At 45.0% G+C, this 144,179-nt stretch overlaps 1 protein-coding gene across 2 annotated transcripts; it reads right to left on the reverse strand.

The window, feature by feature from the left end:
* Nucleotides 1-46,942: 46,942 nt before the first annotated feature.
* Nucleotides 46,943-111,757, reverse strand: LOC141258978 (kyphoscoliosis peptidase-like). Of its 2 annotated transcripts, XM_073674313.1 has the most exons (11): nucleotides 111,606-111,757; nucleotides 105,920-105,973; nucleotides 105,548-105,598; nucleotides 89,610-89,663; nucleotides 89,239-89,298; nucleotides 77,008-77,090; nucleotides 73,855-73,963; nucleotides 67,108-67,225; nucleotides 61,404-61,589; nucleotides 49,048-49,238; nucleotides 46,943-48,308 (listed from the first exon to the last, which is right to left on the reverse strand). In XM_073674313.1, the coding sequence occupies exons 1-11, from the start codon at nucleotides 111,703-111,705 to the stop codon at nucleotides 47,062-47,064; spliced, it is 2,253 nt and encodes a 750-aa protein (XP_073530414.1). In that variant the 5' UTR covers nucleotides 111,706-111,757; the 3' UTR covers nucleotides 46,943-47,061. The 2 variants fall into 2 exon arrangements, with proteins under 2 accessions (XP_073530414.1, XP_073530415.1); XM_073674314.1 differs by lacking the exon at nucleotides 89,610-89,663.
* Nucleotides 111,758-144,179: the final 32,422 nt, after the last annotated feature.

Raw genomic sequence — 144,179 nt, forward strand, 5'->3', positions numbered from 1 at the left:
TCAAAGACAAACACACAACAAAAAGCATAGAGGTCAGAAGACCTAGCAAAACTAACAGAGAACGGCAACAGAGCACCAAGCTAGCTCAAGAGTAGTAAATACAATGAAGTCCAGCAAGGCCAGGATGGCGGAGCCGGATTAAATAGGCAAAAATGGTCATGTGACCAGCAAACTAAAAAAAACCTAGCAGGAGAGTTCTAACAGTACCCCCTCTTCTAAGAGGATCCTCCGGATCCCCTAGGCCCAGGCTTACCAGGAAACCTCCTGTGAAACGCTCTGACAAGTCTGGAAGCAGAAACATCATCCGCCCTCACCCATGAGTTATCCTCAGGTCCGAAACCCTTCCAAGCGACGAGATACTGCAAACTCCCTCTATACCGTCTAGAATTTAGGATGCGGGAAATTTCATATTCCCCGTCCTCCACCACCGGAGGAACAGTGGCAGAGGCGTCACCATCCGACACATCAGCTTTTTTCAACAGAGAAACATGAAACACAGGGTTAATCTTCCAGGACGTAGGAACCTCCAACCTAACAGCAGATTGGTTAACTATCTGAAGCACCTTAAAGGGCCCTACGAACTTGGGACCCAATTTTTTAGAAGGAATCCTCAATCGCAGATTCTTAGAGGACAACCAAACCATGTCACCAACAGCAAACAAAACCTCTTGCCGTTTCCTATCAAAGTACCTCTTAGATTTTTTGTTAGCCTCCTGAAGATTACCACGCACATCCGTCCAAACTCTCTCCAAATCACCGGAAAAACTCTCCTCCTCAGGCACAGCCGAAACCAATTTGGAGAATGACCCAAAAGACGGATGTCTCCCAGAACAACAAAAAAAAGGCGAACACCCAGCAGAAGAGGATGTATGGTTGTTAAGAGCAAATTCAGCAAGTGGCAGAAACTCAGACCACCCCTCTTGATTGTCTGCCACAAAACAACGCAAGAACTGCTCAACATCCTGGTTCTTCCTTTCTGTCTGGCCATTAGACTCAGGATGATATCCGGATGAAAACGACAAATGAACTCCCAACCTGTCACAAAAGGCACGCCAAAAACGAGCCACGAACTGAGGTCTCCTATCAGAAACAATGTCAGTAGGAACACCATGTAGTCTGACAATTTCCTTGACAAAGGCCTTAGCGAGTGTCTTAGCGCAAGGCAGTTTGATGAAGGGAACCAAGTGACACATCTTGCTAAAACGGTCCACGACCACCCAGATGACCGTGAAACCTTCAGAGGGGGGAAGGTCAGTAATAAAGTCCATAGCCAGATGTGTCCAAGGTGCACTAGGAACCTCCAGAGGGCAAAGCAACCCCGCAGCAGGAGCATGCGAAGACTTGGTTCTAGCACACACAGTACATTGGCGCACCCACTTAATGACTTCCTTCTGCCATCCAGGCCACCAAAAACTGCGACCCACAAGTCTCTTGGTCTCAGAAATTCCTGGATGACCTGCCAACCGAGACTCATGACACTCAACAAACAAATCTCTCCTAAAGGTCCTAGGCACAAACAACCTCCCATGGGGAGTGTTAGATGGGGCATTCTCCTGAGCTTTAAGAATCTCATCCTCCAAAACGGAGTCCAAAGCAGCAATCACAACACCTTCTTGTAAAATGCTCTCCTCTTCCTCCTCAACACCGACCATGGGAGAAAGGCTGCGAGACAAAGCATCCGCTTTAACATTCTTGGTACCCGGGATGTAAGTAACGGAAAAATTAAACCGCGAGAAAAAAAGTGCCCACCTAGCCTGACGGGCATTCAAGCGCTTGGCAGCATCAAGATAGATCAGATTTTTATGATCAGTGAAAACCTGAATGGGAAATTCAGCACCTTCCAAGAGGTGACGCCAGTGTTCAAATGCGAGTTTAATTGCCAGCAATTCCCGATTACCAATATCGTAATTAAGTTCAGTCTCAGAAAATTTTTTTGAAAAAAAGGCACAGGGATGTACTCCATCCTTGTTTTCCTGAGACAACACCGCACCGACCCTCACCGAAGAAGCATCAACCTCAACCAAAAACGGCTTAGTCACATCAGGCTGCATAAGGATGGGGGCAGAGCTGAACCTCTCCTTTAGAAACACAAAAGCTTCAATGGCCTCAGAAGTCCACTGAACCGCATTAGCACCTTTCCTGGTGAGATCGGTCAGCGGTTTGACAATAATAGAAATTTTTTTTATGAATTTTCTGTAATAATTGGCGAAACCCAAAAACCTCTGTATCGATTTCAAACCAATAGGCCTAGGCCATTCCTGCACAGCTTGAACTTTAACCGGGTCCATCTCAAAACCTTCACTGGAGATAATGTAGCCCAAAAAACTAATTCTCTGTACAGCGAACTCACATTTCTCCAGCTTAGCAAAAAGCGAATTGTCCATTAATAACTGTAATACCTCACGCACGCTCCGCCAATGAGACTCCAGATCTGGCGAATAAATCAGAATGTCATCCAAATACACAACCACATTTTTGCCGATTAAAGGTCTAAGGATGTCATTAATAAGATTCTGAAAAAATGCTGGAGCATTGGTAAGACCAAAAGGCATAACCAGATTCTCAAAATGACCCACAGGAGTGTTAAAAGCAGTCTTCCATTCATCACCCTCCTTCATGCGCAACAAATTGTATGCCCCCCGGAGATCAATTTTAGAGAACCACTTGGCCCCCACTAACTGGTTAAATAAATCAGGAATCAATGGCAGTGGGTAAGGATTGCGTACAGTAATTTTATTAATCTCACGAAAGTCCAGACAAGGACGTAAACCGCCATCTTTTTTTTTTACAAAAAAAAATCCAACAGCCACAGGAGACTTGGAAGGCCTAATGTGACCGGCGGCCAAGCTTGTCTGTATGTATTCCTCCAAAGCCTTTCTCTCAGGAATAGTAAGATTAAATAAACGACTTTTAGGAAGAGTCGCTCCAGGGACAAATTCAATGGTACAATCATAGTCTCTATGGGGAGGCAAAATTTGTGACTCCTCCTCAGAAAAAACTCTCCAAAAATCCTGAATAGGTACAGGTAATTCCCCTTTTTCCACTGCAGCAATACGTCCGTTACAACACTTGTCATAACACTTAGGGCTCCAGGACTTAATTTCACTGGTAGACCAGTCCAGTACAGAATTGTGCAATTTTAACCAGGGTAACCCCAATATTACTGGAGAAGGCAAATTATCCAATACCAGGAATACCAGAAAATACCCAACAACCGTTGGAAAAAAGGGTATATAAACTAACTAACAAACCAAGGAGCAGAAAAAATACCCATTAAGAAATAACTTTTAATTTAACATTTAAAAATGTGTACCAAATAGTACAGTTAGGACAAACTACATATATTGAGATGAGATACTAGATAATAAGGGGATGGTGGGGATAGTCATATAACAATCAAAAATTGGCCCTGAATAACCCTGGTAGAGGAGCTCTCCCTACCTAACAACGGAGTGATATCACCCTAAGGGTTAAGATGGTGCCCCCGCTCCACGATGGCTGTCCCTCACCTAACCCTAAATATCCCTACTCAAACACATACACACAAATGACCAGTAATTTCCAAATTGGCGAACTAAATATGTATCGAGCACACAATAATTATGTCAATAGGGATACTAAATAAATACATAGAAAATAGATAGGATCTCCTAAAAAAATATAAAGGCAGTCCTTAAAAAACAATAACCAATTGCAACATATACTGGTCAAACATTATATGACTTCAAAAATGTATAGCAATGGACTTATTCTTATTCAAATCTTTCTGAGGTTCCAGCTGGTATTTAGGCAAATGTCCCCTTCAGACCCCAAAACAATATATATATATAGCTGTGTGAACCAGGTCCAAGAAGTATTCGCAGCAAAACACTTTCACTTCAAAAATACATCAGGTGCCCTTAATAGCAGTCCCTTTAGGCAGGTATAAAATCACCAGCAGGTAAACATGTCCCTTAAATATAGTCCCAAAATCATAAAAGGATCAAAAAAAAGAAGAAATGTCCTAAATAGTCTCAGTAATTTCAAAAATTATATATAACAATGGACTTATCTTGTTCAGATCCTTCTGAGGTTCCGGCTGGTGTTCCGGCAAAAAAAAAATTCCCTTCAGACGCAACAGATGTATAGCTGTATGAACCCGGTCCAGAAGATAGTCCCAGCAAAAACGTATAAACAGGTTACTTCAGTAGCACACCAGAAGTCCTTAGTAATGGTCCCACCTCCAGAGAGAGTCCCTGCAAGCGTTGAGCCAAATCTTGAACCGAGACCATGATGGAAAACTGGAGGTCTTTCCTTAGAGAAAATTTTATTTTTTTTTTCTTTTAGGGCTGGACTTACTGTTATGATCTGCTACAGGGACTAAGGAAAGACAGGAGATCTGTCCCTACAATAGAACTAAACTAGATCCCTACGATGTAACGGGGAACCTGATCCTGCGATCAGACCCGCTAAAGTCCTCGGCTAGTCTGTACGAAGACCTATAGATGTGAGGGAGGGATCCCTACAAGAACTAGGGACTGGGATAAGTTGGACACCTCCTAGCAGAAATAGTAGCAGTCAAAGACAAACACACAACAAAAAGCATAGAGGTCAGAAGACCTAGCAAAACTAACAGAGAACGGCAACAGAGCACCAAGCTAGCTCAAGAGTAGTAAATACAATGAAGTCCAGCAAGGCCAGGAGGACGAAGCCGGATTAAATAGGCAAAAATGGTCATGTGACCAGCAAACTAAAAAAAACCTAACAGGAGAGTTCTAACACCATGCAGGATGTCATACCCTCCCCTCCCTTATAATGCCCCATGCAGGATGTCACACCCCCCTCTCTTATAATGCCCCATGCAGGATGTCACCTCTTCCCTCTCCTATAATGCCCCATGCAGGATGTCACCTCTCCCCTCTCTTATAATGCCCCATGCAGGATGTCACCTCTCCCCTCTCTTATAATGCCCCATGCAGGATGTCACCTCTCTCCTCTCTTATAATGCCTCATGCCTCTATACATTAAAAAAAAATCAAATGCTCACCTTTTGTCCTCACGTGCTGCTGCTACTCTGAATTCCAGCGTCGCCGGCGTCTTCCTGCTCTGCGACGGCTCAGGAGACAGCGCGGTGTACAGACGTCACCGCGCCCTCTGACCTGACACGTCACAGTCGGAAGACGCGGAAGACACCGGAGATGCTGCGGAGGCACGGGGAAGGATAAGTATTGTGCCGGCAGCCGGGGCCCTGACCAAGCGGGGGGAGCAGGCGCTGACACTGTTCTCCTCCGCTCACGCGTCCCATAGCACTGCGGGGTGCCCAACGACGAGTGGGCCCCCCCGCCTGCTCAGGGCCCCAGTACTTACCCAGGTGTGCCGGGTGCTGACGCCGGACCTGACTATGGGTGTCATCATACTGGGAGGGCACTGTGGGGTGCATTAAACTAAGTGAGGGGTTGCGGGGGCCATTATACTAAATGAAAGGCTGTGTGGGACATCACACTGAATAAGGGACTGTGGGGTCATGATACTAAGTGAGAGGTTGTGGAGACATCATACTGAGTGAGGGGCTGTGAGTCCATAATACTAAGTTAGGGATTGTGGGAATATCATACAAATTGAGGGGCTCAGGGACTGTTATACACCTATCCTGGGTCCTGACTCTTCCCCCCTCGCCCCCATCCACTCAACTCCGTTGTGTTCCACATTGGGCCTTGCAAGTAGCCCGGTGTGCTACCATGTGATTGTCTGCCTACACCTATATAAGGCCCAGCAAGACACACACCTGTATATTGGTATTGCGACTCTTACTTTAATCTGTGTCCTGTCTGCCTGACTCCTCATCAAGTGCTTCCAGTACCTGCTCCAGATTCATACCTGCTTTCCAGTGTTCTTTCTGCCTGTTGTCCCAAGTGCTTCCAGTCCTTATATCCTGCGTGCCTTACCTGCTGCACCAATGCCATAGCCCATGAACTCACCCAGAGCAGGGTCTTGGAAGATCCACCTCACCAGGTGAGCTGAAACAGTAACTATGGAGCCATCAAACTGAGAGAGGACCTTTGTGTGCATCAAACTAAGTTAGGGGCTGTGGGGGCCATTATACAAAGTAAGTGGCTTTGGGATCATTATAATGAGTGGTGGGCTGTGGGGTTTTTCATAATGAGTGAGGCAGGGGTGGGGGGTCTGTGGGGCCATCATGCTGTGTGAGGGACTGTGAGGGACATCATACTGAGTGAGGGTCTATGGAGGTCATCATACTGAATGGAGGGCTATGGAGGCAACATACCAAGTGGAGGCTCTGGGGATCATACTGAGTGGGGACCATCATACTGACAAGCCAAAAGACTGTGTGTGGGACCATGATACTATGTGTGGGAACTATGAAACCATCGTACCATGGGGGATGCACATTAGGGGCATCATATTGTACGTGTGGGGTGACTGTGGGGGATTCACTCTGAAGATATCATACTCTGTGTTGATAGGGGTATGAAAGGAGTACATATGTGCCGCAATAGATGTCCCGCTCCAAGTTTAGTTAAGAGATATGACGTCGCCTACTTTTTGAAGGAGATGGGGCGCAATTAAAATTTTTTGCTATGTGGCCCCATGATTTCTACATTTACTTCTGGTAGTATTTGGTAAGAGATTCAGGGTATTCTCGCCAGGGTATTCTCACTCTGGATCAGGGGCGGACATATCATTGGTGCAACCTGTGCGGCCGCACAGGAGCCCAAGAGGTAAGGCGGCCCATTTCTACCTCTAAGGCTGTGTGCCCACGTAGCGTTTTTCAAGCGTTTATACTGCGGAATTTCCGCAGCGTAAACGCTTAAAAAACGCATGGTAATCCGCCCCACATGGTCCCCAATGACAAGCCGCACTGTCAATGCCCATGCTGCAGATTTTTCCGCAGCGTTTATGCTGCACTCAAAAATCCGCATCATGTCCATTAATTTTGTGGAAGCGCGGCGTAATCGCCGCCATTGACTTGCATTGAGACGCATATAATCTGGAGCAGACAAAACACCGGGAAGACATCGGAAGGTGAGTATAAACTTTATTTTTTTTATTTTTTACCATTCTTATTCTTTTTTTTAACTAACTTGGTCACACTACTATAAATCCATGCCGGTTGCATGGATTTATATAGTGTGAACAAGTTGTCAAGCACTTTTCCAAGTGATGCTAAAATCGCTTGGAAAAGCGCTTGATAACCCGCATGCAGAAATGCATGTGTGAAGCCCAGCTGTACTTGGCATCACAGACCCAGAAGGGTGTATTGAAGGATTCCTCCACAAGAGGCCCCCATAACCATTCACACATCTCCACCTTCCACTTCAGACCACCAGAAGGAGTTCCTTAGGGAGATATATAAGGGAAGGTGGAGCCAGGCAGCTGTTAGTCTGTTGATGAGTTACTGCAGAGCGAGACACAGAAACAGGTCAGTCTGCAGTGGAGCTCAGTGACTCAGCAATTCCTCTGAGAGTTCAGTTGGTGCAAGCCTGAATACAGAGTGGAGTCCAGACTCAGGTGTAGTTCAGTGAGGTGAGCTTAAGGTGTGCCTGCGCCATAAGATCGGTGAAACGCGGCACGCTGCCATTTGTGTGAGTGGCCTATTGAGGGCTCGAGTAGGCCGAAGGCAAAGGAGTAGAGAGTTAGAACATAGGGGACAGAGGAGCCTTACTAGCTCACCCCTAAGAAGAAGTTACCGGACACCGGGTCCGAAGCTTGCCGGGATCTCCACGACCCAGTAAGATAAACCGGAATCCCTGGAGAACTACAGGTCCCGGGATCGCTAAAGTGCTGATACGTACAAGAGCCAGGAGACATATAGGCCCCGTAAGGCGGGAGCGTGTACTCCAAGAGAAGACCCTACTACAAGGTCAGCCAGCGCAGGACAGAGACAAAGTTAGGCCTAGCTCCAGGCAGGTCAGAAACTTATTACGCAGCAGCAAGAACCAGAAGGCCTAAAACCTGCTCATTTGGGAGGATCCGGATATACACCCTTCACCCTACAGTGCTCCGGGGAGTGCCTGAAATTCCACCAGTAAAAGGTACTGAAGTGACTTTTGTGTCCGTCCCTGTTCTTGTTCTGGCCCGGCGTAGTCTCTTTGTCCTGCATCCCCGTCCTTATACTGCCCTGAGGCCTAGCTCCACCTGTGGGGAGCTATACCATCAAGCTGCCTTATCATCAGCCTCAGTGGACTGTGCAGCGCTGGTGATCCTCACCAGAAGCCACAGGTGGCGTCACGAACTCTTTTACAAACTTAACCAAAAACACCAACCCCTTATTAAAGAGAGGCCCAGGGTACGGGCCCGGGAGCCGACCACCGCGACATCCCTACAGGCCAGGCTAAAGGCCCGGGTACCGAGTTATCCCCATCTTCCCCTGGGTGCCACACATGCAAAGACGCTTCACAAACGCTTCTACCTGGTGGGAAAACCGCATGTAAAAACCGCATGCGTTTTTCCTGCCAAGGAGAATCGTAAAAAATATGCAGCATTTCTACATCGTGGGCACATAGCCTAAAGCTGGTGCATTTTTGCATTTACAGTGGGTACGGAAAGTATTTAGACCCCTTTAAATTTTTCACTCTTTGTTTCATTGCAGCCATTTGGTAAATTCAAAAAAGTTCATTTTTTTTCTCATTAATGTACACTGTGCACCCCATCTTGACTGAAAAAAAAACAGAAATGTAGAAATTTTTGAAAATTTATTAAAAAAGAAAAACTGAAATATCACATGGTCATAAGTAGTGTTGAGTGAGCACTAAAATGCTCGGGTGCTCGAAGCTCGGGCCGAGCTCACTGTGATACTCGGGTTCTCGACCCGAGCAACGAGCCCAATGTTAGTCTATGGGAGACCCGAACATTTTTGCGGCGGCTCCCCCGGCAGTCTGTAGAAAGCCTAAAAAGTGCCCAAAACGATAGTGACAGTGCTCAAATGACATGGGGACAGCATGGGGATCGCCCCTGGAAGCATTCCTGACCCCCAGGTCACTGCTGTCAACAACGTGGTCAGAGGTATTAAGCCACTTTTACAGGCTCACAATAAAACGCTCAAAAACGAAAGTGAAAGTGCTTTCCTGTGAAATATGTTAACCCCTTAACGACCATGGGTCTTTCTGTTTTTGTGTTTTCCTTTTTTGCTCCCCTTCATCCCAGAGCCAGAACTTTTTTAATTTTCGTTCAATATGGCCATGTGAGGGCTTATTTTTTGCGGGACGAGTTGTACTTTTAAACACCATCACTGGTTTTACCATATCGTGTGCTGGAAAATGGGAAAAAAATTCCAAGTGCAGTGAAACTGCAAAAAAAATGCAATTCCACAGTTGTTTTTTGGGTCCTTTTTTTACCACGTTCACAGATTGCTAAAACTGACCTGCCATCATTATTTTCCAGGTCGTTACGAGTTCATAGACACCAAACATGTATAGGTTCTTTTTTATTTAAGTGGTGAAAAAAAAATCCAAAGCTTGCTAAAAAAACAAAAATAAATGACGCCATTTTCCGAGACCCTTAGCTTCTCCATTTTTCGGGATCTGGGGCCAGGTGAGGGCTTATTTTTTGCGTGCCGGGCTGACGTTTTTATTGATACCATTTTGGGGTAGATCCGATGTTTTGATCGCCCGTTATTGCATTTTATTGCAAAGTTGTAGCGACCAAAAAAACTTAATTCTGGCGTTTAAAATTTTTTTCTCAATACTCCATTTACTGATTGTATTAATTCTTCTTTTATATTGATAGATCGGGCGATTCTGAACGCGGCGATACCAAATATGTGTATGTGTTTTTTTTTTAATATATATATGTATTTTATTTTGAATGGGGCGAAAGGGGGGTGACTTAAACTTTTATATATTTTTTATTTTTTTAAAAACTTTTTTTTTACACTTTCTGCTTGCTTCTATAGTCTCCAGAGGAGACTAGAAGCAGCAGTTGTCTGATTGCTTCTACTGCATACAAGCGATGAGCAGATCGCTTGTATGCAGGAGAAATGCTCACTTGTTATGAGCGCTGACCACTAGGTGGCGCTCATAGCAATTGAGACATGACAACCACAGGCGTCTGCTGCAGACCCTGAGTTGTCATGCCCACCCATTGGTGACCCGCGATCACGTGACGGGGTCACTGATGGGCGGGGCTTAGGACTCCCGGAAGCGCGAGTTAAATGCCACTGTCAGAGATTTAACAAGTTAACAGCCGCGGGTGGATTGCGATTCCAATAATCAGCTGAGATGTGCTCGCTTCAGTGCGGGCTCACCGCCGGAGCCCCCGCTGAACCGGCATTCCCGACCTGGTGCGTACTATTACTGACCAGGTCGGAAAGGGGTTAAGGAACATCCTTTCCAGGGTAAAGACTTGTGTATAAGGTAAAATAAATAACCAAAAACAAAAATACTCCTCCACACCTTGGGCTATGTTCACAAGTAGCATTTTTTATGCGTTTTTGCACGTTTGTATTGTTTTCAACCGTGACAAATGCATTCACCGGGAAATGTCATTTTAACATTTTACAACCTTATCTGGCCATGTGCTGTGTGACACATGCATACAGTGCTAAAAAGACATGGGAACAGCATGGGGAAGACCCCTGGAAGCATCTCTGACACCCAGGTCACTGCCTAAAAGTGTGCCCATCAGAAGTGATCCTTGCCGCATCAGAAGATGCAGACTTGCAACTATCCCCGTGCAAGTCCTTGTCCCAGGGCAGTGTTCAATTGTACCTCCCCCATAACTTGCAATACAAGCGCAAGTATGCAGCCTGCCACCCACCCACCCCCAGGCTGCAATACCATACTACTAGCTTGCTTGCACTTGAAATGGGGCCTTTTAGGCATGTGGACGTGGAATCTGGCCACCACGTCATGGCTGCGTCGGTAGCCTGGTATTCATACTCAGTCCTCAGCCGCCCGGCGGCCGGGTGTCCACGCTTGGTCCCCAACCGCCAGGGGGCGGCCGGGTGTTCATACTCAGTCCCCAGCCGCCCCGCGGCCGGGTGCCCACACAGTCCCCAGCTGCGTGGGGGTGGCCGGGTGTCCATAAACGGTCCCCAGCCGCCCCTATTTGCATTTAGTGGGAAGGACAGCCTAACCACAAACACGTGGACAAGTGAATGTGGCCAGGAATGGTCCATCTCACTGACGCCTTCACACTGGGTTAATATTGTGGAAGCCGGGACACAGTTGGACACTGGGATGCAACACGTCCTCCAGACATAGAGGATTGCGGGTCCTGGGTCAATCAGGCTTCAACACAAAGTTCAGAAGGTAGACAGCAGCAGTGGTCGGCCTCCTACACAATGAGTAAATTATTCATGATCATGAGGCCATACACCTCCTTAGCTTTCTGTTCCTTGGAATGCAAGCGCATGTATGTAGTAGCAGCTAGGCCTGAGGTGGTCAGCGTTTTGGCGCATATTCTACCTCCTTCGAGGATTGCTGGATGTTTTCCTGCTACTATCCCAGTTCTATGACTCCCGTTAAAACAAAGCTTCAGGTGATGAATGATGGATGAGGTGGTGGCAAAAGAGAAAGAGCAGGAGGAACAGGGACCATTCACATCAATATCAGGCCAGCCAACCACACATGTCTTGTAGGATATGTTTCTGTACCAAAAGAAGCGGTTCAGCTACACAGTTATAAGGCATACAGTGAATGCAATGCCTACCAAAAATTTCGAGGCACTCCAATGTCCCTTGGAAGTGACATGGAGGTCAGAGGGCCTTAACTAAACCGTTTTTTCCATTTATAGCAACTGGGTCTCCTGTACACTGTTGGTCTAAGCAGGGAATGGAAGGCTTTCCAAAAATTATTAGGCACTGCAATGCCCCTTGAAACAGACGTGGATTACAGCGTATTAAAAACCTTCTACCCATTATTGGGGAGTGGGTCTCCCTTAGTGTTCGCCTATGCATTGAAAAGCAAAAGCTGACAAAAATTAGGAGGAAATGCAATGCCCGTTGCAAGAGTCGTGGAGGTTAGAGGTAATTAAAAACAACATGTCAATGCCCCTTGGAAGAGCTGTGGAGTTCAGAGTGGTTTAACAAGACGGTTTTAATGCCCCTTAGAAGAGACGTGGAGTTCAGAGTGGTTTAACAAGACAGTTTTAATGCCCCTTGGAAGAGATGTGGAGGTCACAGTAGCTTAACAAGATGGTTTTAAATCCCCTTGGAAGAGACGTGGAGTTCAGAGTGGTTTAACAAGACAGTTTTAATGCCCCTTGGAAGAGTGGTGGAGGTTACAGTGGAATAAAAAGGCAATATCAATGCCCCGTGGAAGAGACGTGGAGGTCACAGTAGCTTAACAAGACTGTTTTAATGCCCCTTGGAAGAGTGGTGGAGGTCGCAGTGGAATAAAAAGACAATATCAATGCCCCTTGGAAGAGTGGTGGAGGTTACAGTGGAATAAAAAGACAATATCAACGCCCTGTGGAAGAGACGTGGAGGTCACAGTAGCTTAACAAGACGCTTTTAATGCCCCTTGGAAGAGTGGTGGAGGTCGCAGTGGAATAAAAAGACAATATTAACGACCCTTGGAAGAGACGTGGAGGTCACAGTAGCTTAACAAGACGATTTTAATGCCCCTTACAAGAGCCATGCAGTACAGCATATTAAAAACAGTATTCCCATTATTGGGGAGTGGGTCTCCCATAGTCTTTGCCTATGCCTTCCAAGCAAAAGCTGCCAAAAATTAGGAAGGGGGAACTTGCAATGTCCCTTACAAGAGCCATGCAGTACAGCATATTAAAAACATTATTCCCATTATTGGGGAGTGGGTCTCCCATAGTCTTTGCCTATGCCTTCCAAGCAAAAATTGCCAAAAATTAGGACAGAGGAACTTACAATGCTGGCAACATGGACCACGGTCACCCTGGTGGTATAGTGGTCGTGGAGGCTGAGGATAAGGAGAAGAGCAAAAAATAGCCGAAATGAGGAAGCGTATACCCATGTGTGGGTGTGAAGCGATGCATGGGAATACACCTCCCGAAATAACACAGTGGATTTGACTTTATGTTACTCTGCTGTCATTTGGTGGTGATGAGAAGTCTGGCCCAATCCAGCCCTTGTTCATTTTGATAAGGGTCAGCTTGTCAGCATTGTCAGTTGCCAGGCGAGTGCGCTTATCAGTTATAATTCCCCCAGCGGCACTAAAAACACGCTCCGATAACACGCTAGCGGCAGGGCAGGCCAGGACCTCCAAGGCATACAGAGTGAGTTCATTCCAAGTGTCCAGCTTGGATACCCAATAATTAAAAGGCACAGAGGAATCACGGAGAACGCTGGTACTCCCTCACCATCTTTTGAAACTTTCCACTCCTTGTGAGAGTACCCTGCGCCTCAGGACCTGTAAGCTGGGCAGGTCTCAGAAAACTATCCTAGAACATTGACAGTGTTCCCCTGCCTCTGCTGGATTGGAGTTGCGTCTCTCTCACCTGTATGCCTTAGTTGGGCAGCGAACTGTGACCTCTGCCGCTACCGTGTTCAGATGGGAATTTTTTTAATAGTTCTGCAGTAAGGGCCTTCTGGTACTGCCCCATTTTTGTAGACCTCTCCAACTCAGGAATAAGAGAGTGAAAGTTCTCCTTGTAGAGGGGGTCTAAAAGTGTCATCAACCAGTAATGACTGTCACCCAACATTTTGACAATGCGAGGGTCACGGTTAAGGCAGCGTAACATAAAGTCAGCCATGGGTGCCAGACTGGTAACGGGCAAGACTTCCGTGTCCTCACCAAGATGACGCCTGATAGTGTTGAGCGATCACTAAAATGCTTGGGTGCTCGAAGCTCGGGCCGAGCTTACCGTGATACTCGGGTGCTCGACCTGAGCAACGAGCCCAATGTTTGTCTATGAGAGACCCGAGCATTTTTGCGGCAGCACCCCGGCAGTCTGTAGAAAGCCTAACAAGTGCCCAAAACGATAGTGACAGTGCTCAAAAGACATGGGGGCAGCATGGGGATCGCCCCTGGAAGCATTTCTGACCCCCTGGTCACTGCTCTCAACAACGTGGTCAGAGGTATTAAGCCACTTTTGCGGGCTCACAATAAAACGTTCAAAAACTAAACTGAAACGGTTTTCCTGTGAAATATGTTAAGGAATTTCCTTTCCAGGGTAAAAACTTGTGTATAAGGTAAAATAAATAACCAAAAACAAAAATACTCCTCCACACCTTGGGCTATGTTCACAAGTAGCATTTTTCTTGCGTTTTTGCACTTTTGTATTGCTTTCAACTGTGACAAATGCGTTCACCGGGAAATGTCATTTTAACATTTTACAACCTTATCTGGCCATGTGCTGTGTGACACATGCATACAGTGCTGAAAAGACAAGGGATCAGCATGGGGAAGACCCCTGGAAGCATCTCTGACCCCCAGGTCATTGTCTAAAAGTGTGCCCATCAGAAGTGATCCTTGCCGCATCAGAAGATGCAGACTTGCAACTATCCCCGTGCAAGTCCTTGTCCCAGGGCAGTGTTCAATTGTACCTCCCCCATTCCTTGCAATGCAAGCGAAAATATGCAGCCAACCACCCACCCACAGGCTGCAATACCATACTGCTAGCTTTCACTTGAAATGGGGCCTTTTAGTTTGGAGGAGGCCGAAGCTGGCCACTACCTCATGGCTGCTTCGGCAGCGAGGTATCCATACTCAGTCCCCAGCCGCCCGGCGGCCGGGTGTCCACGCTCGGTCCCCAGCCGCCAGGTGGCGGCCAGGTGTCCATACACAGTCCCCAGCCGCCCTGATTTCTCCTGTCACCTTCCCCCACACTTTTCTTAGCCTGGCCTGCTTTAGGGCAGCATTGGACGAGCCCACCAGAGAACCAGACTCCTCCGGTGGGCCCTGGCTTCTCCATCAGGGGAGTTGAGAGTGCCTAGGTGAGGAGCATGATGATGATGATAGAAGTTAGCATCTGCTTTGTTTTCTTGGAATGCAAGCGCATGTATGTTGTAGCGGCTAGGCCTGAGGTGGTCCGCGTTTTGGCGCATATCCTACCTCCTCCGAGGATTGCTGGATGTTTTCCTGCTACTATCCCAGTTCTATGACTCCCGTTAAAACAAAGCTTCAGGTGATAAATGATGGATGAGGTGGTGGCAAAGGAGAAAGAGCAGGAGGAACAGGGACCATTCACATCAATATCAGGCCAGTCAACCAGATATGTCTTGTAGGATATGTTTCTGTAACAAAAGGAGCGGTTCGGCTACACAGTTATAGGGCATACAGTGAGTGCAATGCCTACCAAAAATTTCGAGCCACTCCAATGCCCCTTGGAAATGACATGGAGGTCAGAGGGCGTTAACTAAACCTTTTTTTCGATTTATAGCAACTGGGTCTCCCGTGCACTGTTGGCCTAAGCAGTGAATGGAAGGCTTTCCAAAAATTATGAGGAACTGCAATGCCCCTTACAAGAGCCATGTGTGGCACCCCAGGGGTCTGGTCACCACAGTAATAGAGATATTACGTCGGAGAGCAAGTGGGAGGTTTCCTGGTCAGGATCCCTTAAACATGCAACATCCTCCTGCCCCAGTCCTTGGAGGGTAGAATTCTGCCCTTATAAACTGGATCTGGGGCGGGGCTTGAGTGAGTCAGAGAACAGTCAGAGTCAGAGTGAGAGCAAGGGAAAGAAACAGCAAGGAGCTCTGTAGGAGCTAGGAGCTAAAGACCAGGGGCTGGAAGCTGAGCAGAGCTCGCCCTGGCAGAAGACAATAGGAACCGGACACAGGAGTCCGAAGCTGTGAGGACTTAGATATCCAGCAGCAAAAACCAGCCGGCAGGGGATTTCAGGTCCTCTGGCCATAGAAGCCCGGAGGCTCAGTCACAAGCAAGGGACCAGCACCGCCGTCGTGGAGCGGAGGCTAACAGAAGGCCCCAAGTCACCAGCCATACGGGTGAGCACTACACGGTACACTCAGGGACGTGGGCTACTTCTACCCGCTTACAGCAAGGTAGCCAGGAAGAGTGCAGACAGACGGGGAGGCCTACAGCTCCACCTGACCAGGGGAACTCCTGCTTGCTCACAGACTGACCAGGCCTCTTATGCTAGCCAGTACTCCCGGGAGGGTCTACCTTATAATCATCAGTAAAGACCCTGAACTGCACTGCAAAGACTCTGAGTCGTTCCTGCTGCGCTCGTGCACCATCACCCCCATCATCCACACTCACTGCCCTGAGGCTATACTCCTCCCGAGGGGAGTTATCCCATTCTATGCTGCGCACACAACACCAGCCTCAGCGGTCTGCCTCGCAGCGGTGGTACTCCCTGACCGCAATCCACGGGTGGCGCAGTCGGACAATTAACCTCAAAACCTAAGAAAGACTGCCACTGGTTTGACCAGCCTGAGCCACGGGACCGGGTCACCGCCACGGAGACTACAGACCCCAGAGACCCGGCACCGGGTATCCCACACACGTGTACACACGGCCCAGGGGGCGCGTCACATGCAGTACAGCATATTAAAAACATAAGTCCCATTATTGGGGAGTGGGTGTCCCATAGTATTTGCTTATGCCTTGCAAGCAAAAGCTGCCAAAAATTAGGACGGAGCAACTTGCAATGCCCCTTACAAGAGCCATGCAGTACAGCATATTACAAACATAAGTCCCATTATTAGGGAGTGGGTGTCCCATAGTATTTCCTTATGCTTTCCCAGCTAAAGCTGCCAAAAATTAGGACGGAGCAACTTGCAATGCCCCTTACAAGAGCCATGCAGTACAGCATATTACAAACATAAGTCCCATTATTGGGGAGTGGGTGTCCCATAGTATTTGCTTATGCCTTGCAAGCAAAAGCTGCCAAAAATTAGGACGGAGCAACTTGCAATGCCCCTTACAAGAGCCATGCAGTACAGCATATTACAAACATAAGTCCCATTATTGGGGAGTGGGTCTCCCATAGTATTTCCTTATGCTTTCCCAGCAAAAGCTGCCAAAAATTAGGACGGAGCAACTTACAATGCCCCTTACAAGAGCCATGCAGTACAGCATATTACAAACATAAGTCCCATTATTGGGGAGTGGGTGTCCCATAGTATTTGCTTATGCCTTGCAAGCAAAAGCTGCCAAAAATAAGGACGGAGGAACTTGCAATGCTGGCACCCTGGTGGTATAGTGGTGGTGGAGGCTAAGGATAAGGAGAAGAAGATTAAATAGCCGAAACGAGGAAGCGTATACCCATGTGTGGGTGTGAAGCGGTGCATGTGAATACACCGCCCGAAATAACACAGTGGATTTGACTTTATGTTACTCTGCTGTCATTTGGTGGTGATGAGAAGTCTGGCCCAATCCAGCCCTTGTTCATTTTGATAAGGGTCAGCTTGTCAGTATTGTCAGTTGACAGGCGAGTGCGCTTATCAGTTATAATTCCCCCAGCGGCACTAAAAAGACGCTCCGATAACACGCTAGCGGCAGGGCAGGCCAGGACCTCCAAGGCGTACAGAGCGAGTTCATTCCAAGAGTCTAGCTTGGATACCCAATAATTAAAAGGCACAGAGGAATCACGGAGGATGCTGGTACGATCGGCAAGGTACTCCCTCACCATCTTTTGAAACTTTCCACTCCTTGTGAGAGTACCCCGCGCCTCAGGGCCTGTAAGCTGGGCGGGTGTCAGAAAACTGTCCCAGAATGTTGACAGTGTTCCCCTGCCTCTGCTGGATTGGAGTTGCATCTCTCTCGGCTGTACGCCTTGGTTGGGCAACGAACTGTGACCTCTGCCGCTAGCGTGTTCAGATGGGAATTTTTTTAAGAGTTCTGCAGCAAGGGACTTCTGGTATTGCCCCATTTTTGTAGACCTCTCCACCTCAGGAATAAGAGAGTGAAAGTTCTCCTTGTATCAGGGGTCTACAAGTGTCACCAACCAGTAATGACTGTCACCCAACATTTTGACAACGCGAGGGTCACGGTTAAGGCAGCGTAACATAAAGTCAGCCATGCGTGCCAGACTGGTAATGGGCAAGATTTCCGTGTCCTCACCAAGATGACGACTGACCATGCTCTCCTCCTCCTCCTCCTCCTCCTCTTCCTCTTCCCCCCTGTCCTCAGGCCACCCACGCTGAACCGACGGTATGACACTTGTACAGGTACTACCGTCTACAATGCATGATAGCAGCTCCTGTTCTTCCTCCTCCTCCTCCTCCTCCTCTCCCTCATTGTCCCCCAATGCACGTTGGGATGAGATGAGGCTGGGCTGTGTGTAATCGCCCGTACGGCTTCTTGATCCATCTCATCATACTCTGGCTGCAATGCCTCCTCTTTAATTCTCTGCAGAGAGCGTTGCAAAAGACAGACAAGTGGGATGCTGACACTAATGATGGCGTCATCGCCACTCACCATCTTGGTTGCCTCTTCAAAGTTTGTCAGGATGGTACATATGTCAGACATCCAGGTCCACTCCTGAGGTCTTATGTGTGGAGTCTGACCTGAATATCGATGGCCTTGTTGCAGCTGGTACTCCACAACTGCTCTCTTCTGCTCACAAATCCTTTGCAACATGTGGAGGGTAGAGTTCCAACGTGTGGGGACATCACACACCAGTCGGTGTGCCGGAAGCTGCAAACGCTGCTGCAACACAGCAAGGGCGGCGGAAGCTGTAGCCGACTTGCGAAAATGAGCTGACAGGCGGCGTACTTTCACGAGCAGATCTGGCAACTCGGGGTACGATTTAAGAAACCGCTGAACCACGAGGTTAAGCACATGAGCCAGGCATGGTACGTGTGTGATCTCACCTCGCCTCAGAGCCGCCACCAGGTTACGGCCATTGTCACACACGACCATGCCGGGATGTAGGTTCAGCGGTCTCAGCCACAGATCTGCCTGCTCTTTCACAGCTGTCCACAAGTCACAAGCAGTGTGAGATTTATCACCTAAGCTTATGAGTTTCAGCACAGCCTGTTGCCGCTTGGCGGAGGCAGTACTGTAATGCTTCCAGCTTGTAACTGATGTGGTGATATCTTAGATGGAGGCTGAACATGAGGAGGAGGAGGAGGAAGAGGATGCGCAGGAGCTGTACACTGTGGGGGCAACTCTGACTGACATAGGGCCCGCAATCCTCGGTGTGGGGAGGATGTGTTCCGTCCCAAGGTCCGACTGGGTCCCGGCTTCCACTATGTTTACCCAGTGTGCCGTCAGAGAGATGTACCGTCCCTGGCCACAAGCACTTGTCCACGTGTCCGTTGTCAGGTGGACTCTCCCAGTAACTGCGTTGTTGAGGGTTGTGTAGTGCGGGGATGGCACACCGGGCAAAATAGTGTCGGCTGGGGACCGAGTACCGAGGGACGGCCACCGCCATAAGATTGAGGAAGGATTCCGTCTCCACCAGCCTAAAAGGCAGCATTTCCAATGCAAGCAGTCGTGAAATGTGCGAATTTAGGACTGTGGCCTGTGGGGCGTTAGCTGCGAATTTCCGCTTTCGTTCAAAGGTCTGGGATATGCGGTGGGACGTGGACGTGGATGTTGATGCTGTTTCTTGAGAAACTGCCATAACAAGTGAAGACTGAGAGGAGGGGGCATCTTTACATGCAGTATGGACAGGGGATTGCCTTGCACACACAACAGGGGGTTCTATTGCACGCACAACAGTGGAAGAAGCAGTGGTGACACCCGCTGACACTGGTCATGGACCCTGGATTTCGCCCCAAAAAGTCGGGTGCTTTGCTGCCATGTGGCTGATCATGCTGGTGGTGGTCCAGCTGGTAGTTTTGTCACCCCTGCTGATGCTGGCATGGCAGGTGGAACATATGGCCTTTTTGGGGTTATCAGCAGAGTCTTTAAAAAAATTCCAGACTCTGGAAGACCCACCGCTTGTACTGGCAACGTCCCTCTTGTTGGTGTTACGGGGAACGGTTGCCTGCCTTCTGTCTGCGGCCACCACACTGCTTCTTCCTGCCTGTTGGGGTACTCTGCCTCCCTCCCCCTGTGTGCTGCTGGCCTCACTCTGCATGTCCTCCTTCCACGTTGGGTCAGTTACTAGATCATCCACCACCTCCTCCTCTTCCACTTGCGCACCACGATCCTCCTCCTCACTTCCTGGCAATTGTGTCTCGTCATCGTCCACCTCTTGTGACAGATTGCTAACGTCGACTTCCTATGGCCGTGGCTGTTCAAATATTTGGGCATCGCAACATGGGATCTTCTCTTCCACCACTTCAAGCGTATCAGGCGAGGGGCCCAAATATGGAAATGGACCAGTGAACAGCTCTTCAGAGTGTCCAAGTGTGGGATCACTTGCTGTCTGACGACACTCGGCATGGTGGGAGGAAGGAGCATCAGGGTGAGGAGGAGTATGCGGTCGAGACTCACGGCTACTAAGAGTTGACCGTGTGGAAGACAGACCGGAGGTGGTGGTGCCCAGGTAACTGGAAGTATTGTCTGCTATCCAATTAATAACCTGTTCACACTGATCAGTTCTCAATACTGGTGTTGTTCTGTGCTTCCCTAGTAATTCGGTCAAGAAGTGGGAGCGAGAAGATGTGGCTGTTGGTTGTGGCACATTTTCACCTTGGCCACGGCCCCGTCCTCTGCACGAACCATCACCAGAACGTCCACTTCCACGTCCCTTGCCACGCGCCTTGCCCATTGTAAATGAAGTAAAATAGCTTACACTTGCACCATCAATGGAAAAAGGGTAATAAAGAGTAGATTAGAACCGTGGAAGAGGAAAACCACAGTTATTGTTTACTGGGGTATACCACACTTTTTTAAATAGAGATATTTGCGGCTGAACAGTGAGCGACGCACTGAAACTGCTTTTTTTTTAGATACCAAAGGCCCAAACCTGGATAGTACAGCGATTTGACCCATGGAACTGCGAAACCACACTGGGATGTCGGGCCTACACAAGACTATTTTCAACAGATATATTTTTGTGTCACAACAGTCAGGAGACACTACTGTTTTTCTTTACGGAAAAAACTACCAAAAGCTGAATAATAGAGATTTTTTACCGTGGGATGGCAAAACCACAGTTATTGTTTACTGGGGTATACCACACTTTTTTAAATAGAGATATTTGCGGCTGAACAGTGAGCGACACACTCAAACTGCTTTTTTTTTAGATACCAAAGGCCCAAAACTGGATAGTACAGCGATTTGACCCGTGGAACTGCGAAACCACACTGGGATGTCGGGCCTACACAAGACTATTTTCAACAGATATATTTTTGTGTCACAACAGTCAGGAGACACTACTGTTTTTCTTTACGGAAAAAACTACCAAAAGCTGAATAATAGAGATTTTTTACCGTGTGATGGCAAAACCACAGTTATTGTTTACTGGGGTATACCACACTTTTTTAAATAGAGATATTTGCGACTGAACAGTGAGCGACACACTCAAACTGCTTTTTTTTTAGATACCAAAGGCCCAAAACTGGATAGTACAGCGATTTTACCTGTGGAACTGCGAAACCACACTGGGATGTCGGGCCTACACAAGACTATTTTCAACAGATATATTTTTGTGTCACAACAGTCAGGAGACACTACTGTTTTTCTTTACGGAAAAAACTACCAAAAGCTGTATAATAGAGATTTTTTACCGTGGGATGGCAAAACCACAGTTATTGTTTACTGGGGTATACCACACTTTTTTAAATAGAGATATTTGCGGCTGAACAGTGAGCGACACACTCAAACTGTTTTTTTTTTAGATACAAATCGCCCAAAATGGATAATACAGAGTTTGAACCGTGGAAGTGCAAAACAACACTTCTGTTTCTCTAGCCTACACCAGACTATTTTCAACAGTTATATTTGTGTCTGAAAAATCAGAGACACGCTTTTTTTTTTTGGGGGGGGGGAGGGGGGACACACCAAAAGGTTAATAAGAAGGGTATTTGTACAGTGTGAAGGAGGAAAAAAAAGGAGGATTTAGATGGAAAAAAAGGATTTTTCCTGGCCCCCGACACCTGGTGCTAAGTCCAGCAATTTGAGCAACAGGAGCACACAGGACTGTAATGCAGCGTTTGCTGGTATAACCACTGTGTCTCCTATACAGCCTGCCTGCCTGGTATCTGGGATGGATATTAGTCCTGAAAAGGACTGTTTGTTTGTTCTCGCAGCATTTACAGACCCTACACTAACTTTCGCAGTTTATATCTCTCCCTAAATCAACAGCGCTGTCCCTACACTGTCTAATCCGGAGCGACTGTGTCCAAGATGGCGGCGCCCGGTTTTAAATACTCGAGGTGACGCTGTGCAGCCAGCCAATCACTGTAATGCCCACAACCAACATGTCTGCAGCTATACAGTGACTGGCTGGCAATCCCTGCATGTTCATTGACTCTGTAAAGAGCGCCAAACATGCAGGGCGGAGACCCGAGCTCCCGCCCGAGTAACCCGGAAATGCTCGGTGCTCGCCGAACATCCCGAGTAGCGTGATGCTCGGGCGAGTACCGAGCAGTGTCGAGCATGTTCGCTCAACACTAGTCATAAGTATTCAGACCCTTTACTCACTATTGAGTAAAAGCACTCTTTTGAGCTAGTACATCCATGAGTCTTTTTCGGAATGATGCAACAAGTTTTTGCAGATCCTCTCCAGTTCCGTCAGGTTGTATGGTGAACGTTGGTGGACAGCCATTTTTAGGTCTCTCCAGAGATGCTCAATTGGGTTTAGGTCAGGGCTCTGGCTGGGCCAGTCAAGAATGGTCACAGAGTTGTTCTGAAGCCACTCCTTTGTTATTTTAGCTGTGTGCTTAGGATCATTGTCTTGTTAGAAGGTGAACCTTCGGTCAAGTCTGAGGTCCAGAGCTCTATGGAAGAGGTCTTCATCCAGGATATCTCTGTACTTGGTTGCACTCCTGGTTCCTTCAATTGCAACCAGTCGTCCTGTCCCTGCAGCTGAAAAACACCCTCATAGCATGATGCTGCCACCACCATGTTTCACTGTTGGGATTGTATTGGGTAGGTGATGAGCAGTGCCTGTTTTTCTCCACACATACCGCTTAGAATTATCACCAAAAAGTTCTATCTTTGTCTCATCAGACCAGAGAATCTTATTTCTCATAGTCTGGGAGTCCTTCATGTGTTGTTGAGCAAACTCTATGCGGGCTTTCATATGTCTTGCACTGAGGACAGGCTTCCGTCAGGCCACTCTGCCAAAAAGGCCCGACTAGTGGAGGGCTGCAGTGATAGTTAACTTTATGGAACTTTCTCCCATCTCCCTACTGCATCTCTGGAGCTCAGCCACAGTGTTCTTGGGGTTCTTCATTACCTCTCTCACCAAGGCTCTTCTCCCACGATTGCTCAGTTTGGCTGGACAGAGAGGTCTAGGAAGACTTCTGGTGGTCCCAAACTTCTTCCATTTTAGGATTACGGAGGCCACTGTGCTCTTAGGAACCTTGAGTAATGCAGAAATTCTTTTGTAACCTTGGCCAGATCTGTGCCTTGCCACAATTCTGTCTCTGAGCTCCTTGGGCAGTTCCTTTGATCTCATGATTCTCATTTGGTCTGACATGCACTGTGAGCTGTGAGGTCTTATATAGACAGGTGTGTGCCTTTCCAAATCAAGTCCTATCAGTTTAATTAAACACAGCTGGACTCCAATGAAGGAGTAGAACCATCTCAAGGAGGATCACAAGGAAATGGACAGCATGTGACTTAAATATGAGTGTCTGAGCAAAGGGTCTGAATTAGTGTTGAGCGAGCATGTTCGACACTGCTCGGTACTCGCCCGAGCATCACGCTACTCGGGATGTTCGGCGAACACTGAGCATTTCCGGGTTACTCAGGTGGGAGCTCGGGTCTCCGCCCTGCATGTTTGGTGCTCTTTACAGAGCCAGTGAACATGCAGGGATTGCCAGCCAGTCACTGTAATGCCGCAGCCATGTTGTTTGTGGGCATTACAGTGATTGGCTGGCCGCACAGCATCACCTCAAGTATTTAAAACCGAGCGCCACCATCTTGGACCCAGTCGCTCTGGATCAAACAGTGTAGGGACAGCGCTGCTGATTTAGGGAGAGATATATCCTGCGAAATAGTTAGTGTAGGGTCTGTAAAGGCTGCCAGATCAAACAAACAGTCTTTCTCAGGACTAATATCCATCCCAGATATCAGGCAGGCAGGCAGGCAGGAGACGCAGTGGTTATACCAGCAAACGCTGCATTACAGTCCTGTGTGCTCCTGTTGCTGAAATTGCTGGACTTAGCTCCAGGTCTCGGGGGCCAGGAAAAATCCTTTTTTTTTCATCTTAATCCTCTTTTTTTTTCCCTCTTTCACACTGTACAAATACCCATCTTATTAACCTTTTGGTGCCCCCCCCCAAAAAAAAAGTGTGTCTCTGATCTTTCAGACACAAATATATCTGTTGAAAATAGTCTGGTATACACCAGTAAATTATAACTGTGGGGTTTTGCTGTTCCACGGTAAAAAATCTCTATTATCCTGCTTTTGGCATTTTTTGCCATAAAAAAAAAAAAATAGTGTTTCCTGATTGTTCAGACCCAAATATATCTGTTGAAAATAGTCTGGTGTAGGCCCGAGAAATACAAGTGTGATTTTGCAGTTCCACGGGTCAAATCTCTGTATTATCCTGCTTTTTTGCATTTTTTGCCGTAAAGAAAAGCAGTAGTGTCTCCTGATTGTTCAGACACAAATATATCTGTTGAAAATAGTCTGGTATACACCAGTAAATTATAACTGTGGTTTTGCTGTTCCACGTTAAAAAATCTCTATTATCCTGCTTTTGGCATTTTTTGCCGTAAAGAAAAACAGTAGTAGTGTCTCCTGATTGTTCAGACACAAATATATCTGTTGAAAATAGTCTGGTATACACCAGTAAATTATAACTGTGGTTTTGCTGTTCCACCTTAAAAAATCTCTATTATCCTGCTTTTGGCATTTTTGCCGTAAAAGAAAAATAATAGTGTCTCCTGATTGTTCAGACATAAATATATCTGTTGAAAATAGTCTGGTGTAGGCCCGAGAAATACAAGTGTGGTTTTGCAGTTCCACGGATCAAATCTCTGTATTATCCTGCTTTTTTGCATTTTTTGCTGTAAAGAAAAACAGTAGTGTCTCCTGCTTGTTCAGACACAAATATATCTGTTGAAAATAGTCTGGTGTAGGCCCGAGAAATACAAGTGTGGTTTTGCAGTTCCATGGGTCAAATCTCTGAATTATCCTGCTTTTTTTGCCTTTTTTTGCTGTAAAGAAAAACAGTAGTGTCTCCTGATTGTTCAGACACAAATATATCTGTTGAAAATAGTCTGGTGTAGGCCCGAGAAATACAAGTGTGGTTTTGCAGTTCCATGGGTCAAATCTCTGTATTATCCACTTTTGGGCCATTTTTACAAAAAAAAAACGTTTGAGTGTGTCACTCACTGTTCAGCTGCAAATATATCTATTTAAAATTTTCTGGTATACCCCAGTAAACAATAACTGTGGTTTTGCCATTCCAATGTAAAAAAATCTCTATTATTCAGCTTTTGATCTTTTTTCCGTAAAGAAAAACAGTAATAGTTTCTCCCTGATTGTTCAGATTGTTTAAAAGAGTCGGGTGTAGGCCAGAGAAATAGAACTGTGGTTTTCCTCTTCCACAGTTCTAATCTACTTTTTATTACCCTTTTTCCATTGATAGTGCGAGTGTAAGCTATTTTACTTCCTTTACAATGGGCAAGGCGCGTGGCAAGGGACGTGGAACTGGACGTTCTGGTGATGGTGCGTGCAGAGGACGGGGCCGTGGTCAAGGTGAAAATGTGCCACAACCAACAGCCACATCTTCTCGCTCCCACTTCTTGACCGAATTACTAGGGAAGCACAGAACAACACCAGTATTGAGAACTGATCAGTGTGAACAGGTTATTAATTGGATAGCAGACAATACTTCCAGTTACCTGGGCACCACCATCTCCGAGCTGTCTTCCACACGGTCAACTCTTAGTAGCCGTGAGTCTACACCGCATACTCCTCCTCACCCTGATGCTCCTTCCTCCCACCATGCCGAGTGTCGTCAGACAGCAACTGATCCCACACTGGGACACTCTGAAGAGCTGTTCACTGGTCCATTTCCAGATTTGTGCCCCTCGCCTGCTCCGCTTTAAGTGGTGGAAGAGGAGATCCCATGTAGCGATGCCCAAATATTTGAACAGCCACGGCCACAGGAAGTTGACGCTGGCAATTTGTCACAAGAGGTGGATGTGTGACGCTAACAGCCCTCCCTGGGAAATGGGGTACTCGGAGCCAGGTCAGATGTTAAGGAGGTAGTCGTGGCCTGGACCCGTTCCATGCCCAGGGCCGTCACATTAAAAGTAATGGGCTTTCCTTGGTGGTGTTGTCGGTGGTGAGGACGAGTGGTGGTATTGTGACTACGCCACCTGCGGTGTCTGGTGATGCACCACCAGCGCTGCTAGCAGTCCTCTGAGGCTGGATGTTATGGCAGCTTGAGGTGTTATAACTCCCCACAGGCGGAGCAGGGCCTCAGGGAAGATGTGACAGGAGGATGGGGAGAGTAGTCCTGGGTCACTCAGGTGTTGTGTGGTGCAGTGTGGAAATAAAGAGTCCGGAGGCCATAGGGGTAGTCTTCCAGGTCTTTTACTCACGTTCTTATAAGCAGCGGCAAGGCTTCTCCCTGCTCCTCACGGATTACTGCGGCCACCAGTGATGAGGGCTCAGCGCACCCAGTATATTCAGGCACTTCGATCAGGACCCTCTCCTGTGTGTGTGCGTGCAAAGGCTGGGTCTCCCTCTGGACTATGCACAGATTTGGGGCACGGCGGCAATTGCTGTTCCGTGCGTCCCGCGACTGTATCCACTGTAGCCTACTGGGCTTCTCTGACAGAGACGTGAAGTGGCAAAGTCAGATATCGGGGGCCGGTACCCCTCTTGCAGCAGGAGTCCCTCTGGCTGGGCCAGAATGGAGAGTACAGGTGGCGTACGCCGCTCCGTCCATGCTCCCTGGGATCCTTTTGCTTGTGGAGTTGTCACTATAGCTCCCGACCTTCTTAAGCAAGGGAACTTGACTGGGGTAGAGACACTGTTAACTCATACCGGCTCCTCGTGTCAAGGTCAGAGCACGAGGACCGTGCATCTTCAACATGCTGCAGGCTCCAACACATGGCTGCTGCCAGCTGTGAAGATCACGCTCCAGAACCAAGTACTAGGTGTCAAGAGCCAGGAATCAAGAACCTTGTGCTTAAGATGGCTGGCTATTATATACCAAATTTTGTGTGTAAATTAAAACTGTGTTCTACCCTTCACCCACTACATGGTTCCCCTAACTTTTGGTTCCCGTCACTTGTGATCCTGCTGAGGCAGCACTATGGTGCATACTTGCCTCCCATAGGTCAGGAGTGTGTAGTGTTGAATGTAGATTCAGGGTCCTGACTAGTGCACCGTCCTTACCTGGGTGAAGAGACACTACACCTGCTGACAGGCTGCAGTATCCCCCCTTGTGGCGACCGAACCCTCAAAGGCGCCACAGATGATGACGAGACACAATTGCCAGGAAGTGAGGAGGAGGATCTAGTAACTGACCCAACGTGGCAGGAGGACATGCAGAGCGAGGCCAGCAGCACAAAGGGTGAGGGAGGCAGAGTACCCCAACAGGCAGGAAGAAGCAGTGTGTTGGCTGCACACAGAAGGCGGGCAACAGTTCCCCGTAACACCAACACGAGGGACGTTGCCAGTGCAACATGTAGGTCTTCCAGAATCTGGAATTTTTTTAAAGACTCTGCTGATAACCCCAAAAAGGCCATTTGTACCACCTGCTATGCCAGTGGCAACCCGATCCCGTGGCTCAGGGTGGTCAGACCAAATGGTGGCAGTCTATTTATCAGTGTTTTGAATGTCCGACCACGCCACCGGTGGATTGCGGTCAGGGATAACCGCCGCTGCTAGGCAGACCGCTGAGGCTGGTGTTGGTGTGCAGCACAGGGGTAGGATAACTCCCCACAGGAAGAGTGTAGCCTCAGGGCAGTGTAGGTGGATGCTGGGGGTGATAGTGCAGGCCGCAATAGTAAGAGTTCAGAGTCCACTTCAAACAGTCCAGGGTCTTTATTGTAGGAATTATTAATGACCCAACAGTAGTACCGGTTAGAAATGGGCCTGGGTGTCTGAGAGCATTTGGGCGAGCCCCACTGGTCAGGGTGAGTGTGTAGGCCTACCGTTCTCTCTATGCTCTTTCTGATTATCCCCCTCTTCGTGGTGTAATAGCCCACGTCCCTGAGCTGGCCGTGTACTTCTCGCCTGTATGGCTTGCGACTCGGGCCTTGTGTACCCTTTGCTTTCTCTTTGCTGTACTGGTCCCTCTGTGTGGTGGAGCCTCCAGACTTCTTAGGCCAAGGGACCTGAAATCCCTCGCGGGTTGGTTCTCTGCTGCTGGGCTTGATAACCCGGGCAGCCTCGGACCCCAATGTCCAGTTAGATTCGTTCTCTCAGCCAGGACCGGCTCTCGTCGCCTCTGTCCCTGGCTGGCAGTTTCTCCTCTGCCTCACAGACTCCTCAGCTGCTGCTGACCTGTCCCTTCCTCTGAGAACCCTTCTGGTCACTTCAGAAGTAGGTTCTGGTCTCTCTAACTCTGCCCCAGTTCCAGATTTTATAGGGGCAGCCAGCTCCCCCTACTGGCCTGGGACAGGAGGTGCTGCATGCTGATGGTCCCTAACCAGGGAACCTCCCTCCTGCTCTCAGACACAGCCTTTAATATTTGTGGCATCCAGACCTGGGGTGACACATATCCCCCCTAGTAAAATTTAGTACTCCGGACTAAACCGGAAACACAAATACAGGGTATAAATAATAACATAACATATATACAAGTACATTTTGTCCTTAAGGCCACGGCGCTTCCGTGACCGGGTGTCCATATCACCCAGCTAGGTGAAGTTTTCCACGGTGTGGGGACCTGTCCCTATAAACCCCAAGTTCCTGGCCTCGGGCGTGGCGGCAAGGCTAAAGCTAACTACTTTGGACCACAAGGAGGCCACGCCGGACAGGTTTTTCTTCCGTGGCCATCTTCACAAGAGGGCACCAAGTGCAACTATCTACAAGACAGTTCCGGCCATTCAGTGTCCATGACCTGTCAGTACCATGAACTAGAAAAAACTGGAAAAACAGTATTAGTAACCAGGTAACAAGTATGAAACATTTGCAATATACAGGTAAATATATATACTTTGTATTCAGATCTTCCAGCGAGCTGGTATTTGACCCCTAGTGCTCCGGGTTGACCTGCGTAACCCACTGTCTGGTGGTGGTCTAACCTGGCTTTCCCCACTAGCATTAAGGGTACAGCTTCTAGCTGGGTCTACAGACAGTTCAGGCAGCTGTCTGCGGGTCATTTAGCTTACCGCAGGCATGGCAGGCTCACTGTCAGCAGAGGGTTGACTCTCCTGGGCTGCTGGCATGGGTTCTTCTTGTTCTTCCTGCTCTCCTGTAGGCTCCTGCTGGGTTGGTTGAAGGAAGTGTAGGACGGGTACCACTATTGCGTCGTTTATCCGAGTCCAGGACCGGGGGAACTCTCCGAGAACGGTGCTGACCATTTCTTCCTTGTCCACTGCGGGTTCAAGGTCATCTTGATCTTCTCCTGCACTCTGTAGTTGCTCAGGGCACCGTTTTAGGTGGTCTCTGGAGACAGTGTTCATGGTCTCTCCTCCATCCTTGCTTATTACACATACCTTCTCGTTGTTGTGGTTGGATGGCAGTACTGTGTACGGGTCTCTCTCCCACTGGTCATCTAGCTTGTGAAGCCTTTTCTTCTGCTTCAGGACCTGCTCACCAGGTTCCAGGGGACCAGCAGGGGCGTGCTGGTTGAAGAGCCTCTCTTTCTTTTCTCTTGCTTGAGCCAGGCTCCTCTCCACGCTCACCTGTACCTTTTTGTACTGTAGCCGCCGTTACGTATCCCAGTCCGCGTCTGGGGAGGTGTCCTCGGGTGTCAGGACTCCCATCTCCAGGTCTATCGGCAGCTTACCCGGTCTTGCTCGCATAAGGTAAGCCGGGGTGCAATTTGTAGCATTCACCGGGATATGGTTGTATAAGTCTATCAGGTCTGGCAGCTTTTCCGGCCACAGGCTGCGTTCTTCCAGGGGCAACATTTTGAGGAGATCAATGATGATATTATTCATTTTCACACACAGCCCGTTGGTTTGCGGGTGGTAAGGCGTTGTCCAAATCTTCTTACAGCCGTAGAGGTTGCAGAACTCCTGGAAGATTTCCGCCTCAAACGCTGGACCTTGATCTGTCAAGACCTGTTCTGGATACCCGTGTGGACGGCAGAAGTGGTGCTGGAAGGTTCTGGCCGCTGTTTGGGCTGTCAAGTCTTTAACAGGAACCACCACCAGGAACCGGGAGTAGTGGTCCACTATTGTCAGGGCATAGACGTAGCCCGACCGGCTTGGAGCCAATTTTACATGGTCCAGAGCTACCAGCTCAAGAGGCTGCCTGGTGACGATGGGCCTCAAGGGTGTCTTCTGGCTGGTACCGTCCTTCCTTCTGAAGTTACATGGGCCGCAGTCCCTGCACCACTTCTCTATGGCCCCTCTCATACCGACCCAGTAGAACCGCTCTCTCAGTAGGAACTCCAGTTTCTTAAACCCGAAGTGTCCGCTCTGTCATGGTAGGCCTCCAGGACCATTGCTGCATCTCGTCTCGGGACCACCACCTGCCAGGTCAGCTCGTGTGTCCGGTGGTTGACAAGCCTTCTGCACAGCTTACCTTCGTAGAGGAATAGCCTGCTTTTCTCCTTCCATAACTGCTTGGCTTCCTCTGGAGCGTCCGGGCCAGGGCTAGCGTCTGCCTGGGTCAACAGGTCTTTCACCAGGCGAATTGCAGGGTCACTATCTTGCGTTTCAGCCCAGCCGTGGTGAGGTAAGGGATTGAACATGACGGTGGTCAAGTCTTTGTCTCTTACATGGTGGGAGTACTGAGTGGCCCCATACCGGTGGAATGCAGGGAGCTCTACTTCCTCCAGCTCGTCTGGATCTTCTCCCTCATCGGGCAAGTGGGGCATTCTCGATAGGGCATCTGCATTGGCATTGGCTCGGCCTGCCCGGTACTTGATGGTGAAGTCATAATTTGTTAGCCGGGCCATCCACCGCTGCTCTAGGGCACCAAGTCTCGCATTGTCCAGATGCGTCAACGGATTGTTGTCCGTGTACACAGTGAACTTCACAGAGGCCAGGTAATGCTTGAAACGCTCCGTTACGGCCCACACCACTGCCAAGAACTCCAGCTTAAAGGAGTTGTAATTCTCCAGGGTTTCTCTCAGTGGGCCTCAGCTTCCGGCTGGCGTACGCGATCACCCTTTCCCTGCCCTGTTGGTTCTGTGACAGTACGGCTCCCAGCCCCACATTACTGGCATCTGTGTGAAGGATAAAAGGCTGGCCATAATCGGGGTAGGCCAGGATCTCATCCCCCGTGAGGGCCACCTTCAGCTGGCGGAAGGACTCCTCTTCCGGCTTGTCCCACTTGAAAGGTGGCTTTTGGCTTCTGGTCTTAGATTGTCCTATAAGGAGGTCCTGCATAGGGGCTGCCATCTTGGTGAACCCGGGGATGAACCTTCGGTAGTAGCCTACCAACCCGAGGAACTGCCTCACTTCTTTTATGTTAGAGGGGCTTGGCCAGTTCTTTATTGCCGTGATTTTGTCAGGGTCGGGGGCTACTCCTTCTGCTCTCACCACGTGTCCCAGGTACTGTACCTTCGGCTTTAACAGATGGCACTTGGAGGGTTTCACTTTCATGCCAAAGCCTGCCAGGGCCTCGACCACCTCGGCCAGGTGCTTTAGATGGTCCTCGTAAGTCTTCGAATAGACAATCACGTCGTCCAGGTAAAGTAGGACCGTCTCCAAGTTTCGGTGCCCTAGACAGCATTCCATCAGCCTCTGGAAGGTCCCGGGTGTGTTGCAGAGCTCAAATGGCATACAGTTGAATTCACTTAATCCCATCGGAGTGGTGAAGGCGGTCTTCTCCTTGTCAGCCTCTGCCACAGGAACCTGCCAGTACCCGCTAATAAGATCCAAAGTAGAGAAGAAGTTAGCTGATTTTAGTGCTGCTAAAGACTCCTCTATCCTATGTAATGGGTACGCGTCTTTATGGGCGATACGATTGACCTTTCTATAGTCCACACACATTCTCATGGTACCGTCTTTTTTTTTTACCAGAACCAAGGGGGCTGCCCAGGGGCTACAGCTGTCTCTAATGACCCCGGCTTCTTTCATTTCTCTCAGCATGCCCTTTGTGTTCTGATAGTTTGCAGGGAGTACAGGTCTGTGTCTCTCTTTTATTGGTGGGTGGCTCCCCGTGGGGATGTGGTGTTCTTCCCCTTTCACTCTGCGAAGTCTAGCGGGTGCTTACTAAAGATTCTCTCGTACTCCTGAACCACCCGGTAGACTCCTTGTTTTTGGTGCAGGGGAGTGGAGTCAGCACCCACATGGAGTTTCTGGCACCAGTCCTCCTTGTGTTTCTGGGAGCCATTATCCTCCACCGGTGGAGATGGAGGCAAGGGTTCCACGACCCTGAGAGCATTGTGTTCGACAGCAAAAAATTTGGCTAGTGTAGCATACCGGGGCAAGTGTACTTCCCTTTCCCCAATGTTTAAGATCCGGACGGGCACCCTTCCATGGTGGACATCAAGCACCCCCTGGGCTGTCAAAATGGTGGGCCTGCTGTCTGAGTACACGGGTTCTACCATGGCTTGGTAGTCTCTCCCTCTTAACCCGATTGCAGTCTGACACCAGATCATCATTTCACTTTTGGGAGGCATGGCAATGGGGAACGGGTCGCTCATCCTCACGCTACCGATCTCACCACCAGACAATTCTACCTGTTGCCGTCTCATCAGAGCTCTTATCTCTTTCTGGAGGACTCTCTGTTGGCTGGAGCTCGCATTCATCGCCACCTGCTGCAAAATTACAATCACTTCTGAAAGACAATTTTCAATCACGTTAGTACCCAAGGTTATTTTAGGGTGACTTTCTCGATGGTCAATGTCCACAATGATCACTCCCTGTGCCGGCAGTTCAACTTTACCAATCTTAATGGTCATCTCTCTGAACCCCACCTGCGGCACGGGCTGGCCATTGCTGGCGATGATGCTCAAGCCATTGTTTGGATAGCGGGTTATGTCAGTGTCACTCCAATACTGCTTAAAAAGTACATAGGGGATGGTAGTTACTTGTGACCCGGTATCCAGCAGTTCACTCATGGGGATACCGTCCAGCACTATGGGTAAAACTGGGCGTCCCCCCCACGTACTTATCACGCCAATTAGATGGGCCTGATGACCTTATGCCTGGGGGTTGGCCCTCTGCCCCAGGTCGGACCCATTTAAAGTACAGTACCTGGCTATGTGTCCCGGCTGGCTGCAACGGCGGCAAATCGGCTGTCCATCCTCAGTGTAACGGTCGGCGGGCCTCCCTCTGAACGACGGGATCCTCCTCTGTCGACGCCATGGGACATCCTCCGGACTGGAAGCCAGCTCGATGGATCCTGACGGGTCCACCTGTAACGACTGGACGGTCCTGGTCAACGCCGCAACACTCTTGGACTTGATGGTGCAGATCTTTAGACGGGGCTTGGTTCTGGGCCTGCGCAGCGGCCCCCACAGAGTCCGTAGAGGAGGGCGCCGCCTCCTGATGGTAAGTGAGAGCAGGGCGCCGGGGGGTTACAGCGACACTTGGTGCAGGTTCACGGAGCACCCTGATGGCCCTATCTTTAAACTGGGCAAAGGTCAGGCCAGGGTTCTGAAAGACCATGAGGCGCAGCTGGGTTCGGTGGGCGCTAGACAGCAGACCTTCTATGAACTGTTCAGTTAATAGTTTATCTGTATCCTGCACGCTGCCAGGGTCAGCTTGTTTGATTGCTCTCAAGGCCTCCTGTAAATTTAGGGCATAATCTCTGATGCTGTCCTGTGTCCGCTGCTTACATCAATAGAACCGCATTTTAATTTCGGCTGAGGTGCGGGTGTCAAAGGTACCCCGCAGCCGGGTCAAAATGTCCTTTACAGTCCTTTTCTCCTCTGCTGGCCATGATTTTACCTCCCTCTGGGCCGCACCGGTTAACTGCCCTGTCAGTATGATGATTTACTGTTCTTCTGTTAGGGGATAGACTTTAAATAAACTGTGCAGTCTTTCCTTAGTCACTTAATATATGGGATTTCCCTGAGTACTGGGGCAGCCAGGCCGCTCCGGGGATATAGGGCATGGAAAACGGCATCACCGCTGCTGCAGCCACGCTGGTGGTAGTGGGTCCCTCCGCGTCCGTCATCTTCCTCCCCCCTAGTTAACCGTGGCCTACCTTCCGGCGATCCTCTTCTGTAGGCCGCGGCTCCGCTCGCGATGCTCTGGGCGAGGACCTTGCGTCGCTCGGTGATGACGTCGGCGTCCGCTCTCTCTCCTTCCAGGACCTTGCGCAGCATCGCACCAGGTCTCGCGCGGTTTTGACGTCCACGCCCCTCTTCTTCCCACGCAGCGTCCCGAAGATGGCGCCCGATGGCGGGAAAACGGCTGAAGATGGCGGGAAACGGTTCCGGATGGCGGGAAATCTCTTTTTAAGGTACGTATACAGTCTTTTCAGGCACGCAATACCTGTTTGTGGTGGGTTGGTCACAATACTGCCGACTACGCCAAAGCTGACTCGCCCCCTGGGCCATGGGGTACCCGGAACCGGGCCTTCTGTACGATGCTCGGGGGTAGTAGTGGCAACCCGATCCCGTGGCTCAGGGTGGTTAGACCAAATGGTGGCAGTCTATTTATCAGTGTTTTGAATGTCCGACTATGCCACCGGTGGATTGCGGTCAGGGATAACCGCCGCTGCTAGGCAGACCGCTGAGGCTGGTGTTGGTGTGCAGCACAGGGGTAGGATAACTCCCCACGGGAAGAGTGTAGCCTCAGGGCAGTGTAGGTGGACGATGGGGGTGATAGTGCAGGCAACAATAGTAAGAGTTCAGAGTCCACTTCAAACAGTCCAGGGTCTTTATTGTAGGAATTATTAATGACCCAACAGTAGTACCGGTTAGGAATGGGCCTGGGTGTCTGAGAGCATTTGGGCGAGCCCCACTGGTCAGAGTGAGTGTGTAGGCCTACCGTTCTCTCTATGCTCTTTCTGACTATCCCCCTCTTCGTTGTGTAATAGCCCACGTCCCTGAGCTGGCCGTGTACTTCTCGTCTGTATGGCTTGCGACTCGGGCCTTGTGTACCTTTTGCTTTCTCTTTGCTGTACTGGTCCCTCTGTGTGGCGGAGCCTCCAGGCTTCTTAGGCCAAGGGACCTGAAATCCCTCGCGGGTTGGTTCTCTGCTGCTGGGCTTGATAACCCGGGCAGCCTCGGACCCCAATGTCCGGTTAGATTCGTTCTCTCAGCCAGGACCGGCTCTCGTCACCTCTGTCCCTGGCTGGCAGTTTCTCCTCTGCCTCACGGACTCCTCAGCTGCTGCTGACCTGTCCCTTCCTCTGAGAACCCTTCTGGTCACTTCAGAAGTGAGTTCTGGTCTCTCTAACCCTGCCCCAGTTCCAGCTTTTATAGGGGCAGCCAGCTCCCCCTACTGGCCTGGGACAGGAGGTGCTGCATGCTAATGGTCCCTAACCAGGGAACCTCCCTCCTGCTCTCAGACACAGCCTTTAATATTTGTGGCATCCAGACCTGGGGTGACACACCAGCATCAGCAGGGGTGACAAATCTACCAGCTTGACCACCACCAGCATGATCAGGCACATGGCAGCAAAGCACCCGACTTTGTGGGGCGAACCCCAGGGTCCACGACCAGTGTCAGCGGGTGACACCACTGCTTCTTCCGCTGTTGTGCATGCAATAGAACCCCCTGTTGTGTGTGCAAGGCAATCCCCTGTCCATACTGCATGCAAAGATGCCCCCTCTTCTCAGTCTTCACTTGTTATGGCAGTTTCTCAAGAAACAGCATCAACGTCCACGTCCACGTCCCACCGCAGCGTTCAATTGTTCATATCCCAGACCTTTGAACAAAAGCGGAAATTCGCAGCTAACGCCCCACAGGCCACAGTCCTAAATTCGCACATTTCACGACTGCTTGCGTTGGAAATGCTGCCTTTTAGGCTGGTGGAGACGGAATCCTTCCGCAACTTTATGGCGGTGGCAGTCCCTCGGTACTCGGTCCCCAGCCGACACTATTTTTCCACGTGTGCCATCCCCGCACTACACAAGGACGTGTCCCAAAACATCTGCCGTGCCCTCAACAACGCAGTTACTGGGAGAATCCACTTGACAACGGACACGTGCACAAGTGCTTGTGGCCAGGGACGGTACATCTCCCTGACGCCACAATGGGTAAACATAGTGGAAGCCGGGCCCCAGTCAGACCTTGGGACGGAACACATCCTCCCCACACCGAGGATTGCGGGCCCTATGTCAGTCAGAGTTGCCCCCACAGTGTACAGCTCATGCGCATCATCCTCCTCCTCCTCATGTTCAGCCCCCATCTCAGACATCACCACATCAGTTACAAGCTGGAAGCACTGCAGTACTGCCTCCGCCAAGCGGCAACAGGCTGTGCTGAAACTCATAAGCTTAGGTGAGAAACCTCACACTGCTTGTGAGTTTTGGACAGCTGTGAAAGAGCAGGCAGATCTGTGGCTGAGACCGCTGAACCTACATCCAGGCATGGTCGTGTGTGACAATGGCCATAACCTGGTGGCGGCTCTGAGGCGAGGCGAGATCACACACGTACCATGCCTGGCTCATGTGCTTAACCTTGTGGTTCAGCGGTTTCTTAAATCGTACCCCAAGTTCCCAGATCTGCTCGTCAAAGTACGCCGCCTGTCAGCTCATTTTCGCAAGTCGGCTACAGCTTCCGCCGCCCTTGCTGTGTTGCAGCAGCGTTTGCAGCTTCCGTCACACCGACTGATGTGTGATGTCCCCACACATTGGGACTCTATCCTCCACATGTTGCAAAGGATTTGTGAACAGAAGAGAGCAGTTGTGGAGTACCAGCTGCAACAAGGCCGTCGATATTCAGGTCAGACTCCAGACATAAGACCTCAGGAGTGGACCTGGATGTCTGACATATGTACCATCTTGACAAACTTTGAGGAGTCCACCAAGATGGTGAGTGGCGATGATGTCATCATTAGCGTCAGCATTCCACTTGTCTTTCTTTTGCAACACTCTCTGCAGAGAATTAAAGAGGAGGCATTGCAGCCAGAGTATGATAAGATGGATGAAGAATCCGTAGCGGTTGATTACACACAGCCCAGCCTCATCTCATCCCAACGTGCATTGGGGGACAATGAGGGAGAGGAGGAGGAGGAAGAACAGAAGCTTGTATCATGCGCTGTAGATGGTAGTACCTGTACAACTGTCATGCCGTCGGTTCAGAATGGGTGGCCTGAGGACAGGGGGGAGGAGGAGGAGGAGTAGAGCATGGTCAGTCGTCATCTTGGTGAGGACACGGAAGTCTTGCCCGTTACCAGTCTGGCACGCATGGCTGACTTTATGTTACGCTGCCTTAACCGTGACCCTCGCGTTGTCAAAATGTTGGGTGACAGTCATTACTGGTTGGTGACACTTTTAGACCCCCGCTACAAGGAGAACTTTCACTCTCTTATTCCTGAGGTGGAGAGGTCTACAAAAATGGGGCAGTACCAGAAGGCCCTTGCTGCAGAACTGTTAAAAAAGTTCCCATCTGAACACACTAGCGGTCACAGTTCGTTGACCAACCAAGGCGTACAAGCGAGAGAGAGGCAACTCCAATCCAGCAGAGGCAGGGGAACACTGTCAACGTTCTGGGACAGTTTTCTGAGACCCGCCCAGCTTACAGGCCCTGAGGCGTGGGGTACTCTCACAAGGAGTGGAAAGTTTCAAAAGATGGTGAGAGAGTACCTTGCCGACCGTACCAGCGTCCTCCATGATTCCTCTGTGCCTTTTAATTATTGGGTATCCAAGCTGGACACTTGGAATGAACTCGCGCTGAATGCCTTGGAGGTCCTGGCCTGCCCTGCCGCTAGCGTGTTATCGGAGCATTTTTTTAGTGCCACTGGGGGAATTATAACTGATAAGCGCACTCGCCTGTCAACTGACAATGCTGACAAGCTGACCCTTATCAAAATGAACAAGGGCTGGATTGGGCCAAACTTCTCATCACCACCAAATGACAGCAGAGTAACATAAAGTCAAATCCACTGTGTTATTTTGGGAGGTGTATTCACATGCACCGCTTCACACCCACACATGGGTATACGCTTCCTCATTTCGGCTGTTTTGTGTTCTTCTCCTTATCCTCAGCCTCCACCACCACTATACCACCAGGGTGACCGTGGTCCGTGTTGCCATTATTGAAAGTTCCTCCATCCTAATTTTTGGCAGCTTTTGCTTGGTAGGCATAAGCAAATACTATGGGAGACCCACTCCCCAATAATGGGAATAATGTTCGTAATATGCTGTACTGCATGGCTCTTGTAAGGGGCATTGCAAGTTCCTTCATCCTAATTTTTGGCATCTTTTGCTTGGAAGGCATAACCAAAGACTATGGGAGACCCACTCCCCAATAATGGGAATAATGTTTTTTAATATGCTGTACTGCATGGCTTTTGTAAGGGGCATTGCAAGTTCCTCTTTCCTAATTTTTGGCAGCTTTTGCTTGGAAGGCATAAGCAAAGACTATGGGAGACACACTCCCCAATAATGGGAATAATGTTTGTAATATGCTGTACTGCATGGCTCTTGTAAGGGACATTGCAAGTTCCTCCGTCCTAATTTTTGGCAGCTTTTGCTTGGAAAGGCATAAGCAAATACCATGGGAGACCCACTCCCCAATAATGGGAATAATGTTTGTAATATGCTGTACTGCATGGCTCTTGGAAGGGGCATTGCCAGTTCCTCCGTCCTAAATTTTGGCAGATTTTGCTTGGAAGGCATAAGCAAAGACTATGGGAGACACACTCCCCAATAATGGGAATAATGTTTGTAATATGCTGTACTGAATGGCTCTTGTAAGGGGCATTGCAAGTTCCTCTGTCCTAATTTTTGGCAGCTTTTGCTTGGAAGGCATAAGCAAATACTATGGGAGACCCACTCCCCAGTAATGGGAATAATGTTTGTAATATGCTGTACTGCATGTGTAGCGCCCCGAGGGTTCGGCTGCTACAGGGGTATTGCACCTCTGCCAGAGGTGTGATATTCCATTCCTGGGTAAGGATGGAGTATGGACCAGGGCTCAGTTAGCTGCATGCATCACACACACCCCATTTCCGGGGGACAGCTGAACGGTGCTCCCATTTATATAGTAATGCAGGCACGACAGACTATGTCCCTGGCTGGAGTGGGGAGGGGGGAGGAAAACCCAGTGATGTAGGAGCAGAAGGGCACGGTTTCTGTAGCATAGGTAGGAGCTCATTGGTTGCTGGTCACCTGAGCTCACACACTAGGGGAGGGTATATAAGGTGGGCACTATCTTAGTTCTGGGTTGAGTTCAGGGAGAGAAGGAGTTCAGCCAGAGAGGGCTGACTGGGAGCTGTGGCTCAGTCTGGGCCCAGCTCCACTTGGCAGGCCTAGAGTGAAGGCCGGAGCCAGAGAGGAGAGGAGAACAGGAACAGAAAGGAACAGAAACAGAAAGGAACAGAAAAGGAAGAGAAGTACCCAAAGTGTAGAAGGGCTCAGGAACAAGAAGGCAGAAGGGACCCTAAGGACCCAGGAAATTACGGGTGACGGGTCAGGCGAGAAAAGGGTACCGGATCCCAAATTGGTGGAGGAGAAACTACCCTCAGCCAAGAACCGGAGGTCATGATCATTACTTGGTGCGACCCCCTACTAAACCTTGCTAGGAAGGCACCATATAGGATAGCGGGAAACGGGGCCCACGTTTACCCGCATAGATCCGTGGCAGCTGGACAAAAGCTTGGTCACTGGTGGGGCACGAGCCAGAGGAAGGATAGAAGGGAGTCCTGTGCCATACTCCGGAATTGCCTGGGGGTTGACCGAGCCCCTCACCTGGTGGACACGGCACGGCTCAGGCAGTCACTACCTGTGCAGAAGTGGCTTGGAGTAGATGAACGCTGAGTAAAAGACCCTGGACTGCAACATGTTGTCTTTGTGCTTCTTACTTCGCCAGCACTAACGGTACTGGGACTTCCTGCATCATCACCCCCACCATCTACTGCATTGCCCTGGGGCTACACTCTCCCCGTGGGGAGTTATACCATCTCAGCTGCACACACCATCAGCCTCAGGGGACTGCCTTGCAGCAGCGGTTCATAATAGCCGCAATCCACGGGTGGCGTAGTCGGACATTACCTAAAACATATAAGAGACTGCCACTGGTCTGACCACCCTGAGCCATGGGACCGGGTCGCCACTACTACTCCCAGCGTTGCCCTGAAGCCCGGTTCTGAGTGCCCCACGGCCCAGGGGGCGAGTCACATGGCTCTTGTAAGGGGCATTGCAAGTTCCTCCGTCCTAATTTTTGGCAGCTTTTGCTTGGAAGGCATAAGCAAAGACTATGTGAGACACACTCCCCAATAACGGAATAATGTTTGTAATATGCTGTACTGCATGGCTCTTGTAAGGGGCATTGCAAGTTCCTCCGTCCTAATTTTTGGCAGCTTTTGCTTGGAAGGCATAAGCAAAGACTATGGGAGACACACTCCCCAATAATGGGAATAATGTTTGTAATATGCTTTACTGCATGGCTCTTGTCAGGGGCATTGCAAGTTCCTCCGTCCTAATTTTTGGTAGCTTTTGCTTGGAAGGCATAAGCAAAGACTATGGGAGACACACTCCCCAATAATGGGAATAATGTTTGTAATATGCTTTACTGCATGGCTCTTGTAAGGGGCATTGCAAGTTCCTCCGTCCTAATTTTTGGCAGCTTTTGCTTGGAAGGCATAAGCAAAGACTATGGGAGACACACTCCCCAATAATGGGAATAATGTTTGTAATATGCTGTACTGTATGGCTCTTGGAAGGGGCATTAAAAGCGTCTTGTTAAGCTACTACGACCTCCACCACTTTTCCGTGGGGCATTAAAACCGTCTTGTTAAGCTACTGTGACCTCCACGTCTCTTCCAAGGGGCATTCAAACCGTCTTGTTAAGCTACTGGGACCTCCACGTCTTTTCCGAGGGGCATTAAAACTGTCTTGTTAAGCTACTGTGACCTCCACGTCTCTTCAAAGGGGCATTAAAAGCGTCTTCTTAAGCCTCTCTGAACTCCACAGCTCTTCCAAGGGGCATTGAAATGTTGTTTTTTATTACCTCTAACCTCCACGACTCTTCCAACGGGCATTGCATTTCCTCCTAATTTTAGTCAGCTTTTGTTTTTCAATGCAAAGGCAAAAACTAAGGGAGACCCACTCCCCAATAATGGGTAGAAGGTTTTTTGTACGCTGTAATCCATGTCTGTTTCAAGGGGCATTGAAGTTCCTCATAATTTTTGGAATGCCTTCCATTCACTGCTTAGGCCAACAGTGTACAGGAGACCCAGTTACTATAAATGGAAAAAAACGGTTTAGTTAAGGCCCTCTGACCTCCATGTTATTTCCAAGGGGCATTGGAGTGCCTCAAAATTTTTGGTAGGCATTGCACTCACTGTATGCCCTATAACTGTGTAGCCGAACGGCTCCTTTTGGTACAGAAACATATCCTACAAGACATGTGTGGTTGACTGGCCTGATATTGATGTGAATGGTCCCTGTTCCTCCTGCTCTTTATCCTTTGCCACCACCTCATCCATCATTCATCACCTGAAGCTTTGTTTTAATGGGAGTCATAGAACTGGGATAGTAGCAGGAAAACATCCAGCAATCCTCGGAGGAGGTAGGATATGCACCAAAACGCTGACCACCTCAGGCCTAGCCGCTACTACATACATGCGCTTGCATTCCAAGGAACAGAAAGCTAAGGAGATGGATGGCTTCATGATCATGGATAATTTACTCGTTGTGTAAGAGGCCGACCACTGCTGCTGTCTACCTTCTGAAATTTGTGTTGAAGCCTGAGTGAGCCAGGACCCGCAATCCTCTATGTCTGGAGGACGTGTTGCATCCCAGTGTCCAACTGTGTCCTGGCTTCCACAATATTAACCCAGTGTGAAGGTGTCAGTGAGATGGACCATCCCTGGCCACATTCACTTGTCCACGTGTTTGCGGTTAGGCTGTCCTTCCCACTAAATGCACTGGGGAGGGCACAGGTAGTGTTTTTGTATGCGCGCTTGTGTATAAGGCGCACCGGGACAAATAGGGGGCGGCTGGGGACCGTTTATGGACACCTGGCCGCCCCCTGGCGGCTGGGGACCAAGCGTGGACACCCGGCCGCCGGGCGGCTGGGGACTGACTATGGATACCAGGCCGCCGACGCAGCCATGACGTGGTGGCCAGATTCTGCCTCCACATGCCTAAAATGCCCAATTTCAAGTGCAAGCAAGCAAGCAGTATGGTATTGCAGCCTGGGGGTGGGTGGGTGGCAGGCTGCATACTTGTGCTTGCATTGCAAGGAATGGGGGCGGTACAATTGAACACTGCCCTGGTACAAGGATCACTTCTGATGGGCACACTTTTAGGCAGTGACCTGGGTGTCAGAGATGCTTCCAGGGGTCTTCCCCATGCTGTTCCCATGTCTTTTCAGCACTGTATGCATGTGTCACACAGCACATGGCCAGATAATGTTGTAAAATGTTAAAATGACATTTCCCGGTGATGCATTTGTCACGGTTGAAAGCAATACAAAAGTGCAAAAACGCATAAAAAATGCTACTTGTGAACATAGCCCAAGGTGTGGAGGAGTACTTTTTTGGGGGTTATTTATTTTACCTTATACACAAGTCTTTACCCTGGAAAGGAACTTCCTTAACATATTTCACAGGAAAGCAGTTTCAGTTTCGTTTTTGAACGTTTTATTGTGAGCCCTTAAAAGTGGCTTAATACCTCTGACCACGTTGTTGACAGCAGTGACCTGGGGGTCAGAAATGCTTCCTGGGGCGATCTCCATGCTGTCCCCATGTCACTATCGTTTTGGGCACTTGTTAGGCTTTTAAAAGACTGCCGGGGGTGCCGCCACAAAAATGCTCGGGTCTCCCATAGACTAACATTGGGCTCGTTGCTCGGGTCGAGCACCCGAGTATCACGGCGAGCTCGGCCCGAGCTTCGAGCACCCGAGCATTTTAGTGCTCGCTCAACACTAGTCTGAATACTTAGGACCATGTGTTATTTCAATTTTTCTTTTTTAATAAATTTGCAAAATTTCTACATTTCTGTTTTTTTTTTCAGTCAAGATGGGGTGCAGAGTGTACATTAATGAGAAAAAAATGAACTTTTTAGAATTTACCAAATGGCTGCAATGAAACAAAGAGTGAAAAATTTAAAGGGGTCAGAATACTTTCCGCACCCACTGTATTGGAGCTCTTGGGCTGCAAAGGGCCCATATATTGTTTTTGCATATGGGCCTTTTGTGTCTGTGTCCACCAGTGCTCTGGAGATATCATAGTATTTGACAACAAACTTAATGGAAACATCTCATTTTGAAAATGATCTCTGATTTGCAGACAGGATGTTATAGAGCAGGAGGAGCTGATCAGATTGTTGTACATTTTTGTGGGAAACATTTCAGTAAATCTTGCATTTTGTTCATTGAAATCGCTGGTGTATGGATGCATATGAGGCCAGTGGGTGGTCCCTGTATGACTGTGCATGCGGAGATAGCTGTCAGTGACTGAGTAGGACCACCTACTGCTTTTCCGTCTCTATACCATGGTGTCCACAGATCGGACTGCATGTACAACATGATAGATTACCTATAATGTGGAAGCCATAGTGGAACATGAACCACACCCAACTGCGGTTTCATAACCTACACTTTGCAATAAAGGATGGTGCTGAATTAAGGAAAGCCGGTATGCATAACATAGTGTATCAGTTTTGAGTAAAATATTGCTTTTACTTTAGCTACTTTGTATGTGACATGTTACATGAATTGAAGCTGTAAGTGATCCAACATAGATTATATAATCAAAATGTAAAAAAAAAAACAAAAGTGGATTGTTTGTGTTTTTATTTTATTAACCAAAAAAGCTAAGTGAAACTAATTCTATTCTTTAATTAACAGTTATTGTACATACAAAACTGTTTACATGAAGGTAATAGAACATTTAGTCTAGCAATCAAATGACTAATGTGTGTTTACTCTAATAGATTCCCCAAAATAAATAATTTATTACATATTGAAGCAGATTTGTGATCACTACTTGGTAAAAATATATTCAACTTTCAAGTTATACAGTTTTATAGATTATCTAAAGAATACCGCCAGTTTCAGATGCAGGTATAAATTTACCATATTGTTAATTATGCGCATCCTCCTGCGCCTCAGCTGCAATCTGGTCACATTTCTATACCACACCCTTTCTGTCTAAAGTTGCTCTTATGCTTTAGATAACTGTTGGTTGGATGCTGCTGTCATGTCCCACGACTTGGAAATCATACAGTGTTGTATTATATTGTACATGTGGGGTGACTGTGGGGGGATTCACTCTGAAGATATTATACTCTGTGTGGATAGGGGTATGAAAGAAGTACAATTGTGCCGCAATAGATGTCCCACAATGAATGTTATGCAATAGGGTTTGCCTTTTAAAATTTTGTCATCCCTCTCTCCCTGTCTACCTCCCTAGCTCTGATGTCAGTAATCCCTCCCTTCTTCTTCCTCATTGTGAGTATGGCAGCCATCTTAGGAATTTCATGTCTCTGGTTCAGAATAGTCTTTTTTACCTACTGCAGCTGTAACTGATACTGTAATTGTGATAAGTACAAGAACTCTGATTGAAAATAAACCTTCTAAAACCTTCATAAGTGTCTCCTGCAGTCGAGTCCAGCTTTAAGATGAGATCTCTTCGTGTGGGTACTGGTACATAAAGACAGTCAAGAAATGGAGTCTCAAGTGCTCTACACTCGCAGCCTAGTTATGGAGTTAGAATAACTCCTTTGTCCACCAAGCTTTCTCCCCTAACTCTACTACACTCATTAACACTCAATTTGGGCAAGAGTTCTTGTGTTTGCAATGGGTAGAGGAGAGCAAGCCACTGCCAGACAACTATAGCAGCAGATTATTTAGTGGGAGACCAAAAGTATCGGGTGCTTGAATTCAAACTGCCTGATCCTTCTCTCACTGGACATCATTTGTTAGGGGCGAGTCAGAAAACACCCATATAGTTGGTCACACTATAAGCAGCAGAGTCAGCTGATTTTCACCTAATGTGCATAGGGGTCTTTAGACCTCATTCTGAAGAAAGTTTTTGTACCAGTGACTATCTGTCTGTTTTGCAGATAACACTTAGCCAATGGTTTTACTCAATCTATCTAGAAACCTGTGGGCTTGCACATTGTATTCAATCGGTGTAGGGTCTGGGTGTTACATCTGGATTATGAAGCAGTATACATCACTACAGAATTGCAATATGCATGAGTTGTTAAGGCCCCAATAAACTTTAGACTAATATCGACTGAACCCGCTGATATCAATGGGTTTGGTCAAAGGTCCAATGTGTATGGTGATGCCGGCCACCTGATGGCCAGGAAAGATGTTGATCGCACATGTCCAACTTTGGACTGCTGAACACATTGTTCTCCCTGAAATAAGGAAATAAGCCACCGGCCAACATGTTAGTTGGCAGCTTTCTCTGTCAACAGGAGTGCTGATCAAAGCGAATGCTCCTGTGCATGGGAGTGTCAGCTGAGATGCCTGTTGGTTGAAAGATCAGCCAAAGCATCGTTAGTCCGAGAGTCATCTAATGTATCTAATGTATTATATGTCGCAACAATACTTAGTCTCCACAATGCTCCAGACATTATGTAATCTATAGCTGATATAAGCCAAGAATAACTAACAGCAGAAATGGAGATAGTTACTCTGTGACTAGGATGAACTTCCATATGTAACTAAAAAGTAGGGCATAGAAACATAGGGAAGTACAGTACAGACCAAAAGTTTGGACACACCTTCTCATTTAAAGATTTTTCTGTATTTTCATGACTATGAAAATTGTACATTCACACTGATGGCATCAAAACTATGAATTAACACATGTGGAATTATATGCTTAACAAAAAAATGTGAAACAACTGAAAATATGTCTTATATTCTAAGTTCTTCAAAGTAGCCACCTTTTGCTTTGATGACTGCTTTGCATACTCTTGGCATTCTCTTGATGAGCTTCAAGAGGTAATCACCGGAAATGGTCTTCACTTCACAGGTGTGCCCTGTCAGGTTTAATAAGTGGGATTTCTTGCCTTATAATTGGGGTTGGGACCATCAGTTGTGTTGTGCAGAAGTCTGGTGGATACACAGCTGATAGTCCTACTGAATAGACTGTTAGAATTTGTATTATGGAAAGAAAAAAGCAGCTAAGTAAAGAAAAACGAGTGGCCATCATTACTTTAAGAAGTGAAGGTCAGTCAGTGCAAAAAATTGGGAAAACTTTGAAAGTGTCCCCAAGTGCAGTTGCAAAAACAATCAAGCGCTACAAAGAAACTGGCTCACATGAGGACCTCCCCAGGAGAGGAAGACGAAGAGTCACCTCTGCTTCTGAGGATAAGTTTATCCAAGTCACCAGCCTCAGAAATCGCAGGTTAACAGCAGCTCAGATTAGAGACTAGGTCAATGCCACACAGCGTTCTAGCAGCAGACACACCTCCAGGCTGTGTAAGGGCTATTTGACCAAGAACGAGAGTGATGGGGTGCTACGCCAGATGACCTGGCCTCCACAGTCACCAGACCTGAACCCAATCGAGATGGTTTGGGGTGAGCTGGACCGCAGAGTGAAGGCAAAAGGGCCAACAAGTGCTAAGCATCTCTGGGAACTCCTTCAAGATTGTTGGAAGACCATTTCTGGTGACTACCTCTTGAAGCTCATCAAGAGAATGCCAAGAGTGTGCAAAGCAATCATCAAAGCGAAAGGTGGCTACTTTGAAGAACCTAGACTATAAGACATATTTTCAGTTGTTTCACACTTTTTTGTTAACTATATAATTCCACATGTGTTAATTCATAGTTTTGATGCCTTCAGTGTGAATGTACAATTTTCATAGTTATGAAAATAGAGAAAAATCTTTAAATGAGAAGGTGTGTCCAAACTTTTGGTCTGTACTGTATATGGTGGAATTTCTACCAACTCATAAACTTTACCTGAAACTTCAGGTATTGTTGCCACTAGATATCTATAAATTTTCAATAGTATATTTCAATATATAGTGGCGAGTATCTGATTCCTTATTGTATTTGATTGAGATAAAAAGCTCCTTAACACCCTTTGTGCTGCATGTTCCTTCCCAGTAACCACTGTCAGTGAGAGTCAAAGGAATTGACATTTTTCCTTCAGCACAAACTGCAGCGACATCTGTAATCTTGAGTCTGAAGAAGACGTTGCTGTTCTTAGGTAGAACGCCTTCTAGAGGACAGTATAGCTCAAAGTGTCCCTCCCATTGATTGTATGCTAAAGGAAACACAGGCCACTTCACACTGGGGTTGGAACACGTAATTAGATAGTTACATAGATAGCTGTATGTAGAACTAGTACTTTCTCTTGGCTTAATAAAAACTCGTAGAACATATTTTCCGGACCTCGGGAGGTGGACTTTTATCTCTACATTCTCTTTAGTTTCTGTTTGGAAAACATGTCTACTCTCCATCTCCTTGGTCAGTGTTATTTCATCAGAGTCTAAAGTGCAGTAAGTTTTTATATCCTTTTTCAAAGCAAAACTGATCGTACAGGTGCCATCTTCTGCACTGATGATCGGATCGGAGTGTGAAGGTTGTAGGAGCCCAGCTTTTTCTGTCTCAGAGGAAGGACCAACAGGATTATGAAGGAAAGATGGAAAAGGCGACCATTTTACCTTGGGATTTGAGCAGACAATTAGGTAGTTGCCGATGATCCCAGTGACATCATCGAATAACAGCAGAGCATATGATCCTGCTTGTGGGAGACGGACAATAAACTCTACCTTGTCCTTCTTCACACTTACTATAACATGATTAGGCATAGTCTGTATATCATCAGATCTCAGGCTCACAGTAATTTTTAACATCTTTTCTGTTCTAAAGCTGATTGTACATAACCCGTCATCTGCATGAATTATTGGATCAGGATGAGAGGGATTAAATAATCCAGCTTTTTGTGATATCCAGTTTGGAACAACAGGATTATTAAGACATTTGGGTATGATCATACTGGTATCAACAAAACTGCAGTCTACTCTGTATTCCATAATTTGCTGTAAATCCCCATGAGCGTTTTCCTTTCGAGCAAATATAGAAAGAATGTGTTGGCCAGTTTTTTGTGGATAAACATCAAGATTCATTCCATTGTCCGTCAACTTCAATATACCAGGAGTTTCTGTTTTATTGAGTTTAAAGCTGAATTTCATTTTACAACCGCTTTCAATGGCAATTGATGCTTTTCCTTTCACTGAAATAAAAAAAAAATTACATTTTATAAAACATTCATAAATGGAAAATTAATCGAGATACACCAGTGCACGTTACATTGAAAAATCGAAACTGAAAATCCATACATTATTTTAAACTATTGTTTATTTCTGTTTTTCCATGGGCCATTTATTATAATGTTTAATTGGCAAACTCTTTGGCCCTGATTTATCAAAGCCTTTACGCCCATAAAATGCTTTTAAGAGTCGCAAATACTTTTGTTAATAAGCCTGCAGCTTTTGGTGATTGCACACCAGTTTCTGTCAGCTTTACCAAAATGATCGGAGCTGAAGTGGGACAAAGGTGGGATGGTGTGTGGCGAAACCTACTCGCCTAACTCATAATGAGCTTTGGCGTTTCTTATGCCACAAATCTTACTCAAGTGCCTGACTTGAGTAAAATTAGAGCAACGTGCACACCACTCTTAAGACTCACCTGATTCATTAAGAGAGGTGCATGCCTCTTAATGAATCAGACGTCTCTGACTCCAACATGCCCCCTCATCAAGACTGACATACACAACTTAATGAATCAGGGCCTTTGTTTTTTGTTTCAATCATTCTTTCTGCCAATCTATTGCCTCATCTGTTTTTTACTGTGTCCTAAAATATGTTAGTACCATGTAAGTAATTTGTAATAAGTACCCAAAGATCTAGAAATCCCAGTGCTCTTATAAAAGTAACCAAACTAAAAACTTTAATCTCTTCATTTCGTGTTACCTGTTTCAATAACACAAATTTGTGGATGGTAGGAAACCATGTTGAAAATGTAATAGTTATTGCGAAGATATACGTTCTTTTCAAATTGCTTGTGGGATAGACATGTTTCTAATAGCTGACATTCAGGATCATCAGGGAGATGATCCATGATGAAAATAGCTGGGTGGGTGAGGAAATAAATTTCATTGTACCTAGAAGAGACAAGTGGAAGACAGAGTCAGGCAAATTGCATAAGTCTTATCAGATCATCTACAGCTAGTATTGTAACTTTGGTAATCTCCTCTATTTTTCCACACCTAAAGTCATATTCTCAATTTAAACTTATAGACCCAAACTCATATAAAATACCTTCGATAGTTTTACAATCTAATCTTCAAAAATAGAGGCTTTGTTCAAACCTGCTATGATTATGCCATTGTATGGCTGATCCAAACAGATCTTAATGATCTTTATTGACTTACTAGATGGTGGCCCGATTCTAATGCATCGGGTATTCTAGAATATGCATGCGGCCGACAGGGTGCAATCAGCAGAGCGGTGTTTAAATTTGGTGCCAAAATCGCTGATTGGTCGAGGCCGGCAAACGTGAACAATCACCAAAGCGGTGTTAAAATTTGGCGGCTATATCGCAGATTGGTCACGGCCGGCGGTCGTGACTAATCAGCAGAGCGGGGTTTAAATTTGGCGCCAATAATGCTGATTGGTCGTGGGCAGCGAACGCGACCAATCAGCAGAGCGGGGTTTAAATTTGGCGCCAATAATGCTGATTGGTTGCGGCCGGTGGTCGCGACCAATCAGCAGAGCGTTATTTAAATTTGGCGCCAATAATGGTGATTGGTCACGGCCGCGACCAATCAGCAGAGCGGTGTTTAAATTTGGCGCCAATAATGCTGATTATTTGCGACCGGTAACCGCGACCAATCAGCATAGCGGTGTTTAAATTTGGCGCCAATATCGCTGCTTGGTCGCGGCCGGCCACCACCACCAATCAGCGAAGCGGTGTTTAAATTTGGCGCCAATATCGCTGATTGGTCACGGCCGGTGGTTGGGACTAATCAGCTGAGCGGGGTTTAAATTTGGCGCCAATACTGCTGATTGGTCGCGGCTGGCGACCGCAACCAATCAGCAGAGCGGGGTTTAAATTTTGGGACAAAATCGCTGATTGGTCGCGCACGGCGGTCGCGACCAATCAGCAGAGCGTTATTTAAATTTGGCGCCAATCTCTCTGATTGTTTGTGGCTGGCGTCCACGACCAATCAGCAGAGCGTTGTTTAAATTTGGCGCCAATCTCGCTGATTGGTCGCGTCTGGCAGCCGCGACCAATCAGCAGAGCGTTGTTTAAATTTGGCGCCAATCTCGCTGATTGGTCGCGTCTGGCAGCCGCGACCAATCAGCAGAGCGTTCTTTAAATTTGGCACCAATCTCGCTGATTGGTTGCGGATGGCGTCCGTGACCAATCAGCAGAGCGTTGTTTAAATTTGGCGCCAATCTCGCTGATTGGTCACGGCTGGCAGCCACGACCAATCAGCAGAGTGTTGTTTAAATTTGGCGCCAATCTCTCTGATTGTTTGCGGCTGGCGTCCACGACCAATCAGCAGAGCGTTGTTTAAATTTGGCGCCAATCTCGCTGATTGGTCGCGTCTGGCAGCCGCGACCAATCAGCAGAGCGTTGTTTAAATTTGGCGCCAATCTCGCTGATTGGTCGTGTCTGGCAGCCGCTACCAATCAGCAGAGCGTTCTTTAAATTTGGCGCCCATCTCGCTGATTGGTTGCGGATGTCGTCCGCGACCAATCAGCAGAGCGTTCTTTAAATTTGGCGCCAATCTCGCTGATTGGCCGCGTCTGGCAGCCGCGACCAATCAGCAGAGCGTTCTTTAAATTTGGCACCCATCTCGCTGATTGGTCACGGCTGGCAGCCACGACCAAACAGCAGAGTGTTGTTTAAATTTGGCGCCAATCTCTCTGATTGGTCGCGGCTGGAGTCCGCGACCAATCAGCAGAGCGTTGTTTTAAATTTGGCGCCAAAATCGGTGATTGGTCGCGGCCGCTATTTAAATGTGGCGGCCAAATCGGTGATTGGTCACGGGCAAAGGCCGCGACCGATCAGCACAGCGTTGTTTAAATTTTGCGCCAAGATCACTGATTGGTCGGGTGCGGAGACTGCGACCAATCAGCGAATCGTATTGGTGAGGACCGGGGAGCGGAATCGTATTGGTGAGGACCGGGGAGCGGCGCTGCCTGTGCGGCTACTTCCACTGCAATAAGCCGGGACATGAGCGACTGCTCGCAGCAGAAGTATCCCGACCCGCAGCGCCGCTCCCCGATCCTCCCTTGACACGCTAGCCGCTGATCTCCCGACAGTAGCCACATGGTGTCACTAAGGTCCGGACATTTGTGCTGAAAATCGGTGATTGGACGCAGGCGCTGCCCGCGACCAATCACCGATTTGGGCGCCAAATTTAAATATCGGCCGCGACCAATCACCGATAATGGCGGCACATTTAAACACCGCTGTGCTGATTGGTCGCGGACGCTATTTAAATGTGGCGCCCAAATCGGTGATTGGTCGCGGGCAGCGTCCGCGACCAATCAGCACAACGGTGTTTAAATGTGGCGCCGAGATCGGTGATTGGTCGCGGGATTTGGGCGCCACATTGAAATAGCGGCCGCGACCAATCACCGATCTTGCAGAGACATTTAAACACCGCTGTGCTGATTGGTCGCCGACGCTGCCCGCGACCAATCACCGATTTGGGCGCCACATTTAAATAGCGTCCGCGACCAATCAGCACAGCGGTGTTTAAATGTTGCGCCAAGATCGGTGATTGGTCGCGGCGAGAGATCGCGACCAATCAGCGAATCATATTGTTGAGGACTGGGGAGCGCCGCTGCCTGTGCGGCTACTTCAGCTGCGAGAACCCGGGACATGAGCGGGCGCTCGCAGCAGAAGTATCCCGACCCGCAGCGCCGCTCCCCGGTCCTCCCTTCACACCCTAGCCGCATAGAGGTCAGCGGCGCCAGCAGTCGGGAGATGAGCGCCTCGCGCCGGTCATCTCCCGGCTGCATCGCCGCTGAGCTCCGTCCCGCAGATGCGCCGCTAAAGGCCGCCATCTTTTTTCAGAAATCCCGCGGCGCTGATTGGCCGCTGCCGGACCAATGAGCGACGCGGGATTTCCAGGACAGACAGACAGACACACAGACAGACAGAAAGACAGACAGATAGACAGACGGGATAAGACGATTATATATATAGATGATGGGGCTCGTCAAACTCTTCATCATTTTGACACCACTGATAGAACTGAAATTCTGTCATCAAATATGACAGAGTCAAGGAGCAGGCTTACTAAAGGTAAGATAAGTCCAAAATTGCTAGCAAATCGCTTGTGATTAGTGATGAGCGAGTATGTTCGGTTAACCCTTTCGGCGAGTATACTCAGGCGAGTACCAAGTACCTTCAGCGTACTCGGTGATATGTTTGAATCACTCCCGTGTGCATGATTTGCGACTGTTTGACAGCTTTAATACATGTGAGGAATGCGAAAGAAACAAGCATTCCTCACATGTATTAAAGCTGTCAAACAGTCGCAAATCATGACCACGGGAGAGATTCAAACATATCACCGAGTACGCTGAAGGTACTCAGTACTCGCCCGAGCATACTCGCCGAAAGGGTAAACCGAACATACTCGCTCATCACTACTTGTGATTAGTGTTGAGCATTCCGATACTGAAATATCGGGTATCGGCCGATATTCACTGTATCGGAATTCCGATACTTAATTCCGATACTTTTATAATATCGAATACCGGAATCGGAAGTTCCCATAATGCCTGCGCTCTGCAGTGTCTCTGAAGGATGACAAGCTGGATGGCAGCGCTCAGCTGCGATCCAGCTTGTCATCAGAATGCCATCCCAGCGTGGGAGAATTCTCCTGATTGTTTAAAAGCCGGCGCGCGGTAAAAAGCCGCCGGCTTTTAAACAATCACACAGCCCCATACTGCTTCCCCGCAGCCTCCCACCCCGATCCTCCGCTCCCCTCGCCACCTCCCATCCCGATCGTAAATTAGGACCGGGCGGGGAGCACAGCACCAAGGAGCGAAGGACCCGGGCGGGGAAGCCGGCAGTGAAAAGACTTCACCGCCGGCTTTCCCGTTCTGTGCTGCGCTTTCCCGCCGGTTATTTCAAATGAACAGCTGAGGTATCAGGTGATGCCGATCAGCTGTTCATTTGAAGTAGCCGCGGTGCCCTCAGAGGGTTCATGTGAGTTCATGCTTGACTGCATGAACTCACATCAACTTTCCCACGGCCGCACAGGTCAGCCTCACCTCCCGGACCCGTCATGATTAGTGTGTGTGCGGGGTGTGTGTGTGCGGGGTGTGTGTGTGCGGGTGTGTGTGTGTGCGGGGTGTGTGTGCGGGGTGTGTGTGCGGGGTGTGTGTGCGGGGTGTCTGTGCGATGTGTGCGGGTGTGTGTGCGGGGTGTGTGTGCGGGGTGTCTGTGCGATGTGTGCGGGGTGTGTGTGCGGGGTGTCTGTGCGATGTGTGCGGGTGTGTGTGCGGGCAGACATAGGCCGATGTGACACTACTACTCCCATCGGCCTATGTCTGTCCCCCGTCCACTCCTGCCAGCAGGATCAGCTCGATGGGAGCAGTAGTTCCCATCAGCCTGATCCTGCTATTTAAATTGCCCTACTGTGTCCCCAATAAATGTTAGATACATGTCATTGGTGGCCAGTGGTTACCTAAAAGAAATTAGTTCATACATTACCTGTCCCCGCCGATCGCCACCTAAAATAAAGTAAAAAATAAAAAACTACACCTATACTCACCAAGACACCTAATTCCCCGAAGCCATCGATCTCCTGTAATAAAATATAAAATAATAAACCACAACCTTATCCTTACCCCTCCGTAGCAGTCCACGAGTGTCCCACGAAGATCTCCAGTTCAGAGCAGCCACATAGAATGTGACCGCTCTGAACCGCTGCCGCCGCTAGAATGACGGGGCCGTAAGGGTTCACCGGAGTTCAGGCAGCGCTGCTCCGGTTAGCTCCTTTACGGCACTGCTGTATCGTGAGAAATTCCCACGGTACAGCACTGCCGTAAAGGAGGTCTCCGGAGCTGCGCTGCCTGAATGCACTCCGGTGACCTCAGTCAGTGGCTCCCGCTGCCGGGAGCGGACGTGTTCCCGGCAGCGTGAGCTTACAGCAGCCATGCACAGCTGTCACCATCTCCAGATGTGACAGCTGTGCATGGGAGATCAGCGCAGGAACGTGGACAGGTAACTATTTTTTTTTTAGTAAACTAAGAATTAAATAAAATGGTGTTTTATTTCAAATAAATTATTTTTTTCTGGGTGTAGTGTGTTTTTTCTTTTTAACACTTTGTAGGTTAATAATGGGGGTGTCATATAGACGGCCATCATTACTAACCTGGGCTTCATGGCAGCTGGCGCTGACATGAACCCCACCACTATTACCCCCTGCCACCGCACCAGGGCAGCGTGGAAGAGCGAGGCTAAGTGCCAGAATTGGCGCATCCTATGGATGCGCCATTTCTGGGGCGGCTGACGGCTGGTGTTTCTAGCCTGGGAGGGGGCCAATATTCATGGCACCCTTCCTGAGCTATTAATATCAGCCCCCAGCTGTCTGCCTAGCCTTTGCTAGCTATTAAAATAGAGGGGACCCCACGTCATTTTTTTTTGGGGGGTCCCCCATTTTAATAGCTAGTAAAGGCTAGGTATTCAGCTGGGGGCTGATATTAGTAGCCTGGGAAGCTCCGTGGGTTTTACCCCCTTCCCAGGCTTCAAACATCTGCCCCAGCCGTCTGCTTAACCTCCGCTAGAGACTAAAATTATGGGGGATCCCACGCCATTTTTTTTTTAAATAAATCCTTTATTTTAACACTAAATGACATTTGAGGACTTAATAAAGATGCAGTCCCTAAATTATTATTTATTTTTTAATAAATTTTTCCCAAAACTTTTGACGTGGGCTTCGCCATATTTTTGTATGCCAGCCAGGTACAGCATCCAGCTTCTATGAACGCGCCATTTTCCGGGGCGGCCGCGGACTGCAATTTTCAGCGGGGGGGGGAGGGCAAAAAGCTTGGGCCTCCCTGCGCTGCAGATTCCATCCCCCAGCTGCCTAGTTGTACCTGGCTGGACACAAAAATAAGGAGAAGCTCCACGTTTTTTTTTTTTTAATTATTTCATGAAATTCATGGAATAATTAAGAAAAAAAGGGCTTCCCTATATTGTTGTGTCCGGCTAGGTACAAATAGGCAGCTGGTGGTTGGGGGCAGCCCATTCCTGCCTGCTGTACCTGGCTGGACACAAATATAGTGTGAAGCCCCACGTCAATTTTTTTTTAATTATTTCAGGAAATTCATGAAATAATTAAAAAAAAATTATGTGGGGCTTCGCCCTATAATTGTGTCCAGCCAGGTACAGCAGGCAGGAACGGGCTGCCCCCAACCACCAGCTGCCTATTTGTACCTAGCCGGACACAACAATATAGGGAAGCCCTTTTTTTCTTAATTATTCCATGAATTTCATCAAATAATTAAAAAAAAAAATGTGTGGCGCTTCGCCCTATTTTTGTGTCCAGCCAGGTACAACTAGGCAGCTGGGGGCTGGAATCTGCAGCGCAGGGAGACCCAAGCTTTCTGGGTCCCACCCGCTGCAAATTGCAGTCCGCAGCCGCCCCGGAAAATGGCGCGTTCATAGAAGCGCCATCTTCTGGCGCTGTACCCAACTCATCCAGGGCCCTGGTGCGGTGGCTCACTGGGTAATAAAGGGGTTAAGGCCAGCTTGGCATTATCAGCTGGCCCTAAGCCCGAAATTCATGGGGTCACGCCAATATTAGACATGACCGCCATGAATTTCTAGTAAAGTATTTAAAAAAAACACAAACACCCAGAAAAAAGTCCTTTAATTGAAATAAAGACACAATTCTTTATTGTTCTAAATTAAACCATACTTACCGCCACACCCATTCCAGCTGAAGCCAACGATCTCCTGCAATAAAAGTAAAATAATAAAGCAACCTCATCCTTACCTTTCCATGGTTCCCAGGACAGCTTCAGCTCTGCTACATCGAGATGACAGGCTGGACCGCAGCAGAACGCTGCCATCCAGCCTGTCATCCCGCGGACACTGAGAAGCGCAGGCATGCTTGCGCTCCTCAGTGTCTTTCTGTGACGTCATCCAGATGAGCCGAGGTCATGTCCAATGAACTCAGCTCACCTCATGCACGTCACTGACAGCGTGGGAAAATTCTCCTGCACTCAGCGCTTCAGCGTGAGAATTCTCCCACGCTGTCAGTGACGTGCATGAGGTGCGCCGAGTTCATGGGACATGACCTCACCTCATGCACGTCACTGACAGCGTGGGAAAATTCTCACGCTGAAGCGCTGAGTGCAGGAGAATTCTCCCACGCTGTCAGTGACGTACATGAGGTGAGCCGAGTTCATTGTCGGCTCATCTGGATGCCGTCACAGCCAGACACTGAGGAGTGGAAGTATGCCTGCGCTTCTCAGTGTCTGCGGGATGACAGGCTGGATGGCAGCGTTCTGCTGCGGTCCAGCCTGTCATCTCGATGTAGCAGAGCTGGAGCCGTCGTGGGAGCCATGGAAAGGTAAGGATGAGGTTGCTTTATTATTTTTCTTTTATTGCAGGAGATCGTTGGCTTCAGCTGGAATGGGCGTGATGGTAAGTATGGTTTAATTTAGAACAATAAAGAATTGTGTGTTTATTTCAATTAAAGGACTTTTTTCTGGGTGTTTGTGTTTTTTTTAAATACTTTACTAGAAATTCATGGTGGTCATGTCTAATATTGGCGTGACCCCATGAATTTCGGGCTTAGGGCCAGCTGATAATGCCAAGCTGGCCTTAACCCCTTTATTACCCAGTGAGCCACCGCATCAGGGCCCTGGATGAGTTGGGTACAGCGCCAGAAGATGGCGCTTCTATGAACGCGCCATTTTCCGGGGCGGCTGCGGACTGCAATTTGCAGCGGGTGGGGCCCAGAAAGCTTGGGCCTCCCTGCGCTGCAGATTCCAGCCCCCAGCTGCCTAGTTGTACCTGGCTGGACACAAAAATAGGGCGAAGCTCCACGTTTTTTTTTTTTTAAATTCATGAAATTCATGGAATAATTCAGAAAAAAAGGGCTTCCCTATATTGTTGTGTCCGGCTAGGTACAAATAGGCTGCTGGTGGTTGGGGGCAGCCCGTTCCTGCCTGCTGTACCTGACTGGACACAAATATAGGGCGAAGCCCCACATCAATTTTTTTAAATTATTTCATGAATTTCCTGAAATGATTTAAAAAAAATTGACGTGGGGCTTCGCACTATATTTGTGTCCAGCCAGGTACAGCAGGCAGGAACGGGCTGCCCCCAACCACCAGCTGCCTATTTGTACCTGGTTGGACACAACAATATAGGGAAGCCCTTTTTTTCTTAATTATTTCATGAATTTCATGAAATAATTAAAAAAAAAAAATACGTGAAGCTTCTCCCTATTTTTGTGTCCAGCCAGGTACAACTAGGCAGCTGGGGGATGGAATCTGCAGCGCAGGGAGGCCCAAGCTTTCTGCCCCCCCCCCTCCCCCCGCTGAAAATTGCAGTGCGCAGCCACCCCGGAAAATGGCGCGTTCATAGAAGCTGGATGCTGTACCTGGCTGGCATACAAAAATATGGCGAAGCCCACGTCAAAAGTTTTGGGAAAAATTAATTAAAAAATAAATAATAATTTAGGGACTGCATCTTTATTAACTCCTCAAATGTCATTTAGTGTTAAAATAAAGGACTTATTTTAAAAAAAATTGACGTGGGGCTTCGCCCTATATTTGTGTCCAGCCAGGTACAGCAGGCAGGAACAGGCTGCCCCCAACCACCAGCTGCCTATTTGTACCTGGCCGGACACAACAATATAGGGAAGCCCTTTTTTAAAAAAATTATTTCATGAAATAATTAAAAAAAAATTGACGTGGGGCTTCGCACTATATTTGTGTCCAGCCAGGTACAGCAGGCAGGAATGGGCTGCCCCCAACCACCAGCTGCCTATTTGTACCTGGTTGGACACAACAATATAGGGAAGCCCTTTTTTTCTTAATTATTCCATGAATTTCATGAAATAATTTAAAAAAAAAAATGCGTGGGGCTTCGCCCTATTTTTGTGCCCAGCCAGATACAACTAGGCAGCTGGGGGCTGGAATCCGCAGCGCAGGGAGACCCAAGCTTTCTGGGCCACCCCCGCTGCAAATTGCAGTCCGCAGCCGCCCCAGAAAATGGCGCGTTCATAGAAGCGCCATCTTCTGGCGCTGTACCCAACTCATCCAGGGCCCTGGTGCGGTGGCTCACTGGGTAATAAAGGGGTTAAGGCCAGCTTGGCATTATCAGCTGGCCCTAAGCCCAAAATTCATGGGGTCACGCCAATATTAGACATGACCACCATGAATTTCTAGTAAAGTATTTAAAAAAACACAACACCCAGAAAAAAGTCCTTTAATTGAAATAAACACACAATTCTTTATTGTTCTAAATTAAACCATACTTACCATCACGCCCATTCCAGCTGAAGCCAACGATCTCCTGCAATAAAAGTAAAATAATAAAGCAACCTCATCCTTACCTTTCCATGGCTCCCACGACAGCTTCAGCTCTGCTACATCGAGATGACAGGCTGGACCGCAGCAGAACGCTGCCATCCATCCTGTCATCCCGCAGACACTGAGAAGCGCAGGCATACTTCCACTCCTCAGTGTCTGGCTGTGACGGCATCCAGATGAGCCGAGGTCATGTCCAATGAACTCCGCTCACTTCATGTACGTCACTGACAGCGTGGGAAAATTCTCCTGCACTCAGCACTTCAGCGTGAGAATTTTCCCACGCTGTCAGTGACGTGCATGAGGTGAGCTGAGTTCATTGGACATGACCTCACCTCATGTATGTCACTGACAGCGTGGGAGAATTCTCACGCTGAAGCGCTGAGTGCAGGAGAATTTTCCCACGCTGTCAGTGACGTGCATGAGGTGAGCTGAGTTCATTGGACATGAACTCGGCTCATCTGGATGACGTCACAGAGAGACACTGAGGAGCGCAAGCATGCCTGCGCTTCTCAGTGTCTGCGGGATGACAGGCTGGATGGCAGCTTTCTGCTGCGGTCCAGCCTGTCATCTCGATGTAGCAGAGCTGGAGCTGTCCTGGGAACCATCGAAAGGTAAGGATGAGGTTGCTTTATTATTTTTCTTTTATTGCAGGAGATCGTTGGCTTCAGCTGGAATGGGCGTGATGGTAAGTATGGTTTAATTTAGAACAATAAAGAATTGTGTCTTTATTTCAATTAAAGGACTTTATTCTGGGTGTTTGTGTTTTCTTTTAACTTTGACTATGGGGTTAGTAATGGGGGTGTCTTATAGACGCCTCTCCATTACTAACCTGGGCTTGATGTCAGCTGGCATTATAAGCTCACATCAACCCCAACCCTATTACCCCCTGCCACCGCACCAGGGCAGCGTGGAAGAGCGAGGCTAAGTGCCAGAATTGGCGCATCCTATGGATGCGCCATTTCTGGGGCGGCTGACGGCTGGTGTTTCTAGCCTGGGAGGGGGCCAATATTCATGGCACCCTTCCTGGGCTATTAATATCAGCCCCCAGCTGTCTGCCTAGCCTGTGCTAGCTATTAAATTAGGGGGGACCCCACGTCATTTTTTTGGGGGGGTCCCCCATTTTAATAGCTAGTAAAGGCTAGGTATTCAGCTGGGGGCTGATATTAGTAGCCTGGGAAGCTCCGTGGGTATTACCCCCTTCCCAGGCTTCAAACATTTGCCCCAGCTGTCTGCTTAACCTCCGCTAGAGCCTAAAATTAAGGGGAACCCCACGCCAATTTTTTTTAAAATAAATCCTTTATTTTAACACTAAATGACAAGTACAGTAATCAACACTGTCACTGTACTTCATATATATGTGACTGACATGTTTCTATCTATCTAATCTATGTGTGATTCTCTATTCCTTCTATTCTAAATTGTCGGGTACAGATGCTGAATTGCCGGCCGGCTTTCTTAAAGAGACGGTGCATGAAAACACTATTATTTTTTTAAATAAATCCTTTACACTAAATGACAAGTTCTGTAAGCAACACTGTCACTGTACTTCATATATATGTGACTGACATGTTTCTATCTATCTAATCTATGTGTGAAGCTCTATTCTGTCTGTTATAAATTGTCGGGTACAGATGCTGAATTGCCGGCCGGCTTTTTTAAAGAGACGGTGCACGAAAACACTAATATTTTTTTTAATAAATCCTTTACACTAAATGACAAGTACAGTAAGCAACACTGTCACTGTACTTCATATATATGTGACTGACATGTTTCTATCTATCTAATCTATGTGTGATTCTCTATTCCTTCTATTCTAAATTGTCGGGTACAGATGCTGAATTGCCGGCCGGCTTTCTTAAAGAGACGGTGCATGAAAACACTATTATTTTTTTAAATAAATCCTTTACACTAAATGACAAGTTCTGTAAGCAACACTGTCACTGTACTTCTTATATATGTGACTGACATGTTTCTATCTATCTAATCTATGTGTGAAGCTCTATTCTGTCTGTTATAAATTGTCGGGTACAGATGCTGAATTGCCGGCCGGCTTTTTTAAAGAGACGGTGCACGAAAACACTAATATTTTTTTTAATAAATCCTTTACACTAAATGACAAGTACAGTAAGCAACACTGTCACTGTACTTCATATATATGTGACTGACATGTTTCTATCTATCTAATCTATGTGTGAAGCTCTATTCTTTCTGTTGTAAATTGTCGGGTACCGGTGAATGCCGCTGATGAATTGCCGGCTTTTCATGTCATTCTACATTATTCTTAGTTGTTTTACTTCATGTAGAATTAACCTACAAGGAAAGAAAGGGTTTATTTTCATTCCGATATTTGTGTCCCATTGACTTGCATTGGTTTCCGGTATCGGAATCGGCGATATCCGATACTTTTTGGGTATCGGCCCGATCCAATCCGATACGATATTTCCTGATATCGGAAGGTATCGCTCAACACTACTTGTGATGCATTTTTTCAACTCATGGATCACTACCTCTGCCTGTACAGGCCATCTGAGAGTGTATTTATATGTGAAGTTTTTGTGGCATATTTTTTTCTCTGCCAGTATCAGTAAAGTTTAATAATGCTGTAGTCTTGGAAAATCATAGATTTGCCCTCCCAATTACAGTATGTTACTGAAAAAAAAAACACCACAAAACCTGCAAATCCAAACAAAGCCTCATTACCCAGCTCCGGATGTTGACATGACATGAATTGCAAAATTACTTACCTATAGGTGAATTGTAAGTCACCAACCACCACTCCAGCTCCCCATGTGCTGTCCAATAAGTGCCAACTTCCTTTTAAATATATCATGTTCCAGGCATGGTCTATGTCTCCAGAAATCTTCTGTCCTATCTCATAGCCGCTTCCCTTGGAATAGCCACTGATTTTCTTACACTGTAGTCCAGCAATGCTGTTTACAATCAGTGAGAGTAGTTACATTATTAAATATCCTCATTGTCCGGAAGATATGTCGATAAAATTAAGAAGATTTTGTTATGATACAAATATTGAATATGGAACTTGTAAATTTGCAGTTCATGCTTGTCATGAATTTGCCTATCCCCAAAAATGTGCAGGTTATCTTTGCTGTCAGGTACCACTAATCCGACTTATGGCAGGGAAAGTAGCAGTGACATCATTGCTGGTAGATGCGATTGCCACCCAGCATACCCTTCATGTGTTCCTCTGTAGGTGCATTGTTTTCCATTTCAGTTAGGTGGCAAACAGACCATCCACCATTGAATGTGAAGGTCCCACAGGCCAAGTATCACTAGGGCCAATTACCAACAAACTACAAAAGGGGAGTTAAACACTTCCAAATTAAATAAATTTTTACGCAGCTTAAAGTTGAGTAAAACTTTTGTGACTTTTGCCATTTTCTCACCAGTCCTGGCCAGCTTTACCAGAAAGGGTAGAGGAAGGAAGGACAGAACATGGCTAAGTCCGCCTATCTAATTCATGAAAATTGACGTCACCTCGGTGGCCTAAAATTCCAGTTTTTGATTGGAGTACATTTCTGAAGGTGGCGCACACCAATTGTAAGACATGCCTTTATAAATTAGGTGCATCTCACTCCAGTGATGCTGATTATTAAGACTAGTGTGCACAACGCCTGTCTTGATGAATCAGGCTCCATGAGTTCTGACACAGCTCTTATACCTTGACAACTATGCTATTTAATCTTTGGATGTCATTCTGGATTTGTAAATGAGCTGTTAGTTTCCTCTTCTGCCTCTCATCTCTCCCCTGACTATGTTTTTGGCACATGATTCTGTCATTGTCTCCATCCCGCTGGTTTTAACCATGCTTGCCGACTGTTTCCTTAACTTTCTCAACCAGCGAACAGCTACTTCGTGGATGTAACCAACATTGGCCTCTGAAGTGAATGTGGCACCCCTGCGGGTTCAGTCGCCAAAGAGGTACTGCATCTCACCCAGAGGTGTGGTACCCCACTCCCAGGTAAGGAGGAAGTACTGCCTGGGACCCACCTGCATCCAACACTACACTATTCCAGACCAGCAGGCAGGGGCAAGATGCACGTGTACAATGCTGAGCCCTGCCCCCTGGTTGGAAGGGGGGGAACCAAGAGAGGGGGAACCATGTAGTGGGTGTGGGTGGAGGAAGTAGTTCAGGGAGCAGTGTCAGTAGGAGGATAAGAAGGAAGGTTACCATCTAGAACAGTATTTACCAAATCCCATCCTCACGGCCCCCACAGGTCATGTTTTCAGGATCTCCTTAGTATTATACAGGTGAGAGAATTCCTGATGCCTTGATGATACTTCAATCACCTGTGTAATACTAAGGAGATCCTGAAAACATGACCTGTGGGGGGCCGTGAGGATGGGGTTTGGGAAACACTGATCTAGAAGGAGTTCAGTGAGTTGGAGGAGAGACCAGACAGAGTTCAGAGCAGGAGCTCAGGAGGAGCTCTGCTCCGGAGCAGAGGGAAGGCTCCAGAGACAGAGGGGATCCCAGCGGCACGGTGAGTGCAGGAAGCCGCCCGTGCGCCCGAATCTACACGGACGTGGAGGGATCAGGCCGCAGAGGGGACCGGCCCCTAAGCTAGTGGAGAACAACCATGCTCAGCTAGAGAACCGGAGGCTACTGTACTTGCAAGACGCAGTTGCCAACCACCACAATTACATCGCCAAAAAGGTGGCCACGTAGGGTCCAGGGGAGGTCGCCCGACAAGATCCGAGGCTACCGGATTGGGACACTGATTGTGAGGCGCAGGGCAGGAGGGTGAGAGCCAGCGCACGGAAGACGACCAAGAAAGGAACATAGAACGGGGTCCCACTTAAGTACTCCTGAAATACTTGAGAGTTGATGAACCCCTTCCTTGGTGAACACAGGACGACGTGGTCGGTTATAATCCAGAAAGTGTAACCTGAGGAACTTAACAACTGTGAGAAAAACCTGAAGACAGCACCCCACTGTGTCCTAAAATTATTACCTGCGCCATCACCTGCACTACACTGCACATCAACATCTACCTCATAACATCACTATTTCCTGCCCTGGAGCTTAGCTCTGCCTGTGGAGTGCTGAACCAACTCTGCTGCATCACCATCAACTCCAGTGGAGCTGCACCGCAGCAGCGGCTCCATATAGCCGCATACCACAGGTGGCGTCACGAACATTACCTCTAAAAATTTTACTCCCCTTTAAACTTTCCCTTTAATTGACCGCCCTGGGTCACGGACCGGGTCACTGCCACCATGACTTCCCCCAGCATCGACCGGCCCGGCTACTGAGTACCCCACTGCCCAGGGGGCACGTCATGAAGGCCAGATACAAGTAAAAGAAAGGCTATGAGTCACAGTGAACTTGAGAACTAAGGGGAGTGACATTTGCCAAGTCTGTCCATAGTAGCCCTGTTAATCATTTAAATAAAACATGAATATAATGTGAATAGGAGCTGATCTTCAGTACTTGTGAGTAGCTGCTGAGTACCATGCTCCATACACTGTGTACATCAGCTGCTGCTGTTAATGACTAATCATTTGGGGGTGCTGGTTGTGAGACATTATGATAGCTTATCTTAAGGATATGTTATCAATATAATAATATTGGACAACTCTTTTAACCAATGGACATATTTGCTTCTAATTGTCACACAAGAAGATCTTTTTTCCCCACGAGTGGGAAGAAGAGGAACAGTTGCTCATCTAATCACCCCCTACACCTGTGAGGGGTGAGTGGAGAATGTCTACTCTACTTCCCTATAGAACTGTACTGTTTGAGTAATGCTTTGTATGTTTTAGTAATCTGAAAGTGTGTTATTTTCAGATACGGCCATTAGATGGCAGCAGAGTTTTACACTTGTATTATCTTACCCTCATGGTAGTTGGGGCACATAGAAGATTAACCTAGGATGGGCCGGGCTCAGTGACAAGGGAGAGCTGAGGGATCTCTGGGAGGTAGATTCAGCCATCTTGAGTAGTTAGTTAAGTAGTAGCAGTGAGTAAGGAGAGACAGAGAAGTAAAAAGACGGGTGTGTGGGAGAAACCTGGAGGATTAACAGGAACGGGCACACCACAGTTTAATCTATACTCTAAAGGTCAATTTGTGGATCCTGGCCTCTTCCAGTCGATAGGCAGTAACGGACGTGCCTGGACTAGGGAGCCTCAGAAGCGAGGTAGTCCCTTAGAGTCAGGTATTGGGAGCTGTGGGTAGAAGCAGGAGCTTCCCCATGAAAAAGTCCAGAGGCAGTTTCCCCTATGTCCGAGTCACACCGTGAATAGCACCATGTGGGGATTGAGACTGTGTTTTATCATCTGTGAATGCCGTGTTTTGCAACAAGTGTTGTACCTGTAATCCCCTGTTTCTAAGTCCGTGCTGGTAAGTAAATTGGACTGTTTGTTTTCAAAGAACTGTATCATCTTTTATTCAAAGCGCAGAGGATCTACACCTGCCAAGGATGAAAGTGAGTAAAGACTCCCACAGCATACAACCCAAAGTACAGCACACCACACACACCCAGGGACAAGCACGTCCCCATATTTCTGACGAAGAAAACACTGCGACACTCGCCACTGACTACCACCCTGCTCGTTACACACCTAAACAAGCTGCTTATTGACACCGTGATCCAGAGCTTTACCCGAGTCCAGATTTGTTAAGCAAATAACATACTCATCATACAGATCAGTGTTTCCTAAACCCCATCCTCACGGCCCCCCACACGTCATGTTTTCAGGATCTCCTTAGTATTACACAGGTGATTGAAATATCATCAAGGCATCAGGAATTCTCTCCCCTGTGCAATACTAAGGAGATCCTGAAAACATGACCTGTGGGGGTCCTTGAGGGTGGGTTTTGGGAAACACTGATACAGACAAATATCAATAACGTTTATGGATTTGATTCAACAAAGCTTTTACGTCAGTATCCCTCACCAATCTTCAGACTCTCCCAGTCACTCTGTGTGATCTGGAAGTGGCTTTTACTATGTAAGCCTATGGAGTATCAGAACAAGAAACTTACGGGTCACACATATCTCATAGAGTGAGAGTCTGAAGAGCTGTGACGTCACTGAGAAGAGGAGCAGAACAGCATTGGATCCCGGAGAAAGTAACGGTAGGTGAGTAAAGTAATACACTCACACTACATTACATACAAAAACTTTATAGGAGAGCTTCATTAAATAGAGTCCATCACCCTCACAACACAAATACCACTTATACAGTCCTATGGGAGGCTTAGCCTCTATAAAACTCATACCTGCAGTACAGGTATTACATCTTGATTTGTATAGATATATAATATTATTACATATGTACTGTAAATGAGGGCTCCTCAGAGCACCCCTGACAACTAAAAATAAGTAATATGTGTATTGCAGGTATGAGTTTTATATGGGCTAGAGGACTAGAGGACTTTGTAAGTAGTTTAAATCGTGTTTTGGGAGTGACAGACTCTTTGCAATATATAGCATTAAAAAATGGCTGTCAATACTGTAAAATAATAAGAGCAAGTGATTCCTCTCCCTTTCCCAAGGCACCTCCAGTCTTTATTTATATGTTACTGACATGTGAACGCTGCAACTATTCAGTTGAATAACATATAAATTAAACATGGAGCCATCGCTGGATTGTGCCCACACGGTCTGATTACACGGATTGACCAACGGCACTAAACAACCTCCAATCAGTAATTATTTACCCATCAGTGGTCATTTACCAGCCTGTACACACAGGAAGACTATGGTAAATGATGTGCACTGAACGATCTGTAATAGATCCGTAATGGATCATTCAGTACACATAGGCTGCCATTGTTCTCTCCAGCTCAAGTCCTGTTTACACAGGACGATGTGCTGCCAAGAACAATGATCTTTTGTGCCGAATAAAAAAATATTTCGCCCAATGAACGAACGTTTTGCTCATTCATCGGGTGATCGGTAGCCTGTTTACTCTGCAGCGCTTATTCAGGATAATTTTTCAGTGTAAATACACCCTTAGGATATGTGCACACGGTGCATTTTTTATGAATTTGATGCAATATATCCGCGCGGAATTGGCCCCAAAAATGCATTGCAAACATTATCTCAGCATTTTCTATGAGTTTTGCATGATCTGTGCACATGATCAGGATTTTTCCTGACAGAATTTCATGTGCGTTAAAAGAACATGTTTATTCTTTGTGCGTTTTTGGCTGTCTTTTTCCCATACAATGCATTGGCAAAAACTCATGGGAAATCCGCAAGCAAAAGCACATCAAAAATGCTGTGGAATTTTCACAGCTTTTTTGCTGCCAAGAGGTGCAGAACCTTGCAGAAATGCTGCAGAAACTTCTGCAAGCAAATACTGGCCGTGCGCACATAACCTTAGTGTTCAATACAAAGAGCCAATAGATAGGAATATCTGATTCAACCACTAGAAGGCAGCAAATGGCTCCTTACTCACCAGCTACTGTGCGTGTATTACCTGCACATATGTTGGAAAAGTGAGGCATATCCAGCACAGAACCCCTTTCTTGCACGCAGTATGTCATTTGGGTCAGTAGATCGTGGAACCTTTTTTTTATATGCTTCATAATCGTACTCTATGTAGAAAAAAAGTTTCTTTGGTAAAATAATAAGCTGTGTAACCTCATTACTTTAGTAAGGTTATTCGTGCTCTTTATTGTGCATTATAAATGTTTTAAAACGCTTAAATCACTGCTGATTTACTCGAGCATGACTGAGCTTGAAAATGCGTAATCACTGGCTTTTAATTTAATGGAATCAATGGCGCTATATAAATAATTAATAATAATAATAGGACTGTTTATTATCTTGTTTTTTATCGCATACTAACCATTCACCATATATCAGGCATCACCTTCCCATCTCTTTGGAATTTTCACTAATAACTTTTCTGTACCACCAGTATGTGATGCGTTCCACGATGGAGCTCACTCATTTGCTTGGCTATCTTCTGTTACCAACCAGGAATACCTATGGATATCTGATGCTACGTTCCAGTCCTGGAACGTGCACTCTAGTTCCTGGGCATGCGCACTTCATATCATAGGCAAGGGTTGCCGCGGTACATCGGTGGTGTGTTCCAGTGTTGGAGTGCACAGACTGACTTCCAGGCTTGCACACATCGCTATCAGGCTGGGTGCCCACGATGCGTTTTTCAAGCGTTTATGCTGCGGAATTTCCGCAGCATAAACCCTTCAAAAACGCTTGGTAATCCGCCCCCCATGGTCCCCAATGACAAGACGCACTGTCAATGCCCATGCTGCGGATTTTTCCGCAGCGTTTATGCTGCGCTCAAAAATCCGCAGCATGTCCATTAATTTTGCAGAAGCACTGCGTTTTCGCCGCCATTGACTTGCATTAGAACGCGCCAATTCCGCAAGACTGCATCTGTACTTGCGTAATTGGCGCGTTCTAATGTGCGGATGGTACCCGAGACTCTCCTCCATACCCAGGTACCATGGAAACTGTAAAAACAAGAATAAAATAAAAAATAAAGATTATATTCACCTTCCGACGGCCCCCTGTCTCCTTCCCTGTGCTTGCGTGCAGGACTGAAGGACCTGCGGTGACGTGACAGTCATGTGACGGCAGGCCCTGCAGTGCAGTGTCCCGCGATGTGCCGGCAGCCAGGAACGAGCGCAGCTACACACCCCGGGCCATCGGAAGGTAAGTATAAGTTTATTTTTTTATTTTTAACCATTCTAAAGGTCACACTATATAAATCCATGCCGTTTGCATGGATTTATATAGTGTGACCTAGTTGTCAAGCACTTTCCAAGTGATGCTAAAATCACTTGGAAAGCGCTTGACAACCTGCATGCGGAAATGCAAGTGAAGAACGCTTCACATCCGCATGTCCCTGGCAGGAAAACGAATGTACAATCCGCATGCGTTTTTTTCTGACAGGGAGATGCAGAAACGCTCAGGAAAAAATCCGGAGCATTTCTGCATCGTGGGCACATAGCCTCATAGTTAAGTTTTGCCCTGGTCCATTAACGGTGTGTGTCAATGTTGGAAAGCACAGACGTCCGGATATGGCATTCACACAGGCACACTAAACTCACTCCGTGACCGTGATTTGTCCCAACTATATACACTACAGTTCAAAAGTTTGGGGTCACCCAGACAATTTTGTGTTTTCCATGAAATCTCATACTTTTATTTATCAAATGAGTTGCAAAATGATTAGAAAATATAGTCCAGACATTGACAAGGTTAGAAATAATGATTTTTATTAGAAAGAATAATTTTCTCCTTCAAACTTTGCTTTCGTCAAAGAATGCTCCCTTTGCAGCAATTCCAGCATTGCAAACCTTTGGCATTCTAGCTGTTAATTTGCTGAGGTAATCTTGAGAAATTTCACCCCATGCTTCCTGAAGTCCCTCCCACAAGTTGGATTGGCTTGATGGGCACTTTTTGTGTACCTTATAGGCAAGCTGCTCCCACAACATCTCAATGGGGTTGAGATCTGGTGACTGCGCTGGCCACTCCATTACAGATAGGATACCAGCTGCCTGCTTCTTCCCTAAATAGTTCATGCATAACTTGGAGGTGTGCGTTGGGTCATGGTCCTGTTGTAGGATGAAATTGGCTCCAATCAAGCACTGTCCACAGCATATGGCATGGCGTTGCAAAATGGAGTGATGGCCTTCCTTATTCAAAATCCCATTTACCTTGTACAAATCTCCCACTTTACCAGCACCAAGGCAACCCCAGACCATCGCTTTACCTCCACCATGCTTGACAGATGGCGTCAGGCACTCTTCCAGCATCTTTTCAGTTGTTCTACGTCTCACAAATGTTCTTCTGTGTGATCCAAACACCTCAAACTCTGATTCATCTATCCATAAAACCTTTTTCCAATCTTCCTCTGTCCAATGTCTGTGTTCTTTTGCCCATATTAATCTTTTCTTTTTATTAGCCAGTCTCAGATATGGCTTTTTCTTTGCCACTTTGCCCTGAAGGCCAGCATCCCGGAGTCGCCTCTTCACTGTAGACGTTGACCCTGGCGTTTTGCGTGTACTATTTAATGAAGCTGCCAGTTGAGGAGATGTGAGGCGTCAATTTCTCAAACTAGAGACTCTAATGTACTTGTCTTGTTGCTCAGTTGTGCAGCGGGACCTCCCGGTTAGAGCCTGTTTGTGCTCTCCTCTGAAGGGAGTAGTACACACCATTGTAGGAAATCTTCAGTTTCTTGGCATGGAACAACCTTCATTTCTAAGAACAAGAATACACTGTCGAGTTTCACATGAAAGTTCTCTTTTTCTGGCCATTTTGAGAGTTTCATAGAACAAACATATGTAAAGCTCCAGATTCTCAACTAGCTCAAAGGAAGGTCAATTTTATAGCTTCTCAAGTCAGCCAAACCGTTTTCAGCTGAGCTAACATACTTGTGCAAGGGTTTTCTAAACATCCATTAACTTTCTTACACAGTTAGCAAACACAATGTACCATTAGAACACTGGAGTGGTGGTTGTTGGAAATGGGCCTCTATACACCTATGTAGATATTGCAATAAAAACAACACGTTTGCAGCTAGAATATTCATTTACCATATTAACAATGTATAGAGTGTATTTCTGATTCATTTAATGTTAGCTTCATTAAAAAAAAATGTGCTTTTCTTTCAAAAAGAATGAAATTTCTAAATGACCCCAAACTTTTGAACGGTAGTGTACCTCTAGGAGGCAGCCTTTCAGGCGCATGCACAGTACTGTTATGAGGACAATAAGTTTCCATTCTGCCCTGTGCAGAGTACGAACGATGGGTGTGGAGGATGGGAGCTGTGGGCGTGTCTATTAATGAAGGTCGGCTATTTAAACATTTCCCTAGTCAGGCACACCATGCTGGGTGTCCTATCATGTCACTATGATTCAATATCTGCTTTCTAATGAACCGCTTGAGGAAAGTATTGTGGCAACTACTGAGGATATGTACCAATAGCTATCATCTTTATTGTTGTGCCCTAATCTGCCTTTAATCTTTTTTTTCTCTTCAAACATTTAACCCTGAATTGTCTTGGACTGCACGCTTTTTTGTGATGTTTGTGACACGAGGGTCAGTGGGCCACAGTTGTCCACTGGCCTGGCTGTCTTTAAAAAGACTGCACAGACCAATATTCTACATCTGTGAACCGGGGACATAATCCCTTTGGTGGATTCCAACACCAGTATTTTTGGATTTAGGAAACCAGAAAAGTTTGATATCAACCAGAATTATGGATACAGTATATCATAGTCATGTTTGGTCTATCTAGAATGGTAAAAATATGCGTGGAAAAATGGCGGTCATATAATTCCACTAGGAAATTCCTGTGGGAAAATGATAGTAATGATGTTTTCACCCCATCTGCATATAATTAGCCATCCTCCTCTCAACTGACCAGGAAAAGGGGTTATGGATGTGGATTAGACCCTTCAATATATCTCATCCAGATAACCTCATGATCAAATCCAGGAGAGACAATGTGAATTGTAAATCTGTCCTAATTTCTGCAAAGAATCATTCATGGTTCTAATCTGTATGGGCTTTCTTTACTGATCCCTTTTTTATTTAATACCATCTTTGCCTTGTGTATATGTCTTTTTATTATTTTATATTTTGTCATTTTTGTAAAACTCTTTACTTTTCTTCGTATATTAAATCTAAAATGTAATAAGTTTGTTCCTTGCTGCTCTAAACGTACCCACAACCTCGAAGAGGGAAAGTATAGTCTCGTTGTGTTACCCTGTGGATGCCAAAGTGGAAGAAGTGTACCTAACAGGTGTTTGGTAAAGCTGTGTGGGGTCCTAGTGTGTTACCCAGGGCAAGCATCTTGATGACCTATCAAAATGGCGAGTAGTGGCCATAAGAAGAGCGGTGAGAACGTCTGAACTAGCTGTGGGGTGCACTTAACACATTGTTAGCCTATTACGATAGGTGAGTGGAAGAGTGATTGTGAAAAGCAGAGTCCCCCTTTAAAGTCACATCAAAGTATGCAGCAATTGGGTTGTGCTCATGATAGGGTCTACACTAAACCTCTAGTTTTATATAAAAGGCCAATCAACTTTTTTTCTTGCAATTTTAAAAATGATGACTTGCTCCAACAAATTTTCTAGTACAAAGGTACTCTCCGAAACAGAATTGCACCCAGAGGATAATAAGGTACCTCACAGAGTCAGCACATGGAGCATGGACTTATATTGCCCTCTGATATCCATACACATGTTTAAACCTATAAAAACAACTATTACAGTAAGGGTGTAACAGTTAAGGGGGATTTACACATGCAAACTTGCGGTATTAAACGACTGACGAGCGAGTAAATATGTGCTGGTTGACAGCTATTTAAAAGCTTGTTTAGGCAGGTGAACCACTCATCACATGCATTCAGAAGGATCGGTAATACAGGTGCTTCTCACAAAATTAGAATATGCTCAAAAATTTAATTTATTTCAGTTCTTCAATACGAAAAGTGAAACTCATATATTATATAGAGTCATTACAAACAGAGTGATCTATTTCAAGAGTTTTTCTGTTAATGTTGATGATTATGGCTTACAGCCAATGAAAACACAAAAGTCATTATCTCAGTAAATTAGAATACTTTATAACAACAGCTTGAAAAATATTTTTAAAATCCGAAATGTTGGCCTTACTGAAATGTATGTTCAGTAAATGCACTCAATACTTGGTCGGGGCTCCTTTTGCATCAATTACTGCATCAATGCGGCGTGGCATGGAGGAGATCAGCCTGTGGCACTGCTGAGGTGTTATGGAAGCCCAGGTTGCTTTGATAGCAGTCTTCAGCTCATCTGCATTGTTGGTTCTGGTGTCTCTCATCTTCCTCTTGACAATACCCCATAGATTCTCTATGGGGTTAAGCTCAGGCGAGTTTGCTGGCCAATCAAGCACAGTGATACTGTTGTGTATAAACCAGGTATTGGTACTGTTGGCAGTGTGGACAGGTGCCAAGTCCTGCTGGAGAATGACATTTCCATCTCCAAAAAGCTTGTCGGCAGAGGGAAGCATGAAGTGCTCTAAAATTTCCTGGTAGACGGCTGCGCTGACTTTGGTCTTGATAAAACACAGTGGACCTACACCAGCAGATGACATGGCTCCCCAAACCATCACTGATTGTGGAAACGTCACACTAAACCTTAAGCAGCTTGGATTGTGGCCTCTCCACTCTTCCTCCAGACTCTGGGACCTTGATTTCCAAAGAAATGCTAAATTTACTTTCATCTGAAAACAACACCTTGGACCACTGAGCAACAGTCCAGGTCTTTTTCTCCTTGGCTCAGGTAAGACGCTTCTGGCGTCTATTGGTCATGAGTGGCTTGACACAAGGAATGTGACACTTGTAGCCCATGTCCTGGATACGTCTGTGTGTGGTGGCTCTTGAAGCAATGACTCCAGTAGCAGTCCACTCCTTGTGAATCTCCCCAAAATTTTTAAATGGCCTTTTCTTAACAATCCTTTCAAGGTTGTGGTTATCCCGGTTGCTTGCGCACCTTTTTCTACCACACTTTTTCCTTCCACTCAACTTTCCATTAATATGCTTGAATACAGTACTCTGTGAACAGCCAGCTTTTTTAGCAATGACCTTTTGTGGCTTACCTTCCTTGTGGAGTGTGGCAATGACTGCCTTCTGGACATCTGTCAAGTCAGCAGTCTTCCCCATGATTGTGGAGCCTACTGAAACAGACTAAGGGACCTTTTTAAACGCATCAGAAGCCTATGCAGGTGTTTTTTGTTAACTATTCTAATTTACTGAGATAATGACTTTTGTGTTTTCATTGGCTGTAAGCCATAATCATCAACATTAACAGAAATAAACACTTGAAATAGATCACTCTGCTTGTAATGACTCTATACAATATATGAGTTTCACTTTTTGTATTGAAGAACTGAAATAATTAAACTTCTGATGATATTCTAATTTTGTGAGAAGCACCTGTAAATTGTTCTTTACACACAAACCGTCATTGTTCTTGGCAGCATATGTCCTGCTTACACAAGATGATGTGCGTCAGTGAACAATTATATTTAAGCAGTTTTAGATGTCATTTCACCCTACAAACGAGAGTTTTGTCTTATTTGTCGCGTGATTGGCAGTCTGTTTATACTGGCCTTATAGGGAAACGAGAGTTCCCATGAATGCCTGTTCATTATGACCAGCCAGTGCATAATGTACCCTTATACTTCATTATTACATAGATCTTACCTATGTGATAGCAGATCCATATCCAGATAGCTCTTGTTTTCTCCAGCTCAGTATTGGTATTATATACAAGTGCTTGTACTAATTCTTCCACCGTCCCCTCGGTGTCCAGCTGAGATACAGATAAAATACTGTAAGTAGGAATCATTTGATTTTTTTATTGTATGAGGTTGACATGAAATGAACAAAGATCTGCTGTTTTGGGATGAAGCAAGTTATTCTCTGATCTGGTGCGGTAATGTTGCTGAATACTATATAAATTTAAGAAGGTGAACCTTTCTACACGATTACATTTCCCTAACCACAGGCTGCACATTCTGGTTACCATAAAGTGTCCAAAGCAAAATGTTGTAAAGAACTCATTTCCTCTGAGACCAAGTGACAAGCTAAGGTAGAAAGTGTTCAATGATCATCTCCCCTCCAGCTTCTCCTGCCCATCTCAGCTCTCCCCCATCCACAAATGTGGAAAGACCGGTCAATTAAACGGATCTTATTAAGGAAAAGCTAGAGGAGAACCATCCAAAGGACACTTCTCCCAAGCATGGCACTCAACACCTGCAGCAAGATACTGGTAAAACTATGAAATCTCTGAAATACCGCAGTGCTTTAGAGTAAAACATAGTTTAACTGAACCAGGGCATCTGTCACTAAAGTAACCTGACAGGTTCCCATTAAACTACTTAGCTAAATATATTTAAAGGGGTTGTCTAGGACTTATACAAAGATAGGTCATCAATATCAGATCGACAGGGTCCTACAAATGGTACCTCACCTATCAGCTGTTTCCAGCTCCGGCTGCAGCCGCATGTACACAGTGTATATACAGTGCTGGCCAAAAGTATTGGCACCCCTGCAATTCTGTCAGATAATACTCAGTTTCTTCCTGAAAATGATTGCAATCACAAATTCTTTGGTATTATTCTCTTCATTTAAGTTGTCTTCAATGAAAAAAACACAAAAAGAATTGTCCTAAAGCCAAATTAGATATAATTCCACACCAAACCTAAAAAAGGGGGTGGACAAAAGTATTGGCACCCTTTGAAAAATCATGTGATGCTTCTCTAATTCATGTAATTAACAGCACTTGTAACTTACCTGTGGCACCTAACAGGTGTTGGCAATAACTAAATCACACTTGCAGCCAGTTAACATGGATTAAAGTTGACTTAACCTCTGTCCTGTGTCCTTGTGTGTACCACATTGAGCATGGAGAAAAGAAAGAAGACCAAAGAACTGTCTGAGGATTTGAGAAACCAAATTGTGAGGAAGCATGAGCAATCTCAAGGCTACAAGTCCATCTCCAAAGACCTGAATGTTCCTGTGTCTACCGTGCGCAGTGTCATCAAGAAGTTTAAAGCCCATGGCACTGTGGCTAACCTCCCTAGATGTGGACGGAAAAGAAAAATTGACGAGAGATTTCAACGCAAGATTGTGCGGATGGTGGATAAAGAACCTCGACTAACATCCAAACAAGTTCAAGCTGCCCTGCAGTCCGAGGGTACAACAGTGTCAACCCGTACTATCCGTCGGCGTCTGAATGAAAAGGGACTGTATGGTAGGATACCAAGGAAGACCCCACTTCTTACCCCGAGACACAAAAAAGCCAGGCTGGAGTTTTCCAAAACTTACCTGAGAAAGCCTAAAACGTTTTGGAAGAATGTTCTCTGGTCAGATGAGACAAAAGTAGAGCTTTTTGGGAAAAAGCATCAACATAGAGTGTACAGGAAAAAAAAAGAGGCATTCAAAGAAAAGAACACGGTCCCTACAGTCAAACATGGCGGAGGTTCCCTGATGTTTTGGGGTTGCTTTGCTGCCTCTGGCACTGGACTGCTTGACCGTGTGCATGGCATTATGAAGTCTTAAGACTACCAACAAATTTTGCAGCATAATGTAGGGCCCAGTGTGAGAAAGCTGGGTCTCCCTCAGAGGTCATGGGTCTTCCAGCAGGACAATGACCAAAAACACACTTCCAAAAGCACTATAAAATGGTTTGAGAGGAAGCCCTGGAGACTTCTAAGGTGGCCAGCAATGAGTCCAGACCTGAATCCCATAGAAAACCTGTGGAGAGATCTCAAAATGGCAGTTTGGAGAAGGCACCCTTCAAATATCAGGGACCTGGAGCAGTTTGATAAAGAAGAATGGTCTACAATTCCAGCAGAGCATTGTAAGAAACTCATTGATGGTTACCGGAAGCGGTTGTTCGCAGTTATTTTGGCTAAAGGTTGTGCAACCAAGTATTAGGCTGAGGGTGCCAATACTTTTGTCCAGCCCTTTTTTTGAGTTTTGTGTGAAATGATCAATGATTTGATTTTTGCTTCATTCTCTTTTGTGTTTTTTACTTGCAAGCAAATTAAATGAAGATAATAAGACCAAAGAATTTGTGATTGCAATCATTTTCAGGAAGAAACTGAGTATTATCTGACAGAATTGCAGGGGTGCCAATACTTTTGGCCAGCACTGTAGCTGGATCATCACGGCTCTGTATACTGTGTAGTGGTTGTTCTTGGCTACTGCAGCTCAGAAGACATTCACTTCAATGGGAACTGATCTGCAGCGCTCGATAACAATCACCACACAGTGTATGGAGCTGAGGTATTAAAACTCTGTACATTATATACATACAGTACGGCTGCACCCAGAACTGCAAATAGGTGATTGGTGGAGGTGCTGGATGTCGTACTGCCACCAATCTGTTATTGGTGATCTATTCACAGGTCATTAATATATAATTTTTAGACATACCTTTCAAGAAGAAATCCCATATGAATTTACGCTAATAAATTACAGTGTTGCATAAAACTAAAAAAAAAGTCCTGGACAATCTCTTTTTGTTAGCTGGGTACCTTGACATTAATGTGATATTGGGATGTCTCACTACTAGAACCATCATTGATCAGCAGTAATTTGTGTAAAACGTAAGAACTTCATTTTCCTGCAGCGTCACCTCAAAGGAAAATGTAGCATTGCATCAGAACATGAACATGAATAGGCTGTCGGTATAATTTTTGGTTTTCTCTCCAGTCCTGTTCTTAAATTCCATATCCAAAGCTATTAGGCTTGATGACACATTCAGTTCTAAAGCCATATGTCACCCCAGCCCCACAATAATGTCATCCAAACCCACATTAATTATATTTAATCAGGACAACTTTTTACCTTTGAAGCAAATAGATCCAACTTTTCCAAAGCCTTTAGGTCTATCTGCAAAGACTTCAGACTTGACCTGTCCCAAGGATAATCTGTGTAATAACAGACAATTGATATATACACTGTACATAGCCGTAAGATTTTATCACAGTCAGCTTTGGTCTATATTTATGAGAATTTCTGTTTCTATGGTCTGGAACTACTTATTATCTTTATCTATACATTTGGCCTAGAACAACTTATAAAAATGTCATGATTTTCTATACCACTTTTACATTGATGTCACACACACTTACCTTTATCGTCCTGATGTTACCTCTGCTCTCAAGAAAGTCAATATGCTGTCTTCTCCAATCTCCTCCTAAAAGTCAACACGGACCTAACCAATTTCATAATCTGTTTGCAATCTCATTCAACCACCCTCCCGGAACCATCACAAGGATTAGGTCTACACTCCTGAGTTTGGTAGTTTGGGGCAACCTTAAATTCTGTCCTGAAATGTAACCTCTTACCAACTTCAGTTGATTCCACCTGAAAAAACATTTCTCAAAGCTACTCTTCCTTCAAACTCGGGTAGCCAAAATTCTTGTACCTGCCCTTAACATTTCTCACCTAGATTAACCCCTTGACGACCTTGGGTTTTTCCGTTTGTGCATTTTCGTTTTTTTGCTCCCTGACTTAACAGAGCCCTAACTTTTTTATTTGTTTGTCAATATGGCCTTGTGAGGGCTTGTTTTTTCCGGGACGAGTTTTATTTTTGAACGATACTGTTGGTTTTACCATATCATATACTGGAGAACGGGACAAAAATTCAAAGTGCGGTGAAATTGCAAAAAAAAAGTGCAATTGCAAAATTTTTTTTTTTTTTTTTACCATGTTCACTAAATGCTAAAACTGACCTGTCATTATGATTCCCCAGATCACTACAAGTTCATAGATACTAAACATGTATAGGTTCTTTTTTATTTAAGTGGTGAAAAAAAATCCAAAGTTTCCAAAAAGGGCGCCATTTTCCAAGACCTGTAGCGTCTCCATTTTTCGGGATCTGGGGCCGGGTGAGGGCTTATTTTTTGCACGCCCAGCTGACGTTTTTATTGATACCATTTTTTGGTAAATACAATCTTTTGATCGCCTGTTATTGCATTTTATTGCAATGTTGCGGCAACCAAAAAAACGTAATCCTGGCGTTTTGATTTTTTTTCTTGTTACGCCGTTTACCGATCGGATTAATTCTTTTCATATATTGATAGATCGGGCGATTCTGAATGCGGCGATAACAAATATGTGCATATTTGATTTTTTTATTGTTTTATTTTGAATGGGGCAAAAAGAGGGTGATTTGAACTTTTATATTGTTTAATATTTTTAAAAACATTTTTTTTTTTACTTTTTACCTGCTTCAATAGACTCCTTGGGAAACTAGAAGCTGCGATCATCTGATCGCCTCTGCTACACATAGAAGGCCCGATGGGCGGGACTAGTGATGTCCTTCCACTGCGGCCATGTTAAATGCCACTGTCAGAGATTGACAGCGGCATTTAACATGTTATCAGCCGCAGGTGGATCGCGATTCCACCTGTTGCTGTGAGGGGGACATGTCAGCTGTACAGATCAGCAGTCATTTGCCCGGAAACATGCAGGCTTAGGGCCGGAGCCCCCATGGAGTGCAGGGATACCACCTTGGATGTACTTATATGTGGCGCCCTGCTGTGCACTGGTGCCACAGAACCCTGAAGGGTGCATGGATGGACTTCTCCACAAGAGGCCCTCACACATTCACACACCTCCACCCTACCACCTCAGATCATCAGAGGGAGCCCGTCAGGGACATATATATACTGGAGGGTGGAGTTGGTTAGTCAGATAGTGTTCCAGTTCTTCAGAGTGAGATAGGGAAAGAGTCTGATAGAGAGTATTCAGTGAGGAAGCAGCACGCAGGCTGCAGTACTGAGGCGAGTTAAGGCCTGCAGCACACACTGAAGCCTTGTGAGGGCCCTGAGTGTTGCCGAAGGCGAGAGGAGAGAAGGAGTAACGAGGGGGCAGAGGAGCGTACCAGGCTCACCCCGAACCATACACCAGACACCGGGTCCACGCCTACAGGGTCCCTTTATACTCAGTAGGGACCACCAGACACCTGGAGGACTACAAGTCCCGGGTCAACCAAAGCTGACTACCGTACCAGGTCTAGGAATCACGGAGGCCCCAGCGTCCAGGGAGAGTAATTGCCAAGAGAAGGCCCTACCACCAGGTCAGCAGGTGCAAGAGAGTAACAGTATTCAAGCCAGGCCTAGCTCCAGGCAGGTCAGAAGCTTAGCAAGTGAAAGTAGCGGATCAGGAGGCCCTATACCCGCTCACTGGGGAGAGTCCAGAAGTGCACCCTATGTCCTGAGTACCCTGGACCATGCCTGCATCATCACCAGTAAAGGTAGTGAAGCGAACCCCCGTGTGAGTGTCCTTCTTTTCCCCTGTACCATCCTGGCCGTCTCTCACCTGCTTCCCCATCCATCTACACACTGCCCTGAGGCCCGCTCCACCTGTGGGGAGCCGTTCCATCCCAGCTGCCCAAACATCTGCCTCAGTGGTCTGCCACAGCGCTGGTAGCAAATTACCAGACACCACAGGTGGCGTCACGAACATTTCCTAAATCCCCATATAAACAATCCCCCCATTTTGTTGACCGCCCTGGGCCACGGACCGGGCCAGCCACTGTGACATCTTTCCCACCAGCAGCTACGAAGGCCCGGCAGCCGAGTACCCCATGGCCCTGGGGGCACGTCAATCTCTGGCGTCACGAAAAGGATTTCGTGCCCGTTGCCACCGGGTAATGTGTGCCTTAATTGAACTGTGTTTTTAACTGTGGTGAAGATCGCCACCATTACTGCGCTGTCGCGCGGGAAGAAGAAGGGCGTAACCGCGGGAACCCGAGAGGCGTGACTGCTGAAGCGCGCGAAGCCCAGGACACACCCCACGGCTCGACGTTGAACCAGGAAGCGTCAGGTCCTGGAAGGAGTCCAGTGAACGCTCTGACGTCAGACGCGAGCAACGCAAGGTCCTGAAGGAAGACCGTCGCCTGCGGAGCTGAGGCCTACCCGAGAAAAGTGAAGAAGGTAGGATACGGTTCACTAGGGGGGTGCAACGATGTCCGAAGACCAGCAAAACGCCAGAGTACCGGTTAACGGCCCCAATGCTCAACTCGAGCCCGGCGCTGAGCAGGCTGAAGCAGCCGCCCCACCAGCAGGGCCCACGATCCCTGTCATACCCATGGCCCTGCCGTACATCCCTGGAGTGAAGTGGTTCCCCCAGTACAGCGGTAAACCAGACACCCTGTCTGGATTTAAAAGGAGAATATGCGGTGTGTTGGACATGTACTCTATGACTGGCAAGCAGAGAGCCACTGTTGTATTGGGACAATTGACTGGTGCTGCGGAGCGGGAAGTTGAAACCTGGTCAGCCGCAGACCAAGAGTCAGTCTCCATAATATTCAAGAAGTTACAAACTGTTTTTGAGAACCGCACTGAGACAGACCTCCAGATGAGGTTCTACCATTGCTCTCAAAAACCTGAGGACAGTGTTTGGGACTATGCCTGGCGCTTACAAGAGGCCCTGCGAGCCCTGAAACAGGTTAGTCCAGCCAGCATACATGACGAAAATAAAATGCTGATGGAACTATTTATCCGGGGATTGAGATCCCAAGAGGAGAGCAGAACTGTCCGGTGGTGGGCCTTAGATCATCCAGATGCCACCTTTGACACCCTTAAAGACATGGCTATAAAGGGTCTGCAGCCCTTGGAAACAACAGATACTGATATCCAACGTTACCAGGGTGGGGCCGCCCCAGTGCCCGCAGCGTCCACCACTCCCTCGTTGACTGCTGAAGCCAAGGTGCAAGCAGCGCCCCCTAGTGAGCTGGACAGCCTGCGCTCTGAAGTGCGTCAGCTAAGCCAAACCCTGACCACTGTCATGAGCGCCCTGCAGCTACGGACGGAGCCCGAGACGGAAGGAAGGATCCTGCTAGCCGACAGCCCTGAGGATGTCCCCAGGATGAGGAGGAGAAGGAGAGCGACGTCACCCCGTGGGAGGACCAGCGACCAGCGCCGCCCGCCAAAGGAACTCATCTGCTACCGTTGCCACAAGGCAGGCCACGCTTCCCGGACCTGCCCTTTAAACGAGCAAACCTTGGGGCCGAGGGCCCACACCCAGGAGTAGACCAACCAGGCCCATCAAACTGGTACCATCGGTTTGTGGGAAGAAGACCTTTCCTGTCCATTGTGCTGGACAGCATCGTGACACCAGCCCTGCTGGACACTGGATCTCAGGTAACCATCATGCCTGATGTCCTCTACAAAAGGTTCTGGTCCATAGACGAACTTCACCCGCCAGATCCAAACCTCTCCGTGTATGCCTCTAATGGCCTACCTCTTAACCTAGTCGGGGTTAAGGATGTGACAGTAAAGCGGAACTGAAGGACCAGGGACTAATTGTAGTAGAGACTAATCCTGGTGATACAGACGTGTACATGATACTTGGTACTAATGTTGTTGGTAACTGTTTGGGAGAAGTGTTGTTCTTTCTCCAACAGATGGCTGACACTGCCAAGCCAGGGCAGAGGAGGGTGCTTCAGAAAGAGATACAAGACCTTAAGTACCAGCAACAGGTAAAGCTATCAGGTGGTGAAATTGGTAAGGTACTGGTGACAGACCCGATGCCCATTGTGATTCCCCTGATGAGTGAAATGCTGATTTAGTGTAGAGATGCAATAGGTCTTAGAGGACAGAACTATCAGGCAGCCCATTAGCTCAGAGCACAGACCTACATTCTTAACTGCCAGAGGGGTAGTGGATGTACGCAATGGGAGGGTGCCCGTACGCATCCTAAATTATGGGGAGGACGAGGTAAAAATTGCCACGATATGCCACTGTTGCCAGATTGTATACTGTGGATAACAACGCCATACACACAGTAGAGTCTTTAACCTCACCAGACAGAGTGGAGGATAACAACTCGGAAACCCAGGTGGAGGATTGGTGTCAACAGCTCCATGTTGGGACTGATGCCACTCCTGTCCATCAGAAACAGGGTGTACACAGGGTGGTCCAGGAATACGAACAGGTATTCAGCAAACACCTACTTGATTTCGGGAGGATTAAATGGGTACAATACCATATACCCACAGGTGACCATCCACCCATCAAAGAACGTTACAGACCCATACCACCAGCACACTACCAGAAAGCGAAGGAAATGTTGCATGACATGAAGAAGGCAGGGGTAATAAGAGATAGCTGTAGCCCCTGGGCAGCTCCCCTGGTCCTGGTCAGGAAAAAGGATGGAAGCATGAGAATGTGTGTAGATTACAGACAGGTAAATCGCATAACACATAAAGATGCATACCATTTGCCCCGTATAGAGGAATCCCTGGCTGCACTAAAGTCTGCAAATTACTTCTCTACCCTAGACCTCACTAGTGGGTAATGGCAAGTAGCTGTTGCTGAGGAGAACCGGGAGAAGACGGCCTTCACTACTCCGATGGGACTCTGCGAGTTCAACAGTATGCCGTTCGGACTCTGCAACGCCCCTGGAACGTTCCAGCGATTGATGGAGTGCTGTTTGGGACACCGTAACTTCGAGACCGTGCTGCTATACATAGATGACGTGATACATATCCAATCAAATCAGGAAGTATAGATGCACGTTTTATAAAAGTTATATGAATTTTATTAAATTAATTAAAAAACCTTTTAAAAAAACATAAAGGAGAGGTAAACCAATGAAGGTACCCACAGTGACAAGTAGTATGTATAGCAATTCATTTCACACGGACATAACAATTATTATCCCAAATCGTGAATCCCATCAATAAACCTGATATAATAAAGTGACAAGTGCTGAAAGTGGAGCATGAATCATTATTCAAAGTCTGGAACGTGCCTGCATCATCACCAGTAAAAGTACTGAAGTGAACCCCCGTGTGAGTGTTCGTCTTTTCCCCTGGACCGTCCTGGCCGTCTCTCACCTGCTTCCCCATCCATCTACACACTGCCCTGAGGCCGGCTCCACCTGTGGGGAGCCGTTCCATCCCAGCTGCCCAAACATCTGCCTCAGTGGTCTGCCACAGCGCTGGTAGCAAATTACCAGACACCACAGGTGGCGTCACGAACATTTCCTAAATTCCCATATAAACAATCCCCCCTTTTTGTTGACCGCCCTGGGCCACGGACTGGGCCAGCCACTGTGATATCTTTCCCATCAGCAGCTACGAAGGCCCAGCTGCCGAGTACCCCACGGCCCTTGCGGCGCGTCATATACACCCAAGGTGGGAAAGGGGTGAATATATCATTCCCCTCCTTAAACTTCCCTCTTCTCTCTTCTGTCCAGTTCATCTTCAACATTTCTGTCCAATTAAGCCTGCTTTCCCACAATCAGCTTTTGATAAGTTTTTGATGTTGCGGATTTTCGGCACCATTTTTTCACCCATTAAGTAAAATAGGTTAGTTGCATTTTTTCAAAAATCTGTGTAAAAAACTCACCAAAAACTCATCTTAGGAACGTAGCCTAATATACAGCACAGACCAAAAGTTTGGACACACCTTCTCATTTAAAGATTTTTCTGTATTTTTATGACTATGAAAATTGTACATTCACACTGAAGGCATAAAAACAATGCATATAAATGTAAATAATCCAAAAGAAAAAGAAAAGAAGAAAAAAGGAACATGTATATAATAATAATCTATAAATGATCATTCATAATGATACATCAAATCATGTCTGATGTTTAAACCCGCTGGTACACGTGTATTTAAAGTATAAATCCACCAACTTTCTCTATTAAGGAGCTTTCTCCTATAATCATCCACCAAATCTCCACCAATCGCCATGGCCCACGAAGTAGCCACCACAGTCAGTGAATCCTTCCTTATTTAGTATAGAGTCTACCAATACTTTGGGCGTATTAGGCCAGCTGTGAAGCAAGCTGCACCGCCTGTGTATCTAATAATAATTTTTAACTGCATCTAGCCTAGGAAAACTGTGGGGACCCCCAACCAAACCCAGACGCTCTGCATCTAACCCAGCCAATCATTTGATAGTATTGCTAGTAGCAGAGTCGCATGGGATCTAAACCTTGCATAGCCTGTGCATTTTTTCAGATCGATAAGGATGACCCAACTCGTGTTATCTGTAACATTTGTCACCAAAAGCTAAGTAGAGGCCAAAAAATCCATAGTTTGAGTACTTCATGCATGAACCGTCACATGGATATGAAGCATAAGTTGCAGTGCAAAGCTCACTGTGCTACAATGCGGCCTAGCGGGCCGGGACAACCACCATCAGCCCCACCTGTGTCATTCTGGGGAGACTAAAAGCTTGAGGATTTTGGAAAATCACCTCAACAACCATTTTAAGCAACTCTGGGACAATTGATGGAGACTCTTTTTGGAGTCCCCTTGCTGTGTTTTACGTGACGTTGCCATCGTCAATTCCAGGTGGGTCGGGTCTCTCCCCCCCCTTTTAACCGTAAGAAACTACATACACTATGGCTTGGGGTAACACAGATGGTTGAGTCTGAAGAGCTATTTACTCATACTATAGCCTGGGAATCAGAGGTCTGCTCCAAAGCTTCAGTGTCTGCTAGTCAGCGGAGTAGCCACCGCCTGTAGATCTAATTACAATTTTTTTTTTCAAATTCAAGTTTTTTTTTTATTTTTCTGTTGAAAAAGTACAAGAAAATACAATATACATAGTAAAAGGGGTAGTATAACTATAAATCTATGCATAACAACAGTACATTGGGGGGGGTACAGGGAGGGTTTTCCATCAATATCCAGATCAAGCATGTATTTTTCCATATGAAAGATAGAGAGAGAGGGAGGGAACCACGGCAGACCACCAATCAATAGAGTGCGATTATGATCATTGTTGTGCCGACATCACGGCTAACTTTAGTTGGGGGCTAGATCTTAGGCGTCAGAGTTTTGCAAATCAATCCAATCCCTCCAAATCACACAGTATCTATCAACATCAGCCGGTGAGATGGCAATCAGATGCTCCATCCTATTAAGGAGGGAGATCTCTGCAAATCATTCCTCCACAGTGGGTGGGTCTCTGCTTTTTCAGTGTCGTGGAATGACATTCTTAGCCGCCTGTATTAGGTAGCCTATTGATGATCTTTTATAACTACGTTTACTTATTGGTAACATGGATAAAAGGAGGGCTTCTGGCGTATTAGGGATAGTCAAACCAGTTATTTTCTCAATCATGGGAACCACCTTTGCCCAAAATGCATTTATTATAGGGCATGCCCACCATATGTGTGACATTGTCCCTTCCCCCTCCCCACATCTCCAACATCTATCTGAGACCACTGGATACCATCTATGAAGGACTGCTGGTACCCGATACCATCTAGAGATAATTTTGAAGGAGGTTTCCTGAGCTTTGGACCCTATTGAGGTTTTATGTGTTAGGAAGAAACATTTATCCCATTGTGAGTCAGAGAAGGACTTCCCCAGTTCCCTTTCCCATGCACCGCAGAATCCTGGCCTATTGTCAGTTACCTGGGCAATGAGGAGATTATACAGTAGGGAGATGGAGTGTGTAGGGGGTGACAATAATAGGCTCAATTTTTCAAAGTTTGTGAGATCTCTATGAAGATGTGTGCGGTTCTTCACAGTTGAATATTAGTGTTGTAACTGGCTATATTCAAAATTAGCCTTCGGGGAAGTGGCTCTTCCCTGTAACAAGTCATTGAGGGGGAGCAGCGAAGTATTGGAGATGACATGAGAAAATAATATCGGATGGGATTTATTTGAACCGAGAAATCTATTTGCAGATAGTCCTGGTGGGAAATCTGGATTATCTGAAATGGGGAGCAAGGGGCCCTGGGGGTCGATTGAGGATAAGCTTTTTTTTGGGATCTCAAAGCTAAAGCAGTGGCATAAGTACTGTATGACATGAGGCCAAGAGAGGGGACAATTAAATGGGCGCACCATGGGAGAGTGGTAAGAGCTTTAGGACAAATGGATTGAGCTATTTTGACCCACAATTTCCCCTCTGAATGATGGAAGAAGTCCAGGATTCTAGCATGTACTGCTGCCATGTAATACCTTCTACAATCCGGAAGGCTAAGGCCCCCCTTTTGTTTGTGTCTGATCAGAACGTCCCCCTGAATGCGTGGACGCCCACTTGCCCAGATAAATCTGCAAAAGCTACTGCGTAGTCTTTTCCAAAAATTTGAGGCAATTACCACGGGAATGGTTTGGAAGAGGTATAAGAGTTTAGGTAGGACGTTCATTTTTAGTATATTTATTCTGCCGAACCAGGAAAAATCCTTCACCGTCCAAGAAGTAAGATCTCTATGGAGTTGTTCAAAAAAGGGCCCAAACTTAAGATAAAATAGATGGGAGAGGTCTCTATGAATACGAATTCATAACTATTTGATACCGTGTGAGGGCCAGGCAAAGAGAAAGTTGGACTGGATGGAATCCTGTATGGATTTGGGGAGGGAGACATCGAGGGCCTCAGACTTCGCTGCATTGATTTTAAAATTTGACCATGTACCAAAGTGATCTATTTCAGCCATAACAGCAGTGATGGATATATGTGGTTGAGTGATAGATACTAGGACATCATCAGCAAATGCAGAGCACTTGTACTCGGTGCCTCCCACCTCAATCCCCCTAATATTGGGGTTATCGTGAATTGATGAGAGCAGGAGCTCCATCACTAGGATGTATAAGAGAGGGGACAGAGGACATCCCTGCCTTGTCCCATTGGTGATTATGAAAGGTGATGATAATGTTCCATTTCTCTTCAGCCTAGCTGACGGATTGCGATACGTGATGCAGGGCCATGATTTTGGCTATAAAAGGGTCCCCTACCCCAAGCTTTTTAAGAGAATAATATATGGCGTGCCAGGAGACTCTATGGAATTCTTTCTCAGCAGCCAACGGGAGTATCTAATTACAAATTTTTAACTGCATCTAGCCCAAGCAATACTTTGGGCCTAGTAGCAGTGTCTGCTAGTCAGCGGATTAACCCAGCTGTTAAGCAAGCTACACCACCTGTAGTTTGGACACTTAATTTTTTCAAAGGAAATGGTTCGAGTCCCCGGGACACTCAGTGAAGAGCATCGGGGAGGCACCCCAAGGCACAGGGGATGGGACTGACGGTAGGACGCCTTGCGGTGGACCGCCAAGCTCGATCCTTATAAAAGCTTTTTAACTGCAGCAGCTTTAGTGGATGCTACTGGAGCTGGAATTACCGCGGCTGCTGGCATGAGACTTGCCCTCCAATAGATCCTTGTAAAAGGATTTAAAGTGTACTCATTCAAATTAGAGAGACAATTTAAATTAAAAAGATTAGATCTGCCTCCACCGCAGGGGGGCTCGTTCGACCCACCAGCGGACAGGCACCAGTATTGGGAGAGGGGGGCTGGCCGTCAGGGTCCACCGCAGCTCTGGCACAAACCCGGCGACACGGAGGTCGCACGGTCAGGAACGGACTGGCCCTGTCGGCTTCGCACTTTTTTGGTTTTAGAAGGGCATGACATGCCTATATCTGTGTCTCCCCCTCCATTTACTCCTCCACCTCTTTTCTTTTCGCATGACTATATGTACTTGTCACTTTTTCATGTGTTAGTTGTGTCTTCTGAGCAGTTTGTCAGCTTTTGGACACCTTTGAAGTGTTTTCTAGGTGTTTTTTATGTGTTTCTATGTGTTTTTGTTTGCCTGCCATTGGTTTTAACGGTGTTCGAAGGTGTTCGACGAACAGTTCGGCGAACATACGGGTGTTCGACGAACCAAACCGAACTCGAACACTACGGGGGTGGCTCAACACTATTCAGTATGCCTTCAATTTTGAATAAATCCCCAACAGTGTCAACAGAAAAGCACCCACACACAATCACACCTCCTCATCCATGCTTCACGGTGAGAAACAGGCATGTAGAGTCCATCCGTTCACCTTTCCTGCGTCGCACAAAGACACGGTGGTTGGAACCAAAGATCTCAAATTTGGACTCATCAGACCAAAGCACAGATTTCCACTGGTCTAATGTCCATTCCTTGTGTTCCTTAGCCCAAACAAGTCTCTTCTGCTTGTTGCCTGTCCTTAGCAGTGGTTTCCTAGCAGCTATTTTACCATGAAGGCCTGCTGCACAAAGCCTCCTCTTAACAGTTGTTGTAGAGATGTGTCTGCTGCTAGAACTCTGTGTGGCATTGACCTGGTCTCTAAACTGAGCTGCTGTTAAACTGTGAGTTCTGAGGCTGGTGACTTGGATAAACTTATCCTCAGAAGCAGAGGTGACTCTTGGTCTTCCTTTCCTGGGGCGGTCCTCATGTGAACCAGTTTTTTTGTAGCGCTTGATGGTTTTTGCAACTGCACTTGGGGACACTTTCAAAGTTTTCCCAATTTTTCGGACTGACTGACCTTCATTTCTTAAAGTAATGATGGCCACTCGTTTTTCTTTACTTAGCTGCTTTTTTCTTGCCATAATACAAATTCTAACAGTCTATTCAGTAGGACTATCAGCTGTGTATCCACTTGACTTCTGCACAACACAACTGATGGTCCCAACCCCATTTATAAGGCAAGAAATCCCACTTATTAAACCTGACAGGGCACACCTGTGAAGTGAAAACCATTTCCGGTGACTACCTCTTGAAGCTCATCAAGAGAATGCCAAGAGTGTGCAAAGCAGTCATCAAAGCAAAAGGTGGCTACTTTGAAGAACCTAGAATATAAGACATATTTTCAGTTGTTTCACACTTTTTTGTTAAGTATATAATTCCACATGTGTTAATTCATAGTTTTGATGCCTTCAGTGTGAATGTACAATTTTCAAAGTCATGAAAATACAGAAAAATCTTTAAATGAGAAGGTGTTTCCAAACTTTTGGTCTGTACTGTACCTAGCCCCTGATTCTCCCCTTCTGCCAGACCCTTCCATGGCTACCCATCACCAAAAGTCATACAAGGTGCTACCTAACCTGCCCTTCCATTCACTTAGCCTCCTGATACCTTTGGGCCCCTCAGGACCTCTGCTCCCAGCTTTGTCTGCTTCTCACATGGTGAAACCGAGCATATCCATATGTCCGACTTTCAAACCTTTTATTTCACCCTACACTGATCTTTACACATAAATAATGATGAGATAATGTCCTAAATTCTATGGAAAGGAATGTGTCATGTGAATTAGGAAATATATAGGGGAAAAAAGATATTAAAGTCAATAATAACTTACAGAACTTTTCAGCAGGCTTGGATTCTTGTTTCTTTTTTTCTTGTAAATCGCGATCTTCATCTATATGGCATAAATATGAGAAATAAACAGTTCAATTATTTCATACATGGTGATATTAAAGCTCTTTTGTGCAAAATACGAATTGTATTATGCTTCTCCATAACTTCTGCAATGTCACAAAATGTAAGGGAGCAAGGCCACTTGCCACCTGTTCTCATTTTGCTGCTACTGTAAAAAACTGTATTTGTTCCGCACAGAAAAATCCACTAAAATAAAAGCATTAGAAAACAAGGTATAAACAAGCTGTTAGTAATAATATGGCTATTTTAAGGGTAAGTGTAACAAACTTACTCTATGTATTCAATACTAACCAACATCTCGGTTAACTTTCACCTTTTGGTTTTGTATGTCGTCATTTTGAAAGTCTAGAATATAAAGTTAGACATGGAAGCAAAAGGTGGCTACTTTGAAGAACCTAGAATATAAGACATATTTTCAGTTGTTTCACACTTTTTTGTTAAGTATATAATTCCACATGTGTTAATTCATAGTTTTGATGCCTTCAGTGTGAATGTACAATTTTCAAAGTCATGAAAATACAGAAAAATCTTTAAATGAGAAGGTGTTTCCAAACTTTTGGTCTGTACTGTACCTAGCCCCTGATTCTCCCCTTCTGCCAGACCCTTCCATGGCTACCCATCACCAAAAGTCATACAAGGTGCTACCTAACCTGCCCTTCCATAAAGGTATTATACAGATAACTGTCATATACAAACAGTGATATGGTCTTCAGAATCTTATGTATACCATATATGAGATTCTGAAGACCATGCCATTATTGAAGGAGTATTCTAGCTAGAGTCATTCATTGCATATTTTTAGAAATAATATACCGGTAAATGTCCTGTGCTGCCATTTCTGTTGTGAATTTGAGCCAAAGTACAAAGTAGTAGGGGGTAAGGAACCTTGCTGCTCCATCAAAATTGGCAGAACTGAGCAGATAATAAGAGGTAGCCAGCCGTAGGCCGAGCACCAACCGTTTTCCATTCCCTTTGAGATGTTGGAAAGTGGTGAACTGCTTTGAGTAGATCAGTGGCTATGACATAAGGAAAGAAGTATCATGTACAAATACAGTTAGGTCCATATATATTTGGACAGAGACAACATTTTTCTAATTTTGGTTCTAGACATTACCAAAATGAATTTTAAACAAAACAATTTAGATGCAGTTGAAGTTCAGACTTTCAGCTTTCATTTAAGGGTATCCACATTAAAATTGGATGAAAGGTTTAGGAGTTTCAGCTCCTTAACATGTGCCACCCTGTTTTTAAAGGGACCAAAAGTAATTGGACAATTGAATCCAAGGCTATTTCATGGACAGGTGTGGGCAATCCCTTCGTTATGTCATTCTCAATTAAGCAGATAAAAGGCCTGGACTTAATTTGAGGTGTGGTGCTTGCATTTGGAAGGTTTTGCTGTGAAGTAAACATGCGGTCAAAGGAGCTCTCCATGCAGGTGAAACAAGCCATCCTTAAGCTGCAAAAACAGAAAAAACCCATCTGAGAAATTGCTACAATATTAGGAGTGGCAAAATCTACAGTTTGGTACATCCTGAGAAAGAAAGAAAGCACTGGTGAACTCATCAATGCAAAAAGACCTGGGAGCCCACGGAAGACAACAGTGGTGGATGATCGCAGAATAATCTCCATGGTGAAGAGAAACCCCTTCACAACAGCCAGCCAAATGAACAACACTCTTCAGGAGGTAGGCGTATCAATATCCAAATCTACCATAAAGAGAAGACTGCATGAAAGTAAATACAGTGGGTTCACTGCACGGTGCAAGCCACTCATAAGCATCAAGAATAAAAAGCCTAGACTGGACTTTGCTAAAAAACATCTAAAAAAGCCAGCACAGTTCTGGAAGAACATTCTTTGGACAGATGAAACCAAGATCAACCTCTACCAGAATGATGGAAAGAGAAAAGTATGACGAAGGCATGGTACAGCTCATGATCCTAAGCATACCACATCATCTGTAAAACACGGCGGAGGCAGTGTGATGGCTTAGGCATACATGGCTGCCAGTGGCACTGGGTCACTAGTGTTTATTGATGATGTGACGCAGGACAGAAGCAGCCGAATGAATTCTGATGTATTCAGAGCCATACTGTGTGCTCAGATCCAGCCAAATGCAGCCAAACTGATTGGTCGTCGTTTCATACTACAGATGGACAATGACCCAAAACATAAAGCCAAAGCAACCCAGGAGTTTATTAAAGCAAAGAAGTGGAATATTCTTGAATGGCCAAGTCAGTCACCTGATCTCAACCCAATTGAGCATGCATTTCACTTGTTAAAGACTAAACTTCAGACAGAAAGGCCCACAAACAAACAGCAACTGAAAACCACCGCAGTGAAGGCCTGGCAGAGCATCAAAAAGGAGGAAACACAGCGTCTGGTGATGTCCATGAGTTCAAGACTTCAGGCAGTCATTGCCAAGAAAGGGTTTTCAACCAAGTACTAGAAATGAACATTTTATTTACAATTATTTAATCTGTCCCAATACTTTTGGTCCCTTTAAAAACAGGGTGGCACATGTTAAGGAGCTGAAACTCCTAAACCCTTCATCCAATTTTAATGTGGATACCCTCAAATGAAAGTCTGAACTTCAACTGCATCTGAATTGTTTTGTTTAAAATTCATTGTGGTAATGTCTGGAACCAAAATTAGAAAAATGTTGTCTCTGTCCAAATATATATGGACCTAACTGTAGGTGCATTATAAAACCCTTTTCTCATATCACTCTCTTTTTTGACTTGTTAGGGATGGACTATTGATATGTGGAAATTGCAGGAGCTTAGAACATGCTCCCCATTACTTCCTTTTAAACTTTCAAATCAACTCACTTTTTTTTCTATTAAAAAGAAAAGAAAGAAAAGAAAAACATATTTGGTATCACCGCATTTGTAAAGGGCTGATCTCTCAAAATATAAAATTAACCCATATAGTAAACACTGTAAAGTGAAAAAAATTAAAAACACCAGAATTGCGTTTTTTTGCCGCCTCAGCTTTCTAGAAAAAAAAACATAAAAAGTGATCAAAATGTTCTATGCATTCTGATTTGATATCACTAAAAGTGCAAGCTTGCCGCACCAAAAATAAGCCCTCGCACATCTCAATTGAAAAAAAAAAACTATATGTCTCAGAAAATGGTAACACAAACCCCCAAAAAATTCTTACAAAAATTAGATTTTTTTTTCATTACTCAAATAGAAAAAAATTGATGGAAGTTTGGTGCCACTATAATCACACTGATTTGGACAACCACGGTTCAAACTGATTTTTAACGTTCAATGAACACTGTATTTTCTTCACCATTTCATCCCAATTGGAATTTTTTCCCTGTTTTTCAGTTTATTATATGGCAAAATGAATGGTGTCATTCAAAACTATAGATTATTCCTCAATAAACAAGTCCTCATGCATCTATATAGACTCAAAAAATATAAAAGTTGTAGGTCTCAATGGGAACCTGTCTTGTTCCCAACTGCTATTAACCTGCAGCTATGGGGTTAATCTGCCAGTTAATAGTGTTCTAAAGCTCTGCTGCTACTGCATTGAAAGCCGAGCTGCCTGGAAGAAATTAACTTTATTCCTCCGGCTTTCAGTCATGGAGGAGTGCCAAGGCGCCTTCAGTTCCCGACTGACCGTCACTGACAGCCAGCTTACCAGTGCATAAGTGCAGAGACTGCTGTCAGTCAGTGCCGGGGCATGCTTACAGTTGCCGTTCACTATGTATTCAGCAGTGACTGAAGATGCTGGGAGGAATAATGTTCATTTTCTCCCGATAGATGGACAGCTTTAGAAAGCTATTAACTTGGTTAAATCTAGGGATTGAGAAGGGGTTGTTTTAGTAGTGGACAACCCCTTTAACAACATTTGGGGACATGAAAGGTTCCCTTTAGGTGTCCCCCCTTCACGCTGCATCCGTCCCATACTTAGCCTCCTCTTCACACAGTTCCTCCACACTTTATTCCACATATATTTATCACTCTCTATACTGTGCACACCCCCTGCTCTGCATTCTCTCACCTTCTTCCTGCTCACTCTCTATACTGCGCCCCCTACAGACTACATAGTCTCTATATTGTGCCCCCACTTTTCCCCACTGATATTGTCCCCCTTACACTCCCCACATCAATCTGTCCCCATTTCACCCCATACTGCACACATACAAGTACTCCCCGCATCCTTGGAGACACCTCTTATCACTACATTAGGTGGTCTGACGGTGCCCCCTGCTGGCTGCGCCCAGGGCAAATGCCCCACCTGCCCCCCGCCACCCCCCCCTTAATAATTTATTTTTATCAACCAACAAAATGCCAAGTTAATGAAAAAAATTAGAAATCAAATCAATATTTGGGGTGACCACACTTTGCCTTCAAAACAGCATCAATTCTTCTAGATACAGAATTATAGGCAGGTATATGAGTAACAACTATACCACACAGGAGATAATAATCATCATTTTCATACGCCAGTTGAAACAGTCATATTAAATAGAAAAAGCTATGTAGGAGGCTTAAAATCTGGGTGAGGAACAGCCAAACTCTACTGCAAAGAAGAGGTTGTGAAAGACAGTTTCAGGTCACAGGGCATACACCATGACAAGACTGAACCCAGCAACAAGACATGAGGTAGTAATACTGCATCATCAAGGTCTCTCCAAGACAATGATTGCAAAGCAGACTGGCATTTTAAGATGTGTTGTTAAAGATCTTTTGAAGAAGCACCAAGAGATGGGCAATGTTGAGGACTGTAGACACAGGAAAATAAAAAGTCTATAAATGGAAAAAAAAAAGCAAGGAAAAAATTGTGATTAGTATACAGAAATTTCTGCAACTCATCTCTCAGGTGTACTGGTGGCCCACATTTCATTAAATTAAGGTCTGACATTAAAGGGAAGTAAGCCTGACGTGGCTTTCATCTGCTGCACTAACTTTGCTTGCTCGACCACTATCAATGTTTTGAATGCGTTGAACAACTTTGGGTGCATTTATTTTTTAGATGATTTTTTATTTTTTTTGTGGTAATCCAATTATTCACATTATTTTGAAATTTTAATAAAGCTTCTTCTAAAGGGGGAAGGGTGTTTTTGTTATTGCTCTATAAACTGAACATATGATTGCTTATGTAATACATGGGAATACTCCTGTCCTGCAGTGTAATATGTCTCTCTGTGTTAAGTTGACCACATAGAAAACAACGCTGATGTCCCATCATTCGTTAGGCAGACAGCTATGTCTCCTGATAATTCATATAAAGAAAATGACGTACGAGAACATGATGATATTAAAAAATACAAAGTTTATTATTATCCAAAGTTAAAAAGTAGCTAACATATAAACCATAATAAGAAGGCACAGCGCCGAAACGCGCGTAGGGGTGACAGTACCTGGACTCACATCACTTGATATCCACACATGTAAGTTTCAATACTTTGTATTTATTACTGCTGTTTAATGGTGACTATCCCCCTTTATTTGCTATGCACTGTGCGCTTTAGCGGTTCTTTTGAGCCCTTTTCATAGCTCCAATTATATACAGTGCCTACAAGTAGTATTCAACCCCCTGCAGATTTAGCTGGTTTGATAAGATGCAAATAAGTTAGAGCCTTCAAACTGCAAACGAGAGTAGGTTTTATGAACAGAAGCATAAATCTTACAAACCAAAAAGTTATGTTGCTCAGTTGAATTTTATTAAATTTTAAACATAAAAGTGTGGGTCAATTATTATACAACCCCTATGTTTAATATTTTGTGGAATAACCCTTGTTTGCAATTACAGCTAATAATCGTCTTTTATAAGACCTGATCAGGCCGGCACAGGTCTGTGGAGTTATCTTGGCCCACTCCTCCATGCAGATCTTCTCCAAGTTATCTAGGTTCTTTGGGTGTCTCATGTGGACTTTATTCTTGAGCTCCTTCCACAAGTTTTCAATTGGGTTAAGGTCAGGAGACTGACTAGGCCACTCCAACACCTTGACTTTTTCCCTATTGAACCAGGCCTTGGTTTTCTTGGCTGTGTGCTTTGGGTCGTTGTCTTGTTGGAAGATGAAATTACGACCCATCTTAAGATCCTTGATGGAGGAGCGGAGGTTCTTGGCCAAAATCTCCAGGTAGGCCGTGCTATCCATCTTCCCATGGATGCGGACCAGATGGCCAGGCCCCTTGGCAGAGAAACAGCCCCACAGCATGATGCTGCCACCACCATGCTTGACTGTAGGGATGGTATTCTTGGGGTCGTATGCAGTGCCATCCAGTCTCCAAACGTCATGTGTGTGGTTGGCACCAAAGATCTCGATCTTGGTCTCATCAGACCATAGAACCTTGAATCAGTCTGTCTCAGAGTCCTCCAAGTGATCATGAGCAAACTGTAGACGAGCCTTGACATGACGCTTTGAAAGTAAAGGTACCTTACGGGCTCGTCTGGAACGGAGACCATTGCGGTGGAGTACGTTACTTATGGTATTGACTGAAACCAATGTCCCCACTGCCATGAGATCTTCCCGGAGCTCCTTCCTTGTTGTCCTTGGGTTAGCCTTGACTCTTCGGACAAGCCTGGCCTCGGCACGGGAGGACACTTTCAAAGGCTGTCCTGGCCGTGGAAGGCTAACAGTAGTTCCATAAGCCTTCCACTTACGGATGATGCTCCCAACAGTGGAGAGAGGTAGGCCCAACTCCTTGGAAAGGGTTTTGTACCCCTTGCCAGCCTTGTGACCCTCCACGATCTTGTCTCTGATGGCCTTGGAATGCTCCTTTGTCTTTCCCATGTTGACCATGTCTGAGTGCTGTTCACAAGTTTGGGGAGGGTCTTAAATAGTCAGAAAAGGCTGGCAAAAGAGATCTTTAATCCACACATGTGAAGCTCATTATTCTTGGTGCCTGAACTACTTCTTAATACTTTAGGGGGACCGAACAGAATTCTTGTGGTTTGAGGGGTTGAATAATAAATGACACTCTGAATTAGCTTTTTACGTTTTTAACAAAAAAAAAAAATCAAAAACAAAATTTGCTGCAGTGCATTTCCCACTTCCAGGCTGATCTACAGTACAAATGTCACAATGCCAAGTTAATTCCGCATGTGTCAACCAGCTAAATCTGCAGGGGGTTGAATACTACTTGTAGGCACTGTATATGTCCCATTTCAGCGATTTTGTTATCATTAATCTACATCATGTGTTGGAATATATATACTTCACTTGAATGTTTTCTCTATTACTAATCTATATCATGTGTTTGACCGGTCCCAGAGTACTTTGTCTTTTTGCCCACCACTAATGTATCTGCGCCATTATGGTTTATATGTTAGCTACTTTTTAACTTTGGATAATAATAAACTTTGTATTTTTTAATATCATCATGTTCTCGTACATCATTTTCTTTATATGAATTATTATTTGAGACGTTGAACAGATTCTGTTTTTCTGATATGTGACCTATATGGTCAAATTACTTTGCCTTAGCTATATCTCCTGAGTTGGCGAAGAGCTAATGTACTTTCAACAGAAAGAGAGGAGAATGTCTCTAGCAGACTCTTCTGCAGGGACTTATTTCCAATGAAAATAAAAGGCGTTGAGATGTAAACTGCCCAAACTTTCTCTCCCTCAACATCATCTGTCAGGAAGAGTTGGGATGATCTATACACATTAGGTCTTATTTTACATATTAAGTATTTTAGTAGTCAGTAGTGCCCTGCTGCACTAATTTTACATTGAAGACATTTCATGTTGCCTTTTAGATTCTTTTGGTTAAAAAATGTATAACCCATGGGACAACCTTAAAATGGGTCATCTTAACACAGATTTTTATGGCATATCTACCGGCATAATAATGGCTAAAGATTGTTGAGAACTTAGAAATAAATCAGTGGTAAGGATACTTAATGATTAGTGATGAGCAAGCATGCTCGTTTAACCCTTTCACCGAGCATGCTCGGGTGCTTACCAAGTATCTTCGGCGTGCTCGTATATTATGTTCTAGTCCCTGTGTCTGCATGATTTATGGCTGTAAGACAGCCTCAACACATGTGAAGATTCCCTAACAAACAGGCAATCCCTGCATGTGTTCAGTCTGTCTTACAGCTGTAAATCATGCAGACGCAGATACTTGAACATAATATACGAGTACGCCGAAGCTACTCGGTAAGCACCCGAGCATGCTCGGTGAAAAGGTTAAACGAGCATACTCGCTCATCAGTATTAATCATATAACAGATGTGTCCCTGACCCCATCTTCAAAATTATCCCCAAAAGAATACTTTATTATCCTATAAGTTTCTATAAGATGGTTCCAAGATGATCTGCACAATAATATTGTATGGTATATGGTACCATGTTCCATTTATACTGGGGGTACCAAAAATTCCAAAGATACTAGCAATGGGATTTTAGAGGACAGAATTTTGGATACCTACAGTACAGACAAAAAGTTTGGACACACCTTCTCATTTCTGTATTTTCAGGACTATGAAAATTGTACATTCACACTGAAGGCATCAAAACTATGAATTAACACATGTGGAATTATATACTTAACAAATAAGTGTGAAACAACTGAAAATATGTCTTATATTCTAGGTTCTTCAAAGTAGCCACCTTTTGCTTTGATGACTGCTTTGCGCACTCTTGGCATTCTCTTGATGAGCTTCAAGAGGTAGTCACCGGAAATGGTTTTCACTTCACAGGTGTGCCCTGTCAGGTTTAATAAGTGGAATTTCTTGCCTTATAAATGGGGTTGGGACCATCAGTTGTGTTGTGCAGAAGTCTTGTGGATACACAGCTGATAGTCCTACTGAATAGACTGTTAGTTGCTTTTTTCTTGCCATAATACAAATTCTAACGGCACCAATGAATTCATAAAGTTAATAATAATGCATAAATTATAAATAATAGATAATAATTGCAGCAAATGTAACTCGCAATTGCACAACACAAAAAAATAAATAAAAGTGTGTATTGTAATAGGGCATCTTTATGAATGCTGACAGACTTTAAAAACCACGTTTAAGTTCTAAACCCCTTAGTGACCACCAATACGTTTTTTTACTGACCTGAGATGTAAGTGAAAGAAAACATCCCCCGATGCATGAAAATGCAGCAGCTGATGGCTGTACACTATAGCTGACATGCTGCTACATCAGCCATGAGTGTTGGCATGGACCATGGCCGTTTAACCCCTTAGATGCTACTGTCAATAGTCACCACGACATCTAGAAGGTTAACAAAGTGTAGGGGCTCCCTCTTTAACCCCATTAGCACAGTGAGATTGTGATTGTGTGGTCCTGATGGTTGCCATTGCAATCCAAAACCAAGTAATGGCCCTAGGGTCTGCCAGCTACAGTGGAGGAAATAAGTATTTGATACACTGCCGATTTTGCAAGTTTTCCCACTTACAAAGAATGGAGAGGTCTGTAATTTTTATTGTAGGTACACTTAAACTGTGAGAGACAGAATCTAAAAATAAAACCCAGAAAATCATATTGTATGATTTTTAAATACCGGAATTAAAATGCATTTTATTGCATGAAATAAGTATTTGATCACCTACCAACCAGCAATAATTCCTGGATCTCACAGACCTGTTAGTTTTTCTTTAGCAAGCCCTCCTACTCTGCACTCATTACTTGTATTAATTGCACCTGTTTGAATTTGTTACCTGTATAAAAATCACCTGTCCACACACTCAATCAATCACACTCCAATCTCTCCACCGTGGCCAAGACCAAAGAAAACTAAGGACACCAGGGACATAATTGTAGACCTGCACAAGGCTGAGATGGGCTACAGGACAATAGACAAGCAGCTTGTTGAGAAGGCAACAACTGTTGGTGCAATTATTTGAAAATGGAAGAAACACAAGATGACTATCAATTTACTTGGGTCTGGAGCTCCATGCGAGATCTCGCCTCGTGGGGTAAGGATGATTCTGAGAAAGGTCAGGAATCAGCCAAGAACTACACGAGAGGACATGATTAATGACCTGAATAGACATGGGACCACAGTCTCAAACATTACCATTAGTAACACACTACGCCGTCATGGATTAAAATCCTGCAGGGCGTGCAACGTCCCCCTGCTCACGCAAGCACATGTCAAGACCTGTTTGAAGTTTGCCAATGACTATCTAGATGATCCAGGGGAGGCATGGGAGAAAGTCATGTGGTCAGATGAGACTAATATAGAACTTTTTGGTATGAACTCCACTCGCCGTGTTTGGAGGAAGAAGAAGGACGAGTGCAACCCCAAAAACACCGTCCCAACGGTGACGCATGGTGGAGGAAACATGCTTTGGGGGTGCTTTTCTGCAAAGGCGACAGGATGACTGCATCATATTGAAGGGAGGATGGGTCATGGATCTCGAGATTTTGGCCAACAACCTTCTTACCTCAGTAAGATCATTGAAGATGGATCGTTGCTGGGACTTCCAGCATGACAATGATCTGAAACACACAGCCAGGGCAATTAAGGAGTGGCTCTGTAAGAAGCATTTCAAGTTTCTGGAGTGGCCTAGCCAGTTTCCAGACCTGAACCCAATAGACAATCTTTGGAGAGAGCTGAAACTCAATGATGCCCGGCGACACCACCAAAACCTGTGGGCCAAAATCCCTGCTGCAGTGTGTGCAAACTTGGCAAGAACTACAGGAAACGTTTGACCTCTGTAAGTACAAAGATTTCTGTGCCAAATATTAAGTTCTGTTTTTCTATTGTATCAAATACTTATTTCAAGCAATAAAATGTAAATTAATTATGTTAGAATCATAAAATGTGATTTTTTGGGGATTTTTTTTAGATTCTGACTCTCACAATCGAAGTGTACCTATGATTAAAATTACAGACCTCTCCATTCTTTGTAGGTGGGAAAACTTCAAAATCAAAAGTGTATCAAATACTTATTTTCCCCACTGTATAGTGACCTGTTCAGATGTTAGCAACATTTTAGTAACATGCGCATTATGGAGAGAGAAAAGGAAAACGCGAGTTCATCTAGTGTAGACTAGTGATGAGCGAGTATGTTCGGTTTACCCTTTCGGTGAGTATACTCGGGCGAGTACCGAGTATCTTCAGCGTATTTGGTGATATGTTTGCATCACTCCCATGTGCATGATTTGTGACTGTTTAACAGCTTTAATACATGTGAGGAATGCGAAAGAAACAAGCATTCCTCACATGTATTAAAGCTGTCAAACAAATCATGCACACGGGAGCGATTCAAACATATCACAGAGTACGCTGAAGATACCCGGTACTCGCACGAGTATACTTGCCTAAAGGGTTAACCGTACATACTCGCTCATCACTAGGGTAGACGTTTCAATATTCCCAGGCATGGACTGAGCTCCAATACATGTACATAGAGTGACTGCATGCTTGAACCCCAAGCCTGGACAACCCCTTCAATTGTGCATTAACTTTTTGTTCTTCCAATGTTAAATTATGTTTGGTTATTTGGATGATAGTTTTTCTTTTTTCTGTAGTTATTCACTACATTTCACAGATGGTCTGTATGTATTACTCCTGATGTTCTACTAGATAAAAGGTGCGTGAAGATTGACTGGTTGATATTTGTTACATCATATCTGAGCAATTGTTTGTTCTAGAAAAATTATAGTATACTAGTTTCATTAGTTTTACTTTTTGTTTGTTTCTAGTCTTGAATAAAGAAATGTCTTTTTTTGCATATTCACAATGTTCTTGTAAGACAGTATTTTTATAGTGTTAATACATAATATAAACTTTAATATTATCCTTCTTAGTACAGAGACGAGTCATTCATAAGCAAAATTGTAATTGTTCATGTTTCCTTGTCTTTTGTATTGCTTTGGTCGCTATGTTTTCTTTTAATTCTTTCTCTTTGTCCATGTTACGTTACCCTCTTAGTTACTACGGATAGGAGTTTCCTTATAGCGTGTAGGATAAATGGCCTATTGTTATGTGCACCAGCAACACGCTATGAGGAAACTCCTGTCCGTAGTAACTAAGAGATTAATGTAACATGGACAAAGAGAAAGAATTAAAACAAAACATAGCGACCAAAGCAATACAAAAGACAAGGAAACATGAACACTTACAACTATACCTATCAATGACTTGTCTCAGTACTAAGAAGGATAATATTCAGTAGAAGTTTATAATACGTATTAACACTATAAAAATACTGTCTTACAAGAACGCTATGAATATGCAAAAAATTAAACAAAACATTTCTTTATTCAAGACGAAGAAATGAACAAAAAGTGAAAAGAACAAAAAAAATAAAAACTACCATCCAAATTACCAAACGTAATTTAACATAAGAAGAACAAAAAGATACTATAAAATTATGGAACAACTCCAACTTAGTAATATGGATTGCTGATAAAATAGGGGAATAAGTCATTAAAAACTATAAAGGTTATGAAAGGAGGTGAATAACAACATCCTCTCCTATTAAAAGAATAACTGCAGAGTTCCCTGCACTAGAAAGCACATAATAACAAAAGTGATAATCAAGGCTGTTTCAAAAAATTCTTTTAACCAAAGAAGAGAAAAGACGTCTTCATTGTATCATATCCCTGACGTCACTGATTTTAAAATCTACCTAAAATACTTATAGATCTTATTGAAGCTCACTGTGGTAGTGTGGCGCCCCTGAAGGGTTCAGTCGCCACAGGGGTACTGCACCTCAGACGGAGGTGTGGTATCTCCTCTTCCAGGTAAGGATGGAGCATCACACAGGTCCCCACCACCACATTCAACACTACACCACTCCTGCTCTGTAGGGGGCCAGATAGCACCATAGTGCTGCCCCGGGCTCGAATAGAGGAGTTGGGGGGAACCAAAGTGAGGGGGAACCAAGTAGTGGGTGTGGGTGGAGGAAACACTTACAGGAAGCACAACAGGATTCATATAAATTAGGAAGCCATCTTAAGTTCAAGGTCTTTGATTGTGAGGTCTTCACCTGGGGGCCAGCAAGTGTCTGTAGCCACCTGAAGAGTCACGGCCCTCGTACTCTGGCCTTGATACGAGGGGCAGGGCGGAGATAACAGGGCACTCTACCCTGGTCAGAGTCCTGAACCAAGAAGGCCTTGGAGGGGAGCAGAGGATATAGGTTCCACAGGCGAAAGGATCCCAGGGGGATGCGGACGAAGCGGAATCGCCACCTGTATTTTTCACTCTGGCCTAGTCAGAGGGACTCCTGCCGCAAGAGGGGTACCGGCCCCCGATATCTGACTTTGCACTTCACGTCACTGTTAGAAAAGCCCCGACCCTTAGTGAATCCCAGGAGGGACACGAGAAGCGGGAGAAGAGAGGAAGGAGAGGAACACACTAAGGGGTCTTGATAGATGTTCTTGATCTACCTGGAGAGTGCTGAGCCACTTCCTGGTGGCCGCAGTACGCCATGTGTAGCAGAGAGAAGCTTTGCGGCTGAAGGTGCATCTGAAGTGAGTAAAGTACTGGATGACTTCACCTACTGACTCCACTTGTTCATTCCTGTGGTGCACTGCATGCATCCACCATACCTCCACACTGTACATCAGACACTGCCCTGAGGCCTAGCTCCACCTGTGGGGAGCTACACCATCCAAGCTGCCATAACACCAGCCTCAGAGGACTGCAGCAGCGCTGGTGGCCATCACCAGAAACCACAGGTGGCGTAGTCGATAAGTAACCACTCAAACAAGCCCATTTTTTTTATGTGACAGCCCTGGGCACGGAACGGGTCACGGCCACGATTGCATGCCCCACAACACCTACAAGGCCAGCCTCCGAGTATTCCCCATCGCTCAGGGAGGGCGTCACAGTAGACCTATAGTTTCCAATACAAACTGTACTAATAGTAACATTTCACCATTACTTAGATCTGTTCCTTCAAGATTATGTGGTAAAACCTTAAAGACGCCAACCAGTTGATCATTGAACTCAAAACAATTGTATGGAAGGAACACCTGGGCTTATTAACTATGGGCATCATAGCCCTCTACTGTAACACCCAGCATGAAAGGGACCTCAAAGGTGTGAACCTCTTTCTACAAAATGACCCAGCAATTTCAGATGCCATAGAGTGTTTTTTTTTTGATTGCTTGCAGTTCATCCTCACTAACAATGATTTCAAATATATTAATATTTTTTGAAGGACACTGTTTCTAGATTTTCTACTTTAACCTATTAGAAGATTTGTCGTAAGGTTTTTCCCGTGCATTTGAGACTTCCTTTTCTTGGGTGAACTGATTACGCCCATCTTTTTTTATTGTTTTTTTATTATGTTTTTCAGTCATTGGGCATTATTACTTTTAATAGGTAATATTTTTTAGAAAACTATAATGGAGCCAATGACCTTTGAAAAAGCACTATGGCAGAACAATTATTATTAAGAAAGAAATTAGGAGACATTATTTGTTTTTTAAAGTGAACACGACAGTTGATACATGCTGTCTGAACTTGCGCACATTAAATTGCACGCATTCCCAGTGCCGTGCTACTCACTGCGTTCGCTGCTCTGCTCTTTCCCGTGTCAGGTCGCCCCGCTGAGTACCTCATACAGAACTTCCAACTCTGCTGCATATTCCTGCTGTCTCCTCATGGCTATAAGGAAGCGCAGCCAGATCCTGCAGGAATTTAACCCTGCTGTGTCCTGCATAGTTTGGCTTCCTCAGCCTACACCCTGCCAGCAGGGGATATACTACACGGCTCCTCCTCCTGTTCCCTTCCTGAACTTAGGTTCTTGTTCCTGTCCATCTCCAGCATTCAGTCTCATCTCTCCAGTTTCTGACTTGGCTTGTTTACCCGTTCTGTCTGACCTTTCGATTCCTGACCTTGGCTTAGTTTTGTAAACCTTTGTTGCCTGCCATGACTTCAGACCATCTGACGCTTCTGTCTTCTCCCTTCAGTGCTCCACTTTCCTGCTTTGATCTGTGGGTCAGCTGCTGGAGGTCAGGGAACTGCCCTAGAGTAACACCTGTTGACTAACTGCGGCCAAGCTTATCCTCACCAGCAGAGGCTTTAGCAAAAGCTAGGTAGTCGCTTAGTCACATCTCTCCAGGATAAGCCCGGTCCGTGGTGCAGTGGGTCCACTCCCTCCACCATCACACAAAGCATTACTTTAGCCAGGTATGTTTAATTTTGAAATGCTGCTCTGTTTGAGAAAAAAAAGCAAACTTTGAAAGCCGCAAGAGTGATTAGTCGAAGAGGCTGGTCACCGGCAGCTTGTCCCCACCCACTTCTCTTGAGTGACCGGTCTCTTCCCATGTGTAGGAACAGTCCTGTCAGTCACTGGCAGCGGGGCAGGGAGAAGCCACTGGGGACTGGCCTTTTTGAGGAGTCACCCATGCAGCTTTCTCCCCGGTTAATTTTATGTTTTTCTCTGAGATGCAGCAGATTTTAAGATTCTATTTGTGAATCGGGCAGTATGTATAAGCTGCCAAGATCCCTTTTTAAGAGGGCATCATGGGGGTGCAAATAAGCCATTATTACTGTGTGAAGCACTACTACTGTTTAGGACCATTAAGAACATCACCATTATTCAGTGGGACACAAAAGATGGCACTATTACTGTGTGGTTCAATATAACTATCTGAGGCACTATATTATTTTTGGGACACTATATACCTGGTTTTATTGTTTTCAGGATGTTTTGTGTTTAATGGCATCAATATTTGTGAAGTGTGTTGAGACACCTTATTTCCTCTGAGAATAAAAGCATCTCACAGTTTCAGATGAGGTGGAGAGTCAGGAGGCCTCCATACATAGCATAGTTGGTTAATCCCACTGAAATTGGTGCATTCAGGCTTCCATTGGTGAACAGGCTGCCACGAGAGGTGGTGAGTTCCCCTTCAATGGACGTCTTCAAACAGAGGCTGGACAAACATGATTTAGAGATGATTTAGTGAATCCTGCTTTGAGCAGGGGGTTGGACCAGATGACCCAGGAGGTCCCCTCCAACTCTACCATTCTATGATTCTATGATTCATTCAGCCGACATTATCTTGGGGGCTCTTATTCCCTTGGTTGATTATTTTTTGTTATATATACATGACTGAATAGATAATTTGCAGACTGTTTTCTTGTAACATGTATATAATGTGATGTGCTATACCCCTTCATCTTCATTGTCTTTATGAGTATTTATTTAGTTTTCTTAATAAAGTACCAAAAAACAAACACATGTCTGAGTGACAATCAATATGGTGACCATTACAGCTCCCGAGTCCCAACACCATTTACCTCCAGCCTGACACACTTATAATACCATAGTGGTGGTCAATCATACCTTGGTTAACGAATGATAATCTGGTTTGGTTTTGTCGTCCATTTTCCAGATCTGGTAAAGAAAAAACACTCTGTTAATATTTAATTGTACAGCAATTATCTGCCCTTCATGGTGGTGATCTTTATGGGTTATTCTCTTCTCATCTTTTCATGGCTGAGATGGAAATATCAATGTCCAAGTGGCTCTTCTACTCTACTTCTGTAACTCCTATAGAAATGAATGTCAGCAGTGCAGCTCTGCCATTTTCATGACTGTTTCCAGAACCTCACCTCCTGTTACTAGCGCCTTGGACGCTGCTATTACTTTCTAAGCTATTAACAACGGAGATGGCAATAACCCAGTAAGGATTACTTTTGATTTGTGATGACTCACTGGAGCTCTGGCGGTTTCCTTCAAAATCTTTCACCTTGTTATCATCTTTAAGACCTGGAAATACAAAACAGCAGAGGGGATTGTTACATACTAGTATCACTGATAACGTATATAGATATGAGTACATTTTATTAGTGTCAAAACATATAGTTAACTGAGGACTTGGCTAGTCTGTGCAAAATGTGCAAATCTGTAGATACAAAGTAAGGTAAGGTATGAACTTTCAAAATTAAAATATTGAGGTGCTGAATTCAATCATCAACGGTAAGACAAGCCATAAAAATTCCATTACCAAGATACCCAATTTTCCTAATAACATGCACATTATAGAGCAAAAAAAAAGTGAATTCATCCAATTTAGACGTTTCAAAATTCCCAGGCACATAATGAGCTCCAATACATGTAAAAACAATCAATAGTCTAGACACTCAGGGTAAAAAGCAATTCTTCTTTCATATTTAATTAGCCCTAAAAAGGGATCTTCCAGTAGGATTAACCTTCCTAAACCATCAATAGGTCGAATCACATATCAAATAGATGAGTTGGCGGTCACTTGAGTAATAGTGATCACAAAATTATAAGTTTTCATATATCCTTAAATAAGATGTATAGTAGAGGGGTTACAAGGACATTAAACTTCAGAAAGGCGAATGTCCAACGGTTGAGAGATGATCTTAGTGCCATAAATTGGGACAATGTCCTGAGAAGTAAAAGTACACAAAGCAAATGGGACACTTTTATAAGCATCTTGACTAGGACCTTTGCACAATATATACCCTATGGGGAAAAACTAGCTAGAAATAGGAGGAAACCACTATGGCTAAATAGAGCTGTAAGGGGCGCAATAAATGACAAACATAAAGAATTTAGAGAGTTAAAGCAAGAGGGTAGTTTATTGAGAAAAAAATAAATTGTGTAAAAATAAAATCAAGGCAGCAAAGATTGGGACAGAGAGACTCATTGCCAGAGAAAGTAAAAATAATCCCAAAATATTCTTTAACTATATAAACAGTAAAAAACTGAAAAATAATAGTGTTGACCCGCTCAAAAATAGCTTGAGTGAAATGGTGGAAGAGGATGAGGGAAAGGCTAATCTGCTAAGCTCCTTTTTCTCTTCAGTATTTATACAATAAAATTCCATGATGACATGATCAGGGATTCTAGGAATTCTCCACTAGATGTCACCTGCTTAATTCAGCAGGAGGTACAGCACAGCCTCAAAATCACTAAAGTAGACAAATCCCCGGGCCCGGATGGCATACACCCCTGAGTACTGCAGGAATTAAGTACAGTGATAGACAGAGCATTATTTTTAATATTCACAGATTCCATAATAACAGGGTCTGTACCACAGGACTGGAGCATAGCAAATGTGGTGCCAGTATTCAAAAAGGGAGCAAAATCTGAGCCCGGAAATTATAGGCCGGTAAGTTCAACCTCTACTGTGTTAAATCCTTCAGGATTTCCTAAGAGATGCTATCCTTGAGTATCTCAATAAGAATAACCTCATGACACAGCATCAACATGGTTTTGTGAGAGATTGGTCCTGATTAGCTTCTATGAGGAGATAAGTTCCAGAATGGACCAGGGAAACGCAGTAGATCTTGTCTATATAGGCTTTTCGAAGGTGTTGGATGCGACACAAAGGTTGCTATATAAAATGAGAAAAATGGGACCAGGAAAAAAATATGTGTAACTGGATTAACAACTCTCTCAGTGATAGGAAACAAAGAATGGTTATTAGTGGAGAACATTAACATTGGGTCACAGTTATCAGTGGGCTACCACAGGGATCAGTATTGAGCCCTCTTCTTTTAACATATTTATTAATGGCCTTGTAGGGTGCATACAAAGTAGAATTATAATATTTGCAAATGATACTAAACTCTGCAGGGTAATAAACACAGAGGTGGATAATTTAATATTTCAGAAAGATTTATGTAAGCTGGAGGCTTGGGCTGAAATATGGCAATTGAAGCTTAATGTAAATAAATGAAAGGTTATGCACTTGAGAAGAGGAAATAAAATGTATATGTCACGATTAGAGATGAGCGAACATGTTCGGAAAACGTTAGTTTTTTTCAAATTCGGCAAGAACATTGCACATTCGGATTTGTGTTTGGACCCTTGAGCATTTTTACTGAAAATCGGCCATATTCGGCAAAAGTGAGATAAATGTGTTTCCACTACTGTATTTTTTAGGACTTTGGCTAGAAAAGTGGTACTGTCTGATGAGCGGGGGGGGGGGGGGACTTGTTTCATGAGGGGAGGGGGTGGGAAGAGGTCAGGGAAGCGGCGGACTGTTAATCTTATTTTTTTTTTTCTTAACTTAATGTGTGCAGATTCCGGCAAGCCAATCAGGGTGCAGGAACCATCCACAACGTCCAGACACAAGGGCTTGTGTCATTGGCTGCTGAAGTCACATGTCTCTCTCCATATAAAGAGCAGACATGTTGTTTTAGCGCTATTTTGTCAGTGTAACAGCGCAAAGAGGCTGCTCCTGCTGCTGCTCCTGCTCCTGGATACTGGGAGTTTGAGATAGTTAGCTAAGCAGTTGCTTGTAAGTCAGATAGTTTAGATAGATAGGATACTGTGTGGCTGTGAATCTTTCAACATATCAATCATTTTTGATATTAGTGGTCCAGACAGAGACAGCAGGCCACATTTCAGCATAGAACTGTGTAGTGCTGATATTGTGCTCCATTCAGGAGTACACCCCTGACACTGCCTATCTTAGAGCTCCTTATGAGCTTCTATGGCTGTGAACAGAGATTGTATAGTTCCATTACAACAGAGCATAACAGCCATAGTGCACTATTATCCATGCTCCCATGGATTTATTCCTCTACATCAGGTTCCTCAAACACACAGCCAGCGGGGGACCAAAAGCAAGAGGCATAATGATAATCAGACCCAAAAAGGAAGGGGGCCCGCTGATGCCAGTACCATTTTCAGCTGAATGTGCATCCTCAGATGCATTTTCTGACTAAATGTATTGCACCACAATTGCTATACACGCCACAGGACTATCACAGGCTGGCAGCTGACGTTGTTGTCCACATGGCAGTTGGCACTTGATGTAATTGCCATGCGTTGCAAAAGTCCCCTGCGCCAGCTATGAAGCAGGAAGAGGACACCGCTTGCTATGGGAGTGGAGAAAGGTGAGGGCAATTGTGGCGCCCCTGAGGGTTCGACCGCCACAGGGATGCTGCACTTCTCTAATGGAATGTAGTGTCCCTCCTCTGAGGTAAGAACAGTGTGATAGTCGGGACCCAACCTTTGCATCCAAGACCACATTTCTCCACCAGAGGGGGCTAGTATGCACTAGGTGCTGCCCTCCTGGTTACAGGAGACTGGGGAACCAAGAGTTAGGGGAACCAGTTAGTGGGTGTGGGTGGAGGACTTACAAGTTAGTTACAATTTAAATTTCATATTTAATAAATAGCCATTTTGGGTCTTGGTTCTTTGACTGCCTTCAATCGCTCTTTGACTGTCTCTATGCTGTCAATTGCTGAGTGGACTGTGATCTCCCACCCTAACGCAGATCCTGTGTGGGCCCACACCGGATGGAGACACAGCACTCGTGCCCCGGCCTTCGGACGAGGGGTAGGTTGTAGACAAGGAATGTCTCGACCCGGTCAAGGACCAGGACAAAGAAGGCCCGGAGCTTAAGAGTGTGGCTCCATAGCAAATGGATCCCGGGGAGGATGCAGACGGAGCGGCGTACACCACCTGTCCTCACCACCTGATATATTCAGAGGGAGCCCGGCTGCAAGAGGGGAACCGGCCCCCGACACCCGACCTTGCTACTCCATGTCCTGGTCGGGAAAGCCTGGTAGGCCCTGAAGATCCCACCGGGTATCGGATCGAGCGGAGCTGCCACCCGTGCCCTTGTTCTGATAGGAGCTCAGAGGGAGACCTGGCCTATTCGCACACACACAGACAGGAAGGATTCGGTCTGTAGTTCAGGAACACTCTTGTGTAGAGTCCTGATGGAACGCTGGACTTACTCGGAGGTTGTCGGACCCCCGTTCCTGGTGACCGCAGGACTCCGCGGGGAGCAGGGAGTCACCTTCCTTATGCCATCTATGTGAGTAAAGCCTTGGAAGTTCACCCCTATGGCCTCCAGACTGTTTATTCTGCGCTACACCGCACGACGCGGCGCCCGTTCTCCTCTACTACTACCCCCTCCATCCTGTCCATCTGCCCTGAGGCCCTGCTCCGCCTGTGGGGAGTAGTAATAACTTTGGCCGCCATAACACCATGCCTCAGCGGACTGCAGCGGCGCTGGTGGCCTTCACCAGGTGCCACAGGTGGCGTAGTCGTAAATCAGCCACTCAACCCGGATAAGCCCACACCATCTCTTTTAATGTGACGGCCCTGAGCACGGGTAGGGTCCGGGCCACTGCTGCACCCCATCTCTCCATCAGAGGACCCAACTCCGAGTCCCCCATCTCCCAGGGTAAACAAAAGGGCTTTTCGAGAAGAGGCGTCACACAATCGTTTATTTTTTTTGCTTGTTTATTTATGTGACAAGGGACATTATTACAATATAGGAACCAAATCAGAAGACATTATTACATAATGGGGGACATTTTTCCAGGATGGGATGCAGGACTACAGGCCTATTGGGGACAATATTATTGATTACTGAACACTACTGTTACTTCACATTAGGATACATTATTATCGAGGTCAAGTAATGGCCATTGCATCAGCCAGCTACGGAGGCCTCTAGCTGCTGTACAATAATAATAATGTAATATGCTGCTGTACAAAAGTATGACAGGATATTAAATAAGCCATTAGGCAAGTAAAAGTTAAAGGGAATATGTCAACAGGATTTTGCTATTAAATCTGAGAGCAGCATGATGTAGGGTTAGAGACCCTGATTCTGGCGATGTATCACTAGCTCAGCAGCTTGGTGTAGTTTCAATACAATTAATGTTTTATCATCAGGATATTATCACTGCAGGACTAAGTGTCTTGTACCAGGCAGTCCAGCTAAACTGTGTAATCCCACTCCCACCACTGATTGGCAGCTTGCTGACAGTGTACATAGGAATCTGTCAATCAGTGGTGTTGCGGGGTTATACACAGCTCAGCATTAAATAACTGCTGTATCTACCATACAGAAAACTACCAAAACTACACTTAGCAGCCCATTAAGTGATAAATTGCTCAAATCAGGTCCTCTGTCTCTACATCATGCACCTCAGATTCCATAGCAAAAACTTGCTGACAGATTCCCTCTAAAGTCCCATATAGTGACTACGTAAAGAAAGAAGAAGAAATTGCAAATATTTAAACAAAAAAATTAAAATGAAATATGAAAAAAAGGAAAAATATTTCACCACTTAAAATGCTGTGCAAAAACAAAATTAAAATAAAAAAGTATAGATCTGGTATCGCTGCATGACCTAGAACTGTACAATAACCCATACCATGAATAATGTAAAAAAAATAAACACACCAATGGGCACAGTGATGATGTCTGTAACGCTCTGTGGAATATCATGGTGCTATATATAAGCAAAGATTAATAGTAATAATGGTAGAAGCGAAAAGTGGTGAATTGTACACGTAATAGTTTCTATTTTACAGTTCATTGATCTTATATATAATGTGTAATATAATCATGTATAGTAATATCACTTATGGAGGAGCAGAGGGAGCTGGTACTCACATAAGCAGTAGACACACAGGTAGAAAGGTAACAGAGGGAAGCAGAAAATTCCAAGCAATATCCTTTGCCACAGCTTCAGACGTTCATGAAGTGCTGCCATCGTATGCGCTATGGCAATTGAAAGGTATTTCTTTCTTCCTCATCATTTTATGTTTCACACTATAAAAGAACTTTAATCTGTGAATCAACAGCATTTGCATGTCGTAGATGAGGATAATTTTCCCTGTTGACAAAAGGCAAATAAAAAAGTGATTCTGAGGAGTAATTGTGCAACTTGTGACTGAGGCAACTACTTCCAAGACTATCTGATTTCACATTACAACAGCCATGAATAAGCTACTGATATGAATCCAACAGTGCATTTATTATACCTTATGATCCTTAACAATCATTCCTAGGAACGCTCGTTCCACAATAATCGCGCAGTCTGAACAGGCTACTGATCAGCAAGGAAAATGTTCCTTCATCGGGTGAAATGGGCATTTTGTTTGCACAAAAGATCATCGTTCTTGGCGGTGCATCATTTTATACAAACAAGATCTGTGCTGCCGAGAACAACTGCAGCCAATGTGCATTGAACAATCTATTACTGATCTCATAAGTGTGAAGCATAAGTGCGGTCTGCATGTGTAAGCTAATAACACCAATCGGCAGTCATTTAAAGGGAATCTGTCACCTGGTTTTGGCTACCTAATCTGAAAGCAGCATAATGTAGAGGCAGTGACCCTGATTCCAAAGATGTGTAACTTATTTTGCTGCTTGCTACAGTTTTAATAAAAGCACAGTTTTATCAGCAGGAGATTATCACTAGAGGACTAGTCAACTCTTTGCCATGTATTCCATGTATTCTGTACAACCCCGCCCCCACAACTGATTGGCAGCTTTCTGTGTACACTGTACATGGGCAGAAAACTGCCAATTATACAGAGCTCATCATTCACAGAACTGGGACACCCACAGCAGATAAAACAGTGATTTTATGAAAACTGCAGCAAGCAGCCCAGTAAGTGACACATGACCCAGTAAACTAGGCAAACATCCAAAGTATACACATCCCACCTAGTTGACCTAATTATACTGACCCAGAACCAAGGCATAATGACCCCAGTCGTGACCGCGACCGGGCCCATGCAGGTGGGGGGCCACCTGACGCCAGCACAAACTTCAACTGGATGAGCGTCCTCAGATGTGCGACCCTTCGGGTCTGTGTTTGGCAATACATGCTGCCTACCAATCAGAGGCCAGCCACTGATGGAGTGCACGTGACTGGGGGCACATGCAAGTGAGATCACGCGCTCCCATCGCGTGCACATTGACGTCAGCTGCCAGCTCCAGAAGAGGACATCGCGCGGCGGGGGAGCAGAGGGAAGGTGAGTATAATGGTTTATTTTTTCTATGCATTAAAGAACAGCGGCAGAAAAGCAAACAAAAATACGAAAAATAGGCCACTAAATTTATGCAAAAGAATCAAAGTTTATTAAGGGGTAATAACAAGCACAAGAGGAGGGTAAAGTGCAAAGTGACGGTAAAAACCATAGAGATAGAACCACGCGGCATCTGCCATAAATAATATATATATGATAATTATACCCAATATGCAAGCATGCTTGATGGGTGGTACAAATAGCAGATTTATAATCAAAAAGTATATCAATTAATACATATTGTCCAACTCGATGTACCAGATAATATTACCTATGAAGCCCTGTACGAGTGCCTAAATAGTTGAAGACATGATATATGGTATATTATAAAAACAGCCCTAAATAATTGATTAAGTATAATTCATAATACCATCCACACATATGTCAAAATAGTAGAGGGGTCACCATAGCCCTGTGTATACATACCAGGGGATAAAGCGTGGAATGGCACGGCAGATACAGGGACATATGATGTAAGCTGCACACGTGGTGCAATCGCCCCGACGCGCGTTTCGGTTTCCCTTCATCAGTAGGCATGGGGAAGCGAACGGTGCAGGAGTATATAAAAGCGCCAAAAGACACTGCGGATGGCGGCAGAGGGAACAGCGGCAGAACGGGGGACATATACCAGGATGGGGATATATATACCATGATGGGGGATATATATATACCAGATAGGGGAACATACATACTGTAACATTCCTGGCGGCGTGCTTGCATGGTGCACCACCTCCCACCATGCAAGACCGCAATCTTACCTGTCAGTCCATGCTGCACTCTTTGTTTCAGTTCTTGCTGTATCCATGTCTCTTGTCTTATTGCTTAGGGCGTCGGCGCGGCTTTCTGCTTGTTTCTTATAGCTACTTTGTGCACAGTCCTAATGCGTCCCCAGCCTATTGGTGTGAGTCACTGTATACTTAAACCCCCTCCACCCTGTAGAAGGTGCCTGAGCAACACTTTCACTCAGTTTGTCTTTCTCAACTGAGGCACCAGGTCCTGTCCTGACTCTAGTCTGTCTGCCAACCTGGGGGCTGTGTACCAAGGACCTTTTCCTGTACCTGTGACTTCTAGTCTGTTTCCGCCACCCTGGGGGCTGAGTTCCCAGGCTCGTTCCTGTATCTTGTTCCCGGTTCAGTTCCTGTCTGAACAGTGTCCTAGCCCATTACTTGTTTCTATGTCCATACCTTCCCTTTGCCTGCAGTGTCTGAACCTGCACCTAACTCCAACTCATTGTCTCTGTACTTCTGTTTGTGGGTTTTGTGTCCACTCGCTACTTCATTGTGATTACCTTGTGTGTATCTGCTTCTGCTTGTCCCCTTTCCCTGCCTCCGTATCTACTAGAGATGAGCGCTGTTCGACTCGAACTGTTCGCCAATCTCAAATTCGAGCTGTTTTGGGCGGTGTTCGAGCCGTTCGGCGAACACGAACGATTTGAAAAAAATTCGGCTGTTCGAGGTTATGTTCGATAACTGTTCGTGCACCAAAATCATAACTGGATTTTTTCTCAGTAATGATGAAAATTAATGTTAATACGCAGTTTGAGTGTACAGCGTGGCGGGGGGAGGGGCAGGGGATGGATCTCTGCAGGAATAATGAAGATCTCCATTTTTTTTTTCTTTCCCGCATTTACAGTGGGGAGGTGCAATCTGTCAGCCTATCAGCAGCGCACACACGGAGCGAAGTGCTTTTTTTCACACAAGCAAGGGCATGTGTCATTGGCAGTGTATGTCACATGTCCTTGCCCTATTAGAACCAGCCATTTTCCCCGTCGCCACCATTTTCTCACTGCTGCAGCTGCATGTTAGACGGCACCGCTGTTGCTGTGTGCGCTATACCTTGTTTATTTCAAGCCAATTTTCGCACAAATCTACAGATAGCTTGGGAGTAGGGAATAGTTGTGATTGCAGTCCTTTTAAGGACTAGGTTACAGCATTTCCTACAACTTTTATCAGGCTGGTCTGTGCTCTTAAATAGATAGGTTGGGAGTAAAGACTAATTGTAATTGCAGTCCTTTTCAGGACTAAGTTACATCAGTTCCTATCAGTTTTTGCCAGGCAGGTCTGTGCCAGTGCTGTGCAAGTTTTTTTTCACAGCATTTGGCTAAATCTAGCAAAGCTAATCCTTTTTGGCCTATTGCAGAGTGTGTTAGTCAGTGGAGTAGCCTATCTGTGTTGCAAGCTACACCACCTGTGTATAGAATACCAATTTTTTTACTGCACCTAGTGAAGTAAAACCTTTTGAGCATAGCATCATTCTATTAGTCCATCTATACTGACCTCCATCAGGTTGCAAATTGAATATAATTTTTTTCTGCATCTAGCTCTGAAAAAATATTTGGGCTTCTAGCAGTGTGTGGGACTTGTTCTATTAGTCCATCTATACTGACCTCCACCAGGTTGCAAATTGAATATAATTTTTTTCTGCATCTAGCTCTGAAAAAATATTTGGGCTTCTAGCAGTGTGTGGGACTTGGTCTATTAGTCCATCTATACTGACCTCCATCAGGTTGCAAATTGAAAATAATTTTTATCTGCATCTAGCTCGGAAAAAATATTTGGCCTTCTAGCAGTGTGTGGGACTTGGTCTATTAGTCCATCTATACTGACCTCCATCAGGTTGCAAATTGAATATAATTTTTTTCTGCATCTAGCTCTGAAAAAAATATTTGGGCTTCTAGCAGTGTGTGGGACTTGTTCTATTAGTCCATCTATACTGACCTCCATCAGGTTGCAAATTGAATATAATTTTTTTCTGCATCTAGCTCTGAAAAAATATTTGGGCTTCTAGCAGTGTGTGGGATTTGTTCTAATAGTCCATCTATACTGACCTCCATCAGGTTGCAAATTGAATATAATTTTTTTCTGCATCTAGCTCTGAAAAAATATTTGGGCTTATAGCAGTGTGTGGGACTTGGTCTATTAGTCCATCTATACTGACCTCCATCAGGTTGCAAATTAAAAATAATTTTTATCTGCATCTAGCTCTGAAAAAATATTTGGCCTTCTAGCAGTGTGTGGGACTTGGTCTATTAGTCCATCTATACTGACCTCCATCAGGTTGCAAATTGAATATAATTTTTTTCTGCATCTAGCTCTGAAAAAATATTTGGGCTTCTAGCAGTGTGTGGGACTTGTTCTATTAGTCCATCTATACTGACCTCCATCAGGTTGCAAACTGAATATCATTTTTTTCTGCATCTAGCTCTGAAAAAATATTTGGGCTTCTAGCAGTGTGTGGGACTTGTTCTATTAGTCCATCTATACTGACCTCCATCAGGTTGCAAATTGAATATAATTTTTTTCTGCATCTAGCTCTGAAAAAATATTTGGGCTTCTAGCAGTGTGTGGGACTTGTTCTAATAGTCCATCTATACTGACCTCCATCAGGTTGCAAACTGAATATAATTTTTTTCTGCATCTAGCTCTGAAAAAATATTTGGGCTTCTAGCAGTGTGTGGGACTTGGTCTATTAGTCCATCTATACTGACCTCCATCAGGTTGCAAATTAAAAATAATTTTTATCTGCATCTAGCTCTGAAAAAAATATTTGGGCTTCTAGCAGTGTGTGGGACTTGGTCTATTAGTCCATCTATACTGACCTCCATCAGGTTGCAAATTCAATATAATTTTTTTCTGCATCTAGCTCTGAAAAAATATTTGGGCTTCTAGCAGTGTGTGGGACTTGGTCTATTAGTCAATCTATACTGACCTCCATCAGGTTGCAAATTAAAAATGATTTTTATCTGCATCTAGCTCTGAAAAAATATTTGGGCTTCTAGCAGTGTGTGGGACTTGGTCTATTAGTCCATCTATACTGACCTCCATCAGGTTGCAAATTAGAAATATTTTTTTTCTGCATCTAGCTCTGAAAAAATATTTGGGCTTCTAGCAGTGTGTGGGACTTAGTCTATTAGTCCATCTATGTTGACCTCCATCAGGTTGCAAATTGAATATAATTTTTTTCTGCATCTAGCTCTGAAAAAATATTTGGGCTTCTAGCAGTGTGTGGTACTTGGTCTATTAGTCCATCTATACTGACCTCCATCAGGTTGCAAATTGAATATAATTTTTTTCTGCATCTAGCTCTGAAAAAATATTTGGGCTTCTAGCAGTGTGTGGGACTTGGTCTATTAGTCCATCTATACTGACCTCCATCAGGTTGCAAATTGAATATAATTTTTTTCTGCATCTAACCCAGCCAATAGTTTTGGCCTAATACCACAGTTTGGCCACTCAGCTCTGCTCGGTTCCCATCCATTGTTTTTTTGTGCAAACAACTCCAGAGTTGTGAATTAGTTAACCACCAAAATGAGTGGAAAAAGGCCTGCTGCTGGTGGAAAGGGGAATAGGCGTGTTGGGAAGGGTAAAAAAGGTTGTGTCCGTGGAGTAGGTGTTAAAGCAACAGTAACATCTGCAGAAGAAAGACCATCTTCCAGCCAAACTAAAATGTCTACTTCTTTTAGCGGACAATGTGATAAGATCCCTTTCTTACGGCCACGCCAATCGCTACAAATTCCAGATGAGGCACAAAAACAGCAGGTGCTTCAACGGATATCAAGTGCTCCTTTAAGTGGGCTCTCCTCCACATCAACTTCAACATCACAAATACTCCAGTCCTCAGAGGTGTCACCCCAATCGCACTTGCTTCCTCACAGCTCCCAAATCTCCAGCTGCCCATCTGAGTATGAGGTAGAACAGATGGTTGAGTCTGCAGAGCTGTTTACTCATACTATAGTCTGGGAATCAGAGGTCGGCTCCAGGACTTCTGTGAATCCAGACGAGGAAATGATCTGCACTGATGCCCAGAATCTTTATGAGTCGGATCCAGGACCAGATGCAGAAGGTTCTGACCATAATGTAGACCCTCATTCCCAAACTGTAACTCCTGTTGGTGGAGACAATGAGGAAGACGATGATGAGACTCAAATACCTGATTGGAGCGACAACTTTAGTTTTTTGTCAGGGTAGGAACAGGTTGGCTCTGAGGACGATGGGTGTGATAACACACAGGGTGATGATGATGAGGTTGGAGATCCCACTTACTGTCAACCCACAGTCAGCCAACAGATGAGGTCAGCAGAGGAGGTGGAGGAGAATGCTAGTGACGACGAGGTCAGGTTGCGCCTTCCTGGACAGAGACGTAGTACTGGAAGCACGTCAACAACTGCATCCTCAAACACAACTCTGCCTCTCACCACAAGTCGTGGTGGCTCTTCAGGTCGCATGGGTGCTAAGCCTTGCATAGCCTGGGCATTTTTTCAGATCGATAAAGATGACCCAACTCGTGTTATCTGTAACATTTGTCAGCAAAAGCTAAGTAGAGGCCAAAAAATACATAGTTTGAGTACTTCATGCATGAACCGGCACATGGACATGAAGCATAAGTTGCAGTGGGAAGCTCACTGTGCTACAATGCGGCCTAGCCGGCCGGGCCAACCACCGTCTGCCACTTCTTGTGCATCCGCGGCCTCTTCATCCTCTGTGGCTGGGGGGACTGCAGTCACACCTGTTTTAGGACGCAGACCTGCCACGTCTTTACCCGCAACAGCCAGCGTGATTGGCAGGTCATCATTTTCTTTGGAGGTGGTAACACCAGCTGGTGTTGAGCGCTGTCCGACATCGATAGCACCACCTTTGGATCAAGGCAACCCAACATGTCCGCCTGCATCTTCCTCACAGACCGGCAGTTTGCCGGGGACACCCTTATCAACCCCGTCTAAGCACAACAGCCAGCCCTCGGTCCCTCAGATGTGGACAAGTAAAAGACCATTTCCTCCTAGCCATGAGAAAGCTAAAAGGTTGAATTTCACCATCTGCAAGCTCTTGGCTACAGAAATGCTGCCTTTCCCCTGGTAGACACAGAGGATTTTCGAGACCTTATGTCCGTCGCAGTGCCCCAGTACCAGATGCCCAGTCGGCACTACTTCTCAAAGAAAGGTGTGCCTGCGCTCCACCAGCATGTCGCACACAACATCACCGTTTCTTTGAGAAACTCTGTGTGTGACAGGGTGCATTTCACCACAGACACTTGGACGAGTAGGCATGGACAGGGGCATTACATGTCGCTGACTGGGCACTGGGTAACTATGGTGACAGCAGGACAAGGGGCTGCTGTCCAAGTCTTGCCGTCCCCACGAGTTGTGCGTCAATCCTCTTTATCTCAAAGTTCCTCCACTGCTTCTGCCTCCTCAACCTCCTCTCGGTCCTCCACCTGCACCCAAAGCCTGTCTGGTCATGCCACAAGCTTTCTAACTGCGCAGAAGGGATCCTGCACACCTCCTTACTATGCTGGCAGTAGGGCTCAACGTCATCAGGCGGTTTTTACTTTGAAATGTCTGGGAAATGTGAGTCACACAGCTGAGGAGTTGTGGTCAGCTCTGGAGAACCAATTTCATGAATGGTTGTCTCCACTGGACCTGAAACCAGGGAAGGCCGTGTGCGACAATGCTGCAAACCTGGGTGCGGCCCTTCGCCGGGGCAATGTCACACACGTGCCTTGTATGGCTCACGTGTTGAACCTGGTTGTCCAGCAATTTTTAGCCCACTATCCCGGACTAGATGGCCTTCTGCAGAGGGCACGGTCGCTGTGTGCTCACTTCCGCCGTTCGCATCCCGCAGCTCAGCGACTTACATCTCTACAGAAGTCGTTGGGCCTGCCACTTCACCGGCTAAAATGCGATGTGCCTACCCGGTGGAATTCAACTCTGCACATGTTGCAGCGACTGTGGCAGCACCGACAAGCCCTGGTGCAATACGTTCTGACGTATAGCCTGGGCCAACGAGATCCAGAGGTGGGGCAAATCACGCTGGATGAGTGGTCTCAGATCAGGGACCTATGCACCCTTCTGCACAGTTTTGAAATGGCGACGAAGATGTTTAGTGCTGACGGTGCCATTATCAGCATGACTATTCCGGTGATTTACATGCTGGAGCACATGTTAAACAGAATTCGGAGTCAGGTGGTGGCACAAGAGGAGGTGGAGGAAGTAGAGGAGGAGGAGTTGTATGCGGAAGGGCTAACATCTGCAAGGTCCAGACGGTCAGCAGCACCAAGGCGTCAGGCATGTGAGGGTGGGGGAGATGGTTTTACCAGGGTGCATGGTAGCAGCCAAACTAGTGAGGAAGGTGCAGGAGCCCAGGAAGAAGTGGAGGACGAACTGATGGAAGACTCATCAGATGAGGGAGACCTTGATCACATTTCTGTTGTGCGAGATTGGGGGGAAAGGACAGAGGAAGGAAGCATGATTTTTACCTCGCCATCAACACAACAGGGACTTGGTGCTCCTGGATGCGCAAGACACATGAGTGCCTTCTTGCTGCACTACCTGCAATATGACCCTCGAATTGTAAGAATTAGAAATAATCCTGACTACTGGGTTTCCACACTGTTAGATCCCCGGTACAAAAGTAAATTTGCAGAAATTATTCCTGCCATAGAAAGGGATGCACGCATGCAGGAGTATCAGCAGAGACTGTTGCAGAATCTTACATGTGCTTTTCCACAAAACACCAGTGGTGCACGTAGTGAATCTCACAGTTCCACCTTGCCAACCGTGGGACCGTCGAGTGTTCAGCACTAAAACCGCAACAGAAACACAGTATCTGCTGGTAACATCAATTTTTGCGGAATCATTTCACCACTTTTTTAGCCCATCCTTTGCAAGGCCACAGGAGACAAGAAGTCTGACACATAGTCAACGCCTAGAGACGATGGTACAGGAGTATCTCCAAGTAAACATTGAAGCCATGACTGTGTCACTGGACCCTTGCTCTTTTTGGGCTTCCAATCTGGATAAATGGCCGGAGCTAGCCACTTACGCCTTGGAGATCTTCTCATGCCCCGCAGCCAGCGTTCTGTCTGAACGTGTGTTCAGCACTGCTGGTGGTGTGCTGACAGATAAGCGCACGCTGCTCTCCACTGATAATGTAGACAGACTCACGTTCATAAAGATGAACAAATCATGGATCCGAAACGACTTTTCTACCCCTGTGTCATCCTGGGGAGAGTAAAAGCTTGATGATTGGTTAAAATCACCTCACCAACCATTTTAAGCTTTCAAATTACTAATCATGTTTATCTGTATCTTGGCTGGAAAATAATTTGGGCTTTGTAGCAGTGTGCAGTACTGATTCTATTAGGCCATCTATACTAAGCTCCACCAGATTTAAAATTAATAATAATTTTTAGCTGCATCTAGCCCGGAAAATAATTTTGGGGCTCCGAGATGCGCAAGACACATAAGTGCCTTCTTGCTGCACTACCTGCAACATGACCCTCAGATTGTCAGAATTCGAAGTAATCCTGACTACTGGGTTGCCACACTCTTAGATCCCCCACACTCTTCAATCAACCTTTTCATTTTAATAAAGACCAAAAAAATGGTCATTTTTGAAATTATAAGCATTAGCATGTTATTAGAAACTGAAATCAAACAGTTTTCAACTCAAAACTTTATTCTAGGTGATGTTACATTTGCACATAGGACCCCTTGTTCGAAAGGAGCTTCTGAACTGTCTCGTCCATTGAATTTGTCAGGTTTTGGATGGTTTCTGCTTCAATTGTTTTGCATGAGGACAGAATACCCTCCCAGAGCTGTTGCTTAGATGTGAACTGCCTCCCGCCATCTTAGACACTCCTTTTGATGATGCTCCAGAGGTTCTGAATGGGGTAGAGGTCAGGGGAGCATGGGGGTCACACCATAAGTTTGTCCCCTTTTATGCCCATATCAGCCAGAGATGCAGATGTGTTATGTGCAGCATGAGACGGTGCATTATCATGCATAAAAATGATCTTGCTGTGGAATACACGGTTCTTCTTCTTGAACCATGGCAGGAAGTGCTGTTTGAGAAACTCCACATACATTATGGAGTTCATCTTTACCCCTTCAGGGATCCTAAAGGGGCCGACGATCTCTCTCCCCATGATTCCAGCCCAAAACATTACTCCACCTCCTCCTTGTTGGCGCTGTAGCCGTGTTTGCGTGGGGTGTCCATCAACCAGCCATCCTCCACTCCATCCATCTGAACCATCGAGCGTTGCACGGCACTCATCCGTGAACAAAACAGTTTTGAAATCAGTCTTCATGTAATGTTTGGCCCACTGGAGCCGTTTCTGCTTGTATGCAGTGGATAGAGGAGGTCGACAGGATGGCGTACGCACAGCTGCAAACCTCTGAAGGACCCTGCATCTTGTTGTTCGGGGGACGTTGGAGTCACCAGCAGCTTCAAAAACTTGTCTGCTGCTATGACAAGGCTTTTTTGCCGCTGCTCTTTTAACCTGACGTAATTGCCTGTAGGAAAGAGTCCTCAATTTGCCCTTATCAGCATGCACACGTGTGTACTGTGAATCAGCTATATACTTCTTGATTGCCAAGACACTTCATCCTGATCATCGCACAATGTTGATTGTAGTCATGCCTTGACCTAAACACTCCACAATTTGTTGCTTCTCAGCAGCTGACACATCCTTTTTCTTTCCCATTTTGGCAGAAAATGTAGGCTGCTTAATAATGTGGGACAGCCTTCTTAAGTAGTCTTGCCTTTCATTTGACACACCTGCCAAACTAATTAGCTCAGGTGTCTGCAATTACTTACAGTGATATAAAGAGCCCCGACACACATCACCATCAATGAGTTTAACTGACAAACAAACAAATTCTCCACTTATCACTCCTAAACACTTTTTGCATAATAATTTGGAACACAGTGTACATGTGCTTTTCCACAAAACACCAGTGGTTCACGTAGTGAATCTTACAGTTCTAACTTGCCAACCGTGGTCTGTATGGAGTTGTTCAATAAAGGGCCCAAAATTAAGATAACATAGACGGGAGAGGTCTCTATGAATAGGAATTCCTAAGTATTTGATACCCTGTGAGGGCCAGGCAAAGGGAAAGTTGGATTGGATGGAATTCTGTATGGATTTGGGGAGGGAGACATCGAGGGCCTCAGACTTCGCTGCATTGATTTTAAAATTTGACCATGTAACAAAGTGATCTATTTCAGCCATAACAGCAGGGATGGATATATGTGATTGAGTGATATATACTAGGACATCATCAGCAAATAGAGAGCACTTGTACTCGGTGCCTCCCACCTCAATCCACCTAATATTGGGGTTATGGCGAATTGATGAGAGCAGGTGCTCCGTCACTAGGATGTATAAGAGAGGGGACAGAGGACATCCCTGCCTTGTCCCATTGGTGATTTTGAAAGGTGATGAAAATGTTCTGACGCACCCCCTGGGCCTTGGGACACCCGGAGCCGGACCCTTTTTGGTGGATGCTGGTGGTTGTAGTCTCTGTGGCGGCGACCCGGTTCCGTGGCTCAGGGCGGTCAAACCAGTGGCGGAACTATTTATGTGGTTTTGATGTTTAAATGCCCGACTACGCCACCCGTGGATTGCGGTCAGAGTGAACCGCCGCTGCAGGGCAGACCGCTGAGGCTGGTGTTGTGGGTGCAGCAGAGCGTAGCATAACTCCCCACGGGAGGAGTATAGCCTCTGGGCAGTGTATGCGGAGGATGGGGGTGATGGTGCAGGGCAGCAGCAGTAACGACACGGAGTCAGTGATGCAGTCCAGGGCCTTTACTCACAGTTCTTATTATTCAGACCACTTCTGCAGGTAACAGCTGCCCACGTTGTACTGTGCTCACCAGGTGAGGGGCTCAGACAACTCCCAGATAACTTTGGAGCGCTTCACAGGACCCCCTTTGTGTGTCCTTTGTCTGGCCTTTCTTACCAACCCTTCTGTCCGGCTGCCTCGGGCCTCCTCTTGGTAAACTTGGCGCCAGTTTCCCTGACCCTATGTGGTGCCTTCCTAGCTGGTGTAGCGAGGGGCTGCGCCACATAAAATGTCACAGCCTCCGGTTTCTAGCTGAGGGTCGTTTCCCGCCTCCACTAGTTTCGGGGACCGGTCTCCCCCTTTGGCCTGACCCCTCCACGCAGGTGGATTCGGGCGTGCGGTGGCGACTCGCCTGTCCGCACCCCTGTTATCCCTTCGTTCCTCGTTCCTGGAGCCTTCTCCGCTCCTCTTCCTTCCTTCTCCCTCTTCCAGGCCTGGGCCTCTGTTACTAGGCCCGCCTCCAGAGCAGAGCTCATGCAGAGCCCCTGCTCCCTGTTACTTCTGCTCAGACTTCTCTGCACTGAACTAAGATGGTGCCCACCTTTTATACTCCCTTCTCAATGCACCCAGGAACTGCTTCCTCCCTGCTCCTGCACTACAGGGTTCCCCTTCCTCAGTGTTCCCTCCCCCCACTCCAGCCAGGGACAGGGACTGTCATGCCCATCTCATGGGCATATTGGTCGCCCTGCCCCACGGCAATGTGGTGTAATGCATGCAGGTGTCGGGTCCTGATCCACACTCCATCCTTACCTGAGAGATATCACACCTCTGGGTGAGGTGCAATAGCTCTGTAGCAACCGAGCCCTCAGGTTGCTACAGTTCCATTTATCTTCAGCCTAGGTGACGTATTGCGATACAGGGCTGTGATTTTGGCTATAAAAGGGTCCCCTAGACCCCTACCCCAAGCTTTTTAAGAGAATAATATATGGCGTGCCAGGAGACTCTATGGAATGCTTTCTCAGCATCCAGCGAGAGTATCTAATTACAAATTTTTAACTGCATCTGGCCCAGGAAATACTTTGTGCCTAGCAGCAGTGTCTGCTAGTCAGCGGATTATCCCGGCTGTTAAGCAAGCTACACCACCTGTAGTTTGGACACTTAATTTTTTCAAAGGAAATGCTTCGGGACCACGGAATACTCAGTGAAGAGCATCAGGAGGCACCCCAAGGCATAGGGGCTGGGACTGGCGGTAGGATGCCTTGCGGTGGACAGCTGAGCTCGATCCTTATAAAAGCTTTTTAACTGCAGCAGCTTTAGTGGACGCTACTGGAGCTGGAATTACGCGGCTGCTGGCATGAGACTTGCCCTCCAATAGATCCTTGTAAAAGGATTTAAAGTGTATTCATTCAAATTAGAGAGACAATTTAAATTAAAAAGCTTAGAGCTGCCTCCACCACAGGGGGGCTCGCTCGACCCACCAGCGGACAGGCACCAGTATTGGGAGAGGGGGGCTGGCCGTCAGGGTCCACCGCGGCTCTGGCACAAACCCGGCGACACGGAGGTGGCACGGGCAGGAGCGGACTGAACGTGTCGGCTTCTCACTTTTTGGATTTTAGAAGGGCATGACATGCCTATATCTGTGTCTCCCCCTCCTTTTACTCCTCCACCTCTTTTGTTTTCGCTTGACTATATGTACTTGTCACTTTTCCATGTGTTAGTTATGTCTTCTGAGCAGTTTGTCAGCTTTTGGACACCTTTGAAGGTGTTTTCTATGTGTTTCTATGTGTTTTTGTTTGCCTGCCATTGGTTTTAACAGTGTTCGAAGGTGTTCGACGAACAGTTCGACGAACAGTTCGGCGAACACACGGGTGTTCGACGAACTGAACCGAACTCGAACACTACGGGGGTGGCTCAAGACTAGTAAACAGACATAGATGTAAACAGACCCATATATATTAAAAAATACATAATTTAAAAAAAAAATAAAAAAATAAAAAAAATTAATGAATAAATAATGTGTAATATAGTATACATGTAAAAAATATATAAAACAAATATTTCAAATTCCCCAATGCATATATACATATATATATAAACATACCAATAAATAAAAGGCACATATATATCTATGTAAAATGCTAAAATAGTGCATAATGCGTATTAATGTGCTAGAGAAATGACAAAAGTTTTATCATGACCTAACAAAGTGCATGAGTGCATGTAGAAAGTGCAAAAAAGATTCACTATGAATTAGTTCATAATATAATAAAGTGCTATTAAATATGTAAAAAATGCATTTTATTTAAAAAGAAAAAGGGGGAAACCCCATTAATGTATATATGGGTGTATTTCATGTGACTCATGTTATAAAAGTGCAAAGTGCATAGGAATGTGCAAAAATGGAATGTCCGTAAAGTAATGAAAACGCTTTATATATAATCCCATCAATATATGTCTGGGTACAATCAAAATAACTCATGTGGAAAAAGATAAAATAGTGAATGTGCAACGCATATAATGGATAATCAATGAATAATGGCGAAGAAAAAAAAAAGGGGATCCTCCATGTTCATCCACAGTCATCCAGATATTTCTCCCTTGCATCCTCAATGAACAAGACGACAGATGAATCTTACTAACTCTGATTGTATTCAATTTGAATAAAAAAGAACATCTGGCATTACAGGAGTTGAAATCTTGGGATGACATTATTTACAAGCAAGCAGATAAAGGAGGTAATTTAGTCCTGTGGCCAAGAGAAATGTATGAAAGACAGGCACAAAAATTGTTGGGCCATACCAAATGCTATCGTAAGCTTACTTTTAATCCCTTGACTTCATTTCAGAGCAAATTGATTGTTATCTTGGAAAAAGCTTTTGAAGATGGTATCATTACTAAGAAATTACTTGATAACATTCGAGACTTTCATCCGAGATTACCTACATTCTATTTGATTCCGAAATTGCACAAAAATCCCACAGATACACCAGGACGCCCAATTGTTGCAGGTAATGGGGGGCTGTGTGAGACAATCTCAGATTTAGTGGATTATTTTTTTAAACCACTAGTATCGACGCTCCCACCTTTTATTAAAGACACCACATCAGCCTTACAAAGAATTGACCAATTACATCTTGATGACAATATGATTATGGTAAAGGCTGATGTGGAGTCTCTTTACACTTCAATTAGACATAAAGATGGTCTAACAGCAGTGGCATGGTTCCTGGAAACAAGCAGTGTGGATGGTCCACTATCCAATATTATACTTACCCTGCTGGAATTTTTACTCTACCATAACGTTTTCATTTTTAATAAAAATATCTTTCTTCAGCAACAAGGAACAGCGATGGGGGCATCTTGTGCCCCCTCCTATGCTAACCTTTTTTTAGGAGCATGGGAATGTAAGATTTTCCAGGGGGACTCTATTGAAGCCATGAACAATGTACACAATTGGATGAGGTATATCGATGATATCCTCTTTTTCTGGGATGGGACCGTTGATGATCTGGAAGTTCTTAAGTGTAAGCTTAATGATAATGATCTTAATATTAAACTAACGTTTAAATTTGGCAGAACGTTGGATTTTTTGGACATAAAAATAAATGCATCATCGAATGGACGCCTACATACGAATGTATATAGAAAACCCACAGCGACTAATTCATTTCTGATGGCGGATTCTTCACACCCAAGGAATACAATCAGAGGTATACCAATCGGACAGTTTCTCCGAGTTAAAAGAATTTGTTCGGATAATGAGACTTTTGAGTCCCAAGCCATAGACCTGGCAAGACGATTTCAAGACAGAGGATACAGCAAAAGACTTATAAAACGTGGCTATCTCAGAGCTAAAAAGATCTCTAGGGATGAACTTCTTTACGGACCTCCAAAACAAATAAAAGAGGATAACAATCAGGTACGGTTTATTTCCACTTTTAATAATCAGTGGCAAGATCTTAAGTCCATCATATAAAAAAATTGGAAGATTCTGATGTCAGACCCAATTTTACAACGGGTATTGCCAGCTTCACCATCTTATGTTGCCAGACGGGCAGCCAATTTAAAGGATGCTTTGGTCCACAGCCACTATGACCCCGGTAAAAAGAAGACATCTAAGTCTCAGAGCTCTCTGGGATTTTTTCCATGTGGCTTGTGCAAAGGTTGCTTAAATCTGATCAAAACATCCACTTTTTGTAATTGGGATAATTCATGTAAGTGGGACATTAGAAAACATCTTGGCTGTTCATCTAAAGCAGTTATTTACCACGCCACATGCCCATGTGAGAAAATATACGTAGGTATGACTGCGAGAGAACCGAAAGTAAGAGTAAGAGAGCATGTGAGGGACATAGGAAAAGCTCAATCAACTGAAGATATTGCCCAGTTGAAAACATTACCAAGGCACTTCAAACAATTCCATAAATGTAATTCCAGAGGTCTGATTGTCAAAGCTATCGATCAAGTGGATCTTGGCTCCCGTGGTGGTGATGTTGGCAAGGCCCTTGCTCAATTAGAATGTAAGTGGATTTATCGTTTGGGCACTATTAATCCTAAAGGACTAAACGAAAATATGGGATTTGCTGTGTTTTTGTAAGGATAATCTATATTTCATTGGCTGCCGCTAGTCACTGTTATGGTGTCTTTTTAGGGGTGGGGGTTTGAGGGTGTTCGTTTATGTATTTTTTAATATTTTTAATCTATTATGCTTCTTATACTGTATGTTTCATTTTTATTATTTTTCTTCTTATTATAGTTAGTAAGATTCATCTGTTGTCTTGTTCATTGAGGATGCAAGGGAGAAATATCTCGATGACTGTGGATGAACATGGAGGATCCCCATTGATTATCCGTTATATGCGTTGCACATTCACTTTTTTATCTTTTTCCACATGAGTTATTTTGATTGTACCCAGACATATATTGATGGGATTATATATAAAGCGTTTTCATTACTTTACGGATACTTTTATAACATGAGTCACATGAAATGCACCCATATATACATTAATGGAGTTTCCCCCTTTTTCTTTTTAAATAAAATGCATTTTTTACATATTTAATAGCACTTTATTATATTATGAACTAATTCATAGTGAATCTTTTTTGCACTTTCTACATGCACTCATGCACTTTGTTAGGTCATGATAAAACTTTTGTCATTTCTCTAGCACATTAATACGCATTATGCACTTTTTTAGCATTTTACATAGATATATACGTGCCTTTTATTTATTGGTATGTTTATATATATATATGTATATATGCATTGGGTAATTTGAAATATTTGTTTTACATATTTTTTACATGTATACTATATTACATATTATTTATTCATTAATTTTTATTTTTTTTTATTATGTATTTTTTAATATATATGGGTCTGTTTACATCTATGTCTGTTTACATCTATGTATTAAATCATGTATTTCATCAATTTAATGGGTAATAATGCTATTATATTTATATTGAAACCAGCTCATTATTGTTATAGTTAATAATCCTCCACACACCACTTAGAAATTCATCATTGCTACTACCCTCTTTGCCGGACTGTGCGCATGCGCATCTTTCTCTATCCCCGTCGGCTTCCGTGGGTGCTCGATTTTGACAGCATGCGTTCCAGCATGCGGGTCAATGAGCGCATCCGCCGGAAGCCTTAGTTATTCTGGAGGAAGAGCGGACTCGTCATGCGCCGTTGAGGTCCGGTGATTGGTTCTCCCCTTGTCAGCTGTGGGCATTCTGATAGGCTAATACACTATTTAAAATGACGTCCTCCCCTCATCCCGACACACCCCCGGAAGAAGCAAGCGGGTGAAACGCGCGTCGGGGTGAAGGGGGACAGCATCCTGCCCGGTCCTTGGAGTATACTACATCACGGCTCACCTACTAGAATAACCTGGATCAGGTACATGACTTATTCTATATGAATTATGATCACATCTCTTTTTATATTCATATATCATGTTGATCTGTTAAAATTAATTAAAATCATGCTGTGGTTAATATATTCTGCATAAATTAAATTATAATATACATTTGGCTTTTCTTATATATTGGGAATTATTTGATCTTAAGAAGGGGTTTGTGTCCCCTCATCAATTTACACCCTTGATATGTTTTCATAGCCATGCTATATTATAAATTCAGATGTGATTGTTTTATTAATATACTATTATAATTATGACTAATTAGGTTAACTTATTTTTGAGCCTATTAGATGCTATACTATTGTTATATTTTGGGCAGGAGCTATTCCCCTTATACTGGTCACTCTGTTTTTTAATTATATGTTATGTGCATTTCTTGGTCTGGTTTGTCATGATTTTAATTGATTGATTAATAAAATTATGTCTATATACTAATGGATCTCTTTGTTTCTCTGTACATTATGTAGTGTGGACAGTGAAGAGCAGGAAAGGTGACAAATTTTCATCATCAGCCCAGCAAGCAGCATTCCGCAAGTACAAGGGGAAAATGGGGAGAAGAGGTCTGCAAACCTGGCATAAATGTATCTTGCAAGACGCTAGATGGTGAGGTGGAAAAATTGCTCACACCAGAAATAAAACAGTCCCTGGAGGCCAACAGTCTCAGCTGCACCTCAGCAAATGCAAAGTGATATCACACAACAAAATGACTTGAACAGGCTGAGGATAGAATCAGCAATATTGAAGATGTCCTAGATAAAGCGCTAACAGATTAAGGCCCCACTATCAGTATCCGGTCAGTATTTTTTCTCAGGAGTGGGAGCCAAAACCAGGAGTGGGTGATAAATGCAGAATTGGTGACTTGTTTCTATTACACCTTTTCTCTGATTGTTCCTCACCTGGTTTTGGCTCCCACTCCTAAGAAAAAATACTCACCGAATACTGATAGTGGGGCCGTGACCTTACAGAAAGCTAAGCAACTGATTTATAAACTAATCGATGAGGTAGATGATTAGGAAAACAGATCAATGAGAAGTAATTTGAGCATTATTGGACTGCCAGAATCTATTACTCGGACTCCCAGTCAGCTTACAACATATGCTCAATTGATTTGCCTAAAGCTCTGGGTATAAAAGCTCCTATGAAAGTGCAAAGGGCCCACAGGGTTGGTCCACCACAAGCACCTACACAGGAATCCACCTATAAAGCCAGATCTGTAATTGCAAAATATCTGAATTACGCTGGCAAAGCAGACATCTTACAAAGATAAAGAAAATCGTCTCCACTCTTATTGCTTAAAGGACATAAAGTCCTGCTATTCAGCGATTATTCTGTGGAAGGAACAAAGACGAGACTTTAGCAAAATCTGCACAGAACTTGTAAAAGAAGAAAATCCGTTTTTCATTACAATTCCCGGCAATTCTCAAAGTATTTTCTCCAGGATGGAGTGCAGAATCATTCTCAACCCCTGAACAGGCATCAGATTTTCTTAAAGACATAGAGGACCGTCGTAAGGAAAGCACCAAAAAGTGAAACCACTATCAAAGTGACAGAGCATCATCATAGAATTTAGAAAATGCAATGCTTTATTCTTATTATAACATATGACGGCTGGTTCTTTTTCGTCACCTTTTTGCTGTTGTGATCATATATTCCTTAAAAATCGGAAGTTACATTCACAGAAGGAAAGATGAAGGATATGATGTATGATATTAGAGTTTAAAGGAGTTTTTGATTTAAATCTCAAGGATATTGAGCTTGGAGAAATATTGTACACAAATGATTGCTAGTGGAAGAGGGAAGAAGGCGGGGGTTATTGAAGAGAAAAGGGGGAGGGAAGGTGACAGACTTCCCATATATGTTCGAAAAAAGAGAAGTCCATAGCGAAGTTACTGTATGTATACCTAGTTAACTTCTCTAAATTAGTGATAGGTGTTTATATTGAAAAAGTGGGAAAAAAAACACTTTTTTATTTTTACGGATTAATTTGTGAAGCACCTGGGGGTTCCAAGTGCTCACTATGCATCTAGATAGGTGCCTTGGGGGGTCTAGTTTCCAAAATGGGGTCACTTGTGGGGGAGCTCCAATGTTTAGACACACAGGGGCTCTCCAAACGCGACATGGTTCCAATTTGTTAGCGGACACCATGTCACGTTTGGAGAGCCCCTGTGTGCCTAAACATTGGAGCTCCCCCACAAATGACCCCATTTTGGAAACTAGACCCCTCAGGGAACTTATCTAGATGTGTGGTGGGCACTTTGAACTCTCAAGTGTTTTGCAAAGGTTTATGACGTAGAGCCGTGAAAAAAAAAATCTTTTTTTTCCACAAAAACGCTCTTTTAGCCGCAATATTTTTATTTTCACAAGGGTACTAGGAGAAATTGGACCCAAAAAAGTTGTTGTGCAATTTCTCCTGAGTACGCTGATACCCCATATGTTGGAGAAAACTACTGTTTGGGCGCATGGCAGGGCTCGGAAGGGAAGGAGTGACACTTTGGAATGCAGACTTTGATGGAATGATCTGCGGGCATCATGTCACGTTCTCAGAGCCCCTGATGTGCCTAAACAGTGGAAATGCCCAACAAGTGCCCCCTTTTTGGAACGGATACCTGATTTGTCAATTTTATAATGTAGCGTTATATGCCAGTTGTGTAGGACAACCTGACGAACACTACGTCAGCTGTGTAGTGTTCATCAGGTTGTCATACGTCAGAAATTAATTCAATAGTCCATGGAAGTATGGTACCTTTTGAAGCAGTCTTTCATGCAGAGGCCAGGTTTGTCGGGGCAGGTGTCACATTGGTAAATTGTGTCCTTGCGTATTCCCCTTTGGTAACATACTCGGCATTTCTTTTGTGACTTACCTTTTTTTCCACTGTGAGGGATCTGCCCTGGGAAATGCTGGCCCGGTACAATTCGAGGTCCTTCAGTTCCAGAAGTAGTGGGGCCCGCTCCGCCACCACTGCCAAATATCAGGGCCTTGATAACTGTCTCCTGGAAGTGAAGGTACGACGCAGAAGTCTGACCTGCACATTTTGACAGAAGGAAAGCTTTGTGCATTGCCATTTGAACAATGTGCCTTTCTCAAAGCACTGTACGGCTGGAGGACTTGATCGGAGAGATCAGCTCCCCCCATGTACTTGTTGTACCCCACTACACAGTCTGGTTTGGCGACCTGTGTTGTGGAACCTCTTACAGTGCTGAGAGTGCTGCCATCACCATGTATGGTGGTCAAGAGAAGGACATCCCTCTTGTCCTTGTACTTGACCACCAACAGGTGGTCGCTACATTGGGCTCTGCTCTCACCCCTTCTGAGCAGCTGCCCAATTAGCGTCTTTGGGAGGCCTTTCTGATTTTTGCGGACATTACCGCAAGCTGCGGTATGTCGCGCAGAGAGGGACTTAAAGAGCGGGATACTTGTATAAAAGTTATCCACGTACAGGTGATAACCTTTATCCAGCAGTGGGTGCACCAAGTCCCACACAATTTTCCCACTCACTCCCAGAACAGGGGGGCATTCAGGGGGTTCAATCCGGGAGTCCTTCCCTTCATAAACTCTAAACTTGTGAGTGTACCCTGAGGTACTCTCACAAAGTTTATACAGCTTGATCCCGTACCTGGACCTTTTACTGGGCAGGTACTGCCGGAATCCAAGCCGCCCCTTAAAAGAAATTAAGGACTCATCCACGAAAATGTCCCTTTGGGGCACGTACACTTCACCAAACTTGTTGTTGAAATGCTCGATGACCGGCCGAACTTTGAAAAGACGATCAAAGTTCGGGTCATTGCGTGCAGGACACCTTGCATTATCTTGGTAATGCAAGAACTTGTGGATGGCCTCAAAATGTGTCCGGGTCATGACCATTCGGAACACTGGAGTGTTATACAAAACATCAACACTCCAGTATTGCCGAATCTCTGTTTTTTTCAGGATCCCCATATGAAGGACCAGGCCCCAAAACTTCATCATTTCTTCTGCATCTACAGGAGACCAGTTAGAAAATGATGAAGATTGGTTTTGTTCCAAAAATTGATAAGCACACAAATTAGTTTGGCCCACCATGAGGTTTATAAAATCCTCAGAGAAAAAGACTTTGAAAAAGTCTATTTCTGTGAGGCCGGTGGTGTCAAACTTGATTCCTGATTCTGCCACGAAATCAGGAATCAGTGGCTCAAAATTTTCAGGGGACGAGGTCCATATGGGGTCAGTAGTGGGGGGCGCTGGAACATCTTCTCTCCTGCGACGACTGTGGGGCGGTCCCGCAGCACCTGAGGAGGAAGAGGAGGAAGAAGAGGAGGACGATGATGCGTCGGAAAAGTAAAGAAATGTGGGATCCTCGCTGTCAGTCTCAGTGTCGGAGGCAACAATAGCGTATGCCTCCTCCACTGAATAGCGAGTTTGGGATGAGCCGGACATTTTTTTTTTCTCGTGTATGTGGTGCGTGTGTGTCAGTACTTTATTTAGAGTGTGTGTGTGTCAGTGTGCTAGGTGTGAACTTTTTTTTTCTGAAAAAAAAGAGAAAAAAAGGAACTACAATAGGTGGTGCAAACAGCGAGCACGAGTGCGGATCGGTGAACTATGTCACTAATCAACTCTCGGCAGCTGCTGGGTGTGTGCGCGGATGTGGTGCAAAGGTGGGGGGGGAGAATTGACAGGGACAAGAAAAAGTGCTGAAAAGCAGCGAGCACGGACGTTGATCAGTGACGTAGACACTGCTCAGCACTCGGCCGCTGAAGGACGCACGAGAAAAAAAAAATGGGGGGGGGGTTGGGGGTAAAAGGAGGGGGGGAGAGGAAGAGGGGGGGAGAGGGGTGGATGAGGGGAGAACAGAGATGGACTTACCAAAGTCTTCTCTGTTCTTCTTTCAGCAGGATCAGCAGCAGGTTCTGGAAGAGGCTCTGGAGCAGGATCCACAGCAGCAGGATAAGAAGCTGGAGACCCAGCAACCTGGAGACAGCAGCAGGACGCCGGAGCAGGAGATCCAGGACCCTGGAGACCACAGCAGAATGCCGGAGTAGCAGCAGCGACTGGAGCAGGTAGGAGAAAGGTCTTGTATTGTAACAGAAGATTCTGTGGCACTGCAAGGCCCAGCACAGCGCAGATCAGACGTGACCACTCTGTAGAAATCCTCACCAAGTGTGAGGATCTGCAGGGCGGTCACAGGGGGGTGACAGGGTGGTGACAGGCAGGTCACAGGCCGGTCACCACCCGGTCACCTCCCGGTCAGGTACTCTGATTGGTGCGATCGATGATGACATCGATTGTACCAATCAGAGATGGCTGGGGCCTGGGCAGCATCACTGGGGGTCACAGGGAGGTGACAGGCAGGTCACAAGCCGGTCACCACCCTGTGACCGCCCTGTCACCTGTGTTCAGGTACTCTGATTGGAGCGATCAATGTCATCATCAATCGCTCCAATCAGAGCTGGCTGAGGCTTCTATTGCATCACAGGGGGCCATAGGGAGGTGACAGGCAGGTCACAAGCCGGTCACCGCCCCGTGACCGCCCTATTACCGCGCGGTCCTGCTGTTTTCGGTGCGATCGATTTGATCGGCGATCGCACCGATCCTAGCAGTTTGGGGACAGGGCTGGGGTTACTAGGCAACAGCCTAGGATCGGTGCTCTTAGGAGCACCGATCCTAGGCTGCACATCACTGTTTCCGGCAATCTGATTGCTGGAAACAGTGAGAAATGCTGTGATTGGCTGTTCAGAATTGAACAGCCAATCACAGCGATCGTGGGTGTGAAGGGGCAGCGACACCCCCCGAGATGCCGGCGCCATCTACCCTAAGGTAAGATGGCACCGGAATTTTAATGCTACCACCGTGACTTAGGTCGTGGTGCCGCATTAAAGATAGGGCGTATTAATACGTATCTGGTCCATAAGGCTCCGGGCACAGATACGTATTAATACGCCCTATGTCGTAAAGGGGTTATACATGACTTATTTAAATAACCCAAATCTGACCAATAGGGAAAAATGGGTGAAAGCTAAAGCAGAATTCGATATATGGTTAGACAGATTAGAAAGACAGAAAAGGAACCAAAAAACATTTTTCAAGTTTGGAAACAAAGGAACAATTCCCACAACGTTTATTGGTAATTTGAGAGATGAGGCAGGAAAAACACAAAATGACCCGAAAAAAATAAATAATATTCTACATTGATATTACACTGAATTATATAAATAAGACCCAATAATCAATTCAGAAGCAAAAAATCCTTAGAAACAATACCCCTTCCATCAGTCTCAGAGAATGAAAGAAACAGTTTAAATACTCAAATAAACATTGAAGGAATAAAGGCAACAATAAAAGTCCTGAAAATCAACGAAGCCCGTGGTCCTGAGGGCCTTCCAGGAGAATTTTACAAAATTCTGACTGATGAGATAGTAACCCCACTAAAAGAAGTTTTCAATTATATACTAAAGGAAAAAAGTATATCTACAATCAGGAAATACAGCATATATTAAAGTACTGCACAAAAAAATATAGGAACCCTACTAACCCAGGATCTTACAGACCTATTTCATTAATTAACCAAGATGTTAAAATAATGTCTAAAATTCTAGCTGATTGCCTTGCTCTAATACTAATTAACTTAATAGGCCCGAACCAAGTGAGATTCATGAAAAATAGAGCAGCAGTAATGGACATACGTACAGTATTGGCAGTACAGGACGGAGTGAGACTGGGAAAAATTATACCTGGAAAACCAGGCTTACTAGCGATAGATGCCAAAAAGGCTTTCAATAATGTCAATTGGGAATGGATGGAATTGGTTTTGGACAAAGTTGGTATTAGAGGTTTATTTAGGAACTATTTACTGGCGATGTACAAGCAAAAATTTATTCTGCGGAATTCCTTTCTCTTTGGAAAAGGGGACCAGACAAGGGTGCCCCTTGTTACCCTTGTTGTTGGACTTAGTAATTGAACCCCTAGCCCGACATCTTATTACCTCAAACATATTTGCAGATATTAAAATTAGAAGTAAAGAGATCAAGATAACATGCTTCTCAGATGATATGATGCTCTTTCTCTCTGAACCAGAAAAGCCATTAAAGCAGATAATTGATACGCTACAATATTTCGGATCTTTTTTGTGATAAAAAATGAACGTTGATAAATGTCAACTACTTTTCTTGAAACAATCTTGTAGAGAACCTAATCTCAATGTTGAGGTTAAAATAGCAATACATTCAGTGACCTACTTGGGTATCCAGATTGGTAAAGACCCCAAAAAAATAGATTAAACTATCCACATTTGATGGAAAAAATAATTAGAGATGGAAAAATTGAATAATCTTCAAATTTCCTTGTTTGGTAGAGCTCACCTAACAAAAATGATCAGTTTTTCTCGCATCTTATATCCTCTACAAACTATACCTTTATTGCTAAAGCATTTGGACATACAAAAATTGCAATCAGCTTTTACACTATTTTTATGGCATAAATTAGAGTGAGGAATTCAATTACCACTCACAAGAATTTATAATTTAGCCGCCTTGACGAGGTATATCAGAGATTGGATTCATGCAACAAGTAAATTCTCAAATATCTTTTTAGAAAAGGAACTTGCAGCACACGATGACCTTAAGGCTCTTTCACATCTAAAATTTGGTGAGCTACCTCCCCAAATAAAACATAACGTCCTCTTAAAAGACACTATAGGGTCATGGAAATCGCTAAAAGAACTGTACAAATTGCCATTTAGTCTATCTAAAATAATGCCATTATGGGAAGATCATAGATTTATTCAGGGTCAGTAGAACAAGCTTTTTAAACAATGGAGGCAAAAAGGGATACTCAAAGTGGGGAATTTATTAGATGATAAAGTAGGAAGACTATTAACTTGGGAGGAAATATCATGAAAATATGACTTCGGCAGCCATCAATATTTGCAATACCTCCAACTGACCAGTTTTTATAAAACTATAGTGACAAATTTTGAAAAAGTAGAAATAAAAAGAGACTTTGACTCAGTGATAGGCTGCGTGCCCACTATGCGTTTTTCAAGCGGTTTTGCTGCGGAAATTCCACAGCGAAAACGCTTAAAAAACGCTTGGTAATACATGCGTCATGATCCCCATTGATAATCCGCATGTGCTGTGCACATGCTGCAGAAATTTCCGCTGCGTATTATCATTGCGGAAAAATCCGCAGCATGTCCATTATTTTTGCCGAAACTGCTGCCGTTGACTTGCATTGAATCGCATAATATCCGCATGAGCACATTTGCACATGCGGATATTAAGCGATTCAATATGCGGATGGTACCCGGATCTGGAGAAGAGGAGACTCTCATCCAGACCCGGGTACCATAGAACCTGTAAAAAAAAAAGAATTTAAAATAAAAACTAAACATTATGCTCACCTTCTGATGGCGCCCGGTCTCCTGTACGGTGCGTCCTGGCTCCCCGACGGCTCGCGAAGGTGTAAAAGGACCTTCCATGACGTCATTTAGTCATGTGACGGGTCACGTGACTGCCGACGTCAGCGGTCGTGTGACCCATCACTTGACTAAATGACATCATGGAAGGTCCGTTTACATCATTGCGAGCCATCGGGGAGCCAGGACGCACCAGAGAGAAGACCGGGGGCAGTCAGAAGGTGAGTATAATGTTTTTTGGGTTTTTTTTTTTATCATTTTTATTCTTTTTTTAACTATTAACTTGGTCACACTATATAAATGCATGCCGGTTGCATGGATTTATATAGTGTGACCAAGTTGTCAAGCACTTTCCAAGTGATGCTAAAATCGTTTGGAAAGCGCTTGTCAACCCGCATGCGAAAATGCATGTGAAGAACGCTTGACAAATGCTTCTACCTAGCGGGAAAAACACATGTAAAATCTGCACTTGTTTTTCCTGCCAGGGAGATGCGGAAAAAATCAGCAGCATTTCTGCATCGTGGGCACTTAGCCATAGGTTCCAAATCATAGATAGAATCTTTATCTATAATCTACCAAAAGATTAGGAATCAATCTATTTTAAGGGAATCACAGAGCATATTTACATGTTGAAATTCAGAGATTAAAGATGAAGAGATAGATGAGAAGATTTTAGCGGGATGGGTAAAAGTTACAAAAGCAATGATAAGTGAACAGTGGAGAGAAATACAATACAAACTAATGCATAATGCTATATATGCTTTTAATTTACCTTTCAAAAATGCTTCTCCACATTACCTAAAAATATGTCCAAAGTGTAATCTACCTAAGGCTAATTTATTCCATGGTATATGGGATTGTCCGTTAATACGTAAGGTTTGGGATGAGGCACTAAAATACATAGAGAAAATTTGGAAAAAGTCAAAATTCCAAATTCACCTCAAGCATGCTTATTTCATTATGTGGTAACAGATTGTAGGGATGATAGGGATAAAATGCTTTATATCCACATCATACACGTAGTTCTTTTAGTAATTAAAAAATGCATACTCAGACATTGGATAGAGAAAGAAATTCCACAGTTATCTGAAATAATAGCCACTCTGAAAACCCTTTTGATTCATGACAAGATCGATTCAGAAAAACACAAAGAGAAATCAACAACAGCATTTTTCCATAAATGGAGATCGATTATTGAGAAAAGTTATACGCAATCAAAAATATCACAACTGATGACAATATTTAACCCCTTTACGATGACGTCAGTAATAGTATGTAGCTGTGCCCTGGGCCTTATGGACCACCTACGTACTATTATGCAGAATGCACTTGCGCTCAAGACTAATGACAACTTATTCAATATGATGACCTAATGTTATCAATTTCTGTGTCGTACCTCTGGGTTCAAAATGTTCACTATACTCCTTGATAAAATCCATGAGGGGTGTAGTTTCCAAAATGAGGTCACTTGTGGGGGGTTTCCACTGTTTAGGCATATCAGAGGCTCTCCAAACGCAACATGGCGTCCGCTCTCAATTCCAGCCAATTTTACATTCAAAAAGTCAAATGGCGCTCCTTCCCTTCTGAGCCCTGCCGTGCGCCCCAAACAGTGATTTTCCCTCACATATGGGGTATCTGCATGCTCAGGAGGAATTGTACAACAAATTGCATGGTGCAATTTCTCCTGTTACCCTTATGAATATGCAAATTTGGAGACTGAAAAACATTTTTGTGGGAAAAATGTGAAAATTTTATTTTTACGGCTCAATGTTATAAACTTCTGTGAAGCACCTGGGGGTTCAATATGCTCAGCTCACACCTAGATAAGTTCCCTGAGGGGTCTAGTTTCCAAGATGGTGTCACTTGTGGGGGTTTCCACTGTTTAGGCACATCATGGGTTCTCCAAACGCAACATGGCGTCCTCTAATTATTCAAGCAAAGTTTATATTCAAATAGTCAAATGGCGCAAATTAATCCCCAAAATGCTGTGATCAAAGTCGATTAAGCATTCCAGTGGCAAGGAGAGGTAAGCGCTGTTTACTCACCCCTTCTCCGGCGTCCCGCGCTGTCTGTGCCGGGTCCCGGATGTTGTCATGGTGACCCGATGTCGCCATGATGACATCGGGGTCACAAGACAGCAGGAAGTTAGGTAGATCGTGTTCATTGCACGGTCTAACTAACTTGTGTGCAGGGGATGCAGCCTGCATAGCATAGAGATGCTGCTTCAGCATTTCTATGCTATACAGGCGATCAGGGTTAAAAAAGTGAAAGCCCCACAGTGGTACAATGTGCAAAAGTAAAAAAAAGACCCAGAAAGTGAAAAACAATTGTAAAAATATTACAAAAAAATAGGAAAAAATAATAAAAAATAAATAAAAATATACTGCACCCACAAATAAATTATTATGAAAAAAAACAAAACAATAAAAGTACACATATTTGGTATCGCCGTGTCCGGAACGACCTGACCTATAAAACTGTCCCACTACTTTTCCCCTTTAGTGAACACGGTAAAAAATAAAAACCGAAGCTAAAAACAATACTTAATCATCATACCGCCAAACAAAAAATAGAGTAAAACGATCAAGCGATCAAAAAGACTAATGTAAATAAAAATGGTACCGCTGAAAACGTCATCTTGTCCTGCAAAAAACAAACCACCAAACAGCTCCATCAGCCGAAAACTAAAAAGTTTATAGTTCTCAGAATAAAGCGATACAAAAAAATGATTTTTTCTATAATATAGTTTTTATTGTGTAAAAGCGGCAAAACATCAAAACATAAAAAAGATATAAATGTGGTACCAATGTAAACGTACTGACCTGAAAAATAATGCTGCCTTATCAATTTTACAACAAGCGGAACGCCATAAAAGAAAACAAACGGCATTAAAAGCAAAAAAAAATTCTGGAATTGTTGGTTATGGTTTATTGTGCCTCCCAAAAATCAGAATAGAAAGCGATCAAAAAATGTCACATGCCCGAAAATGGTACCAATAAAAATGTCAACTTGTCCCACAAAAATCAAACCGTCACATGACTCTGTCGTCCGAAATTTTGAAAAATTGTAGCTCTCAAAATATAGCGATGCAAAACTAGTCATTGCAAAAAAAGTTTTTTTAGTGTGTGACAGCTGCCAATCATAAAAACCCGATATCAATCTGGTATCGCTGTAATCGCACCGACCTGAAGAATAAAGTCGTCTAATCACTTATACCTCATGAGGAACAGCGTCAAAAATAAACTCTAGGGTTAGGGTTGTGTTAGGGTTAGGGTTGTGCTAGGGTTAGAGTTGTGCTAGGGTTAGGGGTGTACTAGGGTTAGGGTTGGGCTAGGGTTAGAGTTGAGGTTGGGTTAGGGTTAGGATTGGGCTAGGATTAGGATTGGGCTAGGGTTAGGGTTGGTCTAGAGTTAGAGTTGAGGTTGGGCTAGGGTTAGGGTTGGGCTAGGGTTAGGGTTCGGCTAGGGTTAGGGTTGTGCTAGGGTTAGGGTTGGGCTAGGGTTAGGGTTGTGCTAGGGTTAGGGTTGGGCTAGGGTTGGGTTGTGCTAGCATTAGGGTTAGGGTTGGGCTATGGTTAGAGTTGGGTTAGTGTTGGGTTAGGGTTGGGCTAGGGTTAGGGTTGTGCTATGGTTGGGGTTGTATTAGGGTTGGGGTTAGGGTTGTGTTGGGATTTTTTCAAAAATAAAGAAAAAAGGTGACGATATGGCGACTAGTGTTGAGCGCAAGTGTTCGCTACTTGAGTTTGCATCAGGTGCTCGAGTGACATACTCGAGTCTCCTCCCCATATGTTTTGCAGCTGTTATACAGCCAAAAAAAACTTACGGGGATTGCCGGCCATGCATGAGCGATCCCTGCATGGTGTTTTTTTGGGATTCTAACAACCGTGAAACATGCAGGGTGGGGACTCCAGCATGTCCACTTTTAGGCACATTAGGGGCTCTCCAAACGCAACATGGTGTCCACTAATTATTCAAGCAAATTTTACATTCAAAAAGTCAAATTGCGCTCCTTCACTTCCGAACCCTTCTGTGCGCCCAAACAGTGGTTTTCCCCCACATATGGGAAATCAGCTTAACCAGGAGAAATTGCACAACAAATTGCATTATCAAATTTCTCCTGTTACCTTTATGAAAATGCAAAATTGGAGACTGAAAAACATTTTTGTGGGAAAAGTGTGAAAATTTTATTTTTACGGCTCAATGTTATAAACTTCTGTGAAGCACCTGGGGGTTCAAGGTGCTAAGCTCACACCTAGATAAGTTCCCTGAGGGGTCTAGTTTCCAAAATGGTGTCACTTGTGGGGGTTTCCACTGTTTGTGCACATCAGAGGCTCCCCAAACGCAAAATGTCGTCCACTAATTATTCAAGCAAATTTTACATTCAAAAAGCCAAATGGCGCTTCTTCCTTTCCGAACCCTGCCGTGCGCCAATTCAGTGGTTTTCCCCCACATATGGCTATCTGTATGCTCAGGAGGAATTGCACAACAAATTTGGGGGTCCATTTTTTCCTGATACCCTTGCAATAAAAAAAATTGGGGTCTGAAGTAACATTTTTGTGAAAAAAGTTAAATGTTCATTTTTTTCTTCCACATTCCAAAAATTCCTGTGAAGCACCTGAAGGGTTAATAAACTTCTTGAATGTGATTTTGAGCACCTTGAGGGGTGCAATTTTCAGAATGGTGTCACTTTTGGGTATTTTCTGTCATAAAGGCCCCTCAAAGTCACTTCAAATGTGATATGGTTTTGTTAATTTTGTTGGAAAAATGAGAAATCGCTGGTCAACTTTTAACCCTTATAACTTCCTAACAAAAAAAACTTTAGGAACAAAATTGTGCTGATGTAAAGTAGACATGTGGGAAATGTTATTTATTAACTATTTTGTGTGACATATCTCTTTGATTTAAGGGCATGCAAATTCAAATTTTGAAAATTGCAACATTTTCAAAATTTTCACCAAGTTTCAGATTTTCTCACAAATAAGCACAAGTCATATCGAAGAAATGTTACCACTATCATGAAGTAGAATATGTTATGAATAAACAACCTCAGAATCAGTGGGATCCATTGAAGCATTACAGAGTTATTATCTCATAAAGTGACAGTGGTCAGAATTTTAACAATTGGCCCGGTCATTAACGTGCAAACCACCCTCAGGGGTAAAGGGGTTAAGCATACTACTTGGTACAATAAGGGGGCTATTGCAGGAATGCTGGGGGTACTTGAAGCATAACTGATTGATTCACTTCAGATTAATCACAAATGAATATAACTACAAAGGGTGTGTTGTTAGTTTTATTAGTTATATATTGTTTTTGCTTTTATTAAGTTTAACATTTAAATATTGCTAGAAATACTGTTGTGACAATGAAAAAAGAAAATGGTGGAATGACTTTGGAATTCAGGTACAATGAAGAAAATCACTAAATGGATTGTAAATAACAAAAGATGTAAAATTATATGACTATATAATGCATAAAAGTTATATTCCATCAAATAAAGTTTGTTTTTAAAAAAAAAAAAAAAACTGCATTCAATAAGTTTATTAAATCTTTAGTTTCTTCACAGGAATTAAAGGAATGTGGAAGGATAAAATTACAATTTTACTTTTTTCCACAAAAAAAATGTTACTTTAGCTTAAAATATTTCATTTTCAAAGGGGAAACAGGAGAAAATGGACCCCAAAATGAATTGCGCAATTTCTCCTTAGTACACCGACACCACATATGTGGTGTAAAATTATTGTTTGGGTGCACGGCAGGGCACAAAAGGGAAGGAGCACCGTTTGATTTTTGGAGAACAAAATTGGCTGTATTAGATAGTGGACGCCATGTCGCGTTTGGAGAGCCCTTAATGTGCCTAAAAAGTGGAAACCTCTCAAAGTAACCCTATTTTGGAAACTATACCCCTCAAGGAATTTATCTAGTGGTGTGGTGAGCACCTTGAACCCCCATGAAAATAAAAAACACATTTTTCTCACACAAATGTTGTTTTAGCCCCAAATTTTTCATTTTCAAAAGTGTAACAGGAGAAAATGGACCATACAATTTGTTGTACAATTTCTCCTGAGTACACTAATTACCCATATGTGGTGGAAAATAATTATTTTTGTGCATGGCAAGGCTCGGAAGGGAAGGAACACCATTTATCTTTTGGAGCACAATATTGACTGGAATAGATAGCAGATGCCATGTCATATTTGCAGAACTCCTGATGTGCCTAAACAGTGGAAACACCCCACAAGTGACCCAATTTTGGAAGCTACACCCATCAAG

The sequence above is a fragment of the Phyllobates terribilis genome, unplaced genomic scaffold (assembly GCF_046119375.1).
Source record: "Phyllobates terribilis strain yellow unplaced genomic scaffold, ASM4611937v1 Scaffold_3__8_contigs__length_932513732, whole genome shotgun sequence".
Lineage (NCBI taxonomy): Eukaryota > Metazoa > Chordata > Amphibia > Anura > Dendrobatidae > Phyllobates > Phyllobates terribilis.

Excerpts from the sequence above, each read along its gene's own strand:
- LOC141258978 (XM_073674313.1), bottom strand. The coding sequence starts at position 111,705 with ATGGCAGCACTTCATGAACGTCTGAAGCTGTGGCAAAGGATATTGCTT. Across the intron at positions 67,226-73,854 it reads ATGGATCTGCTATCACATAG|AGTACGATTATGAAGCATAT; the intron begins GTAAGATCTATG and ends TTTTCTACATAG. Across the intron at positions 49,239-61,403 it reads GACTTACAATTCACCTATAG|GTACAATGAAATTTATTTCC; the intron begins GTAAGTAATTTT and ends TGTCTCTTCTAG.